This window comes from Strongylocentrotus purpuratus, unplaced genomic scaffold (genome assembly GCF_000002235.5).
Source record: "Strongylocentrotus purpuratus isolate Spur 01 unplaced genomic scaffold, Spur_5.0 spur5_scaffold_5, whole genome shotgun sequence".
In the NCBI taxonomy this organism is placed as follows: Eukaryota; Metazoa; Echinodermata; class Echinoidea; order Camarodonta; family Strongylocentrotidae; genus Strongylocentrotus; species Strongylocentrotus purpuratus.
In genome coordinates, this window is record NW_022145611.1 from 34131849 (window position 1) to 34251920 (window position 120072).

A 120072-nucleotide genomic window follows, 5' to 3' on the forward strand; every position below is an offset into this window, starting at 1 on the left:
ACGTGTCCATTGCACCATTTCACATGCAAAAGGTGCATAAGGTGCGTAATGTACTTGTCTGAAACAGCACATGATACCTCAATAGTTTGTATTAATTCAAGAAAGAACCCTATTTGACAATTAGCAAAGATATTGTCAATACATCAACAGTACTTACATGAAAGAAGATGTAGTATCCCAAGTAAATTTTGTCCATTTTGACTGACTCATTGACAAAGGCTCATCTTAATATGGGATATGAGAGAAGTCAAGATTGTGTCATCATAACAATGGAAATGTCATATATTTTGATTTCTTGAATCTGAGTTGCCATTGTCAACTTTCCAAAAGAATAAACGGTCAGCAGTTTTTGTACAGACTGAAATAAAAATGCGTATAGGCTTTGGACCCACACTCATTGCCACAGCCAAAACTTGGTACAAGAGAATTTTGACAATACTTTTAGTATAGTGCAATAATTCCTTAGTAAACGTATGAGCGTTCATCTGTATCAAAAGATTATTCAAGGAATTAATATATCGCATTTGTATGACGCCGTGTATCTAGAACTTTTATTTCGAGGCACACATGGGGAAAGAGGTGAAACAAAGAGGCCAAATTAGTGCTATATCAATCGAGAAATAGCGAGAAGGAATTGTTTTGAACTTGAATATGAAACTAGAAATTCTGCAGCTCGTAACGATGAAAATTGTCGTTATTGAATGACTAAAATGCATTACAAAATCTTCTCTGCAGATGTAATAATATCAAGATGGGACACAAATCGATGAGGAATAATCTTTTCCACTCCATGTGCAATATGATGCTAAATGTCGCCAACCCTGAATACTATTTTCCATTTTTCAAAAAATCGATTGAAAGATATTTGATCTTACTATAATTCTGGTCTGCTTTGTGATTAATGATGATTAATCAATATTATGTTGTAGTTTAGATACTCACACTTTTGATCATTACAAAATTTAACCAATCGTCTATATGTTAATAAAGATATATGGCTCAGAAGACCCAAATCAAATATAGGCCTTTAGTATTTCAGTGCACATCCATGTTATCGTAAACTCTTATAAACTTTAAAAACATTTTTCTTACTGTATATGATTTAGAGGATCAGGCTCAATGCTGATATTTTTGTTTGATAGATCAGTGTTATTCTTTGAATAATCACATCATTTTTTAATCAGTCCACTCAATTGATCAACAATTCTTGAATGTGGATGCGGAAAAGTCGATCAAGTTTATAAGATGCAAATCAGTTCTCAGGCAGAGTCTTTTCAATACTCTCTATGCATTATACCGTAAAATGTTGTCAAGCTGGAGTGCCGATTTATTGGCTTCTTATTCTCTGAAGCAAACGATCAAAGAATGGTGCATTCGGGTCTGTTATGTGATAAATCAATAAACGTGATTAATACCGCTGCACCGCACACACATACGCTCCCAGGGTAAGGTGAATGAACGCAAGAACAGAGGGAGAGGGAGAGTGTGTGTGGTTTCTCGATTAAATCGAAAAGCCATGGGAGATTGGATGCGCTGTAGCTGTCCACCATAAGATGTATGGATGACAATCATGCATTCGCCACAGTGTTTGGAATTCTCTACAGTCCCACATTTGGCGTTACATTATTATCGAACGAGTAATAGAATATCATAATCAGTGGTAAGTGGTATATGGTGACATGATGCATTATGAGTATTGTTGCTGCGATTAGGAAACTGGTTATCATGATTAACTTTGCTTATGCCCATCTTCAAAAGAGCATACATATTTTCTAAAATAAATGTGGAAAATGTACCTTTTTAATATACAACACTAAAGCCAAAAACGTTGGAAATCATAATAATTTTATTTAAACAGAAGATAATACGCTGTTTGTTAATAATAAATTATTTGTGTATTCTTGTTAGGATCATAAAAGTGTAAATAGATATCACGGTTTATATTGTTTATACCAAAAGTATTAAACGGCTAAAATTCTAAATTGGATTTCTATACCGTGCATGTATAAAGCCTCAATTGGATAATAAATAAATGTGAGATAAAGCTGAGCGGGCTATCAAGCCATGCACTACTGTGTTTAAAATGTTTTATGTTGTGATCTGGGAAATAAATACAATATACAATACAATATAATACAATACAACAATGCAATACAGTACTTGTTTGTTTTATTTCCGAAAATCATCATAAAAAACAATAACACAATATAACAAAATCAAAGACTTATATAACAATGATAGAATGATAAAACGGTTGGATAGTCAATTTCAGAGCCATTAACCTAATGGCTCTGTTCTTCCATGGAGTCCAACATATGTATAATGATACTATAATAAGTAATGATATAACAAAATAGTAAGTCGTAATTAAAAAAAACAACACAAAAACATTGTACTTGTACTTAACTTAACTAAATCAAATTAAATCAAATCAAACAAAAAACACTAACAAAAAGCATTAAAATATATTCAAATATCCCCTACCATCCCGAATGCAACAAAATACGACCCCACCCTTATCACCTACCCTGCTAACAATTAACTTAATTAGTTTTAAAATATTCTACACATTATCTAATTTAGTCTGTTATTAAATTGATTATGTTTATGGCAAAAGCCAGTACAATTCAATAGAGTACAGTACAATACAACTATGCTATACTGTTACAGTAGTAAAATACCATACAATGCAATTTAACAGTATAAACTTCCATCGCATGATATCAAAGTAATCACGCGGTACTTCTGAAAAAGTTATAAGTTAACTGATGAATTCCACTATATAATTTATAAATACATTGTGTATATAACATAATTATTCCTGGTGCAATTTAGTCAGAAATTATAATTTCTAATCGTCCTTTGAATACCAAATATTGATGATGGAGTATTGGACATCGTCCTTGCGTGTTTAATGAAGCATTCTGTTTTTCTTCTGATTTACTCGAGCGATGAATGATTCTCCAGAACGTTGCACAAAATCGATCCTTTGCCTAGAGGTGAATACTCACAAGAAGGTGAGAGAAACGTGATTCTAAAAGGCAATTGATAAAAAAGCTTCTCACAGCTTTCAGAGAAAAGGTTGAGCATTGATCAGATATCTAGGGCACTATTTTTCAACTGACTTTGTGTATACTAGATTGTATCACTTCCATTTATTTCCATTGCTAGGCCTGCTTCATTTTTTCTGCCATTCTTCCTTCCTATACACTGTATTTTAAACAGATCAATTTCTCACCTGAATCCAAATGCTGAATGATTTACATACGACAATATCTTAATTTATTATGATTGATATAATACATTTTGCGAGTTAGTGCTTTAATTTATTCCGCTGTCTCATTACAGACACTTTACTGTATTTCGCTAGGTGTCTGCTAAAAGCAATACTTTCCATCAATAAATAAAAAAAAGTATAAGACAATGACCCTTTGAAAGGTTGTTCCGTGCATTTCACCACCCCACTGGGCATGCGCATACGCTATCTATCACACACACACGCACACACACTCTCTCTCCATAAAAAACCTGACATAAAGTGAATGCGGTGAGTGGAGCAATAAATACATGTGGCATCATTATAATACCTGCAAACGAGCTCAATATGGCTTGAAATGGAAATACAAAGTCACAACATCGACTCAAGGTCTCTCATGATGCATAATTCATTGGTAAAAACCTCTAAGAGGGCTCTGAATAGTACGGGTAAAATAATCTTTGTAGCAGAGTGAAGCAATGATTCTGAATCATGACCTTGGGGAGAGATAGAACACGAAGGAGGAAAACACATTCTACTTTTTTTAATTAGATTGTAATGTTTACCTGAAAAAGTCTTCCAGGCAAGCGAAAGATCGCACTCAAGGCAATCTTCTCATTGAAAGCATTCGTTTCATGTCATTGACATCTGTTTGAAATGTCGATCTCATGAGACCAAGCTATACAATGTTTGAAGCTACGATCGAAGTGCAAGGAAATTATCAACTCTCGGGGAAATAGATCCATTGTTAAATAGAGATGAGAAAATAATAATTGCAAAACTTATTCAAAGTTCTCCATTGCTGCTGTCATCGATGTGAAATTGAACATTTGTATTTTAAGTAGACATGCAATAATTCGATGAATTTGCCTACTTTACTTAGTACGGCCATCATTCATTTTTTGAATTGCACTACATTACTGTATCAACTTTATCAAAAACATTTACAATAACAGGGTTTACTAAACCGCGCATTAGATCGATAACTGTACAATATAAATGCAGTCTGCATACACTACTCGTCCCCTTAATGAAGGACAAATCATTATGAATAAGTCGTCTTTCATAGATTCTTCAGCTCAGCTTATGCCAATTTTTTAAAAATTAGTTTAATAAGTTATACCATAGATTTATCCTTATTTTGAAACATTTGAAAATCGTCATACCTGATAATTGCAATATTTTTGCTTGAGAAGATTTTTGTGATGTAAAAAGAAAGGGGCTATTTCAAATTTTCCTCTAATTGTTGTACATTATTTTGTACCGTAATAATCTCATCCAATAGAATGAAGACACAAAAATGAAGCATAAATTAAAGAAACACTAATTAACAAAGTGTCTTTGTGTCACTTTACAATTCAATAAATAGCGCAGGAAAACAACAGATACAAAAAACGTGGACACGTGAATGCATTTTGCCGTTAAATAAAATAGTTAAACAAGTTGAACAAGAGATGTTTAAAAACAGAAACACAATCGTTCTAGCTTTCCTTATAGAATCAGAACGTGCTATCTACCTATCACTGGCAATGAAATACACTGTTATGTAATCTCTATATCTATTTTGGCCTCTCTTTGTCTATCTGTGAATCTGTCTATCTTTCTCTCTCTCTTCTCAATTTCTACCTCTCTCTTTGTCACACATACCTTCTCTCTCCCTCCCCACTCTAACCATCCACTTCTCCTTTATCTCCCCCTTCAGCTGCCTCTGACCTCTCTTCTATGGACATCTACACCTATAGTTACTCAAACATAAAGCGAGATGAGTAGAAATGTGTAGCATTGACACACCCAATATCAATTATCAATGCCCTGTTACACACTGTGATTAATGGTATACGCTTGCCTATTTCTACCTCTAAAAAGTCCTCATTAACTATGCTATAATTCCAGTCTGATTATAAAAATGATTTTGGTTACCAGGAGATCAATACTAAATGATGGAAACGTGACTTGATGAAACATGTAGGTCAAAGGAAAGAGAATGTATTCGTTTTCTAGGTTTATCAATTCAAGTCGATTTCAATTACATGCGATGAGATATGACTCATGCATTACGAATTGATTTAGTTTTGTCTAGAATTCGAAATCTGTTTTCCCCATCAATACTTATTCTGATTTTCTTATCCAGTTTAAAGATAATTGTATCAAATCGCATTGTAAAAAATGTTTGATATGATAAGAGGAACACTAGAAGAGAACAAAGTGCAAAAAAGGTATCTGTCGTAAAGTTACTGCTTCTGATAATTTCATGTTAACTTCCTTGTCAGGTAGGCTTCAACTTAGTACATTTTAACAATCAAATACTGAATTTTTGTAATGTCACTTCAAAATAGGCTAAAAAAGCACAACATGGGGAGGGGGGGGGGGGGGGGGAGAGAGAGAGAGAAGAGAGGGGATGAGAGCAGACTATCAGACACAGGCAGAGACAGAGAAAGGGAGAAGGCAGCAATGTAAAAGAAGCACAATATATTCTCCTTTCCTATTTGGTTCTGTATCTTGTTCAAAGTACCAGGTCCACCTACCCCTGCCGTCTATTTTGCCGTTTTGTTTTTTGCTTTTAATAATTATTCAATTTTTCATGGAATAGAAGTGACCATGCGTTTTACAAGAAGCCCTATAATACCTCCCTGAATGTACAGAAATACAGTTAGTTTTATCCTCATTAGATTTTTAAGAGAACATCCAATCACAATATGAAATATATCCTTGAAGTCTGCAGATGATATCCTTAAAAGAACTCAGTAACATGTGATATATTTGACCTACATAACGTTATTAATGTAATACGTGACCGAGTGTTATTTGCGAACGTGCGATTCCGTGGCGCCTCGGTGAAGGATGAGTCATGCTGCATTCGGAGGGCATTGGTTGGTATGGTACTGTACGCCCTGCGCGGCGCCGCGTGTGTGTGTTGTGTATGCATAGCTCTATACGTATACAGTATTGTATACACACACGCGCGACCGAAACAAATACACACAGAGTCATGCGCGACACGTGGAAGGGGCTTCCCCGGGCTGTCATGTGACCTTGCTCGCCCACTCATTTTGGGATGTTGCTATTCATTAATGGAGCCTCACGCATTAAAGGTGATATCAGCATTAATAAACAACCGCGCAACCAATGCAAGAAAAATTGGTCTATTATTTATCATAGCTGCGCCTATTCAATTAAACTCATCATCATAAAATTACTGTTTACGAATGATTGTGGGGAATCTTTTGAGGGTATCCCATAATGAATATAAATGCCTCCTAAGGGTATACATTTTTACACAACTCATCTGGAAAGCCTAATTGAGAAACGTCTAAACGATGAAGAAAGGTAACTTTATGATATGGCAAACAAATGGAATGCGATGCGTCTAACTTGTTTCTTTTTGTTTAGAAATTGTATCTTTTGAATCAAGTTATATGAAAACACAACAGAACCACTGTAAAGACAATTCATGAATAGAAACAAAATTAGAGAACATAGCGTTATCAGTACTTTTAAAGAATTGTCAATTGTTAGGAGATCGATGAAGCATGCATAAGTAATCTGTTTGTTTTCCTTCAAAATAAAGCTTTGTCCATGGCGATTTAAAATGTTATTGTTTTGACAATAGACAGTAAATCTATTGTATTGATTTTTCGAACAATATCCAGGCATCTATTTCATTACAGCAGAATAGAACGCAGCTGGTCATCCGGTTTACCCCTTTTTCTTGAGCTCAACATGAAAAAAGTAACTATGTTGATTACAGTCAGAACATATAATACAAGCAAATAAGAATGTGTCGTCACGTACTGGGAAAGAGTTTTTATACTACGAGAGAATGTTGAACTCTAGACTTATCGACGGTGCCTGGTAACTCCTTGGCTTGATGAAGTACGATGACCTCTCGTGACGCAGGTCTGTCCGGTCCCTCGGAGTCACTGCACGATTGAATATCATTTAAATATCAGGCCAAACCATTCACAGCAAGGACAGTAGATTGGAGATTGCAATGTCATTTATCACATTCAGGAGATCATCCACTCCGAGAGGCCTGCTCTGTGTTGTACGGACTGTACAAGCAATGTCGCAGATAATTCATTATACAGGGTCCTTCGATCCTGAAAGAGGGATTTACAGCTGTATTAAGTCCCACCGTCAGCTAGTCGGATATGGAATCAAATGGGATTGTTTGTATATTACATGATAACGTAACAAATTAGATACGCCTGCATGCAGCCGGTTTCATAAGTAGGATCTCGAATACAGTATTGTCCATTCCGCACGAAATCAACTGGTATTTTTGTAATGAAATTTGATATTCATTAAGCATTGAAAAGAAATTGAGAAAATAATTACAAGCATCAAGTAAAGGAAAAGGGGTAAAAATTCTTGCGTAATGAAATGAAAATTACGAGACTCATAATATATTGCAATCTAGATCAATAGGTTCTCTTCTTATATTAAAACGATCGTGATTCACTGGTTTTTATGACCTATCTAGCACATGACGTAGGTATTAACTAACCCCAGACTGGGATAGGTGGTGTGCACTGGCCCCGGCTATAATACTAAATGTGTATGTTGTCTGAGTTTGATAGAATGCAGAAACACAGAATGTAATTCAAAATGAGGAAGAGAAACGGGGCGACATTAGCATGGAGTATAATAGCTTGGACAGAAAGACAGAAAGCAAGGGTATAAATCTATGGAGAGATTGAGCGAAAAGTAGTTCGAGTGAATGACAGATCATTGCAAATAAAGAAGGGGACAGAAAGCATAGGAGAATGACAGATAGAGAGAATGAAATAAAGAAGAAACCGACAGTACAAAACCCATCTCATTTTTAAAACAAGCTGCACTCCTCTTCCCACCGGGCCGGGTGGCCGAAATAAAAAGTACAAGTTGGCGGTCGAACAAAAGACTGAAATGCATTTTCGTTGATCATGGAATAAATTGCATGTCGTCAAAGGACGGCATTGTTCGATTCCTTCCTAAATCAAGAACGCTTGAGGTCCTACGTGTATCAGGAAATGTCAAGGTATACCGGTTATGCACAATCATGATGATAATCATGAAATAAAGAATGCTAAAATCACATGAAATCGGTTATGGTCAATTATAATGAAATAAAGATAATAATTACGATAACAATAATAATTATAAAAGTAACGATAACAAAGAATAACAACATTTTGACTAGTTGTAATTACTTGAACATCCCTCCTATAGTTGATTTTATCAGCTATCCTACCTATAGCAGCTGGAAATTAACTACCCTGTTTACTTAGAAGAAATAAACTATCATTGCTTATATAGTTTTTTTTACACTTATATACATTTCGTAATGCTAATTTATATTTTCTTTGCAAAGGGAGATATTTCCATTATTTAAGTGAGGTTTGATGATAAAATACACAGCAAACTGGATAAAGTGATAATAAGGTTATATTTAGTTTTAGAGGAAGGTTGCCAGTCGGGGTTGATAATGTCGTATATGCTAGTCAGCAGTCCTACAAAAACAGGTTTCAGTTGTCGAGGATATTTCAATACAGAGTGTATTATTGATTTCCTTTGTGTTTGCATTGCGACTGAACCTTGATATTTCTAAGGCCCGCTCTGAATAATTCCCTTTGCAATACTGTAACGAGGGGTAAAAATCCATCTTGGTTGACCCCCTGCCACCCATACCCCAATCTCTGTGTGTAGCAGTAGATTCGCCCTCTCATCGCATCGAAGGCATTCGCACGCACGTGTCATGAAGCCACGCCCCTCGCGTGTCGAGAGGTCATTATCATGACGCAATTAGTAACTCCGCCAATGGCTACACGTGTTTCATGGGCCTGCACCGAAACTTACACGACGTTTCAGTGGTTTGTTGCGTACGGGAGTGAATGTTTTCATTGCGATACGCACTCTGCATGCACTAGGCGAGCCTAGCCACCGCAGTGCTCTACTACAGATCTATGCTATTTACTAAACAAAGAACTCCGAAACAGACTGGACATGGAACTGTTGTAGCTGTCGAAAACTGTGAAACTTGTTGCCAGTGAAACTCAAGGCAACGCATGCCAGGAATGTCCAGCACTTGACAGCGACTGTTCTGTTGCAAGGCTATACTACGGAACATGAATGATATTGGCATCGTTTCCTTGCAATAAATTGTTCGTTCATTTTTCTACTTGGCTGTTTTTATTGCAGCTTATCTGTCTTGGAATTTACCTATTTTGAAGTCTGGAGTTATGATTCCTGCTTGGTCATCCAAGGATTTTAGCGTTGATTTTGTCGAGATCCTGCAACAGAATTCATCATTGCTCAGGTTGATGATTCAAGAATCCATTCCAGAAATGATGCTCAGCCTAAGGTTTCTAACGTCGAAATTCCGCGCACAGACACTGAATGAAGTTCAGCCATTCGATCCTGTATTATGCAAGGTGAGTTTTTAAAAGAAATGGTCTTATGTCTATACTATAGACCTAATTGTTTTAGAAATTAAATTGACAGTAAATACTGAATATTATTTATTACACATTATCCAGTTAATATATAGATAAGTCTAGACTCTACGCGGAGTTTAAACCATATAGCATTACAAATGTACATGCAACTTGTTCATAATCATAACATCAAACAAGACAAAACAAATAAAACTTGATATAATTAAAAAAAAAAAAAATTGTTAGAAATACGGTCAGTCAGGGTCATTTTGTGAAGATGCGAGTGATCTACACAGTACTGGCATTTCATTAAAAACAAAAAGTTTGTAATATCTGAATATGTTTTAATGTGCACATGAAATGGTCAAGGTAGTAGTAGTACCAAGGTTTTTAGAATTACAGTCTACCGGTATTACTGTAGATCTCTTTAGCATTATAAATAGTTTGATAGATTGTGTATTAATGACACAATAATTAACGATATTGTTAAATGTTCATGATTTGTATTACAGATTTCAGGAGAAGAAATTGAGAACACAGATTCGGAAGAGGAAAATCTAGAAGTAGAACAGTTGTTTCGAGGTAAATGTTCATTACAACATGTAGTTTATAGCCTTAACAAGAAAATGTCAGATAGGCAGCCATGTTTGTACTGCTACTTGTACGAAGGAAACACTCCCCTTGATGTGTTTGTTCATGTCAAGTAAGACTGCAGGGACATGTCTCTTCAACACCTTCCAGGCCTAGCAGGTCAAATCAAATAGATTGCATTGTAGAAATGGCTCCCTGTTTCATAGTATTGTGCAATGAACATGCAGACTGCCAGCTGCACAGCTGAGATACAGCATAGTTGTTAATTCAAGTTTGATGTTTACCGGCCAGTAGTCGTATAGATTATACATGACAGAGTAACAATTTTTATGTTGAATTTTAGAAAATCAAATTTGTAGTAGTGCAGTGGGCTCTAAATATTTTCATGTGATGTGTAATCAAATGATATTAATGATATATTTCTAATCTTTACATTTTTATAACTATACATTGTTCATTTTGTATTACAGAAAGAAGACTGTGTAACGGAACAATGGGTCAGGTTCCGGGTCCTCTCCATATTCAGTTCCCATCTCTTGCCACAAAACCAAGACCCCTGGAAGATACATGTAACTCCTCGGAGAACATTCTCTTGTCAACATCAGAAAGGAATAGCTCAGAAGAAGAACTTGCTTGTATGGACAGACCAGTGCCTGAGAAGAGAAAGTGGTCACAGATGAACCAGTGGAATAGGAACAGCGATGTTTCGAGTTCTAGTGATGAGGAAGTCAAAGATCTCTTCACAAAGACTGCATCACCTTTGCAATTCAGCACCTCACCTCCAAAGCATCTCTATAAACTATCTCCAAAGAGGATAGACAGTAAAACTCATTTCATGGCCAATATCATTAGTCCATCGTCAGGGGACTCTTGCTCACCTAGGAAAAGACACAGACATAGTCATCATGATACCACATTGCAGAGTGGCAGAAGGATAGACTTTGAAAAAATGCAACAGGTAAGATTAAAATCATTTATTTTTTCATACATGTGTTTGGCTGTCATTGTCATATTTTTCTTCTACAAATGCATTAGTTCAATGTTCATATATGTACATGAATATATTTTGACATGTACACTCTATTTGTCTTCTTCTAATTGGTTGATACTTGTATAATCTTACGATCTCTCTCCCCTCTATTTCTTCCTACTTTAATACTATTACAGCGCTTTTAAATGGGACAATAACAACAATGGCCCCAAATCTTTTATCCTTCGATTCTCCACTCCAAATGCCATTTTCCCCTAGGTTAAGAAATTCACACTTACCCACAAGACCCTCTGAACTTCATTCTTCAGGAACAAAAGAAATCTTAAACTTGTGCCTGTGACTTGAGGAGATTGCAATCTATGCATGGTGTACGCTGTGCATAAAATGAGACAGGCAGGAAGTTCTTATTGGCCTCTCACATACGTGTGATGTAGTAGGCTACATAACGTAGATCGTAAATGCATTGTACTTGAGGCAGGTGTACTTATAGTCAATTTTGAGTAATGGAATGGGCCCATAAATATCTTTGAAGTTTGAAGAAATTATTATGAGGGGCATTTTAAACTTATTAAAATGGTCACTTTAATGACTTTTTAGGCTTTCATTTAGCCATAATCTTGCATTGCTCCTTGTTTTGGATGCTATTCCCATATTTACTCCTCAACTAAATATACAGTGTATCTATGCAAGTGAATTTCAGACGCGCTAAAAGTATGATAACAATGTTAAGTCTGTTCCTTTGAACTTCTTTTTCCAGAATAATAATGAGAGTCATGAGACAAGTCTTAAACAAACTTACATGTCTACTCTCCATTCAAGTATGCTGAGTTGCAAAACACTCATGACTACAGTCACAACACACAAAAGCTTTTAGGCCTACATAAAGTTAACAAAGGGGTGTGGTTTATACAATTTGTTATTGCATTGAAGAAAAAAAAGAAGTAGAAAGCAGCTATCAAATCAATCATTTTATACATTGTCAATTTTATTTGGAGGAAAAATTATGAAAAAGGTCTATGTTCAAGACACCTGTAATAACATGGGTCTACGTGGAGGCCTGCATGCCAAGTTGTGTGCTGCAAACACTAGTGCATTATCAAACTTGTATGTAGGCCTATTTGTTTTTTCAATGATAAGAAAAGAAAATGTTTTTAGGAATAGGCACGATTGTTTTTACGATGTCTAACTGTTTAATAGGGCTTGCAACATCGGTTTTCATAATCTGCTGAAAAACCTAAATAACTTTTTGATGGCTCCAAAACAGTGCCACTTCCTGCAAATCATATATGGCTTTTCCTCTGGCTGTATTGACAACACCAGGAGGCAGGCTCTTTGTCTGCCTGCTTTCGATGTTGGCCTTGGATGACAGACACTTTGCAACAAAATAAATGGTAGACTTCCCAACCCAGACGAATGACAACTCACAGTTTGGCTATCAATTAGAGACTTGCAACAGCAACTACCTGAAAATATTGCTAGAATGGAATTTAGACAATTCTTTTTTAAAGGGAATGTGTCTAAGAAATGTTTGCCTTGAAAATGGAGTCTGAATGCCAAGGCTATTATCAACCTAGGGTTGGGAAAATAGGTCCCTTATTATAGCAGCTTGCTGCAAAGTGGGTGTAATCACCATCCATGCATTACTGTGCACTCAATGGTGGACTTTTATCCCATGGGATTTTCCAGCTTGTTTATTCTATCATCTCCCTCACAAATAGAGCTCTGTTGAGGCTGGGCATGCAATGTCAAAATCAATTCCACTTATCTCTCCTTGTTAGCTTGCATCTCTCTCATATCATTAGTGGGGAGGGGGGTTTTCTCATCACACACGTACACAAAGCAAGGTCTTTTGGGATTCCTAAGTTGTGTATGGCTTCATATATATGGTAGGCTCAGTTCAGAGATGGGTTATCAAGGTGTGAAGGCCATATTCTGTGATAGTGCTTAGATATTAAACTTTTATTGAAATGTGGGTAGACACAATTTTGGGATGCTACAAATTACTTTAAAACAAGGCATTTCATTAAATTCCATATATACAATTTAGAAAGAAAAAAATGGTAATGATATTGACAGAAATGATAGATATTAATGAAATTTGAAAGCAATCCTGAATGCGTCACAGTGGCATATATCATATTTTGTCATTTCTGTCTAAGGTAAATATCCATATGCCTGTATGATTGACTATTTTAATTATTAATGTTCTAAGTACATGTACATGTACCGGTACATGTATATAATATATGACAGAGTCTACTGATCCATGCCTGCACGTGTATAGCACACATCATGCATACATGTTTTTGGTTCACTTTTATGGGCATTGGCGAAATTGACAAAATTATTTGCAAACGATGATATATTTCAAAGAATGATTTTGATTAAACAGATATTGTTGATCATACATAATCGTTTTACTTACAACCCTGTATGACATTACAAATACTGAAATGATCAGTATAAAAAAGCAGGTTACTTCTTAGAAAATACATTTTTGTTGTAGGCAGTTGTGGCATGAACATGAATGTATTTATGTGCAGGACTTTCTACATAATCAAACTATGGTGATTAATTTCAAAGGGCAACATAACAAAGTTGTTCATGTACATGCACAAATATATTGTACACGTGTAGGGTGGCCTTTGAATTATGTGAATGCAACATGGCCGAGTTGAGTGAGTAGTAGATCCTGTTTGCATGTGGTGTAGTACATGTTCTAACATGTTGCCAATTTCCCTTGACCTCATGATTCTCTCATACAATGAAATGAAAATTGATTTTGATTTTCTTCCTGGTCATTGCCTGTCAAGATCAATGGGCTGATTATTCAATAGGAAACAGGCTGCCTGGAATGTTAATATTGAATTAGCCAAGTTTCTATTACTGCTATAAGTTCTCCATGCCAATGCACAAACCTTTGCCAATACTTCTAATCTTATCTGCATGAAGCTTGTAGGGAGTGAGAGAGAGGGGTAGATTGATTTGGAAAGGTTAGAAACCAATGTTCATCTAGATTCAGGGTCTGGATTATCTTTGATGTAGACTACAAATACACCAGAACAATATGTCTAGTTCTGTAGACTGTAGGATTTTCTTGGTATCCTAGCCATTCTTCCCTGATATACCACTGTATGTGAGTTGTGACCCAGCCTATGAACCTGGCTTTGTCAAACTAAAATTCAGAACATCAAAATAGAGCCTTTACCCACAGACTAATAAGAGATAAAAGAAGTGCATGAGGTGTGTTTTGATGTCAAATTGGCATGGTTCCAGGCTGGCTGCCTTGTTATGTTATAGTAGTTATTCATTCCATGAAATTGTCTAGTAACTGTTTTTATAGCTCAGCGGGAAATGGTGTTTTTAGTTTCAGCTGAATTGAGGGTGGGGGGGGGGGGGGCTTGGAAGCTACAGGATATTATTCTGTAGCATAAGGTAAAGGCCATACATGTGTAAGTACACAATGTATAATGGGCCTGAAATAATGCCTGAAATGGGCAAAATCTTTTTATATCATACACTGAAGTACTGAACATAGAAATGTGTGGTCTGCACACCTAACTTGTGGTTTGTTTTTGTCATGCATGTACATTTTTATGTTATTTGTGTGGATTTTGTTTTATTCCGATTTTTTTTTTGGAGGGAAGGATGGTAATGTTTTAAATCCTTTTCTCAGGAGAAAAATTGTCTTTCGTCGTTTTCTTGAAATCAACCGATCTGCATGTAATATGATAGCGGAATAGCGCTCATGTTTGCTAAGGTAATCATAAATATATTACGTCACATACTGCGTCTGTTCATGTACCTTTTGCCAACTCCCATTACACAATCTCTTGCATGTACAGGAACTCGTACTACAGTGTAGTTGGCACTAGATTTTTTAAATTACCTTTCCAGATTAATAAATAGATACATGTATGGCATCATTGCTAGATCAGCTGTTAATTACCATGATTCATGTGAGAGTTAAACAAAGAACAGATTAGCCGAGGGATGTATCAAAGCAAAGAGCACATCATGTGCCATAACAATCACCTTTCATACCAGCAGGATCAAACCATGGAGTACAAAAAAAAAAATCATGATTAAAATCGTTCTATCCTCTTATTTTACTGATTGATTGTGTGATTAAAATGCTCATGTTGATTACTTTTATCTTTCTCTTTATTTTACAGAAAATGTTCACAAAGAGACACACGCTTCATGGGCATGGATTAAAATCAGCAAAGCTAGTTCGTATTAAGGTATGTATCTCAATTACATTCTTTCATCAGCCCACATAAATTCCTCTCAGCCATTTATTTGTCATTTCATAATTAAAAATAAATAGGTGAAGTGAAAGTCATTATTGATGTAACAGAGAATACAGCTTAGCATTACACTCAAACATAATTGAATGTACATCTACATGTAGGCCTACATTGAGGCATATGAGGTAGACTTGTGTCCAGGCGACATTGCTATAGGCCTACAAGTCTACTTTTACTGCAGATGAATTATGTTGAAAATTCTCTTCTTGCTTTATCCAAAATGACATCAAAGGAAATCCCGGGGAAAATATGTCCAGTTAGTCTTATCTACAGTCCAGTGATGTGTTATTCTTGCCAGGAAACTGACTATGAAGTGTACATTATGATCATTTTACCACTAATTGAGTACAATCTTCTTATATGAATAGTATCTGGCTTAAAGATTTGGCTCGCTTGTCACAAGATGTGTGCCACTTTTTACCTGATTTTAATAGTTTTACATAGGTATTATGCTTTCCTTGATTAAAAAGTAAAAACAAAACAACACAACAACAAAACAAAAAATCCACTGAAAATATGCAAATGAAAATCAGATTTAACAAAGTAAATTTATATTTCTGATTGAAATTGTATGTGTCATGTCTGTGTTTGTATGCCAAGTCTCTTGGGAAATTTATAGGCAGATCACATTAACAAAAAACTTCCCCAGATGCCTTGAAGACAGGCTACGGTAGATAGATCGAAGGTTGAGTGATTTCCCCCCTCTCTCTCTCTCTAGATCTCAGCAAGAGATTTCAATTCTTTCTGTGCTGGGAAAAGTTTAAAGGTACACATGCCTCAACATACTGTGTATAAGCTTTTTGTACTACATGTAAGCATGTGTACTAAATATGCCCTCCTGTAAAGACCCTTTCAAAACTAAATTTGAGAAAAATTGTATACAGAACATCCAGGCAAATTACACATACAGAAAAAGAACACATGCTGAAAAGAATGTATTGTATACATATAGTGTGCCCAATGATTATGGAGAGAGAGAGAGAGAAAGAAAGAAAATATAATACACAAATAATTATAAAAGCCTATACATGTACATGTACATACAAATTATATATTTGAAGGCCCTATATCCACGTTACTACCTACCGGTACTTATGTATTACATAACAATGAATAGCTAATGAACAAAAAAGGAATAAACAAAAGTTACCAAACTTGTGTATGCACATAAGCCTCATGTATACTCTTTGTAAGTGTGCTTTTATATATTTGTACAAAGGCCCATTGCGTAAGTGTCATGCATTGTGATTTGTAGCGAAGGTAACTCACAAAAAGTTCCATTATTTATGTTGATGCTCCATTGAGCAAGCAACCATGTGAAACCCAATCCTGACATTCCACCAGCTGGAGTGGAAACCAAGGAATAGTCCTTGACCTGAAATGAGGTCACTCCAATGACCCTTGTAGGCCTAGGCCGATGGGGGTAGTCCCTTGTCTGTTTTGGAACTCCCAGCCTACCTCTCTGGGTCCCCCTTCATTTATGAAATCATATACCCCTCTAACAGAATGCAGATGGTATCTAGCCTCAGGTAATCCCACCAACTGGCAAACAAAATATTAAAGGCAATGTGTGATGTGACATTTAAAGTTCTCTCTCACTATCTTTCATGAAGATATTTTACAAATTTTACAAACTTTAGAATTGGTTTCTCTTGTGTGAACTTCAGTTACTTTTCAGACTCACTTCAGAGTCTACTTTTTAATGTACCAGTGTCGATTTTTTAGAAAACCGACATGTAGGATCTACATGTAATGTATACATAAAGAAAGAAGCTTTTGACATTGAATGAACAAAATGAGAATAAGCAGGATAATAATATGCAGGATAAAAATATGGACAGGATATGTTGTTTATACAGACTTACCGGTAGGTGAACATAAAAAAAAAAGATTTACATGTGAACACAATGATCCAATAAAAACAAATTCCAAGAAGGTCATCATTTTAAAAACATGAACCTGCTTATAATAGGCCTATATAATGAAAACAGATACTATACAATACAATGTGCTATATAAACGAGGCCTGGATATTGTCAACTAATGTAATATGTTACTGTATTAATTGGGAACAGCTGACTCACAGAATTAAGATCAGTTTCAATGAATTGTCATTTTGTTTGCTTTGTTTTATAGTAAAACATTCCTTTCGTTCACTGCAAATCGATGTACTAGTCATTTGATACGTTGGTGCATGTTGCACATGTTTTTGCGGCATCTGAACCCAGCCTAGTTTGTTATGATATGATATGATCCGATATGATTGGTCACAGTGTAAGTACACAAGGTAGCACGCAATGATATCACAAATACCATGGATTCGCTTAGATTTATCTATCGCCAGGGCACAAACAAAGACCCAGCTTCAAAGTTTCATTTCGTTAGAGAACCTCGCAGCTGCCACCCACATGCTATGATACATATTACCTAATGAGAATGTCCATCCACGTCTATGTCTACTATGCACGCAATTCTTTGGCTGGAAGTCAACTCTGATCTACAGTAGGTGTACTGGAGCTACAGTTTGCTACATTATGATTCCATGTCTTACATCATTTTCTTTTATCGCCACAAATAAATTTAATCCTAATGGTTAGGAGCCAGAGCATATAACACTGAGTTCCTATAGCCTATAGGGAATATATTTATTCAGATGGTCATATCTCAGCCAATACTTAACATATTAAATTGGTTTTCGTCATTTGGACATTATTTTTGATGGTTTTTCGAAAAATGAAGAAAAAAAATTGAGAAATTCTAAAAATAGATTTTTGATGATGTCATACTTCACCACTCTATACATGTATGCACAGTTGCAAACCGATTCATTAATTCTGAAAGGACTTTTTGTAGGGCAAACTCTTAAGCTGGCAAATATGAGCTCAATACTCTTTGAGTACTGTCTTCTGAGAAAATGTTTATTCTTCATGTTAATTAACAAACTAAGCAAACATTGATGATATGGCCTTAGCTGATGTCTACATGCAGGCCTGCGTGTCTGGTTTTAGAGGTCTACCGGTACATGTATCATCTTGAAGTTGAAGAATTATGTAAGGACATTTCAATGCGGTTGAATTTTAGTCAGCAAGTTCATACAGGGCAGGGGTGGATCCCAATTATGATTTAATGGTGTTTGTTTTTCACAGGGGAGAAAGATAAATGGGAGGGTTTTTAACGTATCAGCGAGCTCATTCTCCATGGCGTAGGGATTCCAGCTAATTATGATTTAATCATGTTTGTTTGGTTGGGGAAGGTCAATAGAATCGTGGGGGAGGTTTTTTTTTATATAATACTAAGTAACATGAAGCTCAGTTCATATGTAATTAAATTAATGAGATACTGACGCATGGATATGTCAAAGTGGTCACGTTTATTGTGAAAGTAATTTAGTCATGTACCAGCCATCTTGCTGCACTGTGTGATGCAATCCATGATCATTTTGAATAGTAGGCCTACACCACTACAAGTCCTGCAGTGTACAGTGTACAGTAGATCCTACAACTACAGTATGTAGCTGAATGTTTTTTTTTATTTTCAACTGATTTTTCTATAAGGAGATAAGTACATGATAGAGACATGAATGTGTTCAAGCAGTGATAGGTATGCAGACTACTGCAGAGTGTTTTGTCACTTTCGTATTAAGTGTGAACACCACCCCCCTGTGCAAGGAAAGGCCTTGGCATTCAGGAAAGTGGAATGGTAGAGATAGCTGGTTGTGTCAATCACTCCCTAGGGTGTGAGCCATCCTTGTGGTATGACCAGAGGTGTTTAGAAGACATGTCTACAATAACCAATCAAGAACCACTACAACCCCAAATAATTCTTCCAAATCATCCTTCTCCTCGGTCTCCTCTGGTTCCACCACACTGAAAGAATTTTGATTCAATGACAGGGATGCTGGAGAATATATGGATACAGATTTTAGGAGATATGACTGCAACTCATTGTAATTTTGACATACGTGCAGGTTTACATGAACATAATCAAAAATCCTTTGTGCGGTTTGCACAACATTGACATTGGAACAGTGCCCAGTTCTTGGATATTTTGTTGAAAGGAACTGTAATGTATAAGGAACTTGAGTCAATAATACAATATAGTCAAGTCAACCATCCAAAAGAGTGTGTGGGCCTGTATTTGAAAGCTCTTTTGTCATCATTTGTCAAACGTCATGTGAAGTTCTATTATAATGGTTAGTTTTGATATTGAAAGGTGGGATGACAGTCATTTTTAATTTGAAATGGCTGATCAAAGGATTAATGCAAGTACATGTAGGCCTACATTATTGCAAGTCTATCTCGATATGATTGAGTTGGTCCAGGTCAGATGTGTTTTTCTCTATCATGCTCTAGATGTGATATCAATTATCATCACAATAACACCTCTCCTCCTTGAAAAAATATTTTGCCGTCTCCAGCGAATATGCATCAGTGCGTTCCTCTAGTGTGTATCTTTATCATATGGCAAATGAGTTAGGGAGCAGCAGCTCTGAAAGCAAAACAACCTCTGACAGAGACGATTCCTCTCCAGTGCTGAAATATTTATCAATTTGGCCTGGTATGTGTGTATGGGAGCTGTCACCTCAAGTATATACAAAACTTCAGAAGTATAGAAAGCCCACATCTTGAAATGACACCGGAGGCAGATCATTGTAACAAAATCAAATCAGTGTTCGTGGATGATGCTGTTATTCACATGCTCAAGCATCCTCTTGAATTTCATCTGAGAAGGCCTTACATAAACTTAGATAGCCTGCTCTGCAGACTGTCTTGTAATTCTAAAAAATAAACTTTCATTTTTTAAAATGCAAACCCAAGATAGAATTATACTTAAGTTCGATTGACATTCAAGAAACAGATATTATTGTAATTTTGTGTAATATTAATGTGGGATGGAGGGGTATAGATTTGTAAGGGGCAAGATATTATATAAGAATAATATCTTTAGTCTTGAAGCAGGCCGATTGGCGGGAGGGCTGTGAACTATCAGGCTTGACTTACTATTAATCATCCCTGACATGTTGACAACAAGATGAGCACCTAATGATATATCCTCCTGCTCCCAAACAACATGACTCCTTCACAAGATATGTCTAAATTCACAAATACTATTGCCAACCCCGCCAACTCACTCACTGCCCCAAATTTGCCAGGCCCGCTCGGCCAATTACAGTCGGTGTGGAAAGTGATTGATGAAGCCTATAATGTGTGAATTGGTGCAATGATGATGCATGGGAAAGAGAACAGGATATCTTGATTCTAGGGTTGCATTTCTACAGGAAAGTCAAGATTAACCCTTTTATTCCCAAGAAGAAAGAGATGTATGCATCAAGGGTATAGGATATTCTCATTATGGGATTCATGGGGTAAAGCCATAGTTCCATTGTCCATTGTAAGTCTCAAGTGTATGCTCAGTGTATGTATGCTGTGAAACTCCTCATGCTGTTAATCACATGCAATTACAAATGCAAAGATGGATGACTAGATTTGTTCAACCTGAAATCTACTTCAGATTACTTCACTGGTGAAAATAAAGAAAAATATAACCTCATTGAAAGCACTCAGCGTGACATAAAGTAAATATATCTTGATGAATGCGGTCATGTACCGGTAGTCTTGAATGTTTAGCGTGATACGATGCAAGCGCCAAACAATTGATTAATCTGCCCTTTCTCTAAGGAAGTTATTTGTTCATGTATGATGATTCCAGTCCATTCTTTCTTAGAGCTAAGGGACCATGCAACCATGACAACAAATTACACTGGACACAATAGTGTCATATTACGTATATTGATTATGAATTATGACATTGTCATAAATTTCTTACCCAGTAATCCATGCAATGCATGCAAAAAACCCATAAAGCGCTATCCGCCCAGGGGAGTGTTTGGGAATTGTAAACAACTACCATTGAAATGATAATATTGGCTATGTTCACATGATACTGTACTGGTCATACATAAACTTTAAGTCTGCAGAATCTTGACATTAAAACAATGATCCACTAACCAAGACGAGGGTTCATGCAGGACCAAATCAAGAAGTAATCATACTTAACTACATGCTGGGGAAAGCATTAATTTTAACTACAAGCTGGCGTAACCTCGAAGTTAATTGTGTCCACACAGTACATATCTTTGTGTAAGGAACCCTGCTGCTTGTAGTGATCGTGCTAACCATAAGATGTGATATGGTTTATTACTTCAAGTTAACTTAAAGTTTCGTAACCGTGAATGCGTCTACATGGTCCCTTACTCCTACAAGATACTTTTGAAGTCTACTACCATGACCTTAACTTCAAGTTAAAAGTCTGTTGTGTGAACCTTCCTAATGTTTATGAACCAGGCAAGCTACTTATAGACCATTGTAATGATGATTGGGAGTTGAGTTGTTACTGAGTATGAAAACAAGTCTAAAGTTCAATGACTGAGGTGATTTATAAAGGGGTTCTCTTCTGGGTACATTATGAACTTCACAAACTCATTCCGAAAACCAGATGGAACGATAACAATTGTAGCCCTACACATGTTCTCTGTCAATGATTGGAGTGCTGGAAAAACAAAATTATGCGTTGTGATTGAATCAGGTCCACCGCTGAATCAAATTACCAGATCAGCTTTAAACAGAGTTCCATGAGGTCCCATTCCACCTTCCTCCCCGGCCATTTTGAGAGAATTTGGTTCTGCATATCAAGTCGATTTTGAGTGACCTGACATGTGAAAGTGTAATACTTCACAATGACCAATGCAAAAACTCTCTAAACATACAAAGTTCTCTTCATCCAGACTTCCATTGATATTGTGATGCTAATAGAGATGTCATATAGATCTCTCAAACAAGAGTTGTTATAAAACATCAGTATAGGGAACGTTAATTGCAAGGAGACAAAAGTCAGTTGCTTACTCAATGTTAGATAATCTTCTTGACAATTGTCACTTTCTTGATTATTTAATGTTATCTGGCAGATACATTTGTGACATAGATTTTGTATTTTTTGTTGGAATCTGCTTCCGCAGTCAACATCTGATGAATCTGGTGAGAGTCAAAAGTGTGCTAACCATGTCTTTTTACATTAAAAAGTCTTAAAGTTAAAAAATTATAACCCCCCCCCCCCCCTCTGTCTTTCAAGTTTCAACAGACAATAAATTATGACATAACAAAACCTGTCCACATTGTTTGTTTTGGAATGGTGAGTTTTGATCATGGGTATTGATTAATTTTGCTCTTAACTGTCAAGTGCAGTCTTGTGAATCATGTCTTTCTTCTTTCTAGATGATGTTTGTTTCTCAGTTAACAGAGCATGAATTTTCTTTTGTATCTGTTGGAGTCATACCATTCATGAGTACTTTCAGAGTTCAGCTTGTTATCTCTATGGTAATTCTAGTTTAGAGACTTATTTAAAGGTATACTCTGATATTTAACATTTTAAAAGTTTTTCTCAATTATTCTTAATCAAAATGAGACCTTATGCAGCAGTATATGCATGTAACATCTTCTCTTCCAAAATGTTGTTACTTATGAGTGTTATACCCATAAATGATTTTGATTTCTTGCAAATGTGAAGTAATTAAAAAAAAAAGAATGTTTAAGCCGATGATGCTTTTCGACAGAGAATTTGAACAGGAATTGTCCAAAAGATGGAGATTCTTTTCAATTATCCTAAGGGTAATACATGTAGGGCTACATGGATGTATGTAATTTTTTTGCTTAGCATGTAGTGTTTGTGGAAAAACACAATTTCCCTGAAATTCATTTACCTTGACAGCTTTAAAGTTTTTAAAGATCCTGTATCTCTAATTTCCTTGTTTATCCTAGAGTTGTTGCCCTGTTGTGTTGCATCAGGTAATCTTCTTACAAAAGCTTAACTAGAGCATACACCCTTGTACATTCTACAAATAATTTCCTTGAGCCTTGAGGCAATGTACTTTTTCTTATGCCTTAGTGTAGATTTCCATTTCAATCAATAACAAATTAAAATTCTTTAATTCAAGGATATTTGTTCCGAAGAAAATAGTATATTATTGAGCCTCTCCACAAATTCATATTTCAACATGAATCATATTATAATAATGAGAACGTTTGCTTTCTGTATTTAATTTTAAAAGTACATTATGATCTACAGATACAGTACTTACATGTATATATGACAAGAGAGATCTGCTCATAATTAATCAGGCCTCGGTTCATGGAGAATGAGTACAGTATTGTTCTGACAGTGATGTTATAATAATGATCATGCAATGTAGTACTCTAAATTTATTTTGAGAAAAAAAAAAGGCAAATTATATTTTATTGAATTGTTTCATCACAAATATGGCTCATTCCTGAGAAAGAGGACCTCTGTGGTTTTTTAAATTTCCCATTAAAATATTACATTTCTGACTACAGAATCAATCAGGGTGTAACTTCATTCAAAATTTGGTTGAGCAGGCCTCTATCGATGCCTGGGCAGAAGGATATAGAGTGTGAACTCTATGCCTCGGTCTGGTCAGCTCTCTGTGTCAAGCAAACCTCATTTGCATACAGGTGGATCTCTGTGCAGGGTCACCAAGTCTATGCTTCTAAACCCTGTATTCGTAGTACAAACACTGCATGCAGGAGGGGCTACATGGAAGACATAGGCCTAGCTACAGTACAGTATGATATGTGATTAAAGTAATGAATCTTTGCATTATAAAAGAACTCCAGTTATGGTTTCAGGTATGGTGTGTAGTAGGAAGAAAGAAGGACCAATTAGTAGATAGATAATAGATCATGATAAAGATAGAGGAAAGTGAGTGTTGTAGTTCACTTGCTATATTACATTATTTAGAGCTTACCGTCATAATAAAAGGAAGAACCATTATCTTATTTGTTTGTGAAATAAGTGGTCAAACCAACTGATAAAGCTGGATGATAAACAGGAAAGAGTGTAGTGTCACCACTGTCATACCATTGACCGAACACATACTCATGGTCACTTCATTTCAACTTATCATGAGTGCCAAGCAAGGAGTCAGGGTCTGCTTGACCAGTCTATGGCCTAATAGCCTGCTGTCGGCTGGACAGGCTTGATAAAATGTTGATAGGCTCTAGCTAGAAAGGCACCGCAGGAAAGCACTAGGGGTTCACCTCCTCACAAAAGATTCGACTCAAATTTACAAAAGGGTTCCCCTGAAATGCCACGTGGAGCCATGAATGACTTCATAAATTCTATTAGCCTCTCATTGCTCTTGTTAAGGAATATTTTATTCAAGAAACTCTGTCTGAAACCCATCAGTGGTTAAGTGGTACTAATATGTTTTTGTGGTGCGTGTAATATCGGGCAGCTGCTGGTCCTTTTTTTGCGCATAAAGAGGACATTTAAATTTGTTGGACAATGTAATTGAGATTGAGTTCCCATATGTTCCTTTGTTGTTCATGCTCACGGGCTTGCAGGGAAGCCAATGTGGAAGTATGCCCATTTAGAAGTTTTTGTTAATGTGAAAGCTCTGTTAGAAATTTAATTGCATTTTGATCCATTTTCGCTCAACTACAAATCATCTTTTCTAGGTTTTTTTTTACAGCATTAGAATTTGTTTTGCTTTGTTATAAAGTAATTTTAGAAAATATGTACAGGTGTAGGCTTACTCGATCCTAACTAGAAAACTTTATTATAGTTCACATTTATTTTCATGAGAATACAAAGTGCATGTTCACTGGTATCTGAAATTTTGGTCATGATTTTAGAGAGTGTACATGTATGTAGGCTTATCAGGTAGGTACACATAACCCATGCTCTAAAAGTAAACCTATGTTTTCATGAGGAAACAATGTGCATACAGTACATGTACATGTAGCCTGTCAAAGCCCAATTTGATAAATAAAAAATTAAAGAATGGATCTGTCTTTCAAATCAGACATATCTTTTTTTGAGAGCATGAAGGACATTAAACTTTAATGAAGGTTATAATGCCATTTTGGATCTCAGCTAGGAGACCAATTTGTATATCTTTACTGCTATGTACATGCAGTATATCTATATGACTCTCTCTCTTAGTATTATTACCTTGTACATTGTATATTTTGTTTTTAATTGATCTCTGTCCATGCTTGATCAATGCTCACCAGGGTGATCTCCAAGGCACGTCACTCGGTTGTCTACTATCTCTTTGTTCCTTTGCAATTGGCATGGAGCCCCCATCTTTCCGTGCCAAGAGACAATGTGTGACAAGGATATATTCACACTTGGTAACAATATACTGGCAGTCTCGTGTCATGACAGCATTGTAAATGTAGTGCTATGAGAAAGTGTTCATATTGACGAACCATAGCCTTGCTAATAGACTTCAATAGAAGGATGCGTTCAACTTTGCAAACTTTTATAAGAATGCGTTCAGACTTGAATGAATCATAGCCTCACCCCAACTCACATTTATTGTGTTTACCGTGTACATACATGTACAATGTACTACGTGACATGCTTCAATGTCATGCAAATATTTCTTCAACTGAATCTATATGATCTTGAATGTGTTGATCTGGGAGTTATGTGCCTATCATTAGGGCTGTCAGTGGTTTAATTACAGAATAGAATGTCCTCTTGTTGCCTAATAGACCCACATATTTATCAGATTATGAATTGTTTACTAAGTATTCAAAGAAGGTCTGTTAGCTTTCCTCACATATCGGTCAGACTTAATCTTGTGAACTACATGTTCAGGGGGGCATTTCACAAAACTTGTCATCAGTGACAAATGACAGTTTTTGTTATAATCTACTGAAATCCTTGCTTCTGATTGGCTATTAGCAGATTTGTCACTGATTTTTGTCATTTGTCATTGAAAAGAAGGCTTTGTGAAACAGGCCCCAGGTCTTAATCTAAAATCACATTTTCATTTTGCCACTTTAATTCCTAGAGCTAAATGTGAACATGTTAGAAGTATCCTGGAAACTCGTGCTGAGGGAATGACTTATTTGTTTGGCTAGCGGGGAGTAAAGTTCCTTGGGTATGATTAACCCTTTTCAGCGCCAAGAATTAATCTCCAGGTTTCAGCTAGTTTTTTTCCCTCCCTGGTAATCTGTGTGCTTCAAGTGATCTCTTCTTAGGACTTAGCTCTAGAGTAAAAATACACACTTATGTATTTCAAGGTTTACCAGGAGTTTAATTGAAATTGCCCCATTTCCGTGTGTTTGTATACTAAATCTGGCTGAAGGTAAAAGAAAAAAAAAGTTTGATTCAAAGAGTCCTCTTCACTATACTACTTGAAAGAAAGTGTTTTGTGCTTTGTTATGTTGTGTGCTTAGCTTTTATTGATGAACATGAATAATCCTAGGATTTGCTTAACAAGCTGTAGACAGACCCCCATCTTTGATCTGAAGCCCCTAGAGTGAAATATTGGTTTCCATAAGGTTTTCTCAGCAGGATTTTCCCAACATGAAGCCATTTGATGAACAATACCGCTCTGACATACAAATACATTTTTTAAAACAACATTTCATCTGACTAGCCAACGTAATCCCACTCCGATTGTATTCAAGTAATACCAGAGTATGATGTTTGTCCCTTCATTTTTTTGTTGGACAAATCCATTTTCCATTATTTTCCATAAGAAACGATTCCAAGGCATTTATCAGAAGTTTGAAAAAGGAAAAGAAAGATTATCATAAACACAGAGAAGAGAAACGAGCAATATCACTTTAATGAAGAAGAACGTGATGACTGACACAATAGGGGTACCTTGTTATCCATTAGAAGTGCCTGGTTGGTGAGTGATGTTGCAGGAAGATGATCTTCACTCAAGTACATGAACTGTAAACATGTCTATAAACCAAGGTTTTATATCTCTCCAGTCTTCATACCACGCTAACATACAAAAGGTTGATTCACTCCACAAACATCTTTATATAGCCTACCAGCTAAAAGGAAATAATTAAATAATTATGGCCTATTGTCTTGAAGGTGTGCCAAGAACACTTGTGCATTTATCTTTCAAACATGATACACTGAATTTGTTTTAATGATTTGTTATCCTTTATGAAATTTGATCATCTCAAGCACTATACAGCTGCAGGTAATATTTCAGGCAATCTTGAGTTGAGATGAGGATGATAAATTATCCCATTTGAAGCCATATTACTATTTTCTACGAAAAAGGGTTCCTTTTAGCCTTCAGGGTTTCTTTAAGCTTCAAAGGAAGTCCTACATAATAGGAAACTGCTCTACATAAAAGCAGAACAATCAGAAAAGTAGATTGGTGAAAGTTTTGATGAAACTGAATATGTAATGTCTCTGTGATGTAGTGGGGGACAACTTTCCCATTTGTTCCAAAGCACACAATGACTTAAATTTCAAGTTTTCAAATATAAATGACTCAGAAGGGTCTTCATTCTATAATAATATACTACCCAGTACCCATATTATGTTTCAAGAAAAAAAGAAATTAATTGTATGTTTGTACAGTGTACACAATAAGACAAAGACTTAGTGTTCTCATATATATTCGAAACATTTATAACTTCGTTACTGGTGGTCCGATTAATATCAAACTTTCGCCATTCTGTTTATTTATTTTGTTGCTTCAATACGAATGTACTTATTAAAAGGGTGGATTGCCCTTAAATACCCCATGGTTTTATGCTGTGTTAGAGCCTTAGAGGGGTATGTTGACAGATGTGTACTTCAAGGAATGATATTTCATCTTGTTTTTAACTGCTGCTGTAATAGGATACATGTTTCATTATAAAAGATAAGCATTGACAAACCTGACAGCTTGCATCCTTTGAGTTCAACTAGGTGACCTATATGTAGGTCTACCCATGCCTTCATGTGCCGTTTTGGTTTCAGTGTGATGCACACAAAGCATTTCGCTGTACTCCAGAGCCCAGGGTTTGTGGGCACGTTGCCAATTTGAAAGGTGCTGTGAGTGTGGGGATTACGATGAGGCCTGGTTATTTCTGCTCACTATGGTACTAAACCTCTTTATTTCACTATTTCTAATGGAATCAACGACAGTGAGTGAAATGAATTGAAACACTTGTGTATTCAAAGGGTCATATTGCTTACTTGTTGTTGTTGTTCTTAATATTGTTGTTTAGGGGGTACTATTACCATAGAGCTGTCAACAATTAAACAGATTGCATCAAGAATTTTTAATATAACACATAACAATGAAGTTCCAATTAGGCCTATATGTATATATACCTGCCAATGCAGCACCCAGACACCAAACCTGGATGCATTTACTAAACATCCTTAAGTGTATATTATCTGCTTGATGGCCTGACGGCCCCACAATGCCGAGACTGAGACTGACGGCCCGCAAGACCAATGGCCCTTCATGAGACTGACATGGTCTTGTGGTCCTAAATCTGTTACCACTTTCCGTCGGGTTCATGTCTGTCTCCCATGCCATTGATCTCATAGGCCATCAGTCAACTAGTTTATATTTTCATACTCTGTTAAAGATAAAGACCAGTTATGGTCATGCGATTGCATTGTGAAAGAAACGTTGTGGAATCAATCAGAAAAGGTTGATCATCTAGCATATAAGTATTGGTGTGTACTGCAAGGTTCTGGAATCATCAAAATGTTAAGAAATTTGGCCCAGTCTTGGTAAAGTTACAAGCACTGTACACATAAATATGTATATGGGACTACGCACACGTGCACGACACGTTCGTTTATCTCTCACACACCAATAGATAAACTAATTTACCAAATATATCAATTAGTAGGCGGTTTCCCGGCAAAATTTTTATCATCATGTATTTTAGTCAAAACATTCTTTCACATGAATGGTAATAAGAGCTTCCATTTCATTTTTTGAAATTGGGGCGTTTCCAATACTGGTCTTTACCTTTAAAAAAAATTTAAAAGGTGGATAGAGAGAGAGAGAGAGAGAGAGAGAGAAAGAGAGAGAGAGAACGAATGTAGGAATAAAGGAGATTTTGTTAACCATACAATGACATACGTGTAGGCCTACCAGCTCAAACCTAGCTACCAGGTTTCTTTGTTCCAAGTGAGGTGGTTCTAGGGTGGTTCTATGGTAACGGATGAGCAGGCAGGTGAGAGCTCCAGGGGTGCAATCAAAGTTAAGAGAGCAATGTAAATATTATCTGCCTGGCAAGGCGTATTGCAATGAAACTAGGGATCAAAGTTTTGTTACTGCTGTTTGTGAATCCTTCAAAGTTTTGCAGCATTTTAAGAGAAGATCTAGTTTGGAGGGGGGGGGGGGGGGATTCTTTTTGTACAAAACTTTTCTGTAACTAAAACTAACTACTTGTAAGCTTCCTTATACATATATATCTAGATATTTAGCAGGCCACACAACAAAGACCTCTAATGCAGTTGTCTTCTTTTTGTTCATTAGTTCATTGTAAATATTAAGTCCAACTATTGATTATTTGATATAATACATTTTGTCCAATACATAAACGTACATATCGTCGCTGTTTTCACGAAGTGACGGTAGTGAAAAAAAATTGCATTCACTTTGCGTGACGATTTTCCTCACTACCGTCACTTCGTGAAAACAAGGACAATATGTACATACATGTATAGGCCAATATGTTTGTGCTTTGCAGGATAATTTGCGTTTATCCTCAATTAAAAAAAATAAATATCTGGTTCAAAATGAGCCTGTAGTACTAGATGGTTTCCAAGCATTTCCTACAGGATAACAGCTTGACCTTTTTACACGGTTACACACGTCAGATGCAAGATCAAGTAAACAAAAACAACAACAACAACAAAAACATCAGCAGCAGGAAATGTAGGACTGATTGGTTGGTCAGAAATGATTCACAGTTTAGTTAAGATTCTTTTGAATTTTAATAAAATGGTTTAGGATGTAGTGCAAAGAACATGCAGTGTACATGCAAGTACATGTACATATAAAACACCATGTAGGATATCTTTGGTTCTTCACTCATTACTCTCTATCTGTCATTTGGCAAGACTGTATTAGCTAACCCTGTTCTAATCACTAAGCAAAGGAGTAGGTCAATATGTGAGGAGCAGAAGGGATTAAATCCACATATATGCATAACACCCTTCTTGTTGTAAGACCTTTGGGGGGGGGGGGGGGGCATGGTGTGTAGTTACGGTATATATCCCTGAAAAACTGCCAAGGTACATTAGGTAGAAAGAACTTTTCTTTTCATTTTAATAGAACCTTTAGTTAGCCTAAATGAAAACAGAAAGCAGTGGAGAAAGCTTGAAGAGAAGGGAGACAAACAGCACTTGAAGTGAATCTCTCTTTGCATAGAGTCTAACTAATAGCCCTTGAAAAGCATATTATTTATCAGGACCATACTTGAGATGGTATTCTTTGAAGGGAATGAAATGGACTTGTTTGCTCTGGTGGAGCATACAAAGAAACAACGATTACATCTATGCCACCAAGACCTATTGTTGCCTACAATTGTTCCATCTCCACGGCAAAGGCAGTACAATATATTTCATTGCTTGTCTCTCCAGTTTGCTTGCTCTAGCTTGTAAGCTGAAAATGTAAACACCTTTTGGCTCAGTTGTACATGTAGTTGTTTTTCTGTTTTTCTTTAAAAGGTGAAGGTATGAGAGATGGAAGGAGGTATTATGTAATAGCTTCATCAGACCACTTATTTTCTGGTTATTTTCTAGGCCAATCTAGGGCTCTGACTCAGTTTGGTCCGTTAATTGGTGATGAACTAAATCATTCAAGAAAATGATATTTTTTTGTACAAAAAATATCTGTTTTCCCTGTTATTTTGAAATTAATTCGAATTATTCCATGGATAAGGACTAGTTAAAGATTTCCAATGGTATTGCTAAATGTGCATAGGAACAAATTGGAAAAATTGAGGCCTAGAAACACTCAGCACATACTGTATGTGCATATATACACATGTGTAGTATACCATTTAAATTTGTATAGAATGGTGATACATTTAGCCCCCATTTATCGGTAATTCAGAGACATTGCAATCCTCTGCCATATTGGATTCTATTTCCTTGATTTCACACATACAAAGTACAAGACTAAGCCAGAGTTGAATTGTGACTGTATGCTTGAATTACACATCTACTTAACACACATTTCCACAAGACCTGAAGGGAAGGATGTAATTAATATTCAGCATCCTGTTTCTTTAGATCGAGATTCTTGAATTCAAAGATTTAGAAGTGATCAGGTTCTTTCTTAATCTCTCTCCCCCTCTCCCTCTCCCTTCCTTACTTTTCCTTTATCTCTCTATCTTTTAAATCTCTCTTTTTTTCTGAATCTGTCACATTTCTGTAGGGCCCTTGACACACACAGCAATTCATAAAATTAGAAAATACTTTCAGAATCTCGCCCTTTTCCCCTGTAAATTCCATTGGTTAGTGAGCTTTGGATTGCACTTAAAATGCACTATAGTGAGTTTTATGTTAATAACCGTGATTAGTTATTTTCTATGCACTCTCTGTGTGTATAATATAGGTCAATGGATTTAAGATAGCCAAATCTGTTTTATATCCCAAGTCTGAAAAGGGCAAAATGGGTTTTAAATGCGGCTTAAATCCAGCTTTTAGTTGTGTGTGAATGAGCCTATGGACGTGTTTACCAAAAATAGCAAGTGTCATGATCTATGCATGTCCTTGTACAATCATGAAGCTTATGTGTTTGAATCCATATAAACTACAACCACATTAGTTCATGTGGCCTTGCAAAGGCTCGTCTAACATAGGGCCTTAATTCACTCTGATTACATATTGTCACCCTTGCTCCCACCTTGTTTTCTATGTTCAGCCAAATGTATGTGTAGGGTTGACCTCCGAATACGGAAAATATACTGCGATGAAAAGTGTGCTGACTGTCTTTTAAAAAACTGTATCAGCCTTAGCTCTATGGTGATTTATCATATGTATCTTGATACACATTGTAATTACCTAGCAAAAACATTCATTTGACACGCACATTTAATGCTATCCTGCTTGTTAAGGAAAATTAATATGTGCATGATATACTTGAACAACACCTGGCCCACCTTGAACCTATCATATGAAGGTAAAACCTTGACTAAAAGGCTGGCACCGGGTGTTGGGTGATCAGAATGGAGGTCTAGGATGAGGTATTGCTAGCTGGGAATGTAAAGGGAAAATATGGTTTTGATATCATATCGTCGCTGTTTTCACGAAGTGATGGTAGTGAAAAAAAATTGCATTTACTTTGCATGACGATTTTCCTTACTACTGTCACTTCGTGAAAACAAGGACGATATGGTAGGACACCCCCTTCCAGACACTCATCAATTCCCCTATCCCCCCCCCCCCCCCCCCCCCCCGCCCCAGAGCTACTTCTATTCATATTACGGTACATGTTCTACAATTGCCATATTCAATTCATCTCAAATTCTTATTGCATATATTTAGAGCTTATTCACAAGTGATACATTACAATATATATTGTGATAATGTTAATATTTGAACTATATTTTAACATTAAACTGAAGTATTGTGATAAAAGTTGAAATTATAATGCATTTGGAATTGTCATCACAATCTTTCATGTATGATTTTATGATTTCATTTTGCCTTGAATTCTAATTTTCTTTATTTCCTTTACTTCTCTTTTCATCTCTCTTCAGACCATTGCACTAAACAACAGAGTACCACCTAGGCTGCTGAGCGACCCAAACATCTGCTCTTTCCGCTCAATCTGTATCAATCCAATGACACCCGTAGAGGATCCATCACTAGCTGCTTACTGAGATCTAACACTCCTAGAACTCTCCTAGAGATTGGCGTTGTGGTGTTACCTTTTGGTGTTAATCCTAACACCAACAGATGAAGTACAAGCAGTGCTAACAGTTGGATAGTTTTTGAGGCAAGACCATTAGATTTGGAACTATACCTAGTGGAACGAGGTAGTTATTCTTCTTTCTTGGTACTCCCGATTGGGTGTCGGCCTCACCAACGCTAGCACTTGAATCGAACTAGAAAGCACCCAACCTATTGACTTGTACGAACGCAGAGCGGCAATGAGATTGTTGGGCCATGTTATGATGGATGGGCAAACTAACCTTGTAGCTTTCACTAACAAGTGCACTCACACAACATCGGCAGAACCTGACATGATGACAACATTCTACTAAACCACACTTAGAGGGCGCTGTTTGATCACTTATGCGTATCTACCTGGAGATGCTGTAGCAAGCTTGAGAAAACACCACAGAAGGAAAGCTTTCAATGGCAGCTTACAGAAAGGACACTGGATGGGTATCTAATGCCAGTAGCTGACAAGGATGGCTTGACCGGAGGGATTTTCTACCGGGATGATTTGCAAAGGACGTCATCATCGGGAGATGAAAGGATCTTATGCCAGAGGCCTTGTCATGAAGGATGTTGTCTCTTTGGAGATCAACCCTGTAGATAATCCTTGGGACTGATTGCTTCTGAAGCCAGAGAAGGAAGGCTATGTTGAGAGCTCAGTGATTGCAGCTGACATCACCGGATTAAGCTGTACATCGAAGGCTCCTTTCTTGAGTACTCATCAAACCATAACATGCTTAGATGCCTTGGATCTCTCAGCCAAACACGCTTTTCTAGGTACAGGTGCATCTCTTTTTCTTAGCAGAGAAGGAATGTAGTAGACATACTCGATGTCAAATCTTGAACTACCTCTTTTTATCTGTCTAACAAATTCATGTATTCTTAATGGGTGGTGCACGCAGCATGGAAAAGCGATATTAGATGAACTTTTTTTTTTAAATGCTAGTGTTTACACTTATTTGACTTTGTTAGATTTTCTCTTTGTGTCGGTAACAAACTTTCACAGAGACTCTCAGGTACTAAATTTGATTTCATCTTCTTGAGTCCAGTAGGGTGTTAATTCTTTCTGTAAAGTGAAATATATGTTAACACCCTACTGGCTCTTAGCAGATGATTTATGGTAACAGAGTTAGCAGTTCTTCCATTGTATTGATACACACGAACAATAACCGCAACACAGCAAATGGAACTGATATAACTATGTTTAGATAAGATGGAAGATGTTCAAGCATGTATGATTCATGATACTTCAGTTGTAAGGACTGTTTAAACCCTTAAAAGCACATCGATCTCCACTTTCGGAAAAGAGTACAAATTTTGGTATTTGGGGTTGTATTTGCAAAACAAATCTTTATATTAATCCTTGGTCTATAGATGAATATGAATAATCATACCAAGTTTGTAATAAGTACACAAGTATCAGTACGTGTATGATAAACTTCTTATTTGCCATTGTGGTAAAAACAGAGCTTGACACAACCAGGGATGAAGTGCACAAACACACAGACCCCCACAATTTGGTTCTGGACCCATAAGCTTTGTGCTTGTGTCCAGGCAACGCTACATGTACATGTACATCAGAATAATAATATGCATTTTCGTGAAAATATTATTGATAAATTATAACAACTTTGAATGTATGTTATGTTGATTTCAAATCATCTTAAAGCTGCGGTTTAAATCAGACCTGGATTGGCAGGGGAAGGTGCATTTACTATTAACAAAAACGATGTTATTCAGTTCCATTTGCTGTACAAAGTAATCTGAATTGTACTTTTTCTAAGGCTATGATGGCTTTTTGACTAATAAATTTTTGGTTTCAAATTCATAAATATTGGATGAGAAGGAAATTTGAGATAACTGAATTTGACAAACCTCTTTTTTCCAGTTTGGGTTATATTTTAAAAGGGTTTCACTTCTTTTCATATTTTATTTTGCATCATCATGAGAGATATTTGACATTGTACAGCCTAACACAAATTGATTATAGAATTGTGTCAGTGTCGAAATAATATAATCCACTCCTGAAAATGTTATGTTAGGTTTTCATTATCAGTGCCATAGGAGTCATTTTGATTTGTTGGAGGGAAGCAGTGTGAAAATGGAAGGGTATTTGCAACATTTGCTCACTCTTATTTTTTTAATCCTCTCCAGAGTTACTTTTCATTTCCATTATTTTTGACAATTGATTGCAAAGATGTACATGACTCATGATATGAATTGCAATGAGGCTGATAAAACTCTTTATATGCAGATGCAAGTTTTATGATAGTGCAAGCTCAAGGACCAACTTTGATTTGTTGAAATTCGGTAGCATTTTTTTCTATTCCTTCTCGTATGTTTTCTTTTTCTATAATTTAGTCAAAGAGACAACATTTGAAACATTCATTTGTTTATTTATGCATTCGCAGTGCATCACAAATATGATATTTTATCAACTTTAATTTTTTTTAAATATCACTATCGGTCATTTGATTATGTTTATGTTTGAATGAAGACTGGCCAATTATTAATCCATGTATCTCACGAAAGATTAGTGATACACATGTATTGCTCTATCAACCTATGATGTGTTTAGTATGTATTGCAGTATTCCTTCTGTATGTGTCTATTGTTCTTATTTCAAATGAACATGTTAACATGTTGTGCAGCTGTTAGGGATAATATCTGTTCAAGGATTGTACATTTTAATGACTTCATAGTTCCACATAGTAAAGAATTATGATGTGGGTTAAGTATTACTTTGCATACATCTACAATTCATGTATTTGCATATTTGCATTTTTTTTTCATAAAGTAAATTTCACTTATCTTGAATTCATTGTTTTTTTAATTCAGGATTTATTGCGATATCTGTTACGAACGTATAATGTGAGAAGAGTATATACTTTGATGATTCAATGCATTTATATATATTATAAAGATATTTCAAACAAATTCATATATATTGATTCATTACAAAGTGTTTGTTTTTAACATGTTGTACAAATATGTTTCTTATTAACAGAATCACTCTGCATATTCTATATCTAAACTCCATTTTAGCATCAAAGAAACTAATTGGATTCAGAGTTTGCCGTGCTTGTACAAAAGTTCGAATAATTCATTTTTTATTTTATTTATAAATAAATACCTGGAGCAAAGTTAGGTACTTATAGCTTAAGAGCTTAAGAGGTCTGTTGATGAAAACACTGTGCAGGCAATATTTGATTTGCCATTTACTCCTAGAGATTATAAATCTTCTGCCAAAGACAATTCTTAGTGAGCTCTTCTCCAATAAATCAGATTGTTGTAATTGAATGGCAGAACTTAGCAGTATGACTTGATATCGATTTGCATACTCAAAGTTGCAAGAGATAACGTGATTATTATATATTATGATGTTGATTTAAAGAAGACATATATTGAGCTGGTATGAAATGGTATTAGCCATATTTTTTGCTCGTTTATGATATATCATTGACAAAATGAAAGCATATATTTTATTTGTATTTCCTTCATGCTGTTTGCTATGCATGAATACAATGTGGGTGAATCTACTCTCAGCGTACGTACGGCAAAAGGAGGTGGCTTTCTAAAACATTTTTTTTTATTGAAAGATCTTGATGTAATTTTTTCCTTCTTCAGAATTGTTCCTTTCTTTTTACAAGATGAAAATATTTCATGATTGATATTGTTGACAGAGGATTAGTGAACAAAACAATTTATAGTGCCTGGTTTTGTGACGAAGAGAAAGAGAGCATGCGCGTAAGAGATTTGAGGGAAATGAGTGAGTGAGAGAGAAAGGAGAAAATGTAATGTTGAAAACGGTCATGGTTTTATTGGCGAAGATGACTTGATTGATACTTGCTTCATATGTATTTCAGGTATAAAAAAAAAGTTTTATATGGTACTGTGATGTAATTTGTAGTCATTTTAGTGATGGTCACTGGTATTTTGGGTACAGTGATCCATCATTATATCTACCTATTTTTCCAGATATGCTTTGAACTGTGACAGATGTCACTAATAAAGACAAAAGTATTTAAAGAAATTGATCATGTTTATTATGTTTTTCAATTGTGTCCGATTATGATATTGTTTTCATGCTGTCTTTGCTCTGTGTGTTGTATTTTGTTTATGTGTGTGTACCGGTAGTTATGATGTGGGCTTTTTGTCTAGGTGTGTCATAGAAATTTTGTACGGGTGTCTATGAATTCGTGAATGATGAGATGTGAGTAAAAAAGAGCATGTGCATTAGGCCTACATTGATTACTAAAAAACAAACACTAATCAATGATGGGTTATTTATATGAGTTAATGAATATGAGTGTGTAATTGTTAAGTCAATAACATATGAACCATTGGGTGCCATTATTATTGCTCTTATTGCCAATTTAAATTAATTTAACAAAATGAACCGATCAATGGATACTTAGGGATTTATATTGGGGAAACTTTACAGAAGATAAATTTTCAACCAAATTGCAAGGAATTCAACTAGCACAGTAATATTTGTATATAGTCATTAGTTACTGATTAGTGGGTAGCATAATTATGTTTCTATATGGAATATGATTAACAAAGCCATCAATTAGGGGAGGATGTGGCTTTGGGGTCCTGCATCTTCATTTAATTGATTTTTCTCCTGAAGCTTTCCGCTGTCTTTCTTTTCTTCCTCCTTTTTTATATTCCCAGTCGATTGGGAAGAGGGGGGGGGGGGGGGGGGGGTGCATGTGCTATCCCTACGGCCTCGCCTCTGAAACAATTTCATGTTTTGCATTTCAAGAAAACAGTGCTGGTATGCACAAGCTAGCTATGAAATCATTAATTCGATTAAAAAAAGGGAAATTATATGGAACCAGAAATTTAATTTTAAAATACCATACCTTGCTATCACGGTCAATGAGAATGACTTTTGATGAAACTGTGGTTTGAGGAAAATTGGGAGGGTGGGAGTAGGCCCTCAATTTGTAGATCGAATACTTTGGAACAAGAGCTAATGGAGTATGAAACTGGGTATCCTTTCAACTCCAGTACGCTTGGATTTTGAGTAAACAAATCAAACTAACAAACAAAATTCTTTCGGTTTTAGAAGGAAACTAAAAGTCTAATCTGACCTGTAAAGAGATAGGCAGAGGTTTAATTTTCTGTACGAATAGGGTGTAAAGGTTTTACATACTAAGGTAATTAAACTTAATTCTGCAAACGAATAACAACTTACTGTAAAGTAAAAGATCCTTGAAATGGGAAGGAAGAATGGAAGAAAAAAATAAGAAAAATAATTCAATGTTGACGAGAGCTTTACGTCATATCACTCGATTGTATTTTGCTCTTGTATAATGATAAATCTTAGCAGTGGCGTAGCCTGGCCCTAGACATTGACGGGCGTGATGTCGGGGGGTAGGGGGGGTGGATATTCTTTTGACTGTATCCCCATTTTCTACCCCCCTCTCTCTCTCTCTCTCTCTCTCTATCTCTCTCTCTCTCTCTCACTATCTCTCTCTCTCTCTCCCTCTCTTCTCTCTTTCTCTCTCTTCCACTTTTTTGTTAGCCATCTGAGGGGGGGGGGGGGGGTGGGGGGCGTTTCCCCCATTGTTCCCCTATAGCTATACGCCACTGCATCAGCCCAGGATAGTTCCTGTTTACAATCATGATTATTGAAGAGTATGCATCCTGACGAAGGCCACTCGTCGAACAAAAAGGCACATACACCTGAAACTGTAAATAGATTATAAAATGGCTTCCTATCAATTTCATAATACTAGTTGAAATACTCGTACACAATAAATACAGTTGCAATTATAGAATAGTTTAACAAAAAATCTATATCGTGTTTATATTTCTAATAAAGTTTGATAGTAACAAAATAACGATAAACAGCTGCATTTTGCTTCAGTCTTTAGTAGATTATTAAGAAAATTTAAATACGCATTGAAATTAAATCCATGTCAGGGTTACATAATATTGCTTTCCTTTGATTTAGAACGCTAATTCTGTTTAAACAATGAATTTTAATCGTAACATTTGCTTTAGAAAGTTATTATATTTTGTAATATGAATGTTATGATCGTTGCGAATATCTACTACTTCCTTTATGATTGTGGTAATTGCCTTCCGTGCTTTAGGTTGTCAGTACTCCGAATAATCAAAACGAGATAAAGCAGGAAGGGCAGTATAATCTTATCATGTTGCAGTACACTAACTCGCTCATTGACACAGTTACTGCTTAGTACAGATGAAATTCGAGATATCAGCAATTTCAAAAGGCTGCAAATGGATATCTAAAGTGGAAGACAATGTGAAAGTTAATCAAAATAATGGTCGCCCAATAAGATAGTAATTTATCAAGTAAATAGTTTCGTAAAGCTTTTAATCTCTTTAAACATTATTTATAATTAGGATATAGCACTATACGTTTCTCTTTATAATCCAAATGATATTTTCAACCGTGTTTTTGCTGTAATCATTAGTGACGAATCGAACCCTGGATCTATTTTGAAGACTCGGAAGAAACCGATACAACTTCTGATGTGTCCGCATCACCCAGGGCTACACAAGTTCACCCCTCTTACGAACTGTTGAGGATATCCCGCTCTCCTTTATTATATGTTTTTAAAAATAATATCTTGAAATGTCTACTGCTATTAGTATGCCTGCATGAGACTAGAGAGAAGGCAAATGAATGATGTATGGGGAAAGACTAAAGTGTAAGACGAGATTACGACGTATACGTGTATACACATTGTTCCCTTTTAATCAACATGATTATGCCTATACATTGTTTTACACTGTCTTTTCTCCTTCTTTCTATTTTTGTACTATCTTTGTCCTGTCTTCTTCTTCCCGTGCTGTCACGCAACCATTTTACTTCGTCTCTTTACATGACTGTATATCCAAATATTTCATTTCACGTTTGCTTATATCTCCACTGCTTTTAATATGCCGTTCTTTCATTTCCTATTTACTGCAGCTGAATTGCCCAGCATGCGTGTTTGCATCGATGATTTATGAAATGGAGCGAGATTCATGGCGGAAAATAGCAATATACTCTCAGAATAATAAAATCGAAAGGTTAGATTGTAAATAAGTTCAAAGCCTTATTAAGATTGTCACATTCGTTGGCGTAGGTCCAATGAAATGACTTACGGCAACGAGAAACGAGTGTGATAATTTCCCACTTGTATACACACATAGGGTGCTATAATGGGGATAATTAGGGTACAGTCGTGTCAGGCTTGCGTCATAATAATGATAACAATCAAAGAAGGCTCTAACACAACTTAATGATTTGTTTGCTCAGCATTACACTCTATATACTAACTAAGGCATTTGCACAGAGCCTGTGTTTCTTTTAATAGATTATTTACACGAAGGCATTTTATTTTTCTTTCCAACGGTGATCCTTATTTATTGGTTTGACCTGGTACAATGCAATCATGTAATCTATATTGAGCTTTGTAGCATCACTCATTATAAAGCTTGCTCTAAATGACGTATTTTAATGCCACCTAATCTTATCAGCCTTTCAATAAGCCCTGTAAAAATCATCAAATCTAAGCTAGGCAACAGACCCCTTTCATGCTCACAGCGCAAATTAAAGTCGTTGATTTATGTTATTTGTCTTTCAATTTGAACGTTCAATTAGATGAATTGCCGCAAAGGCAAGCTAGTTTATGATATTCATCTCGGCCTCATATACAGTATCCGGCCGACCCTGTTATGTCACCTCAACAATTACCAGAAATATACTGGTGGTGTATACAATTAAGTCAATATGAGGCATAATATCAAAATAGGGGCTTAGGGGGTCGACTGCGTCATAATTGATGGACACGCATCGAATGTGAAATCCCATCAATGTAAACAAAATAAATTATTAGCCATTTCTTAAATTAACTCCCGTAACAGGAGATGGAGAAAGTTCATTTTAATCACTTTGATATTATAATATATTTTGCTGTATAAAAAAAACCTTAATCAGTATAACTATGGTGAGTTTGCCGCCACTGTTAGATGATTGTATTTGATTACATAATTGCTTATTGTTTATTTTGTTGTTGTTACTAATCGAATTGATTCCTTTTTGGTGGAAGATTGTTGCCTTTATAAGAGTCACACGACAACTTTACAAATCAGAAGAAAAACAAAATAATGTTTTATAGTACGATTGAAACCTAAAAAATATTTAAAAATTCAAGGGCTAAAGTTCACTCCGTCATCGAGATATCATTATGATTGAAAGTAAAATAATAGGGAACACACTGTTGAAATTAATTACTGTGAAGAAGACCAATCTCGCATCAAAAAATTAATTCTGTAAGATTTTTTCCGAGATGGTCACTCATATTTCGTTTTTCTATTCCTCTAGTTAATTATGAAAAATATATTTAAATACATGATTATTCATTTTAAAAGATATTTGTTAATTCAGAGCTATCTGTTCAATAGCGGTTCAAACTGTAACACGATATTCCAATTATTATGATCTCAAATTAAAACCAGACGACAACCTTGCATGATATGACCACTATTTCTGCACTCATTGTCAATCTAGATTGGTCAATAACCCAACCATTATGAGAAGGTTTTGAAAGCTGTTTTCATCAAGCATGATATCATGAAAGAAGCTCCAGTTTCGATTCGGTTGTCGAGGGACCAGGCGATGACATATTTCACATTACATGCCGATCTCAATGGATTGAATTACCAAAAAGGAGCGCAAGGAAGGAAGAAAGAAGGGGGGGGGGTCGGTCCTGATCGAATTATATTTCTCTGGTGAATTGACGGTGCCTTTCTGATGGAAGGATGAAATATGAATCGTTTAATTCTATAGAGTGAAACAAAAAACTATAACAATCGCCATTCTCTATTCCCATGACGATGCAAATTTATACTCGTATCGTTCATCATGAAATGTTTTCCTAAATGTTCGAAAGGAATTTCGTATGGTGAAACCAGCCATGACATGAATACGTTAATATTATGGTAAAAGTGTATTGTTTTTTTTTATGTAGTTTACTTTGTATATATGTTAAATATCTGTTCAGATGTGAATAATACAAATTAGGACACGCGAGGATCATGAGGAACCTGCAATATTAATGTAATTCAATACAGTATAATGTAATGCACAAAATCCATGAATTAATCAAAACTTAAAAGTGAATACAAAGTAATGAAAACAATTTATTACTCATCTTACTTCGGATTGAAGTCAGTGTGTGCCATCGATTGCCTTTCAAAAAAAAAAAATGATTAGAAAATAGCATTGTGACTTCATTTCCTCAATTTGTATTTTGAGCCTATTTTGTTTCATTAATATCTATACGCTATATTATAATTGATGTTTCCTTATTATGAATATAATAGCCAATGTCAACATGATCTGTAAAGTTATAATTCTAAAATGTTGAGGTTACGCTTCAAGAAGAATGGAATGTTGAACCAAAAAAGCAAAATGAGGAGCAGGAAGCGGAGGAGGGAGGAAGACGAGGAGAATAAAATATTTAGAGAAAGGAAGAGAAATAAAGAAATAGAAGAAAGAGAAAGAGAGAGAAAGAGAGAGAGAGAGAGAAATAATCTGCGCAAGGTAATTCGGTATCTAATTAATTAGTTTGATTATCATATCCGATGTTCCTAGGAGAACACATGTCATTCAAAATGAGGTTTAGAGCTATACATGAAGTCAGAGATTACTATCATATAGCTAATTATAGATATAATACAACCAACCAAATAAAATGAATAACAATTTAACATCTTCATCAGATAGCGTGGACTAGCTTTGTGGTTTGGGTATATGGCATAACCCGCTGTGTAGCCTCGTTAAAATTCCACACCGATTTTTATCAAATGTAGATTGACGCCTACACATTCCCACACGCATTCGTATCTGGAATAGATATACATCAAGTTTTCCCATATCTTTAATTTATGTTATTAAATTAGTGATTATTATCATCACGGCCATATGAAAGCATACACTGATGTTAATAAATCTACACCGAATCGCCAAAGTAATACGAAAAGACTGTCTATAGCAAGAATAATTAGAAATACCAATTTGTTTTTAACTTTTGATTTATACAATCATTGACGTGAATCTACTAGATCAATACATAAACCAAATTTTCTGGAAGGAAGCATAACAACTTAATATTTCTTTGTCATGGCCATCCTCAGTCAATGAAATATAGTTAAAAAGATGTATACATTCGACGTTACTGAAACAAACAGCCCAAACACAAACACGGTCGCTTTTCAAAATTGGGAATATAAAACAATAGAAAAAAACCCACGTTTTGTTAGATTAATATTTCATGTCTTGTGTGTGTGTGTGTGTGTGTGTGTGTGTGGGGGGGGGGGGGTTGCAATTTTGCGACCGAGTATTTACTATTTCTTTTTATGTTCATAGTGAAGTTTTGCATTATCGAGTACTTCAGGGCCTAAACGGTGTGTTGTAGCCTTATATAAATCATCAGTTGCGATACATTTTTTTAAAATAAGCGATAAAGGAATGTGTCAACCGTCCCTCCCCAAATCACCGCCCCTGCAAATATGCTCACGAGCATGATAGTACCAACTTTATGAAACTAAAAGGTAATCCAACACAAGCGAGTTTTTAAATGAAGACTATAAATGCAATCGTGAACTTGATTCGATGAATCGAGCCTACACGCAATGCAAGCAAGCAAGCTAGCTAGCTAGCACGCGAGGTCAGTGTACTAGGATAAGATCAAAACAACTCATCATTACCAGATTCCATTCCTAATTCAATAGTGGCTCATGTGACAGTACCCCTGTTGATTAGGGATCGAAGGTGGGGCGTAACAAGATGTGGTCACGGTGGGTGGAGGGGGGGGGGGGTGATCATCTATATGTAGTCTATAATGTTGCCAAGATTTTGATACCCCAGGGAGAAATTCACCTGTCATAGAAAATAAACCTGACGGGAAGCGGAAACAGCAGGGTATAACTTCTAGGGTATACGTAGTAAATTTGAGAAAGTCAAAATAAGGAAGTTTGGTATTCAAAAGAAAAGGAAAATTCTGATATTGTTAGTTTACAGGGAGTACACCCTATTTCCACACAAAGTATTCTAAATACCACTCTCGAGAATATTCATATTATACATGTCCTACCACAAAAAAGGGGGAAAATGATTTTCTGCTTTTACTTATAGGCCAAAACGTTAGTCACCATTTACGGATTGCAATGCACGATAATTACCTTAATTAGTTTCCTGGAGAGTCGAAGCACAATTTAATTTGAGTGACAAGACATAGTTCAATACCGTGTTTTTTCCAAAGAAATGTAACGGAAATTAACTTTACCGGCTGAAAATCCCAAGAAAGCCGCCGTCTTTCCAATTTTCTTGTTCGACAAATCATATTCCCGAATCCTTTTTATCGTTACGTAAACGGACTGTTCTAATCTGCCCATCTTGTAAACAAAACGCATATTTTTTTATTCCAGATGTTTGTTTGTCTCGATTTCATGTTCATATTGCTATTCGTCTTTTTTTCTCACACTGCGCTGTGATTCTATTCCATCCTTGGCTTTGAAGTGCAGAATGATTTAATAATATTGAGAAAATGTCAGGATTTGCTCTTTAAAAGCAAAGGTTTCCAAGAAATCGACCAAACGGCAATATGATTATAAATCCCACAAAAACCACGTTCTGATTTTGTAATACTTTCTTGTAATGTTCGAACACATTTCATTATGATGGGCAAGGCTATACCGTAATTGCCTTAGGTAGATTATTCGAAAGCCTGTGCGATTGTGTTTTTAGAAAACAAGGACGCCGTTTAAGCTCGGATATCAAACATACTGCTTTTTGACACGGCGATACGTTAGGAATGATTGATGTATCAGGTCGCAAAGACTTCTGAAACATCCATTTCAAAAGCTCTGTCCACCATCTTTGAAATGAGCGAACATTACCAAGAACGTGTTATGTATTCCGAACGTGATTTGAACAGGTGACAATTATGTACGAGTAAAGGGTATTGAACTATCCCTTGAGTTGATTACCTGAAAGCCTTAGCTGTCATGTTATTATTCTACGTCGGGTGGATCCGCAGTGCAATGTCAAATGAACTGATTAATTGCCCTATTAAGGTAAATATCATCATCTTTTTTCCGAGGTTGGGTGAATCTGCATGTGCAGGCGAATTTTTTTTTCCGCCAATCCTATTAAGTTCACACATAATTATGAACTCCCCCACGCGACCTCCACTCATCACGTACAAATATTTTCTTTGTCATCTAAACACGATGACGAGCTTGATCTGTGCACTCAATTTGTTTTGCTTCTTCTTCTCCTTCTTCTTCCACTTATTTTTTATTGATAATATCATTATTATTATTATTGTGATTGATATTATTATCATTGTTGTTCCTCTTCTTTGTACCATTATTAATATTACTACATGTACTATCATCATCATTCTACTATTTTACCACAGGAGCATTTATATGAACAGTAGGTTAATGCTATCAACGCTGTAAAATGATTTACGCCTACGTCACCCTCGGCGTACGATCGGTTGACGAACATTAAAAGCTGCGACCGTCGATAACTATTTAACAAGAATATATGATAGTAGGTGCTCAGTTGCCGAGTAGTTGCCGAATGTCGTACGAAAGTTGTCCCATCATCAAAGACTTTCGTAAAATAATTTGCGACCTCTCGTGGAAATGTTTGCGAACGGTTGATTGATCGGTAATAATCTACTACATAGAACTATTTACACAAATCATTTTTTTTTTATCAATTTAGAATTAGTGTTGCCTGTGCATTAAGTAAGAGGAGAAATATCGTCATTTGTTTTTTTAATGTGAAAAAGATATGGAACGACTGTAATAATATATTTTACTTTATCCATACCTAATCTAAGATGCGAGGAGAAATTCGTTGATCAAGGAAAGGAGCAATTGATAAATCACGTTTTAATTCTGGTAAAGTATTTGAATTTCATGGGACGAGAACGGAGTTCATTTATAACTATGTATGAAATTAAACACAGTTACAAAGAATTTGGCATCGATGAGAAATACATTTCCCCTGCATCTGAGAAAATGGGAAAACTGTGAAGTTTTTAGGGAGAGCGAGTTAGATGTGGAACGAAGTCAACAACTTAAGTAATTTGGTTATAGTAAATAAACCTGTCCAAGAATGCGTTCCGTATCCACACAAGTAAAACTAAAATGGAGGAAGAGGGGGATGGGGAAGGGAAAGGGGGAAGGGGAAGGGGGAGAGGGGGAGGGGGAGGGGGCGGGGTAAGTCCAATGAGTTAGAGAGGAGGAAAGGAAGGGATATATGTTTTGGGTAGATTGGAAAAGAAAAACTCATGATTTCAATTCTGTATAATATGTTGAGAAATATGAAACTCATTTTTTTGTTAATGTATCTAAATTTATTCTGAAGAAAAAAAGCAAAGCTTGTTCTAGTTTTGGGTATTTTGGGTATAATTTCCTATTATGTAATTGTGATCTATTTTAGCCCTATACATTGTGAAATCATGAAAAATGGTTTATGTTGTATTTATGTTCATTCATCAAATGATAAAAAAAGCTTTATGATTATGTCACACTTTGTAAAAACCTAGGACTATGGAAAGTGCATTGTTTCTATGTCATGTACGGAAAATAATTGAAGATTTTGAGAATGGAAAACAATGCATACAACAACAACCTAAAAAAAAACGGTCGGAAATCAATATCCGACAGTCGGTCAGCTTCATAATCTGGGGAGAGGGTATAAATCAATGACACAAACACGCACAACAAGAATTTCTTCCTCATTTTTAGCAAATGTATTTATTTAAATCTTGTTTACACCTTATGCTACGATCACAAAGGTTCGTACGAACGATAATTTCGTACGAATCTCCCTGTTTTTCCATTGTCTTCATGAATTTCCATTGTCTGAAAATCGTTCGTACGGCATTCTTAGCAGTTCGTAATGGCATTTGTAACCGAGGCTTTACTCTCTGTGATCTTTTAACTTACTCGTATATATAAAAAATAGGTTCCACTGAAGCCGATTATTATAATAAAATGACAACCATCGGCATGACAACAAAGAAAGAGTTATAGACATGACAGAGAGAAACTCGTTTAAAATGGAAGTTAGAAAGATGATGGTAAAGCTGCAAAGAACAGCCTGAGAGAAGGCAGCAAGTAATGGAAAAAGGAAGTGAAATGGGAAGAACGTTATGAAAGGGGAGGGGATTTTTTATTGTTTTATTTTTATTTTTCGACTGACTGCCTAGCTTGAAAGAATAAAAAGTAATAATTGATTAAAGTAAACAACATCCTGACTATAAAGTCAGCAATAGATCTGATAATGATCATAATGATTCACAGCATTGATGACGAACAATACGAATATAAATATAGAAGACAAAAATCAACTGGCGATCAAACTACAGGAGAAGCGATTCACTTTCATAGTTTCCTATGCCCCCTTTCGCTCATTTCTTTCAATGGATACAAACATAAGAATAATGAATCTGCAAGGCAGCAGTAAAAGTAACAAGAGAAAAGTGTCTACACTAAAATTCCTTGATGGTTGTCAGTGTTCGGCAAACATTTGGAGAATTATCGGCGACTGATCATTTATCCTTCGTCAATCAGCTGTCGACCTTTCCTCAAATACCGCCTGGTAATAGTCGGCAAGCACTGGGAATAGGTCGGCGATCAGTCGGCATTCATTCTGAGGCCTCCAGACTGACCAGTCACAGTGGTTTTTCGGAGTCGGCGGCAACCAGTCGTAGCTCTAGTGTGACTTTATGATATTGACCAAAGACACAAACGTACAAACAACACGTACGTTCTCGAGTGACGCAATCATTTCCAAGGAAAAGGCGACGTGGAGAATCACCAACTCACGCTTCTGAGCTTCAGGGATACCATAATTATGGACAGGATGCGGATGCCACTGCCACTGGTTATGCCTCCAGTTTGTGGTCTAAAGATAGGATTCTTATCTTGATATCACATTTTGATCAATGCAGAGGGTGGAGAAAATGGGGTTATAATAGAATAACAAGCGACATGATTGATGTCGAGATTGCGAAATTATGTATATGCGGTTTAGTTAGAGGTGGAGAGAGTATAGTACATGACCCCCCCCCCCCCCCCATCCCCCTCTCTACCCGACCATGTTCTTGTATTAGTATTATTGTCAACATTTCGATTGGAAAAGAAATGGGATACAATGAATGTTGTAATACCTTGAATTTCAGCTTGAAAAGATGATAATAGTAGAAAATGAAACTGAATTAAAGCACGTGTGTTTCAGTCAGAGTTAATCATCTCTGTTTTTCTAATTGGCCGGTGGCCAAGAGCAAACAGTGAAATGAATATTTGTTGAAAGAATTGCATGTGACGAGCATTAAGCTTTTGCCACAGGAATGTAGAAAATACTTGAATAAAAGACGCATGATCTAAAATACAATAAAACATTGTCCGAAACTTACAGTTTTCATACATTCGGAGAAAGGTTCATTCAAAAGCACTGTATTTCATTTTCAATTCCTCCCTCAATTTCTCCATAATAGAGAGAAGATTGAAAGCCGAATGCATTTTTTACATATTTTTCCAGGCATCAGCAGCCAGAAACTAGAACGAAAAATTACACTTCGTAAGCTAGGTTTCGATTTCGAATAGAATTATTGATTCTATTCCACAGTCCTGTTCTCCTTTCCGAAATGTATATTTAACATTTGAGGTGCAATAATTATAGTTTGTCCGTTTATGATTTAAGATACATCAAGCCTCTATTTCACCCTCTCTCTCTCACTCTTTCTCTCTCTCTCTCTTTTAAGTCTCCTTCCTGCTCTATATCTTCTTTTACTAGTCTTCTCCTTCATATCTCTTCACTCCCCCTTCCGACCACCTCTCTCCGTCTCTCTTCTTCTCTCCCCGTTTCTCTGATATTTTCACGATCTAGTCCATCATTAATCGATGGATAATTAAAAAAAAATACAAAAAATGTATGGTGTGCACGTGCATTTTCTCACATTCCAAATGGCGGCTTTTTGTTACCATTTCGTAATAAGCGGGAAAATATCATACCGGTGAAAAACTAAGCAGTTCATGCATGCCTGCCTCTAGTGACGCATATGATAACATATTCCAGTAGTTGTTGATCTAGAAAACGTTATTTTGGCTGAATCCCAAAAGACCTGCATGTTAGAATGGTTAACAAATAATAAGACATTCACTTTTGTCAATCTACCGGAATAAAGGTGGATTGACTGCTACAAGAAGAAAACAAGTGAAGTAGCGACACAACTTGATGGTAAAGAGAAGTTACAAACTCATTTAATAAATCATTGTACCTTTAGGTGAAAATTAAGTGCAAACAAAATAAACAGCAGAAATGCTGCTGTTTACTTGTGGTTGATTGCTATACAAATGTATCATAATATGCAGTAGACCTTTACATAAAAAATGCATTTCACTGGAAGAACCAGTGTAGATGCAGCTATCATACCCCCCCCCCCCCTCCTTTCTGGGGAAATTTCTGAATCTGAATATACCACTGATCATTTGTTACAGTGATATGTTTACCTGTATAACATCATGCATAACAAGAAACAAAGACAAATAAAAATGAAGGGAGCTAGTTGGGAATATGGAAAGAGACTATATGTTTCTTTGTAAAATTGTGATTGCTTTTATATATGCACGGTCATGCTGAAGTATGCCACCGCGCTAGAATGAAATAAACAAAACGAAACTAAACTTCATTGTACATGTACTTGATACTAGTGTGTATTTTCATTCTATTCTGACATAAACTGATAAAGCTAATTTTAAATAACCAATCCATGAAAAAATGCTCTGCCATTAACAAACATCCACTACTAAGGCAAACTCTATGTGTGACTGTTTCAGGTAGTAAACATAGCACCCTGAGCACATTATGCCACTAGATCTATTGTGTCGATATATTGACTCACACAAACGCATATCATAACATCAAATATTGAAAGACAAAGCTAACACTTTATTGAACTTTGCTAATAAACCATCTTAATGAGTGAGCAAGCAATTGTTCACCAATGGATTTTACAGCCCCCCTCACAACGGTATTGTTGCTGCAATCAATATTTACTGTATCACGCTTCAGTCCTCCTAGAAATGAGCTTTTTTCATGATATTATTTTTTCCTTTGTTGAATTGTAGGGATGGGCACAATGGATGTGTTCAACTGTTAGTAATGATTGAAAAAAAGGGGTGACAAGCAATTATAATGGTTATATTCAATTCTAGATAGGAGCCTACCCAAACCCAACAGCTGTGGGAGCTCAAAATAATTAATTCTATCAATTCAAAGAAATTATTAAAAAAGACAGCTGATAACATAAAGTTGTTACTGTGAATGGGCTTACTAAACAAATACATGCAGGACAAAACCCTTTATAAACACAAGTACACTCTCCTTAATCACTAAGTTACTGCACTTGCTAGTGGATATGCACAGTACACAATGTACATGGCATATACAGCAGGTTCAGAAGAGAAATAAATTGTCTCTTTGAGCCATAAGGGCATTAAATCATATTTAACACAGTTTTATTAAACGCCCTTCTGTCTCTGAACAGGCAATGTGCAAATATAATATGAAAATGGGAAAGACATAAGTAAACTCAGAGAAAAACTGAATTTTAATTGAACCCAGTGCAACAATGCATGCTACACAAACTGGGGAGGGATGCCATGGCACTACGTATGCTTCTATATTGGTATGATGACATCATATTACCAGGGTATAGAAATGAAACCGACTAAAGGTTCTCGCAATATTTAGATTTTACAATTAACAGAGATTCACGTTAGCTTGGGAAAAGAGCTTAGGGATAAAAGCTAAAAGCCATCATATTCATGATTTCCCTCCAGATTAATTTGTATCAAAACCCCCAATAAATGTTAATTAGGCTACGTGGTACTATGAAGCAACTTTTCTCAATCCTTGTAGATGATAAGCAGAAATATGTGAATAATAAATACACACATGCACATATGGATAGCGATACAACCTTGATCTACAACCGGTTTTCATTAAAAGACTTTAATTCAGCAAGCTTCTTTGTTCGCAAAAACAGTGATATCATATACATCAGTACATTTTGGTTTAATACAGATGATTAAATTGAACAAACATGGCATTCTGAAACTCCCTTATTATTGAGCATGCCTCTTTAAGGGCTTATTGCAAGGAACTAGAATTCCTGCTTTTGTTATAAAAATGTTTTATTAGCCCTTGGAGGCTTTGACTGTATTCAAAGATTAAATTGAATGCTGCATTTGTATTTGAAGGAAGCTATCAAGAAGTTATTCTGAATGTTTATTCTGTTTCGGGATCATCAAATTATAACATATTGACTAAATCTTGCCGAAAATCACAAGCCATTAGAAACATCAGGCACAGGAATGGGTACATGGGCCTTCTTTTTAACAATAAAATATTGGTAGCAACCCCTCACTTCTTTAAAGCCCCATCTAAGCAAATATTTTGTAGGGAGCATTGCCAAATCTGACACTGTCGAGCGATACCATTGTTTAGATCATAACTCAATGTTCAGTAGAGCTTGAATGGAACAATCAGTACTGAGCGAAGGTTCTATCTCTGTTCATAGTCATGTGATCTTCAATCATACAAAACAAACCTACTTTCAGTAGGCCATTGTTCGTAATGTAACAAAATTTATACTTCAGTGCCTGATACAAACTATTTCATTCACCTGTTACAAGTAATTGTATTCAATAGTCAGAATGCAAATTGCATACAAGTATATTACGTGTTGTTCGGTGGAGTACGCCATAATGTTTGTCCTACCTAATGTAGCAAGAAGGAGGAGGGAGGGGGGGGCATGATGGCCCTCCTCAAGTTTTTGATGAAAATGTCTATTTTATTAAAAATTCCTGTACCTGGTATTCATCAAAACACATGTGTACTGATAACTGATGAAAGAAAGCTTGATGAAAGTGGCTTCATGTGCAGAGCGATTTTGATAAACCTGCTACAGGTTAAATACCAGTTTTGCTATATTTATGACAAAATACCTTCATCATGTTTTTGCATTTTAAACCCAAAAGGAATCATATACCTTTCTAACTATTAAAAAAAGAAAGAATGAGATCATCAAAGCAAACAAAATTTGAAAGAAAATAATCACGAAATTAAGAAAAGGAAGAAGTAAAGAAAAAAAGTTCAAACGCATTAAGTGTGCAGAGCTGATATACCCCTGTGATGACCTTCTATGATTATTAAAGATATACCTTGATGTAAATCTTACAAACATTGTTGATCCCACATGAGCTAGCTAAACTGGCACAGACAGGCCTAGAGTAAATATGGCTTTTACTTGAGCAGTGCTGAAATACCACCCTTGATCAAGTTCTTGAATCTCTCTGATCTGGTGGGTGAGCCGCTGGTGGGTGGAGGAATGGTGGTGATGGCAGCAGGGTTGCGGGAGGAGTAGGCGTCGCCATGGCGAGATGTGGGAGGAGCTCCGGCAGCATCCAGCCGACAAACCCAGTACATCATCTCACGGTCATCCTTGGCTGCAAACAAACATTGGTGGCCATTGGGAAGTCTACAATAGGTCAGACAAGGATGATATGATCGAAAGAAAAATAATGGGAAAGATATTAGTACAATGACTTTGTTTCTGTGATCATGAATATGACAGTACCGGCAGGCCCTTAAATCAGGTCATATCTGCAAAAGTGTAATGCATAGAAGATAGTCAGATGGGGCATCAGTTTTAAAGCAGGAAGTTCATTGGCAGAGTGCATATTTTCTTTCAATCATAGTTTAAGGATCTTTCATACTTCTGCCCACTCATATATTACATACAAAAACAGACACATCCATGTTCATGGGACCTCTCTGTTTCTTCAACCTTAAAAAAAGAAGAAGCCAACTGAATAGTTATCAACATGTTACAGCATAATTGATGAAACTGATACATGGAGTAACCATGTACATATAACTACACACAGGAAACAGAGGGGAAATAAGCCAGCTGGCAGACTCACGGTAGGTTTCGAGAGTTGCAAAAGATCTCATTATTGAACTATTGCTTACATTAACCCTAAAGTAAATGTGCTACTTTGAAACCACATGATCAGCTTAAGCAAACCACACTTTCGACTGGTTGCACTTCCCCATCTCGGTCTCTGCGAGCTAGGCTCATCCCCACCGTCCAAGGTCACTCACGCGGTCCTGTATAACAATTAACCCTAAGAAGAAATCCCAAATCCTTGTCAAACAACTCTTTAGCCTCTGCATTCGATGTGCATTTGATAGTGAACTTTGTAATTGATTGGTGAAGTCAGTGAAAGTAGTCAATAAAAAGAATAGAATATGTGTGAACGATTGATTGCAGCTTTCTTAATTTGACCGCTCCGTTTTAAAATAACTTGGTAACATTTTACGTGTCATGTTAGTGCACCATCAAATTCTTCGTAGGTTTATGTGCTATATGCGACTGCATATGAGTTTGCGGAGTGACCTTTGACCATACAGAGGAGCCTAGCTCAAAAAGACGGAGAAGGGTGAGCACTCAATAGTGTGGTTTGCTAATTACATATAAAATTGACAAAGTAATGAAATTAAAAGGAGGAAAGATTTTCTTGTAAAATATATTAAAAGTTTAAAAAAATGAAACTCACTTGAAAATACAATTAAAACATCATTGAAATATGTTATGTTTATATAGAAATTAAATTAATAGGGCTTTTTGATAATATAACAACATATCTTCTTTTATATCCCTTATTGTAAGATTGTTGCATTTTTATTGCTGACGTCACAAATAGTTCACCTTTTCCCAGTAAATAGTGAACTATTCTTTTTCCCGGCCTCCCCCCAAACTGGCAAAACTCAGCGAGCGTACAGGATTTCAAATGCCTCCGCACGGGCAACTCCTGCGGTGTCAAGATGCTCAAACCATGCAATTTACACTGTGCAGTAACTGCACTGCAGTACCTGCATAGCGCCAGCTAATATATATCCTTCAATGTTTAATTTGAACGTGCAATTTTCTTTTATTCAATTTCTGAATGTGATGTGAATGTGAGTACGGTATATGTTATTACAGAAGTGTACAAGGAATGATACAGATGGAAGGGATATAAAACAAATATACAATGACTCATTCTCGGAACAAGCTAAAACTATTCACACTCAGGAACATCATTAGTACTATTCTCACAAGGGCCATCTTCCTTGATGCTAATAGTTTGAGCTACATCCTCGAGTGTCACTGTATATTTGTATACTATTGACTTTATTGCTTTTTTCCAAGAACACACAGAGAAGTACAGACAATCAAGGTTCTCCATAAAATTACAGGTTAAGAGATAATATTGACACAATTAAACTATAAAAGGTGTCGAACAAACTAATGGATTTGTTTGCACACTATAAAAGCTGACGTGGTTGTAGGGTTTTTAAAAAAATCACCTTGCCTTAGTTTTGGAATTCACAAATGAACAGGAAAAAATAAATCAACTAGGGTAATGAAATATTTGGGAGGAGAGGGAGAAGAGATAAGAGTGGGGAAGGGAGAGGAGGGGGGGGGGGGGAGGAAGGAATGAGAATGAGAATGAGAATGAGAGAGAGAGAGAGAGAGAGAGAGAGGTGGGGAGAAAGAGTAGGGAGAAAGAAGAAAGAACACAGAAAGGCAAAGACAGAGTGAGGGAGTGAGGGAGCAAGAGAGAGAGAGAGAGAGAGAGAGAGAGGGGGGGGGAGGGGAGGAGGGGAGAAAGAGTTCGGAGAAAGAAGAAAGAAAGAAAACAGAAAGACAAAGACAGAGTGCATGAGGGAGCAAGAGAGAGAGAGAGAGAGAGAGAGAGAGAGGTAGGGAGAAAGAGTTGGGAGAAAGAAGAAAGAAAGAAAACAGAAAGACAGAGACAGAGTGAGGGAGCAGAGAGAGAGAGAGAGAGAGAGAGAGAGAGAGAGAGAGAGCAAGAAATGTTTATCTATCCCAATCAATCTATAACTGCATTAAATCACTCATCTCACTCCATGATTGCTTCTAAAAAATTATCTTCCTGCCCCAGCTCCCAACTGCCAGCAAATTGTTGGCTGTGAGCTGGAAATACATTTTGTGCCAGGCATGCCAGGGAAGTATCAAGAGACCTGGGGACACTCCCAAGTAGGCTTATTCTTTACGTCATACCTCGCTTCGGTCAATATTTATCCAATAAAGTAGACAGCTGAAATTCACCATCTCAATGCCAGTAATTTCTTATTTCTCTTCATAGAACAGGAGCAACTTGAGCAATGCTTTGTCATCATTTGGGGTATAAGAGTATGTTTATCAGTCCATTCTCAACAGCTGAAGCTATTGCTTCATCAAATAAAGATTTACAACAAAAATCCTAATCATTTCATGGAGCGGAATAAGTCTCCGTTTATACTGTAAGGAAACCTGCCATGCTACATGAGCTCTTACATAGTAAAGCAGTTACATGACTCTCAGAACATATACTGAAGTTTACCTACAACTTTACAAGTAACAACATAGCCCCCACCCCACCAACATTTCTTGGATTATGGTATTTTTTGTATTCACAATAAAGAGGAATGACAAATGAATTTTAAAATGTTGATCTGCTGTCACTGAAAATTGTCCAAATGACCCTTTAAGGGGCAATGTTCAATAATGTTTAAACTTCACTTTATTATCTTTTTTCTTTGTTTTATATACATGCGTATTCATATATTTTATTGAGGGTGGCAAAAACCTTTTCCACTAACAAGCAGCTTTCAAGAGAAACATAAATATGTACTCCAAGAACCAATCTTTCATTACAAAATAAAGAAAATGACAAGAAATGTTCTAGACCACTCATCTCTTTGGACTGATTTTGTATCATATCATATGGGCACAAGAGTTAAAAAGTAGTTCTATAGGTGTATATCATATTAGTTAGAAGTGACATGTATAGACTACAAGGTATCAGTCACTGTAACCCCACACCTAGCACACCTGCCCGCCTCTAAGGGTCTAGCGTACATCCGGACTTGGTGAATCCATACCAAGGTATGGTGTTGTCTGACAGCACTTAGACCCTGCAAAATGCTCTTCAATTTTAAGATATCCAGGTATTTCTTCTACATTTTCATTTCCTCTACAAGACATTGCTATGGGCACAGCATTCGCAATTAGACAAGTTTGGCTAATAATCACTTACAAGATTAAATGATTAAGGCAGAAGCTCAGATGTGTCATTCATACGTATAGTATAGAAGTATAGAAGTATAGAAGTAGGAAATTGACATTAGCTGGACATTTTGGGAGATACACTTCTTCATACAGAATTACAGATAAATGTATTCATTAAGAATCATCTTGTTTCCTTTGGAGGCATTTGGCATACTGGTATCAAGTTTGATCATGATATCAATAAAGTGGTGAAGAGTTCATGTTACATAAGCTTTTATCACATTATTCCTCAGACATGATAACATTTACGGTAGATAAACATACAAATGGATAACTGAGAAACAATGCCACCAGCACCACTTTCAGCCAGGTTGGTGGGGAAGGGGAGGGACATCAAAACATTGAAAGATCCCAAGACTGAATGTAATAAAGTTCGTCCTATGCACAAACATAGTTTGAAATCCCAATGGTGTGAGATTTGACATTCATGCACGTCACCCATATCAAGGGGTGAATGTTGATTTGTTGTGCCAGGAAGTATATGTCTGACAAGTATCCATTTTGAAGACTCCATGACTGCAATCATAACATACTTTGTCTTCAGCTGAATCCCTTAAAGGCCGCCATGTCAGTAACCACCAAACAAAGACACATTCAAATAATGGATAGGTAACTTATTTATATTTCCAATGCTGACATGGGAAGAAAGAGCTTTGAAGATTTTCTGGATGCATTCAGATTTGAATGAATTATATATATTACATGATTACAGTAGTACTATGCACTTAGACATGTACTTGATCAGTCTGATATAAATTCATATACAGTATAAGTATCATATGATGATGATGATGATGATAACCATGTCAAGCATGGTTGATTCAATTGATTGCTAAATCAAATTACAAACAGACACATCATTAAAACCTGTATTGCATTTGCATCCACCACACTCCATTTTATGAATACAATTGTCATGAACAAAATGAAAGCAAATGTTATCTTTTAGATTCAGCGCATATATATATCATCTTTAAAAGATGGCATCGGAGTGAACCTGCCACGATAGATCACATGCTTGTCAAATAACATCTCTTTCAATCTTAGGAATTACAGACAACCAAGACACAATGAAATGAGATGTTTAAAGGGACCTTACTTGTGATAGTCGTGGTGTCTGCTAATAGGCCTATACATTACATGTACATTATATGTATCACTTCTGATATTTGGCCTTTGATTTCTTGCAGTATCAAGAAAGACATTCAAATCTGGTCTATTTAACATTATTTTGACAGACTTTGGCTACTGTATATAATCTACAAGGTATTTCAGCCTGTGATAGCGCCAAAACACAAATTCACAAAAATCAAACTAACAAAAGCAAACCAACAACAAAAGAAGAGAAAAAGTGACAATTTTTTTTGAAATTATTTGGAATGTAAGTAAAAGTATGAACAGGTACTTTAAAAATTAAAAATAAATTTATGGGCAGGTTGGTAGCTTACTTCCCACAACATGGACAGGACTGTATGCTATTTAATACATTAATATCTTCAGAACGTGAAAGTTGAGAACATACAGCATAGCTCGAGTTATCATGGAAATTTGACATGTGTGGCAAACCATAAGATATTCCCCTTGGGGGAAATACTTGAGCATGGCGCCTCCTTAAATTACAGAATTTGAGTACTTACAATTCTGCTCCAAGATATAATATCACCAACATCATCTTCTAAGAAATAAAAACACCCTAAAATATACTTTATCGATATTGGCGGCAATCCTGTTTTATTCAACTGAACATCTCACATTTCCCAGGGACCGAAACAGATTTCTAATAAGAGAAAATGTTAAACCAATTGCAATGAATAAAAAAGGCATTGTTTGAGGAATTGTTTTTGACATTAGCGAGGAGAAATTCATTTTTTCTTTATCACATGACAATGTTGATACAAGTATCTCTGATCAATATACTACATCCAATATTGAAGAGCATTGTGTAAAGCCCCATAAATCAACATAATAGTAAAATATATAATGAATAAATTCAGAGATACCTTATGTTTATTTTTTCTGGCCATCAGCCATCAGCCTTCTAAACAAGTGAGATGCACAAATATTTTTGTTCCCGATCATTTTGATGTTGTGGTACATTTCACTCAACTCTAGAACACATTGGCAATCAGCCACAATCATGGTCTAACCATGTGTGAATTATTTTGAATTTCACTTTGTCATCTTAAAGTGAAAGATTTTTAAAATGTTGGCAAAGGATGAAAAATGTATATACTAATTGCATCAATGTTATTTTTTGCAAGCTCTAAAGCTTCTTGTTGTGCCATGCATACTCTCTCTCTCCATCAATTGTCTATTCAGTAATCTAAGAGGAACTGGATAGGAATAGCATACATTGTTTAAACTTGCTTGGCCTGCCTGCAATTCTACAATCTCGGCCGTGTAATTAATGGAATCATTCTTGGGGGCATTTGAGGGCTCTTCTCTGCCGGTCCAATTTCCATGATGAATGATCAGTATAATTGACAGAAACATATCCCTTCACTAAGTCAACGCTGTCTCCCGGTTATATGTTTTCTCGTCTCGCACTGATAAGAGCTGCTTTGACACCAATCTCCTTTTCTTGGTAAGCTTTGGGTTACTTCAAGGAAAGAGATTTGCTCTGAGCGGACATGGATGATCACTCAGATCATAAAAGTACACCAAGTTAAACATCAACCCATACCCTTTTCCAACTACTGTATGTCTCAGTTCTTCTCCTACTCACTTGCTTACCTCCTGCTTTAACTCAATCCTTTCCTTTTCATTCTCAGTCTTCTTTTGTCTTCTTTCCATGTGTGTCACATTTCTCCTTTTTCTATTCTTCCTTCTCTCCGCTTCATTTTTTTTGTAAATTCCATTTCTCCCCTTTCTCTTTTTCACCTCTGTTTCATTTCCCTCTTTTACTTATAATTTCCTTGTTTTTTTACCTAATTTAAGCTGCTTTTTTCTAAATCTACACTGTTTGCCAACTCTGGTATACCAACTCTACTGATATGACTAACATGACAATTTTTTAAAATTCCCAAAACAAGTGCTCTTTGAGCATAGAGACTGCAATGCCAAATGGCTTCATGGGATGTACTGTACCTGTACACAATGAATATATATTTAAAAAACCTAACAAATAGGCAAACAAAAAACAATATAACATGTACAATTAGAACATTTGATAGGTATTCTATCAGTATATAATGGATGAATAAATACTTTATATTCTCTATCACTACTATTATGCACTTGATATCGAAACTACCTTCTATGCAATCAACCCTTTACAAAACAAACACACACACACATACATATACAGGGCAAATAAATAAAATTCCATTGTCAATATACAATAATTCCACCGAGAGATCTTTCAAATAATCTAGATGACAGGATAAATTGAAAGCTATTTTCCTATCAATGATAGACAACCTTGTATCAAAACGAAAGGTTAAAAGTTATCTAGTGTTCTAGGTAACGGTGCTGCATGTCAACAGAAAATGACTAAAAGTCATCTCTCGGTTTAAAGTGAATGGATTGTTTTGACTGTTATGTTTAGATATAACACCAGGGGCAGATCTAGCTTTTTGCTCAGGGGGGGGTTGACCAATAATGACGATGCAGAGCATCGTCCACGAGCCGCGAGCCGATTTTTTGGGGGTGTTTATTTGAACCCCGTAAGTGATGTTTTCCTGGCATCTATTAACACAATGGAGACCATAAAAAGCAGTGCATGATAACGTCTTTTTAAATCAAGTAACAGTTAAATACACAGTTATATCCAGAGTTATCATGTGTTTGGTTAAGTTACCAGATGAGTTGAATATCTTCTCACAATATTTGCACTTGAAAGGGTTTCTCTCCAGCGTGCGTTCTTTTTTTTTTCTTTTTTTTTTCCTTTTTTTTTTTTTTTTTTTTTTTAATGTGGGGATTTTGGGGATGAGAATCGGCAACGCTGGCCTAGCTTGTCACTTCGGCGGTGGCCCGTGTCCTCAAAAAAGCTGATGGGGGGGGGGGGGCAAGGGACTCTGTGACATTTGTTCGCCCAACCCCCCCCCCCCCCCCCCCTCCCCCCAAAAAGAAATAATAATAATAATAATAATAATAATAATAAATGAAATAAATACATAGAAATAGAATAAAATAAAATTACAAGTTTAAAAAAAAAGATAAGATTTTAAAAAATGGTCCCCGGATTTTTTTTTTTGGGGGGGGTTGCAACCCCCCCAACCCCCCCTCTAGATCCGCTTCTGAACACGAACCAGCACAATACACAAACTAGCGCAAATTTAAAATGAAAAGCACTATAATGGCAAACCATCTCTTAATTTTTGACAATATTTCTTGGGGAATGAAACAAGCGAACTTATGGCAAGAAGGATTTACAATAAAATAAACAGAAATCATGAGATGACCAGAAACGAGGCAAGAAAAAGCAAACAGAGATGCCGAAAGGAGGAAGAAAAAGAGAATAAGATTTTTTTTTTAAATGATAAGAAAGAAGGAAGAAACTTACTGGACTCTAAAGGCGTGTTTCCTTATGAAGTAATCCTTAGCAACTGATATGATAGCATTGGTTAATACGAGGGGCTCTTCTATGTGGGCACCTAGCTCCTTGCCCATTCTGTCTTTGTAGAACATCAATCTTGGGCCGTCCTGCTTCATGTACACATAGTGCCAGGCTCTAAGTGAGGTACAGAGAAATAAAGACAGAAATTTGCAGATTAAATCAAGTGTAAATGTATAATTTCAGAACATTATAAAAGCCACTCTTTTGATGTACAAGTAAAAATGAATTAGTTTTTATGGTGGTGGGAGTGAGTGGCAAAACCAGTATGGAATTTCTTTAGAATGAATCCTTACCTATATATGATATACAGTCAAAGTTTTCTTAGCGGCCACCTCTCTTTAGTGGCCATGTATTTTTGTTTCCCTCAAGAAAGAAATGTGTGTTGTAGAACCTGTCTAGAAAAGGCCACCTGCCTACAGTGGTCACTTTCTCTGTTTTCCCTTGGGTGGTCTCAATAGACAGGTTTGACTGTACATGATTTTAAGGGAATCACTGCTGTGATATAGATAGAATTCTTGTTATTCTTTATTTTTAGAAAAAAAACATTAATTTCCCATTCTAAAACACAAATATTGTTTGCAGGAATGCTTTCTTGCACTTTTCTTTAAAAAAATAATTAAAAATGTATTTGTATGCATCAATACCAAACAACCTAGAAGGACACTCTGAAAAACATGTTTTTTATATTTTATTTATTGGCACAGTAAGTGACATCTGTATGAAATCATCCAACAAATTACTCATTGCTATTGTATAACTATTATTTGATTTGATTCAATTTAGTTATTTATTTTTGTCTTGAAAACACAAACGTAATAATAAAAAAGCTCTTTTGATAGACGTATAAAACTAATACAATTTTTATGAACAATAAACTAGTGGCATAGTATAAATCCAACCATTAAAGAGGCACTGGCATCATTAATAGAGTACCTGTCTCACTCAGAAAATGATTTGTTAGTTTTACGATTTCTCTCATTGATTTATAGGGGATGGGTGTAGGAGCAAGTCTTTTTGACTAATTTGTTCATCCTTTTCCTATTTCTCACTTTCCTGTTCTCTCTCTCTCTCTCTCTCTCTCTAAAAAAAAAAAAAAAATAATAATAATAATAATAATTGGGGGGGGGGGGGTGGGGCGATGGGGGCACATGCCCCCTGTTCCCTCATGTAGCTACACCACTACCTAAATATACTTGTGTGATTTTAATATATTGAGCTTATTAAGTATACCCAATATTAGACCTGTATACACTTGGCATAGCCCATGGCACATTAATTAGCATTCACTGTAAATTGTCAACCTTTGGCATACTTTTATAAAAAAATTAATGAGACATGTATTAACAATTCCAGCTACTAAATGCATGTACCAAATTAAGGTCATGATATGGGCAACTTGAACAAACACAATAAAACAGTAGCTTAAGTTTCCAATTCAGTGATAAAATGGTTACTAGATCTGCCCTTCAAGCCATACAAGCACACATCAGACGTGAATCATAGCCTTTTGGTTTTGAAATCCTGTTCTTCAACGATGTGGTTAAAATATTGGATTACTTTTTATTACTCTCTCAGTTTTCTCAAAATAATCAAAGACTAGGAGAAAAAAACAATACCAAGAACAGGAAATGAGAGTAATTGGAAGCTGTGGAAGGTGAAGAAACACTCCAGAGTACTGTCATACTCGAAAGATAAATCTTGGCCGGTAGAAAGGAAGGATAGACAAGAATCGAAATGAGAAAACCACAAGAATATCCAAGCTACAGAACAAGGGAAGTTTACTCATACAGCAACCCTCATTCACGTACAGTATATCACCAAATGACATCAAAATCAAGCCTGTCAATGTCGTGCTAAAAAAACCACAACTTTGTCACTAACTTCCAAGGCTACCTATTATACATGAACTTGATATGAACTTTTTCTCAACTACGATGGTCAAAATTGTCCTGGTCATATGAAATTACGTTTCCTATCACTAGGTGCAGGATATCAAAATATTTCAGGGATAAGCACACTTACACTTCATTCAGGAACTCAGCTTGTCATATCAACATTTTTATTAAGAATACTAAACATTTTCAATTTCAAAGAGGGATGGAAAGTGAGAAACTTTTCAAATCAGCATACTTTAAATAGATGTCACCCTAACTGTGCGTTAGCCTTTAAAGCTGTGTGTATCATACGCATAACTGTCATGGGCATGCAAGTAAAAGATTGAGATAAAAAGTGGCCTCAGAATGGCAATTATTTAAAAAAAGATAAAGCAAAATATTTAAGATACAAAATCAGAATACCCCCTTAGGTTTTTTTTCTTCAGGTTACTCATTTGGTTAAATTGGGTTTTATGCTTATGATTGATTTTGTAAACTTTAGTTAGTCTTTCAATGGCATTGAATAATTCAACATTTTTAATTTAAAATACTTTCCCCTTCACAATGAAGAAATCATTGACTGTGTTTGAGATTTAGAGAATTAAGCATTCCAATGCCTGAGACACTCATATCAAAATATCAAAATATTTTTTTCTTCCATGCAGGCATTTTGGGTGGTTATTATCTGTCACCATAATAATTTTAATATAAAACGGGAAATTGAAAGAGTGATTCATACAACCTTTAAGAACACTGTAAAATGAAATGAAAGCGTTTCTTCAAAAATGTGGGTTTCCGTTTTAAACATGCAGAATCCATTGCATGCTCTTTAGTTTTGGTAAAATAAAAACAAACACATACAGGCTGACAACTAGACTGACATACATACAGACGGCCAAGAGTGAACTTTGTTTCATATTGTTTGTTAGAATATTGCTGATTGAGTCACAAATATGTTAAACAGATACTATTCATTATATACAGTAGCATAATTTCTGTGTCATTAGTGCTAGAACATCTATATGATAATAACGGCCTTCACAGTTGAGTTCATAGACGTTGAGTGGCTATTGATTATCAAATATAACTCAACGGTGGTGGTCCAATCGATTGAAATCATTTCAAACAATTTCTTTTTTTAGATGCAAGTTGAGTACTTTGCCTATTGTGTTTTCTTTTTACCTTCCCCTTAATACAAATAAACAGTATCATGTACATACTCAGTCTTTTGGAAAAGGACAATTATTCTGCATTAATTTTCAAGGTTAGATAGACTGGTGCTACACTTTTTCAGAACCCTTTGTTAACAAATCTAGTAGTCTACATACATGTATCAAATTCTTCCATTTTGGATATGTGAGAAATGATTAGAACCATTGGTATTGGATGTAATTGGCAAGAGGATTCTACTTTTGGCGATTATTGGACTTTCAAAACATTGTCATACATAGAAACAAATTGTCTGCAGACAAATATATTTCATTGACTTACATTTGACATAGAAATTTAATTTCCAAGCAGTCATTTCAGTATCTTCAACATTTTCAGAGTTTTCACTTCTCTCTTTTTAAGAGATATGAACTCTTTGTTTATGACAACTTAAAGAAAATACATAGAGTATCTCAATCCAATGGTATTTATTATCCAACTGCTGGCATTGTCACCTTAAATTATTTGTTAACATCTTTGAAGGACACTTAGAAACATGTTAACCCATCTAGTATATTACAGTTATAATGCATTCAATTATTTTTTACAGAATAGTAATTTCTGTTCCTTTAGCTAAGGGTAATTAATTTTCAATTGTAATCAAATTGTTGTGAAATTAGGCAAATCTAGTTTGTGAAGACCAAGATTCACATGATTTTTTCTCTCTTTAAAAAAAATAAAAATAATAATCATTGTTATTTAATATTAATATCATTATTACAACAATTATTATTATCATTATCATCATCATTATTATCATCATTATTATTGTTATCATTTTGAGTACTTTTATTATTATCATTATTATTATTATTATTATTATTATTATTATTATTATTATTATTATTATTATTATTATGGTCATTATTATCCTCATCTTCATCATTATTATACAAATTTGCATAAGGAACAAACGCCAAATTAAATAATACGTCCAAGGCAAGAGAGAGTGTAATCAGCTCTAATGATAGAGAGGAGAAGGAAGGGGAGTGAGGAGGAGAGAAGGAAGAAGAGGAAGGAGGGAGGAAAGAGGAAAGAGGGAGGAAAGGGGGGTTGGTGGAGGGGGAGGAGAAGAAAGAAAATACTTGTGCAAACAATAAAAGGAAATTGTAAATACTACACTGCATACTACGATACAAAGGAGAGCTAACAGTCGCCCATACTTTGCATGTAATGATGAACTGATTTAAAGTGGTGCTGTTCAACTATGATGATAATTGGCCCCTTGATGATCATTACTGTGCATTTTTTTTTCTTATTGCCATGGTAACTGGTTCGTGGAAAATTATCTGGGGTTTTCCCTTTTCTGACCCTACAAATATGTACCATTATCGTAACTCAGTAAATGCTGACAAGATGGTAATAACACAGGAATATTGAATTACGTGACAGTAATTCAATCTACACAAGTTCCTGTCTTACATTACCTCAACTACCGGGGTAATACAAACAGGACAGGGCTTTTTGTTTTCTAGTTTGTACCAAACCGAGAAGCCCTAGTCAACAAAAGAATATCATGTGCATGTATCACAGACTCTATTTACAGATATGCTTTGGCCCTTATACAAGTACATTATGTTAACCATCTGTCATGTTCAGATGACCTATGACCTTTACCTCTATTGTCCTTTTAAGATTGAATTAGTTGCGTTATGATCTTCCTGGTTAGTTTGACTCGTGTGCAGGCAGCAACCAAAAATGAAGAGCATATAGCTTCAAAATTTCCCAAATGAGCTTTTCGATAGATTTATGAGCTCTCTATACATGTACATATAATTCTTTTCTTTCTGCGAATGGAAAATAAATTGTCACACTGTAGTAGCAGCACAAGGACATTCAATCTATTCCCTTTTTGAGCAGTCTCCAAGCTTGTGGATAACTACATGTAAAGCATCACTGCATGGGTGGTGATTTTGATTAATTTGTGGAATGACATGATATCAGTTCAAAGTTCATTGGGGTCAAACTTGCTTTTAGCAACCATAGGTATACCGGTAAGGCCAAATAAAAAACAAAACATATTTAGCGTCCTGTTTTTTTTTTTAAATAGGAAGGCCCATTTTTTTTCTTTCCAAATTGCCACTCAAAATGGCCGCTCGGTACATTTTCCCTGACAGTCGGGCTATTTTTCAAGATGGCCGCCGACATTTTTTTTTTTTTTTTAAATCAGAAATAGATCCATTTTAGCAGTGTTTTTTATGTTTTTTTCTTTGAAAAAAAAAAAATTCAAAAATTTCAAAAAAAAAAAAAAAAAAAAAATAGGAGGTGGTCCCCAGAAAAGGAAGCGGGCGGGGACGCTATACATGTGTATTTTTTTTAATGGCCTAAAGAACATGTGTATGATAATATCAATACCACTGTAAGAGGGAGGGGTTTGCCCTTTGACAAGCATTTTACATTGAAGACACCATTTATTGAAGATTAACCAGATGCAAAGATAACTGCTTTTCAAGCAATATTTATGATAAAAATGTGATTTTTCAATTAAATCATTAGAACTTCATGAATAACGTAAAATTGTAGTTTAATAAGGTCTCGATGTTGGATTGATGCAGCATCAAGTGAAATGGTGAAAGAAATGATGGAGAGGATCTTACCTGTCATTAGCTCTGGTAGCATAATTCTCCATGACCTGTTTGCGTAATATGAGCCCCTCGGCTGGTGATGCCTCTCTAGAACTATCACAAGAACTCTCAGACTCCTCACTACCAGTCTTACTCAGATCATGGATGTCTTCAAGATGGAGATCATCACTGTCTTCCAGGGAGCTGTACCTTCCATGTGGAGAATGACGGACAGAGAAGGGACCTGACGAGTCTTTAAGGGTCTTCCCACCAGAGCTGATAACACCATTATCCATGTCTTTCCTTCCAGTAGCGATGGGATGGCGTGTCTGCCTTCCAGAGTCTACTGGATCTAGGTTGCTGTGCTTCATGAATCTATTGGCGATTTCCTTCTTGATCCTGACAGAATTGGGAGACTGTCTCTGGCCTGTAGACCTACTGTGTCGTCCACTTTGGAAGATATTGTTTCTGATCTGTAAGCCTTCAGTGACCTGCTTGACTTTCTTTTGATGCATATATTCATCATATAGATCAAAGTCCCTTTCATTCCAAGGAAATGTAGGTTCTTCATGGTAATCAAGCAATGGGACGGTTTCTTCTCCTCGATTCTGACATTTTCCATCCTGTTCCCCGACATCATACTCTTCATCTGTAACACAGAACTCAAGATCGTCTTCTTGCAAGTCATCTCCACAGTGGTTAGGAGAGATTCTATGTGATCTGCTCACGTCACCTTTCCTCATCTCTTCCACTCGCTGCGGTGATTCCCAAGAAAGAAGGTCATCTATGTTCTCACTTCCAAGTTCCAGATCAGTGGTTTCATCTACCTGATCCTGTTTGGTTCCTTTGACTGTGGCAAAGCTGTCTGGTAATTTACGAGGTTCTACAGTTTGTGCATTACTCCCCTTGACATTATCAGAATCATTGGAGTTGTTAGAAGATAAGTGATCTTGATTTTTATAGAACTTAAGGTCATAATCATCATCATCAGAAGTGTCTTCATAATTCTCCTCCTCCTCCATAGAGGCTATCACCTTTCTTGAACCTGTAGTCTTCTTGGCTGCAGGCTGCATGTTCGCTCCACTCTTAGTAACAGTATCTAGAAAGTCATCAGAACTACTGTCAAGTGAAGTAGGGGGAGAATCAAGAGATGCCCTCCAATCTGTTGGTTTAAGTTGGTCATCTCTGTCATTTGAGGAAGCATCCTCCAAGCTGTTGCAGTCTTTGCCATCAGTTCCTGTACAGGCTTCCGCTGGAGCACCCTCAGTGGCGGTAGTTGCAGTGGTCATTTTAGCAGCAGCATTCTTGCAGCTTAGCTCGTTCATGACATCACTGTAGAGATTGTGACAGGATGAGATCACCTCATCCTTCTCCTTCTCCTCGTCATCGTCCTCCAACCCACCCAGGACAGTGAGGTCACCATGATGACTAGATCTATGGAAGACACCTGAAGCTTTGACCTCTTGGCCATCCAAATCCCTGATGGACATCTTCTTCATATTCCTCGTCTTGACATCCTTACTCTCCATATACATGTACACTGTCTTTTCAAGCTTCTTTCTTCTTTCTAGCTCTCTGACCTTGCCTGTTGGAGGATGGCCATCACTGTTCAGGTCAGTGCAAGTACTTCTTTCATGTTGAAAGCTCTCATGCCTTTGAGATTCACCCTTCTCTTCCCTGGCAGATGGTAAACTCTCATCCTCCAATTCTGAGTTAAGAGTATCATACGTTGAAACAGATTCTTGGCTGATACTGCATGCACTGGTCTTCTTTACGATTAGTGAGTTTTCTCTGGTTAATGGAATCGGTTCCTTGACAGAGCGTGCTGTACAGCTCTCCTTCTCCTTGTCATCATCTCCAGTGGTTTGTTTCTTTGGTTGACCCTTGAGTGATTGTTCTCTATCAGCCTTGTCTCCTTTCAGCTGAGGATAGGTGGACTTGCTTGGGCTTGTTGAAAACTTGAAAGCAATCTCTCTGATGGCATTTAGAAGTTCAGCTTTTGCCTACATGGGATACAATAGCAGCAAGATTTTATATTAGTTTACTACTTTACATATTTCCATTGTGGCATTACCTCACTTTGCAGAACAAACTATCACACACACCTAAAGTAAAGAGTGGTGAAGTGTGACATCATCAAAAATGTATTTTTAGAATTTCTCAAATTTTTCTTCATTTTCCGAAAGAGAATCACAAATAATGTTCAATGTCGAAACCAATTGAATATGTTAAGTATTGGCTGAAATATGACCATCTCAATAAAAGGATTTCCTATAGGAGCTCAGTGTTATTTTGCTCTGGTTCATAACATTAGGAAATAGTGAAAGCTTTGGATTCCCGAGATAAACTTAAAAACAAAATATTACAAATTTCAGTCAAACATGTTTTCAACAGACATGGAGCATGAGATAAGGGTGAACAGATTGGAAGCAAAATTTGAAATCAAGAAGAAGAAAATCCTTTTGAATCAACCCGTCTTGTTAAATGAATTTCATGAAAGCGTGTTTCATTTATTGGTCATGCGATTGCATTGTGAAAGAAACGTTGTGGAATCGATCAGAAAAGGGTGATCGTCTAGCATATAAGTATTGGTGTGTACTGCAAGGTTCTGGAATCATCAAAATGATAAGAAATTCGGCCCAGTCTTCGTAAAGTTACAAGCACTGTACACAGAAAGATGTATATGGGACTATACGCACACGTGCGCGACACGTGCGTTTATCTCTCACAGACCATGTAGATAAACTAATTTACCAAACATATCAATTAGAAAACGGTTTCCCGGCAAAAATTTTATCATCATTTATTAGTCAAAACATATTCTTTCACATGATTGGTAATAAGAGCTTTCATTTTCATTTTTTGAAATCGGGGCATTTCCAATACTGGTCTTTACCTTTAAAGAAAACCTCACCCAAGGAAAAACTTTCTTTATTCCAAGAGATTTATTGTATTTTTCCCATTAATCTACAAGACTCCTCACCAAAGTGTATGAGAAAGGTACAAAGCAAGATATTCTTAGCATAATGTAAAAGATGCTTAGCAAGACATGGGCATCGCAATTTCCTTGAACATGACATACTATGCAAAATTGTTTATCAAGTACGTGAATTCAAATTTACGAATGCTCTCTTCCCACATGTGTGGCGAGGAAGTAGTTCCTTTGTACTACAATTGTCAGAATGCAAATTGCATAATTAAATATAATCTTTCAAGATACCTAATCATATTTTTGGAGTTTAGGTTTCCTTTAATAATAATAGCTCACATTTATAATGCGCCTAATACTACGTTTCTAGGCGCGGAACATATTATTACCCCGGTCATCGGATTCAGGCTTACCCGCATACAAGGTGTGCACATTCTCCACTCCCTGGGGAGCATTCCAGCCAGTCGCCATTTTACAAGCGCCACTTGCTAATCAAACCACATTAGCTTTCGCATCCTACCGGGTACCCATTTTAACACCTGGGTGGAGAGTGGCAAATGTAGATCAATGTCTTGCCAAAGGACATTAGTGCCGCGGCGGGACTTGAACCGCGGACCTTGTGATCCACAGTCCAGTGACATATCCACTCGACCACGACACCTCTACTAAGAACAAGGGAAACGCTCTTGGCGGTCTTGCCTGCATAACGCAATTCAATATGATAAACCATAACGTCAATGACGTAGCGCTCATCCGCATCTCGCAACAACAAATATCGTAAATTTTATGTGGTTCACTTTTGAACTGGTCAAAAAATAAAAATTTGATGCCCTGGAAGGGACATAATTTCATTTCATTTGCATAAAGTACCATAAATAATCAATGGAGCAAAATCTCACAATTCTGTGTAGAAGTTTAGTGTTCCAAATTTAGCTCTACCAGATAAAGCAAACCTAATCAAAATTGGTAAAGAAATGAGGGAAAAGAAGCAATTTTTGTTATTTTTGGAATAAATTTGCATAAATTACCATAATTAATTAATGGAGATCAATTTCAAAATTCTGGGTAGAAGTTTAGTGTACCAAAGTTAGCTCTACGATACAAAGCAAACCAAATCAAAATCGGTCGAGAAATGAAGGAGAAGAAGCCTTTTTAGTGATTTTGAATAAATTTGCATAAATTAGCATAGATCATGAATTTCACGATTCTGTGTAGAAATTTTAAATCCCCCTCCTTGCCCTATCATATGAAACAATCAGAATCAAAATCGGTTGAAAAATAACGAAGATGAAGCATTTTGAAAATCTTGATGTTGATGCCACAACAAAGTCTAAGTTTGTTGACCTTAAATGACCTTTGACCTTAACTTTGTGATCTGAAATTCTACTCACATGATTGGGGATACTTGATTACCCTATAGTCAAAGCATTGACTAAGAACTTAAAATTACTTAAAAAATTATATCAAAAATTCAAAAACTTAACCTTAGGTTAAGTTTTTGATGTTGATGCCGCCGTCGCCGTCACCGGAAAAGCGGCGCCTATGTCTCGCTTTTTGCTACGCAGGCGAGACAAAAATGTAGCAAACAATAGGCCTCCAGGTTCAATATCCTGTTTTTATTGGATTATTCTTGTGCAATTTAATCAAAGAGGCGCCTCAATAACACCCACGCCTTCTGTCTGTGGCTATTTATGTTTAGTTCATGTTTAACAAGAGGGCAGGTATGTTTGTAGTCAAGGATACTGTGTACATAATACACCTACAATGGTATGTTGTACATGTGCATTACATAAACAATTAATTACAGCTAGAGCTCACCTGTAGTTCAACTCCTCTCTCATCAGTTGCTTTCTTTGTGGGCTGAGGAACCTTGACCTGTCAAATGTTAAAGAAACAAGAAATACAGAGTGAAAATATGATATCAAGCTGCACCTATTTATTAAAACATAATTTACATCACTCTTTGTTTCAGCTTGAAAGTTCCATGTACTGGTACATATTTGCTCATAACTGCACTAAGGGGTATATGGCATGGTTGCTATTTGTTACTGCTTAGTACTATAGAGTCACTCAGAAATATCCACAAAACCAATGTGCATTAGAATGTGGGGCAAAATCAATTAAACAAGAATAGTTTCAATGAGTTGTATTAAGATTGAAAAGGAAGGAAGGATTTAGCATGGCATAATCACCCCCAAATAATGAAACAAAGCAGCTATTTATGTGTAGCATGCTCATGATCAAGCAGTGGAGTTCCTAGATCCATTTCTAAGTAAATTTAGGACAAGCACTAATGATTAAAAGACTAATTCTTTTTCACTAGACTGGGACATTGCTAAACAAAGAATTGCAAACATCCCACTTGCATTACCCATCAGCCTCTATTGAAAGTAACTTAATTACTTAATCCTGCTAAATACACCCTTTCGCAACAATACAAATGCGCATCTGAAAACATTGATGGCAATGTTTACTCCAAATTAAAATGGCGACCTTGACCGTGAAGGGGTGTGTTAATGAACAAGGGAGGCTGGCTCTTCATCATAAGTCTTTGCTGTAACAGCACCCTGAACATTTCCTTTCATATGATGTTAAAGAAGTAATCTGCACAATAAAATGCCATATCTATGTTACCCAAACATTTCAGTGGTGAATGACATTAAGCCGTTTGAAAATTTAAAATACCGGTACAAATGTATGTCATCAACTTCAGAAAGGTAGTGACTAAATTTATGAGAAATGTATAGTGATCAAAGCAGGTCACAGCAGGTCACAGCCAATATATCATGACGGTCACTACACCATTCTTAATCGTGCCCTTCAAATATAAGTTAGTAAGTAATACTCGAATGCTCTCAATCGACAAAATCTGTTCTAATTTTCTCTCTAATTCTTTCAAAGAAACATTTCACCATGAGATTACATCCTTATTATTCTCCCTTCTTAATCCATTTTTGACTCCTAGTGGTTCATTACCCCTTTCATAGTTCGCAGTGACTCTATCAAGAATTTTGCACTGCAACTTGGAAGTTTATCTGATAACAACACCCAAACAACAACTAATGGATGAGAAGCCAAACTTTACTTCTATTTAAAAGTGATTCCATTTCTCTAATATCCTATAGCACGAGATCAATCTATATCTGCCACACTAGACTCAGGTGACCCAGGTGTAACAAGTGGGTACCTAGGAGGAATAGTTCTTGAAATGCAACAAGAGCTGATCGCAGTTGCTTGAGCGAAAGCTGGAAAAATAATTTCCAAACTTTGCAAGCGCAAAGGGATGTTATATCATAATACATGTATGTGCTATACAAGAACACTTTATTATAATTATTATCGATGAAGTTTACCTGTTGTCTTGGGGACTGGTGTTTACTGGCTTTCTTCACGCACTTGCAGAGTTTCTTCCTCTCTGAAGCCAAGTCTCCGATGTCATCCTGAAAGCCGCACACCATCCCCTGCAGCTCCTTCTCTCTGTACTCAAACTCGGCAACGCGACGCTCCAACTCATACTGAAAATGTGAAAATCAATCACAAATGAATTTGATGACCTTCTCCCTTCTTTCACTGTGTGAATTCCTGCATATTCATTTTAATCTTCAGGTAAAAAAAATTGTTACATATAACTGATTTTTTTTTCCTTTTTCCCCAAAAATGCCGTACAAGGATGCAGTTTAACCCTCAGGGCCGTTTCATATAACTTTCTATCAATAATAAATTACAATTACTGTTGCAAGCTATTTAAATCACTGCATTTGATTGACTGAGAGAAAATTTGTCAAAAATTTTTAGCATTTGTTATTGATATCAAGTTTTATGAAACAGGACCCAGCTATATGAAACGAGCTAGTGATTTTTCTTTGGAATATAACATGGCACAGATACAGTCTCAGACAGGTAGAACTGCCAAAACTGATTCGTTCCCAGACAGACAAAATAATGTTAATGTTACCATCATGTAAACATTTTAAAATGCTAATAATATACATTACTCGATATTATCCCAATTTAAATTTTTGAATCAATGAAAATGTTCACTGAAGATAATCTTAGTTATCTGTTCTATCCGCACCCAGGGCATAGTGTGATGGATACCTTTGCCTCTTGCAGCCTACGAATCTCTCGGTCTTTCTCCTTCAGCACAGAGTCACATGACTGGATCAGATGATCACATGACTTGAGTTCTTCTCTCAGCTGCTCTACAGTCTCCTCCAAACACACTGTAAAACCAAATGATTTATGAGAACAGTAAAAGCATGTGGGTGATTAGAATACTTTCCTTAGATTCTAAAGAGACAGTATTTAAATTCTTTATTTTCAGTGTCAACAAATGACAGGTGGAGTCAAAGAAAATAGCTGCATATACACACACACAGAAGGCTAAATTTGTTTTGCTGGCACAATCCTGGCTTTAGGCAGCTATCTTGTGATGTCAGTAATGTCATGTGCAAACAACACTTTAAAAATCAACTACAGAGAGCTTTCATTTGAAGCAAGATAACGGCAAAATCTGAAGTTGAATCAAATGCGAAGTATTTGATTTGATAGGTACCTTTCTCTGACTGGAGCAGTGTGTTAAGGCGGATGTGTCCTCCCAGCTTATCCTTAACACCCTTCAAGTCTTCATCTTTCTCTCTGCACTGTGCACTAAGATTCTTCAACTGAAACGGATAACAACATTGTTAACATAATTTTAAGCCAATACTCTAAATGTCTCCCCTACAATACACTTTGTAACATAAACTAATCATATCATTATGATTTTTGTACCAAGAGGCAACACAACCCACTTTATTCCAGAAGGCTACCACATAACTCATGACCAGACAGCATAGTAACTTTTATAGAACTTGGAATAGATTCGATAATCTAAAAGTGTAAGTTCTTTGTGATCAAAGTGCAAAATGGTCTTAAAATAATAGAATCAAACTAGAGGGCTATTAAATGCAATCCAGTTGAAAATGCAACTTATCAATTTCAAGAACAAAGTATGCACTTTAGATATATTATCATCCTTATTATGTCCCATAAATCAACTCTTTCCTTAATTATCTTGCCAATCTGAGAATCGCAAGGATGTTAACCTCTTCTACCAGAGACTCTTTTTTATTTATTAGAAGATTACTTTATCAGAAGATTCTATTGGTATTCTCACCTGTACTTCCAGATTCTTCTGATTTTCTTTATACTCTTCCAAGAGATGTGAGAGATAGAAGCCATATCTAGGTATCTCTGTAGCTGTGATCAAAATCAAAATGCATGTTAAGTTGTTTTGATAAATAGAAACTTCGAGTATGATCCGACCAAATATTTTTTATTCATCAATATCCATTTTCTTTATTTTTGATTAATTTCAAGATTCTTTTGACATCAACTCCATTTTAAAGGAACATATTCTAACAGCACAGTAAATATATACCTATGTATCTATAAAACATCTTCTTTACGTCTTACAATGGGGGGGGGGGGGGGGCTAGTTGATAAACAGTGTACATTAATCATTTATTTTTCGAAAATGTACAATTATAGAATAAGACATCTAATGTTGCTATTATATGAAGCAAAGCCTTTCTCTCTTCTAGGGTTAACTCTTTATTAATATCAGATAAGAAATGGCTGTGTCCATATCAGAAAAAGCTCACTTTCCTATATTCCTGAATGCTTTGATAAATGACAATTACCTTGTGGGTAGGACATACTGCCTTGTGTTGGAAGGAAGCTCCCTGGCCCTGGCCCTGGCCCTGAGGACACCTACAAGTGGAATCAGAACATACATTGAAAGAAGTCACCATTCCATTGCAAACAATACTCCCCCAACTTCACTATACAAAATGAATGAGTAATTATGCCATATATGATTTTAAATGATTTAAAGTAAATTTTAAGAAAATAAATACTATATGTTGCTTACACATATGGTTAATTTCCTCTACCTTTAACTCAGAAAAAATACCCCTCCCAACAACAACAAAAAACACACACAAAACCACACAAAAATCAGTTGAGACAGATAGAGGGAAAATAAAACCTAATCAGGCAGTTTAAATTAGGGGGATCGGGATAAACTTAAACTATTGGTCAATCTACTCAATGCATCAATTGCATTCACAATGCTTACACGAAATACAAGTGACATATGATATGAAAAGGCTGGTATTGGTGATCGGGTGTACTATTTATGCAATACAATTGAATTGTGGGAAGCAAGACTGCACATTGAATATGATTATCATGATCATGATTATTGGCAACAAGTTTCCAATTCATTTTCAAAGTTTCAGCAATAACTGAATGTGAATATGACTTTATCAAATTCTTATTCATAACATTATAATGTAGGGCACACTCACACAAACAATACTAATTAGAGTAGGCGGGTGTATGCCCCGATGGGAGAAAAGATGTGACAACGGACGAAGGAATGGGAGAAAAGGATCTGGGGGTATTATTTGACTCAGATCTGTCTTTCTGCGCCCATGTAGCTGATGTCTCCAAAAGAGCCAATATCAAGTTAGGAATCATCAAACGTTCTTTTTCATCCCTTGGATCCAGTGGCATGCTACAACTATATAAGACCATAGTACGCCCAACACTTGAATACTGCAATGCAGTCTGGAGACCAACGTACCTAAAGGATCAAGATCTATTGGAAAAGGTCCAGCAACGTGCTTCGCGACTCATCCCAGATGTGAAGCATCTAAGCTATGAAGAAAGACTTAAGACACTCAAACTATCATCACTAGAGTACCGTAGACAGAGGGCTGATCTTCTTCAAATATACAAGATCATGCATGGATTGGAGGCAGTAGAGAGGAATGACATATTTGAAATCATCAAAGAATCCAGAACAAGGGGACACAGGCTCAAAATAAGGAAGCCCCGCTGCAAATCTAAGATGAGGCAGATGTCATTTTCAGTGCGGAGAATTAATAATTGGAATAACCTTCCTGAAATTGCCATAAATGCCTCATCAATCAATAAATTCAAGTCAGAACTTGAAAATCATTGGAAGCACCATCCGCTGAAATACCACCCATACCAACGCGAATCCAATGCAGTAAAGAGGGGCACATAAGCTGAAGCTTCAAGCCTCGACACCAAAGTAAACCAAAGTAAGTAAAGTAAAACTCGGATATATAAATTGAGTGAGGAGTAATTCTGTCTCGAGAGTCGAGGGACAATCAACTACAAACACCAAAAAGATTAGGTGGGCACTTACACTTCAACGTCACACAACAAATAGTAACACTCTATTACAATAAACAGATATTCGTATTCAAAACAAACAATTCCACACACTGAATTAGTTTTCACTATAAAAATGCTTACATTTTGTTTGTCTCTGAAGCTATAAGGTGGATTTTGGTCAGCTTTTAGATTGAAATAGTCGACACGTTCAACATCTGTTTGGACCGCAGCATCCGACAGAGAAAATTTTAGTACTTTTGGCGAGAGATGGCGCTCGACCTCTGCAATTTCTGTACTACGACATTTTGTTCTTTCTTGAAGGAGATCTTCGTACAGCTCACAGCAAAGTTTTCTAGATGCCTCTAATCTGCAAGTGAACAAGCATCACATAAAAACTGTTTGAACAAAATATTTCTTCCAGACCTTCTCATTTGCATTTTTACCTTGCTAAAATATAATTACGACAAAATTTTGATACAGCGCATAATAATGCTTACCCTTCATGTAAAGCTCGTCTTGTTTCAGATTCTTCTTCGAGAGTTTTTGTCAAGTTGGTAATCTCATCCTGTAAAGAAAGACAATTTTGTTTTTAACTTAAACAAAACTAATGATAGCGAAAATAGGGCGTTTTCGTAAAACCATATGCATGTACAAAACATCACAAACGTGGGAGCGTTTGTTGTTTTGAATTTTCGTTTCTTATTTTTCACCATAAGCAGGTTGCTGACGAGTGCCTTTTTAATTCTAAATTCTCTGAGAGCATGCATGCTGTAGAATCTCCAATCATCCCTGATCCCTGGCCCATCAAGATAATTAATTGGCAGCGTTTGCAAACAACATTCAAGTTACCCAAACATAATTATAAATTATTTAACATTTAAATCAGCGAACCAACTTACTTGATACCCCATGTTGGCTTTGTGTAACATCTTCGTAGTTGCTTGAGATTTAATGAGTTTCTCTTCCTGCATAAATAATAAGATATGCCATATATTTCAAAGTAATGCTAATCTTTCGTTGAGGGGTATAATCAGCCTAAAGAAATACGAAGAAGAACACCAATGAATTAAGTTTTTTCCAAACACATTTTGTAAAGAAAAGGTACATTTTTTGTTTGACATGCCTTTGCCAGGTTTCCATAATATAATTAATCCTCATCTTGATATTCATCCACAAAATAACCCTTTCCCTCCCACCCCTTCTCTCTTTCTCGACTCTATGTACTTCTCTCTGACTCTGTCTGTATGTCTGTCTCCCTCTCCTTCTCCCCCTCCCTCTCTCTCTCTCTCTCTCTCTCTGTCTCTATTCATATATTATAACACTTTAGAAAAGAGAAAATGGCAAACATTTTTTTTAACATGACATCATGCTTTTAGAATTTAATCTATAGTCTACTTATTACCTTTTTAACTTCACCTCGACTATATTTTTAAAAAACATTTATTTCCCACTTACAATACACTTTATTTATTGTTTATTGCCTCTGACACGGTTGATGATGTCAATTTATAGTTTGTTAAAAAAGGAAGAACTGTATAGATCTAGGTCAATTTTGAAGAAGTTACAATTTTATTATTAGAAACATACACTTTTCAAGTTTGATACATACCAATTGATGTAGCTTCCTAAAGTCACGCGTATGACCATCTTGCTTTTTCCCGTTCTGTTCATTCTTATTCTCCTCTCCTTGTCCTGACTCGGCACTCTTCCGGAGAGCATCGTCTTGTTCCTGAGGTCCTTCTCTATCGTCATGATCGTCGGAACCGACAGAAGAAACGCTGTGTGCTTCAATACCACTTTGAATTCCCTCATCTCCGAAACCTTTCAACTTACTCTCCAGATTCCCTCTCTCTACGCCCTCCTCCTCCATGGGCGTCACCGGAATCACCTCAAACTCATATGTCACCAATTCCTTGTCCAAGGCGGCCTCGATGTCAATCAGACTCACCGACTTGCGAAGAACTACGTTTCGCTCCTCATCATTCACCACTTCGTCTTGGTGATCATCACTGACATCGTCACGTGTGTTCTCTGCTGCGGCTCCCTTGTCTTGTCTAATGTTGCTGGGTTTGGTGGTCTTGAGGGTGAAGAGCTGGAGAGAGGAAGTGCTCTGACTGGTTCGCATCTTCTTCTTGTTGGTAGCCGCGGCAGGATCAGTTATCCAGAACCAACCACCTGTCGGGTTCGGGTTTGGCGTTGCTCCGTCTGAATTGCCCTTAATCAATAAATAAAATGATTTCATTAGGATATAATAGGGCTTTCCGGACGATTAACAAAATCACTTTTGGCTTCGGATTTAACGCAAGAAAAAAAGTATGCATAAAATAGTACTTGCCACTGTCATCGTTTTAAGAGATTTATCAAACATTGCGTGTAAAGTTCTCCAAATCAACAACTTTCTGAATAACTAGACACGTTCACGACGTGTATGCTGGGACCATAAAGCGTGAGGCTCTAAACAAAAACGAGAACAAATTAGACTTCTTCCAGTTCTTCTTCTCTTTCTTTTTCTTCTTTTTCTTGATCATCATCATAACCATCAGCACCATCATTATCGTTATAGTATCTTTCATATTCCTCCTTCTTTTGCTTATCTTTTTCTCCTAGACCTATATAGATTCTAGATTTACATCTCATTTTCTTTCTTCTTCTTCTTTCCTTTTTCCTTAGTTCTATTTATGCTTATACTTTTTGTACTTTATCTTCTGCTTCTTCTTTTCCTCCTCCCCGCCCCCTTCTTTTTCTCCTTTTCCTTTGTTCTCCTTCTTCCCGTCTTCGTCCTCGTCTTTCTCCTATGACAGGGGTTGGTGACAGTCTTCACAAACATAAAGACTTCTCTTATGCCTTAGGATTTAACGGAAAATATTCATGAAATAACACTAGCCTTCTTCTTCTTCTTCTTCTTCTTCTAGCTCCTTCTTCTTCTTCTTCTTCTTCTTCTTCTTCTTTTCTTTTTCTTCTTCTTCTTCTTCTTCTTCTTCTTCTTCTTCTTCTTCTTCTTCTTCTTCTTCTTCTTTTTCTTCTTCTTCTTCTTCTTCTTCTTCTTCTTCTTCTTCTTCTTCTTCTTCTTCTTCTTCTTCTTCTTCTTCTTCTTCTTCTTCTTCTTCTTCTTCTTCTTCTTCTTCTTCTAGACGTATAACTTAAGTTTAAATGAGGTTTCAAACATCTCTTCTCTAATCGACAATCAAACCAAGCGTGGAGTCGATTATTTTGTAGTATTATAATCACTTACTTTTCCATCTTCCACGTTATCCCCACAACCCGTTGAGACTGCATTCATGATTAAAAGATCCGTTTTTCCTCTTCTTCAAATTTTGGTTTCTCTCTGTGTATGATGATGATTTCTTTTGATCCTCTATCATAATATTGTCAGTCAAAAATCACAAATTCAACGCCTCATCAGCGCACAGCTTTTGTAAGGCGCGTAGTAAGTCGTCCAAAATTAGAATTCGCGCAATGTGACGCGCATGGATACAGCACCAAGGCCAAGCGCTGAGCGCGATGTGGGCTAACTACTAGATCGAGCTGGAGGCTTGAGGCCGGTTGGTCAAATCAAATGAACGGCTTGACGAGGAGCTATAGGATCTGAAGAGAGAAAGCAGAAACAGGAGAAGAAAGAAAGAAATAAAGAGGATGGCGAAGAAGGAGAGGAATAAAAAGGAGAGAAAAGATAATAAGAACAAACACAAGAAAAACAAGACACAGAAGGACGAGAAGATGACTTTTTTTTGTACAAATTAATACACCCTACCCGCACCGTGGCTCCAGTTAAAACTCAGACGAGCCTGAGGACCAACCAACCAAGATGAAGAAGAAGACGACGAAGAAGAAGAATAAGAAGAAAAAGGAGAAGAAGGTGGAGAATGAGAAGGAAATGGGAGGAGGAGGACACGGAGGAGAATGTTTAAAGTTAGAAGGAGGAGGGGTTGAAAACTAGAAGAAGAAAATAAGAAGAACAAATTACAATGGAGACCGCAGAAGCAGAAGAAGAACAACAACTTCAAGTCTAGAATAAGAAGGAGATTCAGTCAAATTTAGAAGTAAAAAAAAAAGAAAGCTTGAGCTAGAGATAGGGGAAGGAGGAGTAGAAGAAGTCAAATAGATATAACAAGTCCGATAAGCAGGCTCGTATAGCCACGGGGGGGGGGGGGGGGGGGCAATTTTTTTTCCAAGATCAATTGAATTTTTTTAGACCCCTCCCCAGGACGTCGATCAATTACATTGTATGTGCCCCCAAACATCATACTCTGGCTACGGCCCTGCCGATAGGAGAATTTGAAGAGAAGAAAAAGAAGAGGAGCTAGAAAAGGGAAAGCAGCAGAGTATGCAAATGAAAGCTCCAAAAATATAACAAAATAAAAAAGTCTTTAACCGATTCGCAACCCTAAAAATACACGTGAAATCAGATAAGAATTAGTTTGTTATTATTTTTAAGATTAACCAAATGAAACAATTATTTTTATTGTAGCCGTGTTAAGGCTGACAATTGATTTCATTTGAGGGAGCGTTTTGTTTTATCACGATCTATTATAGGGACTTGGAAAACACTTTATTTATTGTTAAATTTAAATAGTAAGATTAAACTAGAACTTACGTTTGAAGTTTGATCGTTATTTTATGAATAATGAGAGGGAAGAATGATTCTTGCATTAAGAGTTGTGAGGAAAAAAACGGATTATATTCATGGAATTTGAAAGTGGAGGTCAGCAATGCAGTCATAACATGTGTTATATACATGGAAACTCTCAAATTTTTTGAGTATGCAAATAATTCAGCTATCTATCCTCTTAATTCTCAAACTCATTATTTTTCTTTTGCAGGCGGATATTTAACCTAAAAAAGTCTGTTCTCTCGCCGTAATGGAAGAAGAAAAACATTTTGTTTACTCAACGGATGGGAGTTATACCCCGATCACACAATCATAACCAAATCGCCAAGAAGAGATCCTCCATAATTAAGTACTTACAGCTTCTACGTTCAGTATCGAGTCCATTGCTTATTCGAATTTATTTTTAGATTTTCTATGCTCAGGTTTTTGTCTGTTCACTTATAATTTTGTTATGAAAGATGAATCCCCTGCACCTGAAACCCACCCTCACTCTCTCCCTCTCTCTCCTTCTTCATCTGTCTTCTCTTTCCTTTATCCCTCTTGCTATTTGTGTCTGTCCGTCTTTATTTCTCTGTCTGTCCGTCACACATTCTCTTTCTCTTTCTCCCTCTCTCTTTCTCTCTCCCCGCTCTCCCTTTCCCCTCTCTCTCTCTCTCTCTCTCAGTCTCTCTCTGTCTCCCTTTCCCTTTCTCTCCCTTTATTTACATCTGAAAGTAACATAGTACACACACCCAAAATAATACAAAGAACGAAAATGGAACAACTATCAGGGTCTGATAAATGGCCTGCAATATATTCAATATAACTCACACATCACATCACTCTATTGGCAAGACTGTATAAAAATATATCACATGATACAGCATATTTCAGAAACATACACAGCATTCCACAATACAGTGCATTGAACTTAAATACAGAGTTTGTTTCAATATATTATTAAACCTGAAAACCTTGTAATAAATTTGGCATTGTTCATGAAAACAGCTATTATGTGTTTCCACCTTCAAATCATTTCTCTGTGCGAAGAGTAGATTTTACAATTTGATCGGAACAGAAATTGATTCGCCTCCATCAATATGTAAAGTCTAAAGAAAAATCAAGTAGAAAAACCCCCACCTACTCTGAATCACAGGAATTATACAAACTGGCTATGACATTTGTTTAGTATACAATATATCATATTCTGGGAATGGAAATATACAAAAAATACTTTACCTCACAGATAGCACTGCATTGAAAATATATGAAAAATAATTGGATAACGATAGACCTAATATGCCATAGAATATGTAAGACTGTACTAATAAAATATGAAATCTTTTCTATTGACTAACATCAAAAAATGCACACTAACAAACTAATTACATGATGTCATATGCAGGAAGACATGTACATTCTATTTGGAAATATATAGTGATATATGATAACAAGTGAGCTAGACTAGTTACATAATCTACATATGAAAGCACACTTGCGTTAAATTCTAATTGTATTCAACATAATTCTAATTCCTCTTTAAAAAAATAGAAAAGAGAATGATTTATAAGCCCTTCATATTCTGTCAAGGTAGACACAAATTACCATTCCTGCATGCATTTTCATTCTCCTGGCTAACATACTTGTTTGTAGACATTGAGTCTTCTCCACTTACTAAAGTTTCACTTGTAAAGAATTTGATACTGCAGTGCCTCATTGAGAGTTAACAATACAAAAGCAACTCAAGTTACAAATGCACTGTATATTCATGTATTCATTTGACAAAAGACAGCAAGTGCAAATGGATATCCGATGGTGTGGGATTAAAGCAAGAGAGAAAATAATTTCGATTTATAAAGAGCAACAACATCTTATAATCTAGAAGCAAGTTTGAACTGGTTGAAATATACATGCCCTATTTTTTCTATCACAATGAAAATGTAAATTGTTATTTGTACACCAGTAAAAGCACATGTTTTGTAATAAATATCTATTCTGTACTAATAAACAACAAAGTATATGATTTGCTTAAAATAATCACAGGGAGGTATTGGTCCAGTAAGATACTCCCTTCTAGATCCTCAAGATATACCACATGGGGGACACAATGTTGCACATAAATCTATGAACAATGTATACAATAACATTACCACATCACTGATACCAGATATTTGCTTATTCTTTTAAGCAATTCAATATTGTTCGAAATAATGAATATATTAGAGATACATACATTTGTATGTTGAAACAAAGAAAAATGTATAAAAAAGATCACCAAAAAAAAAACCATTAGCAAGATATAAATGTTGAAAAAACAAATGACTAAATCATAAATATATAAAAAGATGCAGACACTTATCCAAACTAAAACAAATTTAGGTCAAGTACAGGACCTTTCAGAATATATACAAAATAATATTGGAAAAGATCATGAGCTACCAGCGTAGGCATAAATCCCTTGGAGACAAGCATGACACAAGAAGTCTTTCATAATCCTCCTCTTTCAAGATTATATATAGCTACTTACTGGAGCAGGTGTATCATAGCACTGATTGTTTACACTGGTTGATATGACAACCAGGGAGTGTGCTTGGGGTGACTGGTTGGTAATAATGATAAGAGGGTTTAATGGAGGAAGGAAAGCACTGTGTGGGGGATGTTTGCATGGCATCATCAATCAAGACTAATCAGAGTAGCATAGCAACTGATTGGTTGGTTAATGATGAGCTCACACAATCCAATCATTGCATGAACAATAGTGCAATCAGCCTGGAATGAATCCATCCTTGCTTTTGTCATATTACAATGTATATTAACATATTTACATGTAATACATTTTCCATTTGCAGTACTCCCCTTTCACTTAACTGTATCCTCTTAACTTCTTCTTTTAATGAGGCCTTTTGTGTTTTGTGTTGTCACACTTAATTGGCTAAAAGTAGAAGTATAACTTCTTCCAAAATGGAGAGCTATAAAGGCTTATTCTGATATGACTCAGCAAAACTGCAGCGTTTTTTAATGATGATGTTAAGTGTAACATGCCTCACATTTCTGTATCTTATAACACAGAAATAATATTCTTTGGTGGAAAAAAAAAGCATTACAATAAGACAATAAGAAAACAACTACCACTTGGCATGTACTGTAGTGAAGTAATCCAAAGCAATATCAAAAGCACAAAAGATAGTTTTAGGATTGGAATGTCTCAATTAAAATCAATTTAAAGCTATTCCTACCTGGATATGACACAAGAAGAAACATCTACATGTATTTTTCAAAATGTCAATATTTCTTCATATCAAATCATTCTGCATAAAGCATAAATGATGAATTTCAAAGAAACCTTCCATTTCTTATATTAAATTAAGATTTTTGGAATATAAATTAAATATAAAAAGTGTAATAAATATGATATGAATCACAGGAATATTATTATTACAAGTACAGGGTTTCAGAGAGGAACAGCTCCCTTAATTTATAGTCATAAAATTATATTTCATTTCAAGACATACTCTTGGAAAATTGTGCAATTCTATAAATTGTATTTGCGAACAAATCTTGTTGTAAGGAACTGCCGACATGTACATTTAGTAGGCATTAAGGTGTGCTTCATATCTGCACTCTCAGCAGGCTCAACCGAAAGCACACTATCACTAATTGACAGCCATTTCTTGATTGCTGCCAATTAGATTAATGTACAGTCTCTCTCTTTGTTTGTTTATCCAATATGATTGATTATGTCATGCGTAACCCAATCTTGCAAAGGTAGTGCGTGCTTGCCCTAATCTTTTGACAGGTACACATGAACATGTAGGCAATAATCAAATACACAGAGCTGGCAATGGGGGAGGGGGGGGGGTGTAAGGTGATTACATGTATGCACATCTACAGTGGCTCTACAAGATGCAAGGGAAGACTTGCATGAGTTCTGATTCAACCCAAGCATGATTACAATCTGATTTTTTTCCTCATTTTGAAAAGCTGAAACCATCATATTCTCAAACAGCAGATGATGAAAAGTAAGAAAAATGATACAAAAACAATCAAATGATATAAAAGAAAATCAAGAGATATATCAATACATGTAATAGGCCGACTCTAGGATTAGAAATGCTAGCGAATGATTGACACAGAGAAGGGTTGGCTTGCTTTTCATCATGAATGATGGACCCATGAATGTATCTAAAAAGCTTACTTTTACTCTTGCCCAGTGTCATATCATTTCTTGCGGGGAGGTGGCTTGGGTCTATTCTTGGTATTCTTGCAGTGAGGAATATGCCTTTCAGCTGTGGCTGGATTGAACTTCCGATTACAGTAGGGGCACTGTTTATAGTCTGGGTTCTCTGACGGGGGAGGTGGAGGGAGATCAGATAGCTTGCCCCCCTTAGCAACGTATGCCTGTGTCTCACGAGCATCTCGTATCGATCGTACAAACTCTTGATGCTTACGTTTCCAGTTTGACGGCTTCACCTGCAGCAGAGAATCAAAATAAAATGATTTGAGAGGTCTTTGGTTAGAAGAAAAACAATAACGTATTTCAAACTTTGCAATGAGCAAGTTAGTCTGAAAATAAATATATCTAGGATGATTGATAGAGCAAAATATATTACCGTCCCTAAAAATTATCTGACTAAACCTAAATACATGGACATATCTGAAAGTCAGATTGCATTTAAAAACATTTTAATATTCATTAAATTGCTTCTGTTGCTATCATTCTTTGAAGGAAGTCCATAACCTACTTAATAAACTATGTTTTCTGATATACTGAACCCAAAATCTTACAGTAGCCTGATTGGAGAACAAAATTAAATATCAATAAAATGACTGATAAGCCTATAGTGTACATGTCAAATACTTTCCATGTTAATGTAAAACATTACAATATTTTTAACACATATTTGATCTGTTGAGAGCTAGAAGGGCATTATTAGTCTACATTGTATGTGTTAACAGTAATGAGTTAATGCCCTTCTCGCTCTCAGAAGATGATATGATTCAAACAACATACACCAATACTACTCACCGGTGGATCATTTTTGAGATGCTGGCCTCTCCTGACATATTGAGCTTGTTCTGTGCCCTCAGTCCGATGCTTGGTACTGTCAAAAACCTTCCTTTTCTTCCGAGATGTATTCTTACATATTAATTTATGCTTTGAAAGTCTGTCAGCTGCAAACCTTCTCCCACATATTGGGCAAGCAACTAGATCCAGATCCATAGCTTCTCCTTCATCATCAATAGCTTGATCATATAGAGTGGTATCATGACGAACGGGTGCAGGTGGTGGAGCGAATGGTTCAGGGTCTGGGTCCCGTGGTGGTGCTTTGCGTTTGGGCTTTGGTTTTGGTTTGGACTCTTGTCTCTGTCTAGATTTAAACTCGCCTGCTCTGCTCTCATAATCATCATCATCATCATGGTAATGAAATGAATCTGTATCCTTGTAGCGAGGAGAGGGTTTAGACTGTGGTTTTGACTGCTTTTTCACAGGTTGCCTGTTCTTTTGAACTGGGAAGGAGTCCATTTCGTCATCACTATCATTATCCATTGACATTTTGGCAAGATCTTGCTTGTGTTTGGCAATCATTGCTTCCAGCTCATGTTCCTTAGCCATCATATCATCATACTCATTCTGTCTCCTGGTCTTGGCAGAATCCATTTCATTTGCCAGCTCCCTGTCATAGTCCACAGTATACTCATTGTTTGGTTGAGAGAGATTCTCAGTTTTGTTTTTCTCACCATATCTGTTTAAGCGTTCCTGCCTCTCCAAGTCCTGTTCTTCCTGCCATTTCTGAAAATCATTTTTCTTGTCTTTCTTTGCTCTCATTGGGGGTTTATTCTTTGAGATAGGAGGAGCAATCTTCTTGCGATTCAATTGTTTAGCTGGCTGTGGTGTCAGATCATGCGTGGTGTTCAGCTTGTTTGGTGGAGGAGTTTCATGATCGATTCTTTGCTTTGAACGATGAGAGACCTTCTGAGGCTTGGATAGTGGTTTCATTGGATAATCTTCTTCATCATCATATGCTAGATTGCTCGATGTTTCGTAGAGGTCATAGCTGGGTGATGGAGGGCCATGTGCCTTCGTCTTTACAGAATCACGTTTAATGGGTGCAAGGGGGTTTGATCTCATCATACCTTTGCCAGGTTTCGGTTGCTGTTGCATTTGATTCTGTTGCTTATAATTGAGCATTTCCTGCTGTTTCCTTTCTTCATGCCGCTTTTGCTCCTGAAGATCAGAAATTTTCTGAGCTTGTCTATTTTGAATATAGCTTGCATCATATGTGCTTGAGAGATCACTTTTCCTCTCTAGAAGTTTCTTTTGAAAATGTGTATCTCTAGGCATGATTTCAGCCGAATGTTTTGATTGTTCCATTTGTTTACGCTCCCTGAAGAAATCCCTCACAATACCCTGCCCTCCATCTGTACCAGCTTTACTTCCATGACGGGTCACTTTCTGAAGAGCCTGATCTTGCTGCCTGTTGTACATGGCTGACATTTTCTCTTCCTTTTCTTTGATCAGCTTCTTCTGGTAGGCATCCTGCATGGCAAGGAGCCTTGAACGATGTGGAGCACTCACATGACGGTTGGCATCAGCTCTCTGAGCCTGCGCCACAGGTATGCGAGAATGAGCAGCAGGAGCTGTCCTACGCATGCTGTCTGGATATCCACCTGGATACCTGACTGATCCAGAACTGGCCATCACCGTGTAGCAGATCTGAAAAACAAAGAGAATTTCACATTTTAGGTGCAATACCGGCCACTGTTATGCATAAGGAATTCTGCTATAAATAACTTAGCAAAACAAAAGCCAAGTCTTTCTTAGTTTTTTCTTTCTTACACATCTTAGAATCATAGTGCTTGGGGCTATAAAAAGGATAATTCACTACCGCCCATATACCAGTACCGGTAATCATTACATTGAATCATTCATTGATTCATTGTCATTGCATTGTACGATTGTTTCTTAATGAATAACTTAATCTTTCTCAACTAGAGTAGACCCTAGGTCTGGGTCTAGGATAAACAATTTTCGTTTAATAAACTTAAAGACAAGCTGTTTGGACAACACAAGTCAGCATGGCCAATTAATTAAATACATATACCGGTTAATGATTGATATAATTATCAGGCTTCTCCATCAAACAGTACGGTAAGTTAGACGAATATAGACTATACCTAACTCTGCTCAGCTGCTCAGCTTTATGCCAAGCGGGTGGTCATGCAAGGTCATGCAGTGTACCGTGACTAGTCCGCCAGGCCAGCGGAATCGTCAGCTAGCGTCGACTGTCGACCGGATCGTGCTAGCTGCACTGCTGCTGGTCGTTGATCATCAGTTTGCAGTTCCCACACAGTCAAAGACCAAGAACAAACACTTTAAAGAGCATTAATGTATTCCTAAGCAAACACTCTCAAATAAGATCAGTCTTTTAGTATGAAATATAACGAGAAAATTGATAAATTCCAAAAAGAGACGCAACGAAAATACCACCGTTGCTATAGAGATCGTAAACTATGCGGATCGATATATGGGCGACCGGACGTGCTGCACGACTCTCGCACATACAACACGTAATTCGTGAGCGTAAATGCACGCGCGCACATTGTCCACAGAATGATACCCATTTCTCGGAAAATGGGAAGAAGAAAAAAAAAAAACTGACAGCTAGTAAACAACCAATTTTTAACCCACTGCACTGGGCAACATAGGCAACTGACTTGCATATTGCTGGATAAAATGAACCCGACTGCCGTTGGGCAATTTAAAGCCCCACTGTCCTACTTGTAGCTACTTGCTCCCTCTATATTATAGAAAACGTCCCCAATCGGTGCCTGTTGGTCCCCCGGCCACTCCTTTTCATGGTTGAGAGCTGAGTTAATGAGATAGCCACCTGTCAGTGACCTCGCTGTGTGGTCTAATCCCTTTTGGCCCAGTAGTATTGACGGTCTTTAAATGTTATTTAGTTGGGCAAATTTAATTACCCAATCACATTTTACCAAACTGAGAGTTTGCTCAATTATTTTAGTTCGGTAATCTTACCCAATAAGAGTAGTTTACCAATTTGTTAACAACTACCAAATACTATTTTACTCAAAATATTTTACTCAACATTTCTAACCCAGTCGGCGGCAAGGGGGGGGGGGGGCAAATCTTGAGAAAACATTTAGCGGCGAACGGCGAATAAGCGGGGGGGGGCGGGGGGGGGGTAAGAGCACTTGTTTTTTTAGCAGTGATTCATCCAGCCGGTGAATAAGCGGGGGGGGGGATGGATGCTTTCTTTGGAGAAGAAAAATTATACAAATAACCGTTTTTTTTTTTTGGGGGGGGGGGGCTATAAGGTGGGGGGAGGGGCGGTAGGATCGGCCCGTGGATAGTAACCACCAATGAACCCCTAGGTAAATAAGTATAGATGCTAGTTCTTTCCAAACCGATATTGAAAAATCCGAATTTAATGGTTCTCGGGCAAATTTTGCTCAAGAACCATATGATCTGGGTCATAGACCAGTTGTTAGTTTTATTTTGGGTGTTCAGTCAAATTTGACATTTTACGCCTATTCTGGTTCTTTAGTTAAATCACACATTGGAATTAATTGTCGAATTGTAATAGTTCTCAGTCATACGAAAGGCAATACAAGCTTTTATATTCCCTTTAGAATTTATGATGTGTTTTGTGATTAAAAAAAAAAAATCATAAATATTTGTATTTCCGTTCGCCAACTCTGCAGTAAATTTTACCAAACTATCCGATGTACCTTAATTTTGTGCCCATTTTTCTTCTTTCAATACTTGAAGAAAATGATAAATTTCTGAAGAAAAGAAATGGTTATTAATTTTAATTTATCATGCATCCCCCCCCCCCATGTGATGGCCACAGGGTATGGGATGATAACCTAAATGTTGGAAAAATTTGACCAACGTCATTGATTTACCCAATAAAACATTGAGCAATATGCATATTGCTAAACTTTGTTAGGCCCAGGGTAAACAATAACCACTGATCATTTGATGTTCGACCGACCGACCAATATCTTTATCCAATAGTTTTACTTTGTATCAGATTCAGATTGGATACGATTTCGGCTTCATCGACTTTTCTTTTCTTTTAACCCTTTGCCTACGGGAACCGGGTTGTTCTTGTACTAAGCCAATGGGAATGACAGGATTCAGTAGTCAAAGAGTTAACCAACTATCACATGCCCATGGGCAATACTTATTTACCACACTTGATGACAATAATTGAAAATATTGGGCAACTAATTATCCCAGACCCTACTTTATCAAGTAGGCTATACTCTGTTGGTAAATATATGCCCATTTCTAAGGTGAAGATATTAAGTCTTCAGCTGAATTGGTTAAAATAGCTTAGAAAATTGCAAATTTTTAACCAACCAGTGTTAATTTACCCTATTATATTTTAAGAGTTTATAATTATGTATAGGATCCCTATGTACAGCTCTTTATCTTGATCCCTATTTCCTTAAAAAGAATAATAAAGAAGATCAATCTAAAGTTAGAGACCTGAGGCTTATATTTTTTAGATTTGGGGACACATTGGAAAAAAAGAAGAAGGAGGAGAAGGAGGAGGAGGACTCGGAGCTATAGCCTGGAGGAGCCTATAGGAGGAGGAAGAAAATGACTCGGAAGAAGAAAACGACATCATCCTAGTGGACCATAATACCAACTGTGCGATTCTGATGGAAAAAAAACAAGTCTCGAAGACCTACGTCTTGCCTCACCGATCCTTTTCCAATGTTGGGGAGAGCATCAAAATGTAAAATGTCAACAGCCTATTACAAGTTTAGCCTGCGCCTGGGAACCCCCTCCAGATTCACACTTGCACTGCGCATGCGCGGCACTTCTAAGTCGACAGCTTAGCTAAGCTGATAAAAGTAGAAGAAAGTCAAAGTTTGCCTCGATTATTCAGGTTATATACCTCAAAACCTAAAAGATTATAGAAAGCAGAAGTATGGCAGAAGGCGAAGAGGATGATTACATGTCAGATAGCTTTCTTGTAGAAAGGTGAGCTTATTGTTACCTGGATTTTAGTAGTAAATGCCCCACACGTTTACATTTGTGTAAGCAAAACATCTTATATTGCAGAATTAAGATAAATAATTAACACACGTAGCCGTAGGAGCATCACTATCCGGGCTGTGTAGTAAAAGCTTTGCTTTTGATTCTCACCATTTCAAACACCACTGTCCAAAACTCAACTGATTTCACTCAAAATTGATACTTTAGTGACAATTGATGACACCTAAATAGCAGTAGAAAATACTTTTTAAAAAAAACTTACTAGGGGGTCTAGGTCTAGACTAGTCTAGGTCTAGGTCTAGATCTAGACTGATGTAATAAAAAGAATAATTTAAAAACTCAAATTGTAAGTCTACTGTCAAACTTTGCTTACAGCCGCATCGGCATGATTGTGTGCAGTCTATGCAATATTGTGTGGTGTGTATATTTGTGTATAGGTCTAATAATACCTGCCTCGAGCTCGGCCCTCACAGCAAGTATGCAATGCTAGAGGTCAATACGCATTAGCATTGACTCTCTTGCTGGAGTGAGATAATAACATGTAATTAATAGACCTCTACGTAAGTCAGAAAGTGGGGTCTAATATAAAAAGAGACTTCATTTCACTTAGCATTATGTTTCATGAATTCATCATTATCATTAGTATTATTCGTGCATATCAAGAAGAGACAAGACATCAATAATATAGTGTAGGTAACTTCACTTGAACATCCCCTGGGATGGGCATACATGTTAAATGTAGGAGCAGTTTTAATGAAGCTATTGCTTCTTCCTATTCTTCCTTGTCACATTCTTGTTAAATTACAGCAAGGAAACAAAACCACGGCAGCTAGCATGGGGGAAGACGGCTCGTCTAAATAAAATGCATGCCAAGATCAAGGCAACTACCGAAAAGAACAAATCGAAATTTATACCAATGAAGGTGCGTGAAGAAGAGCAGAGGCAAAAAGGTCTTAATAGTGCAATATCAACACAGAGCAAAGGGTTTGCTATGCTGCAGAAGATGGGCTACAAACAAGGCACAGGACTTGGAAAGACAGGTTAGTTCTGTATCATGTCAGTATGTTACAAACTTAAAACAGAAATATTTTGCTTTGTTCACGTTGTTATTTTTATTGTTAGTATGTGACTATTATGTAAATTATTTACCACTCAAGGTACCAGCTGGATCATGACAACTGAAGTCAAATTAAAGGATATTTTCATAAGTACAGATATTGCCTGTTCATATTATTATCTGAAGCATACACATGAAGAATTAATAATGCTCTTTTGGATATTTGGTGCCCTTTTTATTGAGATGTTTATTATTGTTTTAATTTTGCAGGTAGTGGAAGAGCAGAACCAGTGGGCATTGAAATAAAGACAGGTAAGAAGATTATGTTTTGACACTGCTTTCTGATGATTCACCTCTGGAATAAAGTTCTTCAAATTTTGTATTCATCATTTATTTGTTGCAACAATTGGTTGGATTTCATCAACACTTTTGTGTGGATTCTGGCACTTATAATCTTATGTATTGTCTTGTAAAATGTCTCAATTTCAGTTACTGCTGATTTGATATACTTTAATTCAAAGAGTTTTGATGGAAAAGAGTTGAGAAAATTTCTTATTTTTAAAAGTTTGAATGAAGAGACCCTGTCAGATCAATATTGGGCCAAAAGCACTACATGTACATAAATCTATCTGGTTTTTGAAAAAGTCATGTTACTGGGATATGAAAAATGTCTCCTTTTTTTGCCCTTTAAATGTAACCTTTCAGGCAGAGGAGGACTTGGCCAGGAAAAAGAGCTTAAGAGGAAACAAGAAGAGATGGCAAAAATGAGGGAAGTAATGGCCCACAAGAGAGCCAAGATGGCCGTTCATCGCAAGGGAAACTTCCTCCAACAGATGAGCGAGAGATTCTCAGAGAAGGAGGTGCAGAAGGATCTATACAACAGTCAAAAGGCCTGTGCACATCTTGATCATGTACAGGTAGAATACACAATGCTAAATGTTTCTTTGACTAATTGTGTTTGTATCAGAGAAGTGTAGGAAAAACATTTTGAAATAAATTGAGGCTGTTTAGGCATTTTCCATTCAGTTACTATTAAACATTTATAAAGTTTTTAAATTAACAGTACAAGTCTATAACAGAGTTTGAGAAATTAGATTCAACTAATCTGATCTGGACTAATATTTTGTCTGCCCAGAATTTTTTTTTCATTCGTTCATACCATAAAAATAGTTTTTTGTTAACATGCACAACCCAGCATGCATGTAGTAGAAAGGTTTCCCCTTTTTGGATCGTTTGTGTATGTGACTCACTAGATCACCTTATTAAATTGATATTTATCATTCATTACAGGGTTTAAGTGAACCAGAGGTTATTTGGTACTGGCCAAAAAAGATGCTACCAGAAGATGAAGTCGAGAATGAAGAAGAGGAAGAAGAAGAAGAAGAGAAAGAGGAAGAAGAGCAAGAGGAAGAAAAGGAGAAAGAGGCAGATGAATTATCAGTGAGTTTTGTTTTCCTTGTAAACAATGATATCTTCTCTTATGTTGTATGGTTTGCCCAACATTATTGATGGGTGACAATATCTTACAATCATTTTTTTTCTCCAAATCCAATATTCCCAATAATTGACCTAATATACTCAACATCCACACTATTATTATTACATATTTCTCCTTTACCAATATTCAAAGTCATGAAATTCATACTTCACTGACATCAGAATTGTCAGCATCACAAACATCATTTCAGCCATTTTATCATCACCACCATTACCATTTGTTATATTCAGGATATCATCAGCTTCATCATCATTTAGGCTTGATTTTGACATCATCAAAATCATCATCTTGTCACCAGTTATTTATTATCTACAATTATTGTAAGCTCCTTTATAATTTCAGCCATGATTTTACCATCACTACAATGTCATGATTATAATTTTTATCAAAGCAACATTCTTTTCAGATGCATTATACAAATCTTATATCTTCAGTCTTTCTTGTATGTCTCATTTTGATTGAAAAGTTTTGTTATTTTCCTTGTTTGAAATGTGTTTAGAATTCGGATAAACTGAGTGAGCTAACCCAATACTTGAGGACACAGCACCGATACTGCGTTTGGTGTGGCACTGCATTCAATGGTAAGTGTGATGTTATTTTGCATTTGCCATCGTAGCACGCAAGAAAAAATTCTGTGCTTCGTACAAAATAGACATTCTTCATTATATGACTGGTCATTTGGAAAAGTTCACAGCAAATGCAAATTACGTTCTGTTTCCCTATTTTAAAAATTGTGTACATGCATTGTGAAATCATGAGTGCTATTGCATACAAAACTTGGGTCATTACAAATTTACAATAAATAATGTAATGTCACATAAAAGGTTTTGTTAAATAACAAATTCAATAAATTTAAAAGATTTACTATCTACTAGCTTTGCTAAGGTAATGATTCTACATCATATTTTTTGTCTTCTTCTCCAATTGGGATAGTAATAATGTTTTTTTGACCCGTCATCATTTTGAATGTAGACTTTATTGGGAAAGAAATAGTTTATATAAAGCTTCCAGACACTAATATTCACATTTCCTGTTGTTTTATATTTCTATGTGTGTCATTACATTAAGTGACAAGTCTCTGTACACATGAAATATTGTTTGATTGTAAAAAAAATCTTAGATATTTAGAAACAGCTTTAGCAATTTTTGACAATTTATTTTACATTTTAATTATGTACACAGCACATCTCTTGTTCTTAACCTCTCATCAACAGATGACAAAGATTTGGAAGAAAACTGCCCAGGAAACAATGCTGATGTACATAGATAACACAGAACAGAGGAATCCATCAATTCTATTTATTACATATGCCCTGGTCCAGTGTTTGTCCATTTCTACTGTCACTGCACTTTAACAAACAGTGATAGAATACTGACAGCTGTTGGAAGCTTCTGAAAGACAAACATGTGGCAGATGATTGGGATGCTGACTTGAATGAAGCCAGTAGGATAATTTATGCATGTATGGTCATGCCTAGACAATATATTACCAAGGCTAAACACAATCAGGGGTTTGGTATGTGATCGACCCCTGAAAGTTCCTCTGGAACTTCTGAAATGTTAAATAGTGCCTGGTGCACATTGACCCTAATGTTCTGCTCGGGACTCCAAGAGTGCAAGTTTCTGTGATGTATAGAACCAAATCAAAGAATCAATTGTAAAACTATACCGTACACATGTTTGATGCATAATGACCATTGAACACTGATGAAGAAAACAAAAACAAGTATATGTTAAGTGATAGGAAAGATGTAATCTTTCTTTTTAATTATTTATATTTCAAATCTTTTTTACAAAATATTTTGGGAAAACATTGTAAACATGTAAATGGTGTAAAAGCAGACGATTTCTAGATATTTAACATAAATGCAATAGTAAAATACATAATTTTCAATTTACATACCGGGTAATTGAGGTATGGTATCTGTACTTTGAAGAGGAGTATCCCTTTTGCCTGCCTAAATAGTCCCCACCTGAATTATGGAGGGATCAAGGAAATTACAGAAGTACTAAACACCATAGAAAAACAACTGACCAGCAAAATTATAATGTTGATTACAAGTTATAACAGTGTTATTTACAATGGGGTCTCACCATCAGCCCACCATAGAATGATATATGTATACCGTAGATACAATTTCATATTTACCCTCAGAATACATGCCACGTATAGTGGGTCTTGAAGTATAATGGGCTAACCAGCAGAGTTCAATAATTGATGTTGGGTATCAAAATCACACATTGTCTAACAAAAAGTACCCAGTAATCAGACCCCTTGTTGATGGAAATAAAAACATGATGACTCCAGCACTTAGTTTGACCCAATGATCTTTCTGTTTTCAAACTGGAGGTATTGGCCATCACTTTTGTTATTTGTTTAAAGTGCATTTATTATTACATTCACCTCATATACATGTTATACAATTTGTAAATTGTCTCATGATTGCCAAACATAGCTTAAATACATGTATATGTTCATGTACACACATGATAATGGGCTGACATCATCTCTCTGGTGTATACTGATTTGAAACTTCCTTCGGTTCAAGGCCTTGAAGCTCTCGAAACCTTCGCTGCTGGATCATCATTTTCGCACGGGTATATCTGCAGTAGGTGCTGTAAAATATGGAAAAAAGTAACCCACCTTAATGTTTTTGGAGAGAAATCAAATACAAATATTTGATTTTAAATGTCTGAAATTGTATTTGGAAATTGATTTAAATGCTTTTCTATGTGCTTTAAACAAAAAAATCAACATTGTACATCGTCCAGGATATGCAAATGTGTAATGCATTGTGTATTTAAAGAAGTAGGCAGTTTGGATCGGTTCTTAGAGTCACTGGGACCAGCAATAGGGATATTGCACGTCCTGATATTAGAATATGTTCAATATATTCAATAGAGCCATTATATGCATAGATGTGACAATACAAGAGAAAGAAAATACTTTTATCTGCAAAACACATTTATTTATCTTTGTGGGTAGTTTTGGACTTGCCACCTTCCTGCCTGTAAAAATTTGGACAAATAATCTGTCATTTTATTTGAAAATTGAATAGTACCTATAATTATATAAATATTTTTTTGGATAACGTTATCATTATCCAGAAAATAAAATGCACTATATATGTACATGTAGGCATTAACATCCATACATGTACGTGTCCCAGATTTTCAGTAAACAACCATTCATTGAATAAGATTTCACAGAAAAATACAATTTTCTTAATGTTACTAAAATGTCATAGGAATGAGGTGAAAACTTACAAAGAACCCAAGGTGACGGCCACCAACGAAAGGATACCCATATCTGTTGAGCGCTTCACTCGACCTATATTCATGAAATTACAAAAAATAATTAATACCTGAAGTAGGGGAAGTGGGGGAAAAGGAATTAATAACAAGTTTGAGAAGCTTTCCTTGCTAGGCACTTTAAAATTTGTCGGTGCAAAAATAAGAATAAGTATGTGTGCAAAAGGTCCTTGACCTGATGATAGAATAAGAACGTTCTGTTGGCTGGAGATGTAAAATGGCAGTTTATTACCCAAGCAATATAAAGTTTTTATAAACATAGGAAAAGTCTCAGGAGTGACAAAAGGATTAATAGCTGCCTAACTAATGAGGGTCTTTCAGCTATTTTGTCCACTATTTGGGGACATTAACAGTGCTAAAATAAATCCAAGCCTATCTGAAATTTCAGTTATAAAGTGAATCTGTAAATTCATATTTTTCATATTATATTCATATTGAAAGAATATGTGAGACATGAAATACAACATTTTAAAAGTGTTGCAATTAAGTAATATTGTAATTATGATGATAAAAAAATAAGATTACAATTACTGCATGTTCTGAAATACTTTTCCTAAAGTTAGTTGGTTCTTTGTAAAAAGATCACTTTCTTTGATAAAAATGAGTGATCTTAATCCAAGCCTATTTGTTTTTTCCTTTATAACTTACTTGTAAGGAGAAATGTTACCAGTCCAACACTAAACCCTCCTCCTACGCCATATAGGAGGGCAGTCCTCATGCAAGGTACTCTGTGAATCTCTCCGGTTACACGAGACAACAAAGATTCCTGAAGAAAAAATTATAATTAGGGGTAACTTAGTAAAATTGCTCACAGTAACATAAACTTTGTTGCTGGAGCATGTGTCGAAGAATTGGTGATTAAAAATTATTATTTTTATTAACTTAACAATGCTTAATAATACACCTCTTCATGGTTAAGGCCGCCATTTTAATATGCGCGTAAACATTGCGTCATCAATGTTTTCAGATGCACATGTATATTGTTGCGTTACTGCCTGTGCTGTGCGCCAGGCGCGGATCCAGGGGGGGGGCCGAGCGGGCCTTGGCCCCCCCCGCAAAAAAAAAGAGAGAGAAAAAAGGAAAAGAAGAGAAAGGGAAAGAGGAGAGAAAGAGAAAGAAAGAAGAGGAAGAAGAAAAGAAAAGGGGGAAGAAGGAGATCGGGGGGCCGAAAGGGCTTTGCCTCCAGGCTGTTGACCCCCCCCCCCCCCCCCTAAAAAAACAAATAAGAGAGAAGGAAGGAAAGGGAAAGGAAAAGAGGAGATACTGGCGTACTGACGGGTAGGGGGGGGGGGGGGGGGGGGTTAGTGGAAATCAAATTCAAACGTGGTTTATTTCTAATTCCACAACGGTGGATTACAAATAATGCTGAAATGACATCATTTCCGAGATTTTTCCACACTTTTTAGTAAATTATACGTTTGTATGTGTTTGTTGGAAAATGACAAATTCCTAAATTTGCAGCCAGGCAAGAAATATGATTCTTGAGATTCCTACACGTCAGGGCCCGAGGTACGGTGGGGATCGGGAGCCTCGAGCTCCCCCCCCCCCTTCCCCCTCAGCATTTTTTTTGAAAAAGTAAATTAAAGAGAAATAAAATAGAATGAGAGCAAGAAAGAAAGAATAGTTAACTGCCAGTGTTGACAAATAATGAGGCATCAAAATATGCTCATCTGACCGTGATTAAATACCTAAAACCCCTAAGCTTCCGTGGGCTCTGCCCCCTGGATCCCACCAAGGGTCCTACGGCGGGCCCTTAGATGCTCATCTGAGGGTAATTTAATGCCTAAAACCCCTGATTTTGGGGGGCTCCGCCCCCGGACCCAACGCCAAATAGTCACCTGCCTGTGTCACGAAATAATAAGGTATACAAAAAAAAAAAGCTCATATGACCTTAATTAAACGCCTAAAACTTCTGAGTTTCCGGGGCCGGCTTCGCCGCCGCCCCAGACAAGGATTAACAATCGAGAACGGTAAAGCGAATCGTCTTTTTTCTCTCATAATCTTATGAAACGTGAAGCTTCCGCGCTTAGCGCGGGAGGGGGAACCTGAATTCAGACTAGGATTCAGAGGCGAGAACGGTAATACCAACCTTTTATGATTTAATAAAACGTAAAAGCTTCCGCGCTTCGCGCGGGATGGAGGGGGGGGGAACTTAATTCAGACGAGGATTATTTTCGAGAGCGGTACAACGAATCGTCTTCTTTCTCTGATGATTTAATGAAAATTAAAAGCTTCCGCGCTTTGCGCGGGAGGGGGGAACCTGAATTCAGACGAGGATTGAGAGTCGAGAACTGAACAGCAAATCGTCTTTTCTCTCTCATAATCTTATGAAACTTTAAAGCTTCAGCGCTTCGCGTGGGAGGGGGGGGGGGGACCTGAATTCAGACGAGGATTAAGAGTCGAGAACAGTACAACGAATCACCTTCTTTCTTCAATAGTTTAATGAAACGTAAAAGCTTCCGCGCTTCGCGCGGGAGGGGGAGAATCTAAATTCAGACGAGGATTAAGAGTCGAGAACTGTTCAGCCAATCGTCTTCTTTCTCTCATAATCTTATGAAACTTAAAAGCTTCCGCGCTTCGCGCGAGAGGGGGGGGGGGACCTGAATTCAGACGAGGATTAAGAGTCGAGAACTGTACAGCGAATCGTCTTCTTTCTCTAATGATTTAATGAAACGTAAAAGCTTCCGCGCTTCGCGCGGAGGGGGGGGGGAGGGAACTGAATTCAGACGAGGATTAAGATTCGAGAACGGTACAACGAACCGTCTTCTTTCTTTTATAGTTTAATGAAACGTCAAAGCTTCCGCGCTTCGCGCAGGAGGGGGAGAGGGGGAGAGGGGGAGGGAACTGAATCTAGACAAGGATTAAGAGTCGAGAACGGTACAACGAATCGTCTTCTTTCTCTTATGATTTAATGAATCGTAAAAGCTTCTACGCTTCGCGCGGAAGGGGTAAACTGAATTCAGACGAGGATTAAGAGTCGAGAACTGTACAACGAATTGTTTTGTTTCTCTAATGATTTAATGAAACATAAAAGCTTCCGCGCGAAGCGCGGGGGGGGGGGGGAGAATCTAAATTCAGACAAGGATTATTTTCGAAAACGGTACAACGAATCGTCTATTATCTCTAATGATTTAAGGAAACTTAAAGTGGGGGGGGGGGGGGAACCTGAATTCAGACAAGGATTAAGAGTCGAGAACGGTACAACGAATCGTCTTCTTTCTCTTATGATTTAATGAATCGTAAAAGCTTCTACGCTTCGCGCGGAAGGGGTAAACTGAATTCAGACGAGGATTAAGAGTCGAGAACTGTACAACGAATCGTTTTGTTTCTCTAATGATTTATTGAAACGTAAAAGCTTCCGCGCTTCGCGCGGGAGGGGGGGGGGAGAATCTCAATTCAGACGAGGATTATTTTCGAAAACGGTACAACGAATCGTTTTGTTTCTCTAATGATTTAAGGAAACTTAAAAGCTTCCGCGCTTCGCGCGATAAGCAAGGGGGGGGGGGGACCTGAATTCAGACGAGAATTTAGAGTTGAGAACTTTACAACGAATCGTTTTCTTTCTCTAATAATTTAATAAATCCTAAAATTTTTCGCGCGTCGCGCGAGAGGGGAAAAACTAAATTCAGACGAGAATTATTTTCGAGAACTGTACAACGAATCGTTTTGTTTCTCTAATGATTCAATGAAACGTAACAGCTTCCGCGCTTCGCGCGGGAGAATCTAAATTCAGACGAGGATTATTTTCGATAACGGTACAACAAATCGTTTTGTTTCTCTAATGATTTAAGGAAACTTAAAAGCTTCCACGCTTCGCGCGATAAGCGAGGGGGGGGGGAACCTGAATTCAGACGAGAATTTAGAGTTGAGAACTCTACAACGAATCGTTTTCTTTCTCTAATAATTTAATAAATCCTAAAATTTTCCGAGCGTCGCGCGAGAGGGGAAAAACTAAATTCAGACGAGCATTATTTTCGAGAACTGTACAACGAATCGTTTTGTTTCTCTAATGATTCAATGAAACGTAACAGCTTCCGCGCTTCGCGCGGGAGGGGGGGGGGAGAATCTAAATTCAGACGAGGATTATTTTCGAAAACTGTACAACGGATCGTTTTGTTTCTCTAATGATTTAAGGAAACTTAAAAGCTTCCGCGCTTCGCGCGATAGGGGGGGGAACCTGAATTCAGAAGAGAATTTAGAGTTGAGAACTCTACAACGAATCGTTTTCTTTCTCTAATAATTTAATAAACCCTAAAATTTTCCGCGCTTCGCGCGAGAGGGGAAAAACTCAATTCAGACGAGATTTATTTTCGAGAACGGTACAACGAACCGTCTTCTTTTTCTAATAATTAAATGAAACGTCAAAGCTTCCGCGTTTCGCGGAGGAGGGAGGGGGAAATTCGCCCCTCCCTGCACCGACCCCCCCCCCCCCGCATCACGTCACTGTTGGTCACCATTACGTACCAATATTTGGCTCGCATAATTTCAAATTTGGGCCCCCCCCCTAAGAAATCCTGGATCCGCGCCTGCTGTGCGCTTACATCATATTTGCATGGGCGCCATCTTACATCTACATCTAAGGTGGTACTGGACAGGACCAATTGGTATATACGTCCAGATTTCCGTGGCATCGCAAACTGTCAACAAACATCACAACTGATGCAAAGTTCAAAAAAACAAAATAATAAGGTGCTCATAAAATGAGTGGGTTGTAGACATCATCTAATTTATAGATGAAGTAGAGCCACATTGACGCTCTATCCCGCCTGTGTACAGCTGGGCTGAGTGGTCATTCTGCATGTAGCTCCACACTTTGGTATTGAAGGACTTGGCCGATGTTGACTCTTTGATGATGGTGGCTGGTAGTCGATTCCATTGCTGAATGGTACGAGGATAGAAGCTGTTCTTGTATGCTTCGGTCCTGGCAGAGTAGTTGATGTACTGGCTTGGTCTCTGACTACGGGTGACTGGTCTGTTGGGGTTGTTGGCGACTGGGATAAACTTCTCTGGGATGGTAATCGGGAGTTCATGAGAGTTGATCTTGAACAGCATGGTAAGACGTGCAACTGTCCTCCTATCTTGAAGTGAAGGCCACTTCAGCTCCTGCAGCATCTGGCTGACGCTAGCTGTAGGCTGATAGTTCCCTTTCACAAAACGGGCAGCTTTCCTTTGCACTGATTCAAGGGCTGAAATGTGTTTCTGGAAGTAGGGATCCCATGCTGTACACGAATACTCCAAGATTGGCCGTACCAGGGAAGTATAAGCCTGCTGCTTGATCTTCTCAGGACACTTGTAAAGATTCCGTTGAAGGAAGTTGAGCGATTTCCGGGCTTTGCTTGTGACATTGTTGATATGTACACCCCAGTCCATCTTGGAAGAGAATTCCACGCCAAGGTATGGGTGATTGTCAACTTGCTGCAGATCAGCCCCTCTCATGCTGTATGTTGTCTCAATACTGCGACGTTTCTTGGTGATACGGAGTAGGGAGCACTTTGCAGGGTTGAATCTCATCTGCCAATCAAGGGACCATTTTGATAGGGTGTCAAGATCCTCTTGAAGAAGTGCAGCATCCTGTTCAGACTGGATTTCTCTGTAGATGAGGCAGTCATCTGCGAACAGTCTGATGGAGGACGAGATATTAGTAGTGATGTCATTAATGTACAGTATGAAGAGGAGTGGGCCTAACACGGTACCCTGGGGAACACCGGAGTCCACAGACACGTCAGATGATCTCTCGCCATCAACTACAACAGCCTGTGTACGATTGGTTAGCCAGTTCTGGATCCAGTTGTAAGTAGATCCCTGAATGCCATAATGATCCAGTTTGTACAGTAGCCTCCTGTGGGCTACAACATCGAAGGCTTTCGAGAAGTCAAGAATCAAGCAGTCGAGTTGTTTCTTCTCATCGATGCAACTGTTGAGATCCTCCAAGGTTGCCAACAGCTGAGTTTCACAGCTGTGATGTTTCCTAAAGCCGTGCTGGCAGTCAGTCAGGATGTTGTGCAGATCAAGATGACCTCGGATGGTACTTGAGAGGATGTGTTCTAGCATCTTGCATACTATACAAGTTAGGGATACCGGCCTATAGTTAGATGGCTTGCTTCTATCGCCTTTTTTGAAGACTGCCGTTATTATGTTCTTATAAAAGACCAGTTGGAGAGCTTTGATTGAACTAATAAGTTGTATAGCTTTATTGAGTCTCTATGTCAGTCAGACATCTTTGTAGGCATCTCTTCTACAAGTACTCATTGTTTCATAACATGACCTGGCATGAGTCATGGGTTGCAGGTCATTCTATATTTAGTTATACATGCTAGTCTGTATTTGCAGACTCTGTTAAACTACATGTAGCTATCACTACACCTCCCTTCTTTAAAAGAGGTTTACATATACATATATAAAACTTCTTAAACTGTATACAGAGTGACAGGGTGGACTACCTGTACACTCGCGACTGTACTAGGGCATTATTCTGTCCCTTAAAGCTGGAGTACTGTCGCTTTCAAATATATAACTTATTACGCGACAGTCCATATCTTTCAAGGTTGCGATTCGCGAAACTGGAATTCTCCGTTGAGGTTGAGTGATATCTGTTGATTTTTGTAATCAAAGTGACTGATTAAATCGGTTATATTTTTAAACTTTAACATGCAAATATATATCATGCTCATGCAATCCTGCAGTTATGTTTTAAAGTCCAAGTTGAACTCTGTAACTATAAACTATTTACAAAACGCGAAAGTCTTTCTCTGTAGTTCGCTTCATTTATTTACAAGTTCAAGCGATCTGGCGGTTTAATAACTCGTCCGCTTCTGGTTCTGGTTGATGACGTAGTTGAGCTTTCTTCAGATGCTGGTTGCTCTGTAGCTTCTGCAGTGTCATCTAGCTCGAAGTCATCCTGTGTTGGTAGTGGAATAGACTTGGCTTGTTGTTGACGTGGGACTGGCCTGAGGTGACGTCTGTTTCTGCGACGCATCTCTCCTGTTTCTGTCTCGATCTGGTATGATCTGTTTCGATCCTGGACAGACCTGACAATACCACGTTTCGACCAGGTGTTGGTTTTCATGTCTTGGAGTATGACATGTTCTCCAGGCTTTAGCTTTGACAAGTCTCGAGCATGTTTGTCGAATCGCTCTTTTTGCTTCACCTTATGATCCTCCTTTCTTCCCCTCACTGATCGAGTATTGACCTGTTGGTTGTCGAGTAAACTGTCAAGCATGGGGAGATTCGATCGAAGTCGACGATTGTAGAGGAGTTCTGCCGGAGACTTTCCGCATGCTAGTGGTGAACTGCGATAGACTTGTAGAGCCCTGTGGATACCCTGTCCACTGTGCTGTGACTTCAATATGAGTTTTTTGACAATCTTCACAGCATTCTCTGCGAGGCCATTGGATTGCGGATAATATGGACTCGATGTAGTATGGTGAAAATCCCATTCTTTTGCAAAGCTCTGGAACTCACGGCTTGCAAATTGAGGACCATTATCCGACATCAGCTCACATGGCGTTCCATGGCGAGCAAATACTGCTTTCATGTGGTTGATCACGGCCTTGCTACTAGTAGAAGTCATAGTACATACTTCAATGAACTGTGAATAGTAGTCGACGATGACCATGTACTCTCTATTGTTCAGCGTGAACAAATCAACAGCAACTTTTTCCCACGGGCGGTTCGGCACGTCATGAGGATGTAGACTTTCAGCTTGCTGTTTTGGTCTGTACATTAGGCATGAAGTACAACTTTGGACCATTTCAGTGATGTCTGTGTTGATTCTGGGCCAATAGATGACTTCTCTAGCACGTTTTTTACACTTCTCGATGCCTAAGTGTCCTTCATGGATTTTGTTTAGCATGAACCTTCTCATAGTAGTGGGAACCACTATTTTGCTGCCTTTGAAGATGATGCCATCTGCTTCAGAGAGTTCACTCCTGATGTTCCAGTATTCCCTGACTCTTACTGGACATTGCTGCTTCGTTTCCGGCCAACCATCTCTGATGATGCCTAACAGCTCTTGCAGTTGATCATCTTTCTTTGTCTCTTCGACAATCTGATTTCGTTTGTTCGATGTAACTGGCATGCTCTTGACAATAGCATCTACGTAGACTCTGATATCCTCCTCAGTTTCAGCATTCAACTCAGCCTTTGGATCTACTGCTCTGGACAATGTATCAGCAGTATACATGTACTTTCCAGGCGTGTACAAGACCTTGAGATCATATCTCTGTACCCTGATGAGTAACCTTTGAATGCGTAGGGGACAGTCACCCAGTGACTTTACAAACAGTGGAATAAGTGGCTTGTGATCAGTCTCCACTTCTACTTGTTGTCCATAGATGTATTGATGGAATCTTTCACATGTGTATGTGATTGCCAGCAATTCTTTCTCGATTTGTGCATATCTAGTCTCTGCATCAGTCATTGATCTAGATGCATATGCGATCGGAACCCAATCTTGATCATATTGCTGTAGTAGCACTGCACCAATACCATCCTTTGATGCGTCTGCTGACAGCTTGGTTGGTTTCTTGCTGTCATAGAAATGTAGGACTGGCTCTTGTATCAGAGCTTGTTTCAGCTGATTCCATGCATCCTCTTGTGCATGATCCCATGTCCATACATTCTTTTTGTCTAGTAGATGTCTCAGCGCTGCTGACTTGGTCGACAGATCTGGAATGAACTTCCCTTGGTAATTGATCATACCCAAGAACCGTTGGACATCTTTCCGACATTTTGGTCTCTCAATGTTCAAGATAGCAGACACTTTCTTTGGATCAGGTTGAACTCCTTGATCACTGATCAAGTCACCAATGAATGTGAGCTTCTTGACATTGAACTCGCATTTGTCTTTGTTCAACTTGAGATTCATTTTTCTCACAATGCTGAGAACCTCTCTCAATCTGTCATCATGCTCCTGTTGGGTAGTTCCCCATACAATCACATCATCCATCATTGTGTTAACTCCCGGAATGTGTGCAAACAGTTGGTGCACTATCTTGTGATAGACTTCCGGAGCACTACAAATACCAAAAGGTAGTCTCAAGAACTTGTACCTTCCGTATGGCGTGATAAACGTACAAAGTTTGGAGCTTTCGTCATCTAGTTGGATCTGCCAAAAACCACTAGATGCATCTAACTTGCTGAAGTATTTGGCTCCTGCAAAATGTGCAGTTATTTCAGCTCTTGATGGCAATTGATAGTGTTCTCTTTTGATTGCTCGGTTCAGGTCTCTTGGATCTAGACAGACCCTGAGCTGACCGTTCTTTTTCATCACCACCACGAGAGAAGAAACCCAATCAGTTGGCTCATCAACTCGTGTGATTACGTCCATTCGTTCCATCTTATCTAACTCGTCTTTGAGTTTATCTTGAAGTGGAAATGGAACTTTGCGACATGCATGCTGAACAGGATGTGCGTCCTCTCTCAATGTGATGTGGTGTTTACCAGGAAGACAACCTAGACCTACAAACACATCTTGATAGTCTTGAACTACACTTTTACCCGTTCCGTGTTCAGTTTGTTTCTCAACATGATACACCCGTTTCACCAGATACAAGTCTTCACTCGTCCGTAATCCTAACAAAGGCTGACGATTTCCAGGAATGACTAGACACGGCACATTGCGTTTGATCCCTTTGTACTCAACTTGTACACAACAACGACCTTTGACCGGAATATCTGTCTCATAATAACCTGTCAACAACACTTTGGCTTTTTGTAGCTTTGGTTTTGGTTTCAATTTGTGAAATACTGTCTCAGGAAGAAGATTCGCCTGAGCACCAGTATCAACTTTGAAGTCAACCGGCTGGTTATTGACTAGTAGATTAACTGTCCATTCATCCTTGGATTCTTTTGATTCAACAGAGCAAATCATGAAACCCTCTGAATCTACCTCCAAGTGCTGCAGTTCATTGACCTTGGCTACTGGGGTTTTACAACATTTAGCAAAATGATTCTGCTTACCGCACTTCTTGCATGTTTGACCTTGTGCGGGACATTTGTCTTTGCTATGTCGGTTTCCGCACCTGCTACATGCATCACTTTTAGTACGACCTTGAGGTTCTGACCGTTTTGACTTTGAACCAGGAAATTTCTTCTTAGTCTTGCTGAAAGAATCTACCGGAATTGAGGCGTTTTCCCCTGCGGAACTCAACGCTTGTGCCTGCGTTCGAGTTTGTTCAGCCGCACGACATACTTGCAACGTTTTTAACCAATGTAAGATCATCTTGCCTCAACAAACGTTCTCTTAGACCATCGTCTAAAATACCACAGATAATTCTGTCCTGGATAAGACTCTCTTTCAACATGGAAAACTCACATGACTGAGCACGACTCCGCAATTCTGTTGCGTACTGATCAACACTCTCATGCACTAACTGAGATCTTGTGAAAAATCTATGTCTCTCATACGTTAGATTACGTTTCGGCATGCAATATTCCTCATATTTGTTCAATATTTTCTCAAGCTTCATGCTCTCACCCTCAGCAAATACAAACGTATTATACAATTCCAAGGCAGCATCGCCAATCACGTGTAGAAGCATTGATGTTTGTAACTTTTCATCTTTTTCAGACATTCCTGAGGCAACATTGTATAGAGTGAATTTCTGTTTAAATCTTCTCCAGTTCTCGGACATATTTCCCTTTAAGTCGAGTGGAGGAGGTTGACTGAGATTTGCCATTTTGTTTATTTTTTGTTTCTTAGCCTAGTGTAGTCACTCACATGAACAGCATAACAATTAGCTTTTTCTTTTTGTATCTTTGCAACAATTACTTTAAGCTCAACTATTAACTTTCACTGAGTTATTCTGTATGTTCATGTCCCATATATGTCACGCTTACTGCCCGTTATACTGGAACTGGCCCGGCACAGCTAGAACTATGCACTCCAATCCATACAACGACAGCGCTAACTATTATGGACATAACTACATTCACTGGACATACACTTAGACTCTAAGCCCTCTAGCTCTCATCATCTCTCACATCACAAAGAAGTGGATTGAACTGGCCTGATTTCAATGATTCCTCCATATATTTATACTGTAGGCTGGGTCGCTCAGCACAAACACTGGCTGCTAAGTTCTGACACCATATTATGTTCTTATAAAAGACCAGTTGGAGAGCTTTGATTGAACTAATAAGTTGTATAGCTTTATTGAGTCTCTATGTCAGTCAGACATCTTTGTAGGCATCTCTTCTACAAGTACTCATTGTTTCATAACATGACCTGGCATGAGTCATGGGTTGCAGGTCATTCTATATTTAGTTATACATGCTAGTCTGTATTTGCAGACTCTGTTAAACTACATGTAGCTATCACTACAGCCGTGACATTGGCTTGTCTCCAATCTTCAGGAACATCTCCGGTGTCAAGTGACTGCTGGAATATTACTTGCAACACTAGCGCTAAGATTGCAGAATGGTCTTTTAGGATTTTTGTTGGCACTTGGTCTGGTCCAACGGCTTTCCTAGGGTTGAGTGAGACAAGCAACTTTTCCACTCCAGCTACAGTAATTGAGATGTTAGGCATTACTGGAAAAGGACTTGGGCCTTTAGATGGCATGGACTCTGTGTCCTCTTCAGTGAAGACGGAGCGATATTGACGGGATAAGGCTTCTGCTTTCTCTTTAGCTGAGGTGACGACTTGGTTCTCAGAGACTAAGGATGCGATTCCCATGTTGTCTCTCTTCAAGGACTTAACATACTTCCACAGTTTCTTTGAACCGGCTTCCTTATCTTCAAACATACCATTGATGTAGTTGGTGTGGGATTCGTCAATCATCTTCTTGATGACAGATTGATAAGCAGTGTACTTCTCCCAATTCTTCTGTGTCTTATACTTCTTATAAGTATTGTATCTTCGCTTCCTTCGTTTCATTAGTCGCTTGATCTGTGGGGTCATCCAGGGTAAGTCGCAACCACCTTTCAGCCGCTTTGAAGGCACATTCTTGTCCATTATGGTCTTAATTTACAAGTAAACAACTTTGTTTCCTCGTCAATGAAAATGGCGCCCATATCTGCGCATGTGCACTCTTGTAACCATAAAAGGGTGTATAAGTCGGAAGTAATTCAGCTCCTGATCTCTCAGCTCGTACACTCACCGACTCGGTCACCGACTCGGTTTGAAAACAATAATCAAATCTAGATCTAGATCTACTATATAAAAAAGTCTGGTGTACGATACTAGAAATGGCGCTAGTGTAGCGAGGTATCCAAAATATAGCCTACTAAAACAGACCCCAAATTTCAGACCCCAAATTTTGTGGTCATCATTACCCTAACCCTAACCCTACCCTAACCCTAACCCTAGAACCCTAACCCTAACCCTAACCCTAACCCTAACCCTAACCCTAACCCTAGAGATAATGATAAACACGAAATTTGGGGTCTAAAATTTGAGGTCTGTTTTAGTAGGCTATATTTTGGATACCTTGCTACACTAGCGCCCTGGAGGCGACCTAGTACGTGTGCGTGACTGCGAGAGACAAAAACAAACACCAACAAAATATAAGAACCCCCCGCCGGCCCGCGAATTTTTTTTCCGTACTCGAGAGGGCAAATACCCCATGTGCGCATGCGCGTGGACTTGTGATTTCTCTGCTACTTCCCATACGAAATGTACATGGATCGCATGTACTGTGCACGATTCGCGTTCTACGAGTAAACGATGGCATAGTAGTCTTCAAACACAGACTCTGATTTGCCAGTTTGACAAAACAATTACGCATATATCGTGCGTAGCAATAGTACTAGTATTCAAGTCTGAGTAGTTGTATGATTCAGACATTTTAGTGCTTACAGAAATGCATCCCAAATTGAATAGCATGGTATAGTAGTCTGCAAGCACAGACGCTAATCGGACAGTTTGACAACATAGTGTCTTGAGTAGTGCTTTATATTCAAATATGTGTAGTTTTATGATTCAGACCCTACTGGTGCGTGTATCGGAAAGGCATCTCAACTTGCAGAGTGGCATAGTAGTCTGCAAGCACAGACGCTAATCTGACAGTTTGACAAAATAGTGTTATTCAAGTCTGAGTAGTTTTATGATTCAGACCCTACTGGTGCGTGAGAGAGAGAGAGAGAAAGAGAGAGAGATATGAGAGAGAGAGAGAGAGAGAGAGAGAAAGAGTGTGAGAGAGCAGTGGCACAATACATAGGCCTACCATGGGGTCTGGAATCATTAAACTACACAAACTTGCATAAAATCACTACTCATCAATACACAATATATTATTATGTCCTTGCAGACTACTATACTACACTCTACACATTGAGATGCATTTCTAACGCACGCACCAGTAGGGTCTGAATCATACATCTACGCAGACTTGAATAAAGTACTTCTCAGCACACTACTAGTATGTTGTCAAACTGTCAGATTAGCGTCTGTGCTTGCAGACTACTATACCATTCTATACAAGTTGGCGACTTGAATAAAGTACTTCTCAGCACACTACTAGTATGTTGTCAAACTGTCAGATTAGCGTCTGTGCTTGCAGACTACTATACCATTCTATACAAGTTGCAATGTATTTCCATATGCACTACTGGGTCTGAATCATACAACTACACAGACTTGAATAAGCACATCGCGACACATACGCATATTGATTTGTCAAACTGGCAAATCAGAGTCTGTGTTTGAAGACTACTATGCCATCGTTTACTCGTAGAACGCGAATCGTGCACAGTACATGCGAATACATGTACATTTCGTATGGGAAGTAGCAGAGAAATCATAAGTCCACGCGCATGCGCACATGGGATTTTTGCTCTCTCGAGTACGGAAAAAAAATTCGCCGCCGGCCCCCCCCCCCCCAAAAAAAAAATAGCTCGACTATTAAATGTCTAACATAAAATACATGGATGGGACTGGGTACAAAATTAAAAAATTATCCGAGTTGAGCCCTACGTGTTATCCCCTATTTACTAACAACATGATGTTCATAATCTGATACTCACACTTTTACTTTCGTCCTCGTCAATTCCAGCCATGATGCCAAGATATAACTTCTAAACAGGGTACGAATTGGGACGCTTTTAAAGACTGAAATAGGCCGGAAAGTTGCGTAATCTGACTACATAGAGTGTCGTAAAGCAAACAAATTGAAAAACAATTTTTACATAATCTATACCACTTTGTCGATATCACCAGCAGCTGTCGCGCATGCGCAATGAGAAGGTTCAGCAGTTCTGGGGCTCGTTCCTAGAAACCAACGACAAGACAGTCATAGCTTTATCCGCCAACTACGGAGATGTCTGTGATCTTCCCAGGGCATGTGAGTTAAAAGTCTCACCTCCCTGATCTTCCTAAACCGTTTCACGAAGAGCTTACTAGCTAGTATCTCGTGAGATCGATATTATCGGCGAGAAGAGGAGCCGAGAATTAGCCTTAGTCGCAATACCACCAGATTATTACAAAATTAATATTAGGGAAAATGCAATTATTTAAATGAATTAGTAATAAAAAAGATTAAAAATGATACCAAGAAATAAGAGATCCAATATACTTCCAAATTTGTGTAGATTAAACAATTGAAGTACTTGTAAAATATAATTGTGAGTTTTTCATTACATGACCAGTGAATCAGTTTTGTTGTTGAGATGGGCACCCCCCGAATATTTTCATTTGATAGTTTATAAAAATACACCCTTATATTATTCTTTGAAAAAATGCGATGTAATGAAATTTGTGTTCAATGTTTTTGGCGTCAGTACAATATAAAAATTACAAAACTTCAATATTTCAAACGTTAAAACATATGTTTAAACCATTCACTTTGCATAATTGAAAATAAAATTCATCTCAAAATTAATATGGGTCTGAAACTAAAGAATACACTTCAAACTATGGCTTGCCTGCCGTGGCAAAATGCATATCCCTTCGATGAGTTTACAATGTGGAAATAAAGGCGTATAATCAGTTTATTTAAGTGGGAAAATCCTTAAATACAAACATGGCATATTTTCATGAGATTATCAAATACAAAAACGATAATTCACTGGTTAAGTGAATGTGTAGAAAATCATAGTTGGAGGATTTATTGTCCTTTTTTGCCAGCCATAGTCTACCCAAAAAATGACATGTGATGGCGCTGCCCATCGACTAAATAGTTATGACAGAGATACGACGGTGTCAGAGGTGTCATAACTCCTTAGTCAGGATGTTGTTGATCTAGGCAAAGAGGGCTTGGTGAAACACGTAGCGGACAAGTTGTTCACTAACGCTGATTTAGTCAAGAAGTTAGACTTATGACGGTTTGTAGGAACGGGCCCCAGATAGCAGAAGTGATTTTTTTTTTACACTCGGGCAATATGTAACATCAGCCCCTGGAAAGATTGTTTCAGCACACACACGCACTTAGGAGGAACATGAATGTATTGCTCATAACAGTGATTTGTTTTAATTCTGCCGATTGTGATAGGTTGAGATCATTTCACCCTGCCCCCATTTCCTTATTTCTATAGCCCGAACTGACGCCCCCGACTCTTTCAATCAGCGGTGTTCCCCAATTGGGGGGGGGGGGGGGAGCGGGAGGCCAGGGGAACACTGTGCCCCACTTTTTTAAGTGCCCCAAGTGCCCCTTTCACTCTAGATACGTGGCCATTTTCCTTTGTATGAAGTACCCCTTCCCCTTCTAAAAAAGAGTTGCCCATTTCAGCTCTAATAATTAAGTGCCCCCTTTCGATAAATGCCCCTATTAAAATCTGATAGTTGCCCATTTTCCTTTATAATAAATTGCCAATTTTCTATTCTCAAAAGTTCCTTTTTTTCATCGCTGATGAATGCCCCTATTCACCTCTGATAATTGCCCTTTTTACTTTGGCCTTTTTAAAAATACTTTTCTTTGCTGATAAGTGACGTTTTCCATTCTGATAAGTGCCCCCTTTCATTTCCCCATAACATGTTTCCCTTATTCAAAGGGACTTATAGCAATTTTTAATTTTTTTCCCCAAATTATGTATCTTATTAAAGGCCCATTCAGTCTTTCATGATGAGTTGTGCTAATCAATATTCAGACCATCACACCCAACTGCAAAGTATTACACTTGGACCTTGTAAAGAGAAAAACAAATAATGAAATCATCCCTGATAATTTAATCACACTGTAGAAGCAGGCGCGAAAGCAGGGGGTGGGGGGGGGGTAACCCCCCCCCCCCTTCAGTTTTTTCTATGTGTATGTATTTTGAGAACCCCCCCCCCCCCCCTATGAGTTTTTTTTTGTTTTTTGTTTTTTGTTTTTTTTAAATCCTAATGGACGACCTAAAAAAAGATGACCCTACCACCCCCCCCCCCAACGAAACGGAATGTCGATCGGTCAATTTTTCAAATTTCGGGACCAAAACAAAAATATATATATCCTCTTACCTACCCCCCCCCCCCCCACTCCCGCTTATTCAGCGGCTGGCTGAGTCGTTGCGAATTTTTTGGCCCGATTTCAAATGTTAAACCCCCCCCCCCTTGAAAAAATCCTGCGTACGCCACTGTGTAGGAGTATATACTAATATATACAAACATCGTATTGGGTTTCCCTTTGTAGATGCCCCTCCCCCCCCCCCAGAAAATACAATTGTTGTTAATGATTATTCCCCCACTTTGAAAGACGCTCCACCGCCCCTTCTTAATTTATATATATCCATATTCTGTGTGTCCGGAGAATTGTTTTAAAACAGTAATTTATAGAAAATATCATGCAATATTTCTCCAATCTTTCAAGAGTTTTGTTAGACATGTTAGACACATTTTTATAATGATGGTTAGTGCTATTTGGTGCATTCTTCTCACACAATATTATTCAAAGGCAAAGGAGAGAATTCAGTCTTTTTAAGCGTCAGGACACACAACTCCCATTTATAGATGTATAGATTGGTTCACAACGCTACATAAAATACACAGAATGTATGGTTTGAATTTGACTAGCGCATTCGATTTATTCTCATCGTGGTTTTACAAGGTTATATAATAGAGGCCTACACATAGGCCTATATGGTTACACGATTGGATTAAATGAGCACCAGGATTAATACTAACTTGAATCCTATGGATTACGTAGGCTAGTAATAAGAAAACCCCACGCTCAACATTGGACAATTATACGTTTACAAATCAATACATGAAGGCTATCATTAAAATAAAATAAATAATGATTATTCAGCGTTTGACTTTTTATCATGCAAATTGTTGGAAGTCATTAATTTTGCTAGAAAAGTAGTATTTAGTGGAAAAGCAACTCCACTCCCAGCATACCCGTAACCCGTTATCATCATGAAGGGGGTGTAGGCCTATACTGAACGAGACACAAAAAGGCACTATACCATTTCATCTCGACCATGATCTCGACACTCATCTCTCTCTTCTTGTTTGTCCACTGTCTCTCTTTATTTCTAAATACTCTCTCTTTCTCACACTGCCTCTCTTTATGCCTGAGACTGTTGCTTTTCCAATTATATTCTCAAAAATATCTTGATTGCACCAGATCTCCATGTTTTCAGATTGTGAGAAATGATTATGTCTCACGTATTGATTCTGAACAGCCATTGGTAATTTTTTCTATTGAATAGGAACTAAATATTAGTTTTTACTTTCAAGCAACGAAAATGTAGCATACTACGCTGATAATTCGTGGGGAAGTCAATAGAAAGCAGCTTATATCCAAAATTCGTAAATCCACTCCTTTGTTGCAGTTGTAGGCGTACGGCGAGGGCGCGGGCTGGGGGCTCTCCCAAAATGATTACAGATCCAATTTTCGAGCAACCACCACCTCGTATACGGGTACGTAGCAAGGTGGCCGAATACAGTATACTTTAATATCTAAGCTAGTGAAGTTTGATAACATTTTGAAAGAAATCAAATTGTCCAGTTTTGTTGCTCGCTGCGCTCGCTCTCGACTTCTAAAACAGGATGATTCTCATTTTCCTCATTTTCGGGCAGCGTGTTACGGACCACTTTGAATAATTTGTTATGACTTTTTTGCTCATCGCTTGCTTCACTCACTTGTATATAGCTATGTTGGGTGGGGAGGGGGGGGGGGCAATGTCATTATTTGCCCGAAATACGCCACTGTTTACAGGAGTTTCACAGGAGTCTGTGTTTTCTGTCTTTTTAGCAACTTGTATCATATCCGATGCAAGAAACAACTGTATCTTTTCAATTGTTAATATTATACCAATATTGCCATATTACTATTAGTATTATATAATATTCTCCAATCCCTTTCCGTGCTGCTCCTCGGCTTAGTCATTATTTTCGTTCCTCACCCTAGTCACGTATATTGCCAACCAAATTACCCCTTTTTCGGCATTTTCTACGTATATCATAAAATAAACAATTTCCTATTATTCTGGAGTCATGTAACCAAAGAGAAATTTATCTGCGACATAGCGTTTTGAGAATCGTTCAGTTTGGGAGAGGCTGAGCTGGGAAAGATAGTGCTTCATAACGTTGACATTGACGTCGACATCAGAATCATCCAGTTGAACCTTTTTCAGGTTTCCATCCAAGCCATATTTCCTCATGATAAATTTGGCATCTTCATGGAATGTTTCATACTTTCCAACAAAGTCATAGTCGACTCCACAAAGATGACAAAGACGATACATCTCTCTCCAACTGTCCTCACCCTTCCCTAACAACTTGTTCAAAGAACTAGAAACATAGTCTATAAATTCTGGGAAAGAAACGGAATGGTTTGAAGATCCATTTGCTAAATCAAGTTTCTCTCGTCTGATTTTCGAAGTGTAGAGCCGTCGTATTTCTTTAAACAATCTATCATCCACTGAGGATTGCCCTCTTTCTTCAAAAATTGTCATAAACGCGGAAAGCAGTCTGTAGTATGGGTTCCTTGTGAATATAAAAGATGAATATTCCTGTAATATCAATCTTACATCCTCTGTTGAATATTGGCTCAACAGACGAGGTCTTCCCGAATTCTTCTTACGTAGATTCTCCACCACAGAGTAGTTGTGGGTGCTACCTTCGTGCGATTCAATGATACTTTTCAGTGTGTTGCAGCCAGCGTGTGGTATGCAACAATAAAACAACTTCTGCTTTTCCATCACGATGAAATGGTCGAGGGTGGACACTTGTTGACGAGTGAGATGGTTGTACAAACGATATGTAGGTTGCATCCTCATAGCCTTACATCCGTGGGCAATAGTCTGCTTCCGGTCTTTCTATTAGATTTGAAAGAAGAAAAAAAAAAGCCTTAAAAACAACTTCCGAACAAAATAATGAGTGTGTATAGTCAGTAGCAATTGCGTTTCTTCTGTTCACTCGAAATATTTTATTGTGTTTCTTTGAGCTATAGAAGTATGGTTTCTGTTATTATAACAATTTATTTCGTTATTTCGTCACTTGTCTCAGATGTAAGGCAATACTGCAAACATGTTATGAATAAAAGTATACTAAAACCAAATTATATCTGTAGAAGGGAAAAATGATCGAACTCATATATACCCATGCAGAAAAATTATGTTTATCTTCATGAACATAAATCATGAAAACCATAATAACATACACTATAGATCGACTGTGTAAAGCAGATTTTGTCGTCAAATGCCGAAGAGGAACGTATACAAGTCTTATAGTGATGTTTTCACTAAAACCGACGCCAGTTGAAATAAACAACAAAATGACATATACTCAGGCGCGTACACAGGGGGGAGGGGGGGGGGTTAAACCCTTTTTTTTAATTATCAAAAAAAAAAAAAAAAAAAAATTATTCCCATGGCTGACCTAAAAAGGTGACCTTACCCCCCCCAGTGGAGCGAAATGTCAAATTTTCAAATTTCGAGAAAAAAAGGGTCCTCTAACCCCCCCCCCCTTGAAAAAATCCTGCGTACGCGCCTGCATTATACTGATGGCATAAAACATCATCCTCGCATTAACATTTAAAAAAAAAAGTTTTCATTCATAAATCTCACCTCTTTTGCATTGTCACTTTCTACAAGGGACAATATTCTGTTGCTTGATTCCAACTTGGTTTCACGATTCATGTTCCTCATTTCTCCAAAGCGTCCACTCAAAATGTGATCTAGTTAAAAGAGGAACATTAGACAAAATATTTCAGTAAGCCTCACTCAAACAGTAGTGTATCAAGAGATTGATAAACAGGTGTCGAAATCCGTATAAGATCACCAGAGGTATATAATGTACCTGGACATTCTTTAGACCCATTGCAAATTTTATTTGTATTTGGGCTTTAAAAAGGGAGTACGATGGCTTCCCCCTTGTTGGATGTGCAACTGCTAAATTAATTTAAGTAAAATGTTGTAAGTATCCGTAATGTGATTCGAATTTGTAAACAACAATAAAGAGAAGCTGTATATACCTGAGTATACATACGAGATAATTATAGCTGTCCCGAGTAACATCAATCCCAAAACGAACATTGATCGTATTATAGACATGATTTGTATGGAGAAGAGTTTTTATAGCAGAAAGTCCCAACTTAATCCGTTAATAAACACACAGAATGAATCGTCCAACATCCAACTGCCTATGAAGACTCTTTTTTGCCTTGTTCATAAGAGTGTGCACCGAGAGAAAACGGGAACAGCTGAACAAACAAAAATGTGGATCTATAAATTCAGCTAGACAAGTTCGAAATGATTTGATTGACATAACCCAGTATATATCAGGGAAGGGTTGATCAAACATTAGAAAGTACTTTCTTTCATACCATGTCCATGACTAAAACAAATCACATTAGATTTCAGAAAATCAAACCATAGGCCTATTATGTTCATGCATCTATGTTTTCAACTTTTACTTATACGTTGACTGGCGCTTGTAGACCAGTATATTGCCAAGTGTTTTACTTAAAATTGTAATAGGTCTGAAGGAATGATAAAATACATTACAGAATTATATCGATTAGCTAAAATCCAGACTAAATTATTGTTTACATTGAATACCAACAGGTGTTAATCTACAATGTAAATATGTTCGATGCCACTTACTCAAACTCTAAAAAGTAAAGTCTCGTACGTGATTCGAATGACATTTTGATGAGTATTTTTCTTTAATGAGTATTTTGATTGCCTTCATATTCCGAATTGAATTGCCTTCATCAATCCGAATTTAATATCGACCTTTTATTTGCCAGGCGTGTCGCTTGGCACAAGAACCAAGCACTAATTAACAACAAAAAAATGATTGAATAGTGCATTAAAAAATATTTGCTTGACATTTTATTTCTGTCTGCTAACTCTTATTATTTGCATACCGGTGGTTTTATATGGGTAAGTTTAAAGCATTCGGTAATACCAGGGAGATGTGACTATGTCTCGCCCCCCCTGGGAATACTATTGATACAATGTGGAACATTAAGGATGTCATCGGAATAGCACGCAAAGTGATTTCCCTCTGATCATGGATCACAATCTATTAACATTATTTTCTTTATTTCTTGCTTTTAAGATTTCAGTTAGGGTCAATGACTTATTATTATATCTTGGGCAAGTTGCTCCTTTACGCCAGTGATGGTGATCGTGAATAGTCACGATCACCATCACTGGCGTAAAGGCGCAGTATTCTGACAACTATGTTAAGGGTATTTTTGTTGTTGTTTAAGTTACCCCCCCCCCCTCCCCGACACGCCCTTTGATCATTGGTTCTCCATTGAGAATCAATGTTATATGTACTCTCAGCCAATCACGTTTCATATTGTACAGTAATGTAAACTATTATCGATTATCAATTCATGTGGACTAGCTTTGTCCGAACCTTTGTCACAAATGTGTTCATGAAAAGCTATTCTTTATTCATTTCATGTTTTCTACGTTCGCTTTTATAATCAAAAGTTGACGTATTATATGGGAAAAATCGTAACCTCCTATCTTATTGAGGATTAAACAAATTAATCAAGATCGTGGTTTTAAAAAAAAACGGGGGGGGGGGCAGTGGCTTAATGAGCAAAAACTTTTGGGGTCAGAACAAAATCAACATCACCACCAAGTAGCATAATGCAGGGGCGGCGAAGCGTCTTCCAAAATAGGGGGCGGAGCACCAACAAAAAGGGGCACTTTCAGGAATAAAAAGGGGCACCTATAAAGGGAAACATCGAAAACACAAACATCATTTTTAGACATTAGTATATACCCCTGCATCGTCATGATTGTGATTACACTACCAAGAAGAGATGACATCAATATTTGTTTCTTTCTTTACGTGGTACAAGATACTGCTTAAGCAACATACTTTGCAGTTCGGTGTGATTGCCTGAATATTAATTTTCGAGTGAGCGAAGCAAGCGAGCAAAAATTCAAAGAATTGTGAGGACCTATAGTTCGAAAAATTACATCTTATAAAAGAAGACAAAAAACAAACCCTGATGAAGAAAGACTGAAAAGTTCTTTTACGAGTAACATAATTATCACATCTATAAAGGCGAGCGAGCCCTTCGGGAAAACTAAAGAAAACGGGGCTCAAATTCGCCTAGAATTAGGTGCATGTTGTGGAGAAATGAAGTAGGTAAGCACTTACCAGAAGGGTAAAGGACAGTTATTAGAAAAGAAAAGGCGCTCGTGTCAATGTAAAAAGGACAATTATCAGAGCTGAAAATGGCACTTCTTGCACCTGAAAATGGACTCTCAACAAAAATGAAAAAGGGTCCTTGTGAGAAAGAAAGTAGGAATTTGTTGAAGGAAAAAAAAGAGGAAAAAGCCTTTCAGATTTTAATAGGGGAATTCATCAGATATGAA

The 120072-nt window shown here is 37.1% G+C and overlaps 5 protein-coding genes across 6 annotated transcripts; 2 read left to right on the forward strand and 3 right to left on the reverse strand.

Annotated features, from left to right (window-relative positions):
- The first annotated feature begins 9126 nt into the window (after positions 1-9126).
- LOC100891454 lies at positions 9127-37345 on the forward strand. 2 transcript variants are annotated; one of them, XM_003723534.3, is made up of 5 exons: positions 9129-9669; positions 10185-10254; positions 10734-11221; positions 15430-15498; positions 33129-37345. In XM_003723534.3, the coding sequence occupies exons 1-5, from the start codon at positions 9478-9480 to the stop codon at positions 33249-33251; spliced, it is 942 nt and encodes a 313-aa protein (XP_003723582.2). In that variant the 5' UTR covers positions 9129-9477; the 3' UTR covers positions 33252-37345. The 2 variants fall into 2 exon arrangements, with proteins under 2 accessions (XP_030855626.1, XP_003723582.2); XM_030999766.1 differs by lacking the exon at positions 10185-10254 and having other exon boundaries at positions 9127-9669.
- A 12255-nt stretch (positions 37346-49600) lies between these two features.
- LOC100893159 lies at positions 49601-80450 on the reverse strand. The gene is made up of 14 exons (XM_030999271.1): positions 80110-80450; positions 78487-79092; positions 77777-77842; positions 77375-77442; positions 77019-77244; positions 75371-75440; positions 74845-74927; positions 74242-74350; positions 73785-73909; positions 73040-73201; positions 71505-71561; positions 66791-68760; positions 61057-61224; positions 49601-52910 (listed from the first exon to the last, which is right to left on the reverse strand). The coding sequence occupies exons 1-14, from the start codon at positions 80155-80157 to the stop codon at positions 52676-52678; spliced, it is 3993 nt and encodes a 1330-aa protein (XP_030855131.1). The 5' UTR covers positions 80158-80450; the 3' UTR covers positions 49601-52675.
- A 1802-nt stretch (positions 80451-82252) lies between these two features.
- On the reverse strand, positions 82253-89004 carry LOC575766 (serine/arginine repetitive matrix protein 1). The gene is made up of 3 exons (XM_776143.5): positions 88642-89004; positions 86492-88180; positions 82253-85935 (listed from the first exon to the last, which is right to left on the reverse strand). The coding sequence occupies exons 2-3, from the start codon at positions 88163-88165 to the stop codon at positions 85684-85686; spliced, it is 1926 nt and encodes a 641-aa protein (XP_781236.2). The 5' UTR covers positions 88166-88180; positions 88642-89004; the 3' UTR covers positions 82253-85683.
- A 2302-nt stretch (positions 89005-91306) lies between these two features.
- On the forward strand, positions 91307-97752 carry LOC575698 (G patch domain-containing protein 11). The gene is made up of 7 exons (XM_776084.4): positions 91307-91483; positions 92306-92538; positions 92826-92867; positions 93261-93472; positions 93846-93995; positions 94553-94634; positions 95268-97752. Exons 1-7 carry the CDS (start codon positions 91431-91433, stop codon positions 95321-95323), a joined length of 828 nt encoding a protein of 275 aa, XP_781177.3. The 5' UTR covers positions 91307-91430; the 3' UTR covers positions 95324-97752.
- LOC753456 (cytochrome c oxidase assembly protein COX20, mitochondrial) lies at positions 95787-111474 on the reverse strand. Its single transcript, XM_030998980.1, has 4 exons — positions 111331-111474; positions 98014-98131; positions 97321-97384; positions 95787-96669 (listed from the first exon to the last, which is right to left on the reverse strand). Exons 1-4 carry the CDS (start codon positions 111361-111363, stop codon positions 96558-96560), a joined length of 327 nt encoding a protein of 108 aa, XP_030854840.1. The 5' UTR covers positions 111364-111474; the 3' UTR covers positions 95787-96557.
- Between the last annotated feature and the right edge of the window lie 8598 nt (positions 111475-120072).

Excerpts from the sequence above, each read along its gene's own strand:
- LOC753456 (XM_030998980.1), bottom strand. The coding sequence starts at position 111,363 with ATGGCTGGAATTGACGAGGACGAAAGTAAAAGT. Across the intron at positions 98,132-111,330 it reads ACGAGGACGAAAGTAAAAGT|GAATCTTTGTTGTCTCGTGT; the intron begins GTGAGTATCAGA and ends TTTTTTCTTCAG. Across the intron at positions 96,670-97,320 it reads GCCGTCACCTTGGGTTCTTT|CACCTACTGCAGATATACCC; the intron begins GTAAGTTTTCAC and ends CATATTTTACAG.
- LOC100891454 (XM_003723534.3), top strand. The coding sequence starts at position 9,478 with ATGATTCCTGCTTGGTCATCCAAGGATTTTAGCGTTGATTTTGTCGAG. Across the intron at positions 9,670-10,184 it reads TCGATCCTGTATTATGCAAG|ATTTCAGGAGAAGAAATTGA; the intron begins GTGAGTTTTTAA and ends TTTGTATTACAG. Across the intron at positions 10,255-10,733 it reads AGTAGAACAGTTGTTTCGAG|AAAGAAGACTGTGTAACGGA; the intron begins GTAAATGTTCAT and ends TTTGTATTACAG.
- LOC100893159 (XM_030999271.1), bottom strand. The coding sequence starts at position 80,157 with ATGAATGCAGTCTCAACGGGTTGTGGGGATAACGTGGAAGATGGAAAA. Across the intron at positions 77,245-77,374 it reads AGACGAGCTTTACATGAAGG|ATTAGAGGCATCTAGAAAAC; the intron begins GTAAGCATTATT and ends GTTCACTTGCAG. Across the intron at positions 52,911-61,056 it reads AAACACGCCTTTAGAGTCCA|ACTTCCCAATGGCCACCAAT; the intron begins GTAAGTTTCTTC and ends GACCTATTGTAG.
- LOC575766 (XM_776143.5), bottom strand. The coding sequence starts at position 88,165 with ATGGCCAGTTCTGGATCAGTCAGGTATCCAGGTGGATATCCAGACAGC. Across the intron at positions 85,936-86,491 it reads ATCTCAAAAATGATCCACCG|GTGAAGCCGTCAAACTGGAA; the intron begins GTGAGTAGTATT and ends TCTCTGCTGCAG.
- LOC575698 (XM_776084.4), top strand. The coding sequence starts at position 91,431 with ATGGCAGAAGGCGAAGAGGATGATTACATGTCAGATAGCTTTCTTGTA. Across the intron at positions 92,539-92,825 it reads CACAGGACTTGGAAAGACAG|GTAGTGGAAGAGCAGAACCA; the intron begins GTTAGTTCTGTA and ends TTAATTTTGCAG. Across the intron at positions 94,635-95,267 it reads GTGTGGCACTGCATTCAATG|ATGACAAAGATTTGGAAGAA; the intron begins GTAAGTGTGATG and ends TCTCATCAACAG.